We start from the raw sequence: 112,594 nt of genomic DNA on the forward strand, positions 1-112,594 counted from the left end.
ATGAGAAGGCAGAAATAAAGAAATAGAAGAAAGGGAAAGAAAGGGAGGGAGAGAAGAGGAGAGAGATGAAGAGCCCAAGACAGGTAACAGGAAGACAAGGGAAGAAAGCATTGACCCCTGGAAAAACCAATGTGTCCTAAATGGGACCTGATGGTGTGCCTAGGGGAAGGGGGAGGCACAGTGTCTATAAAGGGGGCAGATACGGAAAGCCAGGCCTCTGGCCCTAGTACAAACTACACAATCACTCGTCGACATGTGTTGAACAGAACCATAGCTCCTTGGGGGCTAGCAAGAATTAGAATTACAGCCAGCTACCCCCTGACGAAGCGTGATACATTCTAGTTTAGTTTAAATGAGGGCATTGGTTTCAGAGAGAAATGCAATCTCCACTGTGGCCCTCTTACAGGCCTCTTGGACCACTTTCCCAACTCTGACGCGCTTAACCCGCGAGGCTTGAGTCCTGCGCATGCGCCGAATGTTTGGGCCCGGGCAGCAAGAGCTGCTCCCCCTCCCCTCCCTGGAGACGCCCTGCTGGGGCGTCGCCCATTAAAGACGTCAGCGCTCCAGCCTGGACGCAGCACAGTGAGGGGCGTGGCCTGGAGGACGCGTTACCCTGGTGACCAACTTCTTTGCGGCCCAGACTTGATCAGGACCTAGAGCGGGAAAGATGTGCGTGAAAAGGAGAAACGAAGACGGTTTGCTGCCCCAGCCCCCGGCCCCCTGGGATGGGTGGCCATGGACCTGTACCTCAGCAACTGCCGTAAGGCGGCCGCCAGCAGCCTAACGGCCGACAGGGAGCAGTGCGACACCGTGAGTGGTGGCCAGTCCGTAGTCCTCCTCCTCCTCCTGGCTCCTGGGCGGGGTCTGGGGAAGACAGGCGGACAGAAGGGGCGGAGATGTCAGCAGAGCATGAGGGAAAGGGGCGGGACCTTGACGACTCAACTTCCGGCTCCCAGGCCCAGGGCAGCCAAGTGGCTAGAGCTGCCTCTGGCCAGGACTGGCCTTGGGCGGGGTCCAGAGGTAGGGCTGGTGACCCGGGAAGCTGGGAGGCCTTCCGGGTTGTCGGCAGGGGGCGGTTCTTTCAACCATGAATGTATGAGTCTTTGGTTCATTTGGAGGTATTAGCCCATTGAAGTGTGAGTAGATTGGTCTAAAAGTAAAAGAATGGTTCTAGAAAAAAAGACAAACTTTCTAATTGTATCTGACAGAGCTCGCAAAAAACACCCATTCCAGAGGTCGGAGCAGCTCATCTATTAGATCTTCCTCTTGGAGTCAAGCTGCCTGCTATCCCAGGAAGCAATAATGTATTCTATACTACAAATATAAGTGAAAAAGTAAGTTTTAATGTGCCTAAGTGATTTTCTTTACACTTTTCAGCTTGCTGTTAAACTTGAAACACTGCTGTGGTTTTGCTTTGAGTCAGCTTCACTTGCGCACACCAAGTTAAATGAGTTGAAGTGTTGAGTGTCTGAACCTCACTTTAATCATACAAGGCCCCATGATATACCTCAGCCCCCCAATGCAGCCTTATCTCCAACCCAGAGTCTCAGCTCCTAAAGGTTGGAGTCTTTTCTGTCTACCCACACATACCATGCTAATTCCTACTTCTGTGCCTTTGTCCATCTGACTCCTGAAACCTGGCATGCACTCTCCTTCTTGCCCTTCATTTTGAGCCATTTTTCAAGACCTTCTGTAGGAAGGCTTTCTCAAGTGTCACAACACCAAATTATCTCATCTTTCCTTAGAATTTACATTGCCTTTGGTCTGCACTGTCTCACTCAGCACTGAATCAGTACTGTTAGTGATTCACTGTGCTTCAGTCACATTGTTACTCATTTTAAGTCCTCTGCCTAACACCCCCCAATCTTGTCCTTAGCTTTAGGCCAAGCCTGAATGAGGTTCAGAACTTTCTGGGTGAGTGTGTGCTTTGATCACAATAGCAAAAGGTTCTACGGGAATAACTGTGACATCCTTACCCTTCCACTGTCTAGGGTGTCATCAAGGATGAGTAGGGGCTCCTTAGTATTTCTGATACTTGTCTAATATATATGATTTTTTAAAGTTTTATTGCTGGAAAACAATGAAATTTCTCTTTTGAAAACAAATATGTTCAGCTAAATATATGCCATCCTCACAAATTGACTGAGTCACACTCCCACAAATCAGCTTTCCTAAAACAAACTCAGAACCTATTTCACTGCTAGTAATAACACTCCTTTTTAGTTTGTAACTATAGCCCTACAGTTGGTTTCTTCCTCAAATATCTTCTGTTTGCCATATTTCTATTCTGTTCCTCTATTATTCACTTGTTAGCTACTTCTTCCAGATTTTTTCCTACACTTAATTATACTGATTCTCTCTATACTTTATTATATTTATTCCCCCTAAATATGTGCATTTAATGATGATCAGGCACTACATTCAACTCCTCTAAAGACTAACTTTGTGGGATCCTTCTTTGTCTTTTAGCAGGATCTCCTCAAGGAAGTAAGAGTTAATATTTACACCTTTAGTTTTTTTAAAGCTCATTTTACCCTCACGACCACCTTGTGAGGTGAAGCTATGATTTATCTAAGGTCACAGGTCGATAGTAGCAGAGTTCATACCAGAATCACTGTCTCTTGACTCTTAGGCCATACTCTTTCACCTGACCTTGCTGCTTCCAGAACTGTAGACCACTTTAGCAGAGCACTACAGAAACGTGGAATTTAAAGGTCTTTCAAATTGTTTTGAATGTAAATGGAAACGAAATTATAGTATTCTACTGCCTTGTTTTCCATAAGATTAAAATGTAACAGTGTAACCTACTGTCTTAGCTATGCATGAATCCAAACCTGACAACTGATCCTATACTTCAACATCTTGATGCTACACTTATTTTCAAGTCATTTATCTATAAATTAATTTGCTTGTTAGTATACTATACTTGGTATAGTATACTATACTTGTTCACAAACTCCTTAAATTGGTTTTATTGTAAAGTTAATAGTAAATACTTTGCCAATTAACTTATACATTTTGCTTTCAAAAAGAGATAACATGTTAAGTGAAAAGAACAATTTGCATACTTTTAAAAGTCTCCCCTATGATCTTCAAATGGCAGGTAGTGATGATATAATAGACTGGTCAGTCCAGGGAAACCAATTATTTTAATTGACAATAGAAAGCTTACCCTGGCCTTAACGAATGGATTTGTTCTTTCTTGATAGGTCAGTAGCCCAGGTTTGGTCAACACATACCTGTCACCAAAAGTCACCATCTAAAAGAAGCAGCAGCAACAGTCAATCCACTAATTGCAGCATTGTTTCAATTGCCATCACTGTTGATTGTTTCTCTTCCAGGAAAGATATGGGCTTCCTGTCTAGTCTCGCTGTAAATTACCTCATTGCCCAGAAAGATGTTCTTTGCCTTTTTAAGGAAACATTGATAGTCAGGAAATCCAGCTTCCTGATATAGGTCCCTTGGGAGAGACAAGAGGCTGGCATCAATCATGTCAGAAACTTTCAAAGGAAGCTTTTAAGTGGAAAAAGAAAGCTAGAACCCTATTGTGACCCTCTTGCCTGCCCCTCTGCCTATTTGTGAAGCATCCTACCTACCTTGAAGGAACTCTTAGGGCCACACCTCAGTCTTCAGGAATTGATCTGAGGTTGAGGCTATCACCTCCAGCCTAAAGACAGGTCTGGTAGAGAAGAAAGGCAGTTAGATTTACACAAATCAGTCCATTGTCTGTATTCCCTCACTTCAGATTCTGCTTGCATGTTTTATTTTCAATGAATAGCCTAATCATTTCAACAAATGAGGTTTAAATGTATGATTTCATTCATTTTACATATATAATACTTTTGAATCTGTGTGTTTGCAGCTTTATCAACCTTCTTATGATTTTAACCAGACTGATCCTTATTGTCGACTTTTGGAAACCAGCTATAAAAGTCTGCACGATCCACATTTAAAAGCATACTACAAGCGAAAAGATACCCTGAGGAGATTAAAGAAAGGCGGCTACATCACCAGCAATAATAAAGTGGGTTGAAGCCTACTTCATGTTAACCAACAAAAACCTAGGGATAGACAGTTGCTTCTGTACTTCACTAGGAGCCTGTATCAACTTTTAGTGGATCACTAAAGGATACCTAATAGAAAACTCAATGAATTACTCAGTAGTTGGGTAAAGAGAAGTCAGGCAGCTGTTGTTTCTAAATAAAACTACTTGTTCCCACTTGACCTTTTTTCTTTGATAACAGCAAAAGATAAGCACCAAATGATTTGAGTATGTGAAGATGTACACACGTTTATTTATTTATTTTCTCCCAGCTGTATTGTAGTGCCTTTCCTCTGGCTCTAAAAGTAATAATGGCACTGTACACCCATAAAGGAGTATTTCCTATACCCTCTGAGAAGACTAGAGACAAAATAAAAACCTAACAGAATACAGCTTGATAGAATACATTCTTTTGGGGGTTAAACATCATTATTATACTAGTGTTTTAGTAACAAATTCATTGGGAATAGTAACTTTCTGATTATGATGTGAACCATATTATTAAAATAATGTTATTTAGATAGAAATTTCCTGGTGATAACAGCAATTATAGAGATACTGCTTTCCAATTTGTTACCAACATGTACTATTATTACCCTTGATCCCAAAATTATTACTAAAATGAATGTTCTTATGACTCTTCTCTGGAAAAGTTTTATGATTGTTACAACTTTCTATTTATATGTTTGGTTTTTGGTTTTTGTTTTTATAGGTCGTATGTACCTTGAAGGAATTGAATAAATACAGGCAGTATCTGACCAGTTTAAAATTAGACTTTGAAAGAAACTATATAAAAGAACAAGTAAGTTAAATACTTAAATTTGCTTTATTTGGGGCCTATAAGAAAATTTTTATGTAGGGTTTGAAAGAAAGGTTTGGTCCTCTGCAGAATATTTTCTTATAATATTCTGACCTAGAGGTATTAAAAAATCAAATAAGATCTCTAGAGATCTATAAGAGATAAAAATGAGACCTTCACCTTTCATTTACAGAGAGAGAAATTTTCGCTTGTCTGGAATGGAGCCACACTAGACTTTAAAGCAGGTTAACAGAATTAACCATTTGTAAAGTACAGGAAGTTTACCAAGCCCTAAACATAAGAAGGCATATCAAAGGACAGGTTTATTTCTGGCCCATATAAAAACTTTAATTCTCTTTTTTTCTCTCAGACAATGATTAAAAAGCAAGTAAATAAATTGTATGAAACCAAGAGAGCCTATGACAATTATGAAAATGGACAGTTCCAAAAATGGCTGTTACAGGAAAGTACAAAAGTAACTCCAGACCAAGAGCTGTTAATAAAGAACAGGTACTACTGAAGTTAATGCATATTTCGTGGACATATTGTGGGCACCAGAAAGGTGTAAAAGTACTAGAGAGAACTGAAAGCAGGATGAAAAAAAGTATAAGACTCTATTTTACCCCCTATAGTCTTCAAAGTAGAGAGAAAGGAAAGGAGATTAAGAGGTAACAGGCATTGGGAATCTTGGTACAAGGCTAGGGAGGAGAGTTTCTACCTGAGAAATTGGAGTCACTAGGAGCTCAAGAGGTAAGGCAAACTGATATTTGAAGAAGAAATCCAAAGTATAGATCCTTGAGTTTGGGAAACCCAAGTCCATAGTAGCAGAGGGAAAGAAGGTGTCTTTAGCACGTTTCAAACTTAAGTTTAAGGAAATTACTGCAAGGTCAAAAAGAGAAACTTGCTAGAACTTTATCTGATGCTAATATAAATAGGTGTTGTTCACCAACCAACTGTGTATGTTCATTCAGCTATTACCCACACACATTCAATATTACCGTTGAGGCCAAGCTGATGCCCCAGAAGGCAAACGGATGAGTTATAGTGCTTTAGCTTTCTCCTTTATCAGGAGTGAGGGCCAGTTCTCTATCACCTGGCTCTTATATTCCATGAATTCATGTCACAATATGCCAGAATAAATACTGATCCACCAGAGTCTCAGACTTATGGTCTGAAGACCTGTCTATTACATGACAAGTCGTTCAAGGACTTGGGAATTACAGAGAGGCCGGTACTTAGATATTCTTAAAGGAAATTCCAATCTACTTGTTTTTTGAAGTCAAACCTTAGGTTGATTTCAGCTGTCTTTGGAAACTCATGTTCCCAAAACTCCTCATTTATGAATAATCTCTGTGTCAAATGCTTTTAATGACTCTGTTCCACATTTTGCCATTGTCCCAGCCACAATAACAGAGACTTGTATAACAGAGAGTCTGGTAAAATGATTAAAGCACGGTGAGTTGGTGGATCAAGCTAGCTTAAAGGTCCCTGAAAAACTCTACATTTCCTGTAGTTCGAGAAATAAAAAGCAACCCAGAAAGTGGTTTGAGAATATCAAAATAGATAATACCATCATAAGGGAAACACCCAATTTACCTTCACTTATATTTGCACTTTTACATAGATATTTACATATGATTAGTAGAGACTTAGACAAGGTTGAGCACACTGCAGACAAGCAGAGCTCACTCCAGATGAAGAAAGAAGACAGACAACATCGGGACCACATTAGAAGAAAACTTAATCTCCGTAGACAAATTGAGGAGGTGAGAAAAACCAAATTTTAAATACTGCTGGGGAAATTGTATATGGTTGTTTTATTTATACACATTTTTAGCAGTCCCACTATACTACTCGAAGTTATTTCAGTCTGAAAAACCTGCTATTAAAAATAATAATAATTTGGGCGAGCCTCGTGGCTTAGTGGGTAAGTGCACGGGCTCCGCTACTGGCGGCCCGGGTTGGGATCCCGGGCGCGCAGCAATGCACCGCTTCTCCAGCCATGCTGAGGCCGCATCCCACATACAGCAACTAGAAGGATGTGCAACTATGACACAACTATCTACTGGGGCTTTGGGGAAAAAAAGGAGGAGGATTGGCAATAGATGTTAGCTCAGAGCCGGTCTTCCTCAGCAAAAAGAGGAGGATTAGCATGGATGTTAGCTCAGGGCTGATCTTCCTCACAAAAATAATAATAATAATTTTAAAAAATAATAAACCACTATTAATCTTTTATCATTGTTATAATCGACAAGCTTTAGTGAGATTGATACCAGAAATTATATATCTATTACATTACAGTCACACCTCATCTGCTTGTAAAGTTTTAGAATTTAAGTTTAGTGAAAAATAATCATGCCTGCATTCTCATTCCTCAAAATTCAAGCAAGGCTGTTTACTTAGCTTCTCTGTCAATATACACTTAAGGGCAGCAGCTTACATATGCTATACTCCCCTGAGTCCAGCATCTTTCTAGAGACATGTTTGGAGCTAGGCTTATGCTTGAATTAAGTTTCCAATATCAAAATAATTTCCTTCCTTTTGCCATTCCATTGCATCCACCAACACATTCCCAATACAAAAAAGTAAGATAAGCCCATTCTAAAGCCAATGTAAGGGGGCCGGCCCCGTGGCTTGGTGGTTAAGTGAGCGCGCTCCACTGCTGGCGACCCGAGTTCGGATCCCGGGCTCCCACCGGCGCGCTGCTTCTCCGGCCATGCTGAGGCCGCGTCCCACATACAGCAACTAGAAGGATGTGCAGCTATGACACACAACTATCTACTGGGGCTTTGGGGGGAAAAAATAAATAAATAAAATCTTTAAAGCCAACGTAAGATTTTCATTATGATTGAGCAGGTTTCTGTAAGGCCCTTGATTTGATCTAAGTTGCTTATTGGCAAAATACAAAAAAAAAGATTATGAAAGAGAACCCCTGCTGACTACTGTAACATTGTGCTCCTTAGGAATGGAAGACAAAAGAAATGTTACTTCTGACAAAGATTGAAGAAGAAGTAAAAAGAGAAGCAAGAGTTGAGGAACAACGTCGAAAAACCAGAGAAGAAAGTTACCAGAAGGTAGAGTGAACATTTACCAATAACTTGGGCTATTTGAGAAAAAGCTTTTGCAAATTTTGATATTTTAAAGTTTGAATTGTCAGAAGTGGCCTAAACTCACCAGGATAACTATTGATTGAGAGACCCAGGCTGGTCTGCAAGGGGACCAGTCTCCAGAAAGTAGGCAATAAGTTAAACTAGATCTAGTTGTAAAAATATATTCTTCGTGCTAGACAACAAAAGGAAACTTACCCTAATACCTTCCTAGGTTTATCCTCATTGTGACTTTAGAAATCTCAAGACAGGAACAAGGGCTCCCTTCAAATATACCATCATATTTGAAATATCTGTTTTGCATTTTCCAGTGGCAAGTTGATATTAAATTTTTAAACATATTAAATATGCATTTTTTAATATTTTAGAAACGAGCACTTCTAGAGAAAAAAATCGCTTATCATTTACAAAAAATGCAAAAGAATGACCTTAAGAGAGAAAAACTGGAGGCAAGTACAATCGAAAACAAAGGACAAGATGAAACAGAAGGTGAGAGAGAGACAATAAAAGACAAAATAGTTAAGTAGAACATGCATATCTATATATTAAATATCAGTGGCTTTGTGAAACCCCTCTGTGCTTATACAGTGAGGTCACAAGGCCCTTGCAAAGGGAAATCCTAGAAGCTCACACTACCTTTGCCAGGCACTGTGCAAGGCACTTCCCAGTTACAGCTCAAGTTGTAAAGAATATACAGACACACACACAAGCACACACATATATATATACACAATATATTACATTACATACATTATAACAAATTAAACACTTCTATAAAGTGGCTCAGTAGACAAGACTCCTTACTGTAGATTTAAAAAGAAGCCAGCAATAGGAGACAGAGCAAAAAAAAGATAAGACAGAGAGAGCAAAAGAGACAGATATACACACACACACACACACACACACACATACACACACACACACACACACACACAGAGACAGAGAGAGAGAAAAGGAGCCAGTAAAAGAAAACATTACCAAAAAAAAAAAAAATAGACTGGAACAAACAGAGAGACAATGAAAGAAAAATATAGAAAAAATAGAAGAAAAATTTTAACTGAGGATCAGTAAGAAAAGATTATACAAAACAGAAAGAGAGCAAGCTAGTAAGAGACAGAAAAAACAGTTTTCTTAAAAAAGGAGATAAAAGAAGAGACATTTAAAATATACTAAGCAAGAAGTAGAAATAGAAAACAAATAAGAACAAAAAGGTTAAAAAGGAAGAGGCAGTAAGAAAAGATGGTACAAAAAGAAAGAATGAAATGGAGAGAGGGAGAGGAAGAGAATGAATGAATGAATAAGAGAGAAAAGGAAAGAAAATTGAACACACACATACACGGTGAGAGAGTGGGAGGACGACAAAGGGAATGAAACAAATAAGAGACAGAGACAAGGAGAAGGAGGAAGAAAGACAAACAGGCAAAGGAAAGATAGAGTGTGAAAGAAAGGCAGCAAGAAAAGAGAAAAAATACAGGAACAAAAAGAGGAGGGAGAGAGAGAGAGAGAAGTTTAAACAGGATAAGTCAGTAGGAAAAAGTAAAATAAAGAAAAAGAATGTGAGAGTGAGAGAGAAGAATTTGAAAAAGAGGAGCTAATAAGAAAATCAAATACAATTGGGAGGAGGGGTGACAGAGAGAGACTAAAAATAAGAAGTCAGTAAAATAAGACAAAGATAGATAGACAGATAGATAGATAGATAGATAGATAGACAGACTTTAAAAAGGAGAAGTCAATAAGAAAAAATAGTACAATGAAGATAGACTGAATGAAAGAAAAGGACACAATAGAGGGGAGAACAGGAAAGAAAGAAAATATTAAAAAGAAGGAGAAGGTAAGAAAAGGCAGTAAAAGGAAATATGGAAAGAAAAAGCAAAAAAGAAAGAAAAAGAGAAAAAGACAAGAGTGGAATGAAAAGGGGAGAAATAGAGACACAGAGCAAAGGGGAGAGAAAAAAAGAATAGTACAATCAGGAAAGGGAAAGATTTAAAAAGTAGCAAAAGACAGTAACTTTAAACAAGAGAGAGAGCGAGAAAGAGAAAGAAAATATGAACAGATTTTCAAAAGGAAGAGCTAGTAGCCAATAAGAAAGGCAGTATAGGAAAATATAGAAAGAAACCTTGGAAGAAAGAGGGAGAGAAGGGAAAGAGTAAAAAGAAATATAAAGAGAAAGCAAGTAAATAAGATGAATTAAAAAAGTGGTGTCAGTAAAAAAGGAGGACAAAAAAAGATAGAAGGAAAGAAGAGAGAGTGAGAAAGAGAGAGGGAGAAGGAAATAAAACAGTTTGAAAAGAGAAGCCTGTAAAAAGAGAATAAAATAGGAGGGAGAGGGAGGGAAGAAAGGGAGGAAAGAAGAAAGGGAGGAAGGCAGCCATGCAGGCAAGCAAAGAAAAGAGAAGGAGAGTGAAAGAAAAGAAGTGAGAAGGAGGTATTGGGAAAGGGAATAAAGGAGGAAAGGAAGGAAAGAAAAAGTTTAAACAAAAGATGAGTCAGTAGGAAAAAGTAAAATAAAAAAGAAGAGCGTATGGGATTGTGTGAGAGAGAGAAGCTTGAAAAGGAGACAATAAAAAACTGTAAAATAAGCAGATAGATGATAGATAGATAGAGCCAATTTTAAAAGGAATAAGCCAGGAATAAACAAGAATATAAAACAAGATAGTAGAAGAGAGTTAGAAAGAAAGAGAAGGAAAGAAAAAAGTTTAAGAATAGGAGCCCCTAAAAAGTGAGTAAAAAAAAAAAGGAAGTAGAGAGGGTTGGAGGAAGTGAGGAAGAAAAAGGAGAGAAGGGAATGAGGAAAGAAAGGAAGGAAGGAAGGCAAAGATCATGGGCAGACCCAGAATGAAAGGGGGCAAGTAAAAGACAAAGGGAATAAAACAAGAAATAAAAAAGGAAGGAAGGAAGGGAAGTTTTAAAAGGATAGGACAGTAGGAAAAAATAAAATAAAAAAGAAGAGAGAATGTGATTGTGTAAGAGAGAGGTTTGAAAAGGAGGAGCCAGTAAGAAATTCAAGTACAATTCAGGGATGGGGGCAGTTTACAAAGGAGGCTTGAGTAAAAAAAAAAAAAAAAAAAAAAAGACTGTAAAATAAACACTATAGGTAATAGGCAGATAGATAGATCTAACTTAAAAAAATAAATAAACCAGGAATAAAGGACAGTACAAAACAAGATAGCAGGAAAGAGAGTTAGAAAGAAAGAGAGAAGAAAAGAAAAAGTTGAAGAAGAGGAAACCACAAAAAGTGAGTAAAAATAAAAAAGGAAGGAGGGGAGGGAAACAGAGAGGAGGGAGAAGGGAGGTATAGAGGAAGTGAGGAGGAGAGGCTAGAGAGGAGGGAGGGAAGAAAGGGAAAGAGAAGAGAAACAGGGGGCAGCCTGGTGGCGTAGTGGTTCAGTTCAGTGCACTCACTTCGGTGGCCCAGGTTAGCAGGTTTGGATCCTGGGCGCAGACCTACACCACTCATCAAGGCATGCTGTGGCAGCGACCCACATACAAAATTGAGGAATACTGGCACAGATGTTAGCTCAGGGACAATCTTCCTCAAGCAAAAAGAGGAGGATTGGCAACACATATTAGCTCAGGGCCAATCTTCCTCACCAAAAAAAAAAAAAAGAAAGAAAGAAAACAGAAACAGAGAGAAAGTGAAAGAGAGCAAGTAAAAAACACAGACAAAAGCAATAAAAGAAGAAAAGGTGGGGAAGAAGAGAAAACGAAGAAAAGTTTAAAAGGGATGGGACATGGGGCCAGCCTGGTGGCATAGTGGTTGAATTCGCACACTCCGCTTCGGCGGTATGGGGTTCGCAGGTTCGGATCCTGGGCGAGGACTGACGCACCGCTTATCAAGCTATGCTGTGGTGGCATCCCATATAAAGTAGAGGAAGATGGGCACGTATGTTACCCCAGGGCCAATCTTCCTCAGCAAAAAAAGAGGAGGATTGGCAACGGATGTTAGCTCAGGGCTAATCTTCCTCTCACACACACACAAAACGGGTGGGACAGTATGAAAAGAATAAAATAAAGGAGAGAGAGAGAGAGGATTGAAAGGAAGGTGCAAGTAAGAAAATTAAGTACAATATGGGGGTGGGGAAGTTTTTAAAAGTCACTAAAAAAGAGAGTTAAATAGAGATAGAGATGATTGATACCTAGATAGATCGGCGTATAGACAAGACTCTAAACAGGAAAAGTCAGTTAAAAAACAGTCAAGATAAATAAAAGAAAGTTAGAAAGAAGAGATGGAGGATGTAAGAAAATCAAGTACAATCAGGGAGGGGGTAAAAAAATGTTAGTTTAAAAATACACGAAAATAAAGATAGATGATAGATAGATAATAGATAAACATGAACTTTAAAAAAAAGCCAGTAAAAATGACACTACAAAAAGAATAGAAAATTAGAAAAAAGAAAGAAAAAAGTTTAAAAAAATAGAGCCAGTAAGAAATTCAAATAAAATTTTGTGTTGTGTTGAGGTACAGTTAAAATGTAAAAGTCATTTTACAAAATTTGTCAAAAAATACAATAAAATGAAGATAGATGATTTGATGGCTAGATATGCAGACAGGTAGAGTTAGGACTGTAAAAAGAAGCCAGTAAAGGGGCCAGACTGGTGGCGTAGCTGTTAAGTTCCCACGCTCTGCTTCAGCGGCCCAGGGTTTGCACGTTTGGATCCCGGGCGCGGACGTGCGCACCGCTTATCACGCCATGCTGTGGCGGCATCAGATGGGAACGGATGTTACCCCAAGGCCAATCTTCCTCAGCAAAAAAGAGGAGGATTGGCAACCGATGTTAGCTCAGGGCTACTTCCTCAAAAAAAAAAAAAGCCAGTAAAAATGACAATACAAAAAAGGAAAGTTACAAAGAGAGATAGAAGGAAAGAAAGTTTAAAAACTGGAGTCAGTAAGATGACCGTAGAAGCAGGAAGGGAGAGGGAAGTGAAGGAGGGAGGATGGGAGGGAGGGGAGGAGGGCAGTTAGAGGGAGAAAGATAAGAAGGAAAAAAGCAATGAGGGACAAAGGAGAGGAGAGAGAGTGAGTGGAGGGAAGGTGGTATGAATGATGGGAATCAGGGAGCGGGAGGGACAGGAGGAGGGAAAGAGGGGGGAAAGGGGGGGTGGGAGGAAAAATGCATGCAGGCGAGCAGGCAAAGAAGACAGAAAAGCCAGAGAGAGAGAGAGGGTCCTCAAGAGGCATACAGAAAGGGAGGGAAGGAGAGAGAGGGAAGGAGAGGGATGGAGTGAAAGAAGGAAGGAAGGGAGGCAGGGAGGAAGGAATCAAAGAAGGAAGGAAGAAGGGAGAGGGCAAGAAAGAAAGGTAAAAAGGATAAAAGGGATGAATAACTAGGAAAAAGAAGAATAAAATAGAAAAGAAGAAAGAGACAATGTGAAAGTGAGAGACAGAAGGAAGTGTTTGAAAAGAAGGAGCCCATAACAAAATCAAGTAGAATTGTGAATATTTTGCAGGCATAGAGAGACATTTAAAAAGTGAAATTCAGTAAAATTAAGATGAGAGATGATTGCTAGCTAGCTAGATGATAGATGGATGCAGGTATGTAGAGATAGATAGATAGATAGATAGATAGATAGAATGGACTTTTAAAAGGAGTAGCCAGCAATAAAGACAGTACAAAATAGAGTTCAAAAGAAAGAAAGAAAGAATAAAAAGTTTAAGTAGAGGAGCCAGTAAAAATTGAGTAGAAGAAGAATGGAAGCCAGGCAGGCAGAAAGGAAGGAAGTAGGGAGGAGGAGGGAAGAAAAGGTTGAAGAGAGGATGGGTAAATGAGAGAGAAAAGAAGAATGGAAAGAAAGAAGAAAGGAAGGATGGAGAAGAGGAAGGATGGAAGATAGGTGGGCAAAGTAAAAAGACAGTGAAAGAAAGGGAGCAATAGACATATACAAAGAGAATGAAGGAAGGGAGGGAGGAAGAGAAGAAGGGAAATAGAAAGAAACTGTGAATGAGAAAAAAGAAGGAAAAAAGGACAAGACAATACAAAAAGTAAAATAAAGGAAAAGAGATTAAATGAGAATGAGAAAGGTGTTCGAAAAGGAGGAACCAGTAAGAAACTCAAGTACTGTTGTCTGTGGATGTCAAAGAGATTCAAAGATTAAAAGCAATCATTTTTTTAACAAACCCTAAAATATAGATAGAATGATAGATGATTTATAGTTAGGTAGATAAATTAGACAGACAGACAGATGGACGGAACAGACTATAAAAGGAAGTACCAATAAAAAGGTTAAAAAAATGTACAAGAAAATAGAGCAAAAAATTAAAAGCAGGAGCAAGAAACAAAAGAAATAAAAGAGGGGGGGAAGGGGCAGGGGGGGGGGAGGGAGGGATGGAAGGCAGGCAGGCAACTTTAAAAAGGATAAGTCAGTAGAAAAAAGTAAAAAAAAGGAGAAAGAATTTGAGAGTCAGAGAGGGAGTTTGAAAAGTTGGAGCCAGTAACAAACTCAACTACAATTGTGGGGGTGAGAGATTTAAAGAGTAGAAGTCATTGAAGAACACAGTAAAAGGTAGGTAGATAGATAGATAGATAGATAGATAGATATAGATAGATAGATAACAGATAGATAGACAATAGATAGATAATAGATCAGAATCTAAGAAGAAGCCAGTAAAAAAGACAATAGAAAAAGATAGGATTAAAAGAGAAAGAAGGAAACAAGTATAAAAATAGATGGTTGTAAAAATACAGTAAAATCAAGCAAAGAAGGAAGGACAAGGGCCCACCCTGGTGGTGTAGCAGTTAAGTTAATGTGCTCCACTTTGGTGGCCCAGGGTTTGCAGGTTCGGATCCTGGGTGCAGACTGACGCACTGCTTGTCAAGGCATGCTGTGGCAGCGTACCATATAAAGTGGAGGAAGATGGGCACGGATGTGAGCCCAGGGCCAATCTTCCTCAGCAAAAAAAGAGGAGGATTGTCAACAGATTTTAGCTCAGGGCTAATCTTCCTCACAAAAAAAAAAAAGAAGACAAGATGCATGCATACATGCAGGTGGAGAAAACAGAAATACAGAGTGTTAAAGAAAGGGAGTGAGAAAGAGACACGGGGAATAAAGAAGGAAGGGAGGGAAGAGACAAAACAAAATGAGTTTAAATGCTATGAGTAAGTAGAAAAAGGAGTAAAATAAAGGAGACAACGTGAATGAGAGTGATAGAAATAGGGAGAGGAGATTGAAAAGGAGGAGCCAGTAAGAAAATCAGGCCACTATGGGGGGGTGGGGCGGATTTAAAAAGAAGTCAGGGGGCTACACGGTGGCGTAGTGGTTAAATTTGCACACTCTGCTGCGGCAGCCCAGGGTTCGCAGGTTCGGATCCCAGGCACAGACTGACACGCCGCTCATCAAGCCATGCTGTGGCGGTGTCCCATATACAAAATAGAGGAGGCTGGGCATGGATGTTAGCTCAGGGCCAATCTTCCTCTCCAAAAATAAATAAATAAATAAAAAGAACATTAAATATAGATATATAGATGATTGATAGGTAGGTCTGTAGGTAGACAGACAGACTAGACAGACATTTAAAAAATTAAAAACAGAAGTCAGGAAAATAGACAGGAAAAGCAGAAGGAGGGAAAGAGGGAGAGAGGAATGAGAGAAAGGGGTGAGTGAAGAATGTAAGATTGGGGGGAGACAGGAGGGAAAGGAGGGGGCAGGCATGCAAGCAGGCAAAGAAAAGAGACAGTGAAAGAAAGGAGAGCTAAAGAGACATAGAAGAGAATAGAGGAAGCGAATTAGGAAGGAAGAGGTTTAAAAGTATAAGACTCATGTACAGTTGGGAAAGGAGAGGAGAAAGACAGATTTTTAAGTCAATAAAAATACAGAAAAATGAAGATAGATGATTGATAAGTACCTAGGAAGATAGGTAAGTAGATTGGTAGACATATAGGTAGATAGAACTTTAAAAGGACAATCCAGTAAAAAAGACAGTATGAGGGAGGGAGAGAGAGGGGGAGAAAAAGAGAGAGAGAAGTTTAGACAGGAAAAAAAGTTTTAAGAAGGAAAGAGGAAGGGAGGGAGGAAGGGAAAGAGGGTAGGAAGGAAGGGAAGCAAGAAGAGAGGAAGGAAAGGGAGAGGGAGGGAAAATTTGGGAAGGGAAAGGATGGAGGGAGAGGGGAGAGAATGGACAGGGATGAAGGAAGGAGATAAGGAAGTTGACAGTATACAGTCATGCATTGATTAACAGGGATACATTCCGAGAAATGGATCCTTAGGCGATTTAATCATTGTATGAACATCATAGAGTGTACTGAAGGAGAACAAAATTTACCACCCCAAAATGTGTCTCTTTAACATGAGATTATCTTAGGCTGATTGTTTTTAAGAAACAAAAGACTCAGAAAGTTTTTCTCCTTACCTCCCCCTTAACTGCCTAAAAGAATTCAGCAAAAAATCTGTTTCAGGAAGCCAGCTATCACCTTAGCATTACATGAACCAGGTGGTAGACAGGGAGGAACTTAGAAAAACCTGTTTGTTGGGCTCCCCTTTGTGTTCTTCTGTTTCTGTGTGGCCAAACACTTGTTTGCTCCTTTTCACCTACCTGTGAATTGCCTTCCTTCCCTTTGAAATCCCTGACTCTCCCCACCCCCAACATCTTCTTTTGTCTTTAGCTAAGGATGGCATTTAAGGCAGTGGCTTCAGCCATTTTGGTGAGTGACAGTTTTCCTGGGTTTCTCCTGTGTATACAGGTTATTAAACTTTGTTTTTCTCCTGTTAATCTGTCTCATGTCACTTTAATTCTTAGACCAGCCAGGAGAATCTAGGAGAGTAGAGGAAAATTTCTTCCTTCCCTACAGTACTGACACAAACCTAGATGATATAGCCTATCACACACCTAGGCTATATGGTACTAATCTTAGAGGACCACCATCACATATGCTGTCCGTCATTGATTGAAACGTCATTATGCAGTGCATGACTGTTAAGGCAGAAAGAGAATTAAAGAAAGACGTAGAGAAAAAAATGAAATAAATTGATCTTTAAAAGGATGAGTCAGTAAGTAAAAGAAGAAAATAAAAAGAGACGAATATGCGAGTGAGGGTGAGGGGGCGTTTGAAAAGAGTAGTCCACAAGAAAATCATACACTTTTGTGTGTGTGTGATATAAAAAGTAGATATCAGTTTAAAAATGCAGTAAAATAAAGCTAAATAATGATTGATAGCCAGATAGCTAGACAGCTGTGTTAGTGTGTTGGTAGATAATAGATAGATAGTTTTAAAAAGAGGAACAAGTAAAAAAATAGTATAAGAAAAAAGATAAAAGGAAAGAGAAAGGGAAGAAAGGAAGTCAGGAAGGCAGAGAAGGACAAAGGGGAAAAGAAAGGGATCAAGAAAGAGAGAAAGAGAATAAAAGAACAAAGGAACAAAGAATGAAAAAGATAGAAAGTAAAGTTTACAACAGACTAGTGGGTAGGAAACAGAAAAATCAAAAGAATGAGAGTGAGAATGGAGGAGTTTGAAAAGAAAAGCAGGTAAGAAGATCAAGTACAATTGTGGAGGGTGGGGGATAGTTGAAAAGTAAAATTAAGTTAAAAGTAAAGTAAAATGAAGGTGGATAGATAGGTAGAAAGAAAGAATGGACCTTAAGAGAAGAAGTCATTTAAAAGCAATACGAAAGAAGAAAGAGAGTTACAGAAGACAGAAGGAAAGAAAAAATTTAAAAAGAGAGGTCTGTCAAAAAAAGTCTAGGAAGAAGGGATGGTGAGAGGGAGGAAATGAGTTTATAAAGGATGAGTCGGGGACAAAAGAATTACATAAACAAGGAGAGAGAGTGAGAGAGAAATGAGTTTGGAAAGGAGGATGCAGTAAGGAAATTAAGTGTAATTGTGTGGGGCGGGGGAGAATTTTAAAAAGTAAAAGTCAGTACAAAAAGACAGCAAAATGAAGATAGAAAGAAAGATGATTGACAGCTGAATAGGTAGCTGGGTAAGCAGGAAGCTATGTGTGTAGCTATGTATGTAGGTATATAGATATAAAAACAGAGAGAGGGAGGGAGGGAGGAAGGAAGGACAGACTAAGTAGAAGCCAATAAAATAGGCAATACATCCAAGAAAGGGAGAGAGAGCTATAAAACAGAGAGTCGGAAAGAAAAAAGTTTCAAAATGAAGAGCCAGTAAAAGGAAAGAGAGAAGGAGGGTGGGAAGGAAGAAGGGAAAAGGCAGGGGAAGAGAAGTTTAAAAGGGATGAATGAGGCTAGAAAAAGTACTAAAATAACAAAGGAGAGACAATGTCAAAGAGAAGTTTGAAAAGGAGAAACTAGTAAGAAAATTAAGTACAGTGTGGAGGACACGGAGCAAAAGAGCAATCTAAAAAAGAAGTCAGTCTAAAAATACATTAAAGTTAGATAGATAGATCAATCCATCCATCCATCCATCCATCCATCCATACATACATACATACATTGATACACAGCTACATATAGAGCTGATTTATAAAAGGAGAAGCCAGTAGTAAAAACAGGACAAAAAATAAAGTGAGAAGAAGGGGGGAAAATTTTAATTAGCCAATATAATGAGAGTAAAAGAAAGCGAAGAAAGGGAAGGAAGGAAGGGGTAGATAAAGGGAAGGAAGGGGCACAAAAGAAAGAAGTTTATAAGGGAAGAGTCTCTGGGAAAAGGAGTAACAAAGAATGTGAACAGGAGAGACAGAGGATGCTGAAAAGGAGAAGCTAGTGAGAAGATTAAGTACAGTCATGGACAGGAGCGAGAGAGATCTAAAAAGAAGTAGTTAACAAATACAGTAAAATAAAGATAGATAGGAAGATTAGATAGATAGGAAGATTAGATAGATAGATAGATAGATAGGAAGATAGGAAGATTAGATAGATAGATAGATAGATAGATAGATAGATAGATAGATAGATAGGAAGATGGGAAGATTAGATAGATAGATAGGGAACAGATTTAAAAAACAGAAGCCACTAAAAATGGCAGTACAACAAAAAAGAGAACTGCAGGAGAGAGAGAGAAAAAAATATTAAGTGGAGCCATTTAACAAGTATAAGGGGAAAGAGGGGAGGGAGAGGAGAGATGAAAGAAAAAAAGTTTAGTTAGAGATGAGTCTGTGGGAAAAAGTTAATTAAGGAAGGAGAGAGTATGTGAGAGTGAGAGGGAGGAGCAGTAAGAATATCGGTACAATTGTGTGTGGTTGCGATTTAAAAAGTAGAAGTCAGTAAAAAGACAGTAAAATAAACATAGATACATGATTTATAGCTATATAGACAGCTAGGTATGTGGATATGTACAAAGCAACATAGATATATGATTGATAGAAAAGAAAGGAGATAGATAGATTCATACATGCATACATGCATGTAGACAGGACATTAACAGGCAGAAGCCAGTAAAAAAAGGGAGTTAGAAAGAGAAATGGAAGGAAAGAAAAAGGTTTAAAAAGAGGAGTCGCTAAAAAGAGCGTAAAAGAAGAATGGAAGAAAAAAGGGACAGAGGGATAAGGGAGAGACAGAGAAGGAGGGAGGGAGTGGAGGAGAAAGAGTGAGAAGGGAATAAGGAAGGTGGAGGGAAGAAGGGCATTGAAAGAGATAACGGAGAAAGAACATTAATAAAGAAGAAAGAACCAAGAGAAGGAAGGAAATATGAAGGGGGCAAAGAGAGGGAGGAAGGAAAGAAGAAACAAAGAAAGGAAATGGACAGACGAGAGGAAGAAAGGGGGCAGGAAAGAAAAAGAAACTTGTGAGATGAGTCCCTCGGAAATAGAGTAAAATAAAAAGAGAAAAAATGTGAGTGTGAGAGGATTTTGAAAAGTAGAAGCTAATGAAAAATTAAGTACAGTTGTGAAATGCAGGCTGCGAGAGAGAGATCTAAAAAGATGAAGTCAGTTAACAAATACAGTAAAATAGTTAGATCCAGAGATACACAGATTAAAAAAAGAATGGACTTTAAAAGTAGAGGCCAGTAAAAAAAAACAGAGTATAAGTAAACATAAATAGAAGGCATTACAGAACAGAGAAAGAAAGAAGAAAAGTTTAAAAGAGAAGCAGGTAAGAAAGAGTTTAAGAAGGGAGGAAAAGACAGAAGGAAGGGATGGAGGGAGGGAGGGAGAAAAAGAATTTTGAAAGGGATGAGACTAGGAAAATACATAAAATAAAAAATAACAGAGAATGTGAGAGAAAGAGACACAGAAAGGAGTTTAAAAGCAGGGGTTACTGTGAAAATTAAGTACAATTGAAGAAGGCAGAGAGAAAGAGAATGATCTAAAAGGAAGTCAGTTAAAAATAGAGTAAAATAAAGGTAGGAAAATTGATGACAGCTAGGCAGTAGGTAGGTGGACAGAAAGATAGATAGATAGATAGATAGATAGATAGATAGATAGATAGATAGATAGATAGATGGATGGATAGGATTTCAAATAGGAGAAGCCAGTAGTAGATAGGACAAAAAAATAACAGAAAATGAGAAAGAAGGAAAAAGTTTTTTAAAGGAGGCAGTAAAAGGCAAAAGGAAGAAAGGAAAGGAATAAGCAGAAGGAAGGAAGGAAGAAAAGTTTATACAGGATGAGTCAGTAGGGAAATGAGTTACATAAAGGAGAGGGAATGTGCGAGCGTGAGGGAGGACCAGTAAGAAAATCAAGTACCGTTGTGTGGTGTGCAAGAGATTTAAAAAGTAGAAGTCAGTAAAGAAAGACAGTACAAGACAGAAAGAAAGATGATTGTTGATAGCTGTATAGCTAGCCAGCCAGCTAGGCAGATAGAAAGGCAGAAAGAACTGATTTTAAATAGGAGAAGGCAGTAGTAAAAGCAGGACAAAGATGTATAAAGAAAGAGAGGAGAAGGAAAGAAAAAAGTTTAAAAAGAGGAGTAGTAAAAAGAGAGTAAAGAAGAATGACAGGAGAGAGGAAGGAAGGAAGGAAAGAAAGGGGAGGGAGGGAGGAAGAAAAGTGGGATGAAAGGAGGAAGAGGGGAGGAAGGAAGAGAGGGAGAAATGAATGAAGGAAGACAGAACCGAGAGAAGGTGGGGCAGATGGATGGACATAAGAAAGAAGGAGGCAGGAGAAAGGAAGAAAGAAATGAGGGAAGGAAGAAGCAAGAGGGAGGAAAGAGAGAAGAAGGAAGGAAGGCATGCATACAGGCAGGGAAAGAAAAGAGAACGAGAGACAATGAAAGAAATGGAGTGAGAAAAGATACAGGTCATGAGCAAGGAAGGGGGAGGGAGGAAAGGAAGGAAGGTAGAGTAGAGGGCAGAGAGATCTAAAGAGAAGTCAGTTAAAAATAAAGGTGGATGGGCCGGCCCATGGCTTAGCGGTTAAGTGCGCACGCTCCGCTGCTAGCAGCCCGGGTTCGGATCCCAGGCGTGCACTGACGCACCACTTCTCTGGCCATGCTGAGGCCGCGTCCCACATACAGCAACTAGAAGGATGTGCAGCTATGACACACAACTATCTACTGAGGCTTTGGGGGAAAAATAAATTAATTAAAAAAAAAATAAAGGTGGATGGATGTATGAAAACTAGGTAGGTAGGTAAACAAGATTTTATAAGGAGGGCCTGGTACAAAAGATAATATTAAAAGGTAACAAGAGAGGGGCTGGCCCGGTGGTGCAAGCAGTTAAGTGCGCGCGCTCCGCTGTGGCGGCCCCGGGTTCCCCGGTTTGGATCCTGGGCGTGCACTGAAGCAGCGCTTGTCAAGCCAAGCTGTGGCGGCATCTCATATAAAAAAGTAGAGGAAAATGGGCACGGATGTTAGCCCAGGGCCAGTCTTCCTCAGCAAAAAACAGGAGGATTGGCAGATGTTAGTTCAGGGCCAATCTTCCTCACACACACACACATAAAAAGATAACGAGAGAGAGTGAAGGGAAAAAGGTTTAAAAGTGGAACCAGTAAAGAAAGGAGTATAAGAAGAATAGAGAGAATGAGGGAGGAAAGGAGTAGGAAGAAAGAGAGGAACTGAGGAAGTAAAGAAGGCAAGAGGTAGGGGAGAGATAGGCAGGGAAGGAGGAAGGAAGGAAGGAAGGAGTGTAGGCTCACAAAGAGACAAATCCAGAGGGAGAGAATGAAATGAGTAAGAAGGAGACATAGAGACTGGTAATGAAGGCAGAAAGGTGGAAGGAAGTAAGGGAGGGAGGGAAAAAGGGAAAGAGAGAGGGAGGAAGAAGGGATGATGGAAAGAAAGTAGAAAATAAGGAAGAAAGAAAAGTAGTTTATAAATGATGAATCAGTAGGGAAAAGAGTTAAATAAAGGAGAATAAGAGAATGTGAGAGTAAGGGGCCCATAAGAAAATGACGTACAATTTTGTATGATGGGGAGAAGATTTAAAAAGTGGAAGTCAGTATTTTTAAAAAGACAGTAAGGGGGACCGGCCCCGTGCCATAGTGGTTAAGTGCACACTCTCTGCTGCTGGTGGCCCAGGTTCGGATCCCGGGCACGCACCGACACACCGCTTGTCAAGCCATGCTTTGGTGGCATCCCATATAAAGTGGAAGAATATGGGCACAGATCTTAGCCCAGGGCCAGTCTCCCTCAGCAAAAAGAGGAGGATTGGCATGGATGTTAGCTCAGGGCTGATCTTCCTCACAAAAAAAATATAAAAAAAGACAGTAAGATAAAGAAAGATAGCTGAGATGGGGGAGGAATGGACTTTAAAAGGCAGAAGCCAATATAAAAGACCATACAAAATATATACAAAGAGTTAGAACAAAAGAAATAGAGATGAAAAGAAAAATCTTTAAGAACAGGAGCCAGTAAAAAAAGAATGGAAGGTATGAAGGAGGGAAGGAAGAGAGGGAGGAAGGGAGGAATGCAGGAAAGCAAGAAAGAGGGAGAGATAAAGGGATGAAGGAGAGAAAAGGGGAGGGAAGGAAGAAAGGAAGGAGAGAGGGAAAGAAGGAAGGAAATAGAGAAAGAAAGACAAAGAGAGGACAGAGAATGAAATGGAGCTAGAAAAAGAGACAGAAAAAGGCTATTAAAGAAGGAAGAAAAGAAAGAAGGAAGGGGCAAGATAGAAAGGAGGAAGTTGGAAGGAAGAAAGAAGTTTAAATTGATGAGTCTGTAGGAAGGAGTAAGACACAAAAGAAAGGGAAGAGGATGTGAGAGTGAGAGACAGAGGGTTTGAAAAGGAGGAGCTAGTAAGAAATTTAAGCACAATTGTGGACAGTGGGGGAAATAAATCTAAAAAGTCAGTTAAAATATTACAGTGAAATAAGATAGATGGATGAATGACAGCTCATAGGAAGGCAGGTAGATAGGTAGGTGTATAAAATATAAATAGAACCATAGACAGGTGATAGATGATGTATGGGTGGGTGGATAGATAGATAGATAGATAGATAGAACTTATAAGGGGGAACCCAGCAAAAAAGTCAGTACATAAAAGATAGAAAAAGAGAAAGAGAAAGAAGAAATGAAAAACATTTTTCAAAGGGGCCAGTACATAGAGAGTAAAAGAGGGAAGATGATGGGTAGGGCAGGGTAGGGTAGGATAGGGTAGGACAGGACAGGACAGGGTAGAGTAAGATAGTATAGGATAGGACAGTAGGATAGGATAGGATAGGAAGAGAGGAAGGCAGGCAGGCATGCAGACAGGCACAGAGGAGAAATAGAAATACAGAAAGGGAACAACAAAAAGACATAGAGAAATGAAATAAGAGAAGGAAAGAATGAAGGAAGGAAGGAGGAAATATGAAAGAAATAAAGAGAAGATGTTTAAAATGGATTAATTTATAAGAAAATGTAAAATACAGAAAAATGAGAATGAGAGAGAGAAAAGAGAAGGAAAAAGGAGAGTCAGAGACCTAAAGAAAAGAAGAATGTTTCACAAGGAGGAAGGAGCCAGTAACAATGAAGTGTACAAAAAGATAAAAGAAAAATATAGAAAGGCATAGAAGGAGAGAAAAGAAAAAAGAAATAGAGAACAAAAAATGAGAAAAGTTTAAAAACAAGAAGCCTCTAAGAAGACTTTACACAATAGAGAGAGAAAGAGAAAAAGAAAAATTTAAAAGGGAAGAGCCAATAATAAATTTGACAGAGATGTAAAAAAAAAGAACGAATATGAAAAGACTGCAGGGGCCGGCCCTGTTGCATAGGGGTTAGGTGCACGCGCTCCACTTTGGCGGCCCGAGGGTTCGCAGGTTCGGATCCCGGCTGCGCACCAACGCGCCGCTTGTCAAGCCATGCTATGGCGGTGTGCCATGTAAAGTAGAGGAAGATGGGCACGGATGTCAGCCAAGGGCCAATCTTCCTCACAAAAAAAAAAGAAAGAAAAGAAAGACTGCAAAAATGATAGTGTTAGAGAGAGAGAAAAGGAAAGACAAGAAGAAAGATTTTTAACAAGGAAGAGTTAATAAGAAATGCCACTGCAAAAAATAATGAAAGCAAGAGAGAAACTGAATGAAATAAGTTCTAAAAAGGAGGAGCAGATAAGAAAACATAGTGCATAGTGCATAATAGAATAAAATAATGAAAGTGGAAGTGAAAGAGAGAGTAGGAAGGGAGGGAGGAGGAAGGAAGGGAGGGAGGAAGGAAGGAAGGAAGGTGGGAAGGAAGGATGATGGAATAGAAGTAGGAAATAAGGAAGAAAAAAAGAAATTTATAAATGAGGAGTGAGTAGGGAAAAGTATTAATAAAGGAGAGAAAGACAATGTGAGAGTGAGAGGGAGGAGCCATTAAGAAAATCAAGTACAATTGTGTACGATGGGGAGGAGTTTTAAAAAGTAGAAGTCAGGGCCGGCCCCGTGGCTTAGCGGTTAAGTGCGGGCGCTCTGCCACTGGCGGCCCAGGTTCGGATCCCGGGCGCGCACCAACGCACCGCTTCTCTGGCCATGCTGAGGCTGTGTCCGACATACAGCAACTAGAAGGATGTGCAACTATGACATACAACTATCTACTGGGGCTTTGGGGAAAAAAAAAAAAAGGAGGAGGGTTGGCAATAGATGTTAGCTCGGATCTGGTCTTCCTCACCAAAAAGAGGAGGATTAGCATGGATGTTTGCTCAGGGCTGATCTTCCCCACAAAAAATAAAATAAAAAGTAGAAGTCAATAAAAAAAAAAGACAATACAATAAAGATGGATAAATAGCTAGGTGGATGGATGGATGGATGGATAGGTAGGTAGAGAGAGAGAGAGAGAGATGCATGCATGCATAGACAGAACTGATTTGAAAAAGGAGAAACCAGTAAAAAGTGAGTACATAAAAGATAGAGAGTTAGAAAGGGAAAGAGAAGAAATGAAAAACTTTTTTAAAGTAGGCCAGTAAATAGAGAGTAAAACTAAGAGAGAAGAGGATAGGATGGGATGGAATGGGATGAGGTGGGGAGTAAAAAGGGAAGGGGGAGGGAAGGGAAGAGGAAGAGAGAGGGAGGGAAAAGGAATTGAAAGAGAAGTTTTAAAAGGAGAGCAGAAAAGACTTTTTTAAAAAAATTGAGAGAGAATGTGTGCAAGAGCAAGTTTTTAAAGGATGAGCTGGTAAGAATAGACAATAGGAGAGGGAAGAAGGAATGAAAAGTTTATGAAGGAGGAGTCAGTAAGAAAAGCTCATAATGCAGTTTAGTGAAACTATGAGGCTGTAACCTCTGCCTCTGGGATAATAAATCAATTTAGCAGCTATATTGCTCCCTCATCTTCAACTGTTAACTTCTACTGCCAATAGGAAGAAAGTTTCAGTTAGGCATCTTAAACAGCGGCCACTTCAAATGCTTTTTGAAAAAGAAAATATAAAAGAATTTATGTTCACAATATTACAGAAGTGACAGGAGAATGAAGATGTCTATTTCACATATGAAATTAACTTATACCACTATAAGGCGGCTGTCATCTTCCACCACATAGACACCAAGGGATGCACATCTTATAACTCTAATGAAAACCAAGTTAGCACACATACAGTTTTGAATCCTTCTGTCTATTAGAAACAGGAACTGTAGTCGCCTCTTTCGCAGATGAGGTATATGTATATGGTTGCCTCTGCCAAGCTCTGAGACCCAGCCAAGAATTGTCATGGCCACTGTGGCCTGCAGGATCTCCAGCACAGTCATTACACTGGTCTGCATCCCCACACAGAGAAAAAGCCATGTTCTCATTGGGCAGGATGGAAGGATGGAGTTTTTCCCTTTTCCCAGAAGATGACTCTGTTCCCCTAAGTATAGCTTTAACTAAACAAGATAATGTTATAAAAGTGATTGTTCTGCCTCCCCATCATATCTCTCCTAGGATTTCTCAATCCTGCCACTATTGACAATTTGGGCTGGATAATTCTTTATTGTGGGGACTGTCCTGTGCATTGGAGGATGTTGAGCAGCATCCCTGGCCTCTACCAGATGCCAGGAGCACCCCCCCACCCCCATTTGTAACAACCAAAACTATCTCCAGACATTTCCAAATGTCCCCTGAGGGACAAAATTGCCTCTCATTGCAAACCACAATCTATCCTCTCCAATTCCTCCCCAAAACACCATAAATAGATTAACATATGGCTCTCCTCCTATTGGGCATGAAAGGATAAATAGAATCTATCTTGGATAGCTTTGTCATCTATTTATTAAAAATAAACATCTTCTTGTGTTCCTTTAAGTTTATTCTCCTAGGATAAAGAAAATGAATGATGCTGCCAGTGACCAGAAATTTCACAACAGACAAAAACATAATTAAAATGTTATGATTAGAAATACTAAAATAGTCATTTGTGGAATTTGGGATTTGGTACTCACCTCTTCTGCTTATAATGCAGATAAATCCTCTATCCTCTGTTATAAATGACAGATTTTGAGTAATGCTTGCCAACAATGCTACAGCCTCTCTTGCCGTCCAGATTAGACTCCCTAATTCCTCAGTTCGTGTCACTGCCTCCACACACCTATGAGCAGGACAGCCCACATATGCAGCTAACTCTGCAAGCCCAGTTCAGAGCCCTGTCTTCTCCAGGGCCCCTGCTCCTGATCTCATTTCTGTGCTTTTCCATTCCCAAACAAGATCCTGAGGCATTTTTTTAGCCTGTGCCTCACTGGTGGCTGTGGCCACTGCTGCCACTCCTTGCTCAGCAGTTCTGCCTCCTAGGGAAGCTCTACCTGCATCTCATTTGTTTCACTTGGAGAATCATCTTTGCAGATTGCTGGTTGGAGGTGCTACTGATGTTTCTGAAGCCTGTGGCCTTAGGTACCTAGTGAGGACCAAGACCTTGACCAATGCTCTTTCTCCAAACCTCGCCCTTCCTTAGGCTTTGGACTTTCCAGGCCTGAAGTAATTTCTGTCACTTCACTGGCAGCAGAAATATTTTATTCTGCCATATATTTTTCTGCAGCAGTGGAGAGTGCTTTCACTGTTGCCCACTCTTGTTCTGCTGTTCCTTTTAGAGCAGCCCGACTGAGTAGTAGCTGTTGTCATTTGAACATTTCAGCCTACTTCTTGAGTAGGCTTCTTTAGCTGTAGGCCTAGCACTATTTGCTGGATCTAACTGTCTTCCTTCCTTTTGCTTTCTGGCTCAGTCATTATTTTTCTAGCATACTCCCCTAGATTCTGCCTTTGTGAGGCCCCCAAAATTGCTGAGACTTTCAGGGATCCTCCCCATCTTTGTGCTTCTTTCCTAAAATGGTGTCCAGATCTCTGGGGCAAGAGGTGTGGCTTATGTTCTTACTCTTCTAAGTGTCAGCAGTATAGGCATCACCTAGGAGCTTATTAGAAATGCAGATTCTCAGGCCCCACCCCAGACCTACTTAATCAAAGTCTGAGTTTTCACAAGATCCCCAATGCTTTATATGCACATTAAAGATTGGGAAACACTGGCTTCCATGACCTCATGGAGGCAAAATAAAGTCAGGGTACTTGGATGAAATGTCCTCTGGTCTCCAGAGAGACGCTCTTATCTCCACTGAGGTAGTGCTTGGCCTGTTGGCATTCACAGTTGAAGTCGGCTGTCGGTGCAGTAACTCATCATCTGGTCTCACTGGGCTTAGTAGGGTCCTCTGGCTTTCCCATTCCACCTCAATTCTGGCTGGCTGCTCCATAACACTCAGGGTGGAGCCCTCTCACCTCCACCACAGTGACTTCCCTTGGCAGGCTCCCCAGCTAGATTCTCAGCCCTTTCTGGGCCATGTGTACACCACATGGGAACCAGGAGTGGCTTAAGAAAGCAAAACCTCAAGGGGAAATAGGGAAAGGTCGGTAAAAGGGAACAAATTTTCAGCTATAAGGTGAATAAGGTCTGAGGGTCTAATGTAAAACTTGGTGACTATAGTTGATAACACTGTATTGTATAATTGAAATTTGCTAAGGAAATAGAACTTAAATGTTTTCAACAACAGTAACAAAAAAAGATAAATATGTGAGGTGATGGATGTGTTAATTAACTAAATGGGGGGAATCCTTTCACAGTGTGTGTATATATCAAATCATCACCATGTCCACTTTAACTATCTTACAATTTTATATGTCAGTTATACCTCAATAAAGCTGACATTTAAAACAGAAAAAGAAAAAGAAAGCAAAACCTCAGAGAGAGCCTTGCTCTACCTGACTACACTGTATTGCAAAGTTTCTGGGCCATGCTCCAGGGGAGTAGAGGAAGCAGAGGTGGGGAGGTAGCCTCAGAGATCTCTTTCTAGAGTCCTAAAGGAAGAGAAGAGCAATAGTTCTTCTTTTCTCTTCATGTTATCTGAAGCAACCAAGGCCCCAAATAAGGAAAATGTGAAGCCACATCTGATTTCTTTGCTCTCCAGCCTCTCCCATCACCTTTCCATTTTCCCACCATCTCTGAGCTGCTAAAGGAGTGGACTTTTTTCCCCAATTTTCCTTAAGTCATATCCTGCTTCTTCCTGAGCCCAGATAACTCTTATTTGTGGGCTAGGGTATCTCCAGTACACTAAGGGAGAATTTTCTGAGCTAAATATTCCAGGCTGTTGCTACATAAGAAGAAAGGTAAAATTTAGGGAAATTCTTGAGACAATTGCATGGCTTTCAAGGCATACTGTCTTGGCTGTGTCATCCTATTTTTGGATGACAGGTGCTGAATATTACCTGGGTGTTTATCGTGGCATTCCTCCTGTTAAAAATTCTAACCTCTCCTCCCCTAGCTCCACCCCCATGCAGGTGGATGCCTATGGAAGACTAGGGCAGAGATCTTGTACTTAGGGAGTCAAAAGTGAGAAAATAATATAAAATTTTGAAACAGTTGCTTTGTTACATAATGGCTGTTTCACATCTGTCAAGCCCCAAAAGTGAGCACAACAAAAGATGGGTCTCCAGACCTACATCTAGAAGGCATGGTCACTATAAAAAAAATGTAAAATATAGAAAAATATGTAATATATATAATGTGAAAACCTAATAAACATGGGCAAAGGGCATGAATAAACATTTTACTGAAGACATATAGATGGCAAATAAGCACATGAAAAGCTGTTTAACGTTATTAGTCATTAGGGAAATACAAATTAAACCACAATGAGATACCCCTACACACCCAGTAAAATGGGTAGAATTTAAATAACTGACCATACCAAGTATTTGCAAGGATGTGAAACAACTAGAACCATCTGACACTGCAGGTGGGAATGTAAAATGGTACAACCACTGTGGAAAACAGTTTGGCAACTTAAGTTAAACTTACATCTACCATATGATTCAGCCATTCCACTCCTAGGTATGTTCCCAAGAGAAATGAAAATATATGTCCACATAAAGACTTGTACATCAATGTTCATAGCAGCAGTATTCATAATAGCCAAAAAACTGGAAACAACCTAAATGCCCTTAAATGGGCAAATGGATAAACTATAGTACATCCATACTATGGAACACTACTCAGTAATAAAAAGGAATAAACTGTTAATAGAGGCAGCAATATTGATGAATCTCAAAATTAATTATGCTGAATGAAGGAAGCCAGACTCCCCCCCACCAAAAAAACGAGTACATCCTGTTTGATTCCATTTATAGCAAACTCTAGAAAATGCAAACTGATTTATAGTGACAGCAGATCAGTGGTTGCCTGGGGGACAAAGGTAGAGAGAGGGATGAACCATAAGGGAGCACAAGGAAACTTTTGGGGCTGATGGAAATGTTTATCTTGATTGTGGTGATGGTTTCGTGGGTTTATACATATGTCAAAACTGAACAAATGGTACGTTTTAAGTATGTGCAGTTTATCGTACTTCAATTATATTTCAATAAAGTTGTTTAAAAATTATAGGATTTCTGTTTCATTTACTTTTAGGATCATTTCACCAGTCTCACGGTTTTGTAAAGATTCTTGCCAAAAAATTACCAACTTCATTACCTCCTCAACATGACATACAGAGTAACACAAGAGAACAAAAGGTAGAAAGTTGTATGTCTCAGATGCTTTGTATTGATCATTAATTTATCTGGTTAACTTTTATTTCTATGGGATATCCCCTTCACTGGCATGGTACTGACTGGTCAGAGATAATGGGGTCCTACACAAGTCTGAACCCTCTCCCTGGCAGAGAACGTTCTAAGTCAGCTTCATGACGAAGATACCATGTGGTTTAGCAGAAACTAACTTAAGTATTTGATGATGAAGATGATGATAGCTAACATTTATTGAGACCTTACCGTGGGCCAGGTCCTGTGCTAAGCTAGAAGGAAAGGAAAAGGGGGAAAGTAGGTGACATAAGATACAAAGATGGAAAAGACATCATCACTGCTCTTGAGGACTCACCATCCAGGGATCAGACACACACAGTAAACAAAAGTCCTAACAGTAAAATGAGAGGAGAGTTTTGATCTGTACAAAATGCTGTGGGAGCACAGATTTAGAGACTAGCCCTGCCTAGAGAAGTCTAAAAATAAAAAGGCTTTATTAAAGGAAGGATTAATTGAATTAGGTCTTGAAATGTGAGTGGGAAGTCCAGATGAATAGATGTGAGGATATAGTGAGGCAGTATTGCAGGCAGACGTTAAAGTGTTAGGTGAAAGCATGGAAGTGTGAGCCAGCTAAGCCAGGGCAGTGCAGGAGAGGAGATGGAAAAGGTAGGTTGAAGCCAGAGCTTTGTATATCTTGCTGAAGTATGAATTTATCCTCTCCTTAGTAGGGAGCCATTGCAGATTTTTGAGTAGGGATATGAAATAAGAATGATTTGGGTTTTAAAAAGGTAATCTGGTTGTAGTGTGTGAGATAGACACGTAGAGAGAAGAGATTGGAAGCAAGATAGTCTTGAGCCTGCTGGGGTAGTCCAGATAAAAATAATAACGGCCCAAACTAAGGCAGTGGCAATGAGGGTGAACTAGAGGCCATAGATTTAAGATATTTCAGAGTCAGACTATGTCAGAATTTGGTGACTCAAAAGATGTGCGGATTCAGAGAGAGGGAGATGATGATGATGACAATGATTTAATTTTTGTGTATATGTTCTCTTGAAGTGGGATGCCTTTTCTCTGTGCTCCCATAGTGCTCAGGCTTACCTCTATCTCAGAATTCATTTTACTGTATCATATTTGTCTGTTCTACTGGATGATAAACTTTTTGAGGTCAGGAATTATATATCTTATTTCAATTCCAAGCAGTGTGCTCCATCAGCAATAGACTGGATCGGATTGGCCTTATCTGATATAAATGGAACAACATGAAGCTTTCTAGAATGGAGCACTGGATGCATTGTTATGCCTTTAACCAAAATACGGAAGACAGAGGAGGAGCAAGTTTGGAAAGATGGGTGTACATGAGTACATGATAAGTTTCATTTTGAACTAGTTAAGTTTAGGTACCTGTGAGTGATATCCAATCAGAGGTTGATAATATGTGTTAGCATTGAGACCAGAGCTTAAGAGAGAGGTAGGGGATGGGGAGAGAGGGGAGATACTGTATTAATTTGATTGCTCTAGAGTCAGCAAAAGTCTGTTTTAGAAGCTTAATTACCAATGAATGTCTTTTTTCTTGAATGTTAAACCATACAGAAAAATAAAGAAATGAGTAAAACATCACACCCTTTAAATGATGGAGGTAAGAAAAAGAACAATATTTATAATTGTTCTGTTATCTTTCGGTTAAATTAATTATAGTTTTGTCGTATAGTTTTCCAAGTTATACTTTTTTTGTGATTATAAAATGTGTGATTATTTTGATAAAGGAAGATATAAAAATTATTCATGATTGTAAATGTTAGTATCCCACATTTTTGAGTGATTGCTGAGTGAATAGGCCCTTTGGAATTTACAAAGCGTGAGGAAGTTAGAGTCCCTGCTGTGGCTGCCTATACTGATAGGCAGAGTAAGTTCCTGACATACTGCGATTTGGGAGTCCCAGTGCAGAGAATTCTCCCTAGGAAGGTCTCTATCCTCTATGCCATCCTTTCTCCCCAGACATAAAAATACATCCTGTTTCCCATCTCCCCAGGGCTGGACTAGAGGTTAGTTAAGTCTCTATTAGTCTCTGCAAAAGATTCCCATGCATATTGCACACACCACCAAGAGCATTAGCACATCTCCACCTGGGTAACCAAAAGCAGCTCATCCAATATGCACAAAAACAAATTCATCATCTTCTAGTCACCCCAAAACCTGTTCTCTGCTCCTCCTAATTTTATCTGGGCACAAAACCTGAGTCATCTTTGACTCTTTCTAATTGCTTACATTCTACATCCAAATGTTGCCACATTCTGTCCGATCTACCTCCTTAAATTCTTTCATAACCTTCCCTTCCTTTCCGTTCATGCCACTCCTGCCCTTAACTACTGCAATGATTTACCTTCAATGTCTTCTTCTCCTGTTAATCTAGCCTACATTTTGCTGTGAATGTGATCTTCCCCCAAAACAGCTTTGGGCATATAATTCCTCTACTCAAAAGTCCTTTGTGGTTCCCCCTTCCCTACTGACTAAAGTGCAAAACAGTTCATTCTGGGGCAGGGCGAGTGGTGGGAGATTAAGCTGGCAAAGTAACTTAGAGCCACAAGTTAGGGAGTTCAGGCTTGTGCCTGAGGGCAGTGGTGAGCCACTGGAAGTTTGTAGACAGGGGACTTCAAAAAAGGTATCTTATACTTGGAGACACTGCCTTAACTTGAATAAATAAATACATCCTTGACTATGGTAATTCTAGACATTATGGCAACCCAGCAGGGAGAACTATATCATCTTTTCATATTTAAAGGTACCTCTTCTTTCCCTAGGAATTAAAAGTACCTCACCTCCAGCTCCAGATGTCTCTGATAAAACGGCACACATCTCCAGACACACTCCACAGGATATTCTGCAACAAGGGGCAAGTAACGTTTCTTTTGTGCCAGATACAGATAGAACAGATGAAGTATGAAATTATGATCAAGATTGATATAACACAATTTCATTCATTAAATGACAATTCAGAACAGGCTTATTCCCTGAAATTAACCACCTATAGTAAGATTTTATAAAAACTGAAATGTGAACCCACAGTAATAATCCTGTGCTACTTGATACTTCCAGTGCTCATGGCTGTCAATTATGTTAGTGTTGCCATATTGTCATTGTAGGGAATAGCAGTAACAAGTTGTAAGCCAGCAGAAGAAAAGTGATGAGCTGGAGATTTTTAAGGTGCTAAACAGATCTAATATTTGATTGTTATATTTGCCTCAATTCTTAATAGAGATTTACCAGAAGCAACTTGAGTGTTCCCACTTAGACCTTAGGTTATAGGCTTCCTAAATGATGAGCTTCAAGAGTGTCAAGGTACATACCTGTGCCCTGGAGAGGAAGCAGCAAATTGGTCTTGGTGAATCATTTCTCTTCTGGTGTTGATGGGTTGTGCAGAGACAGCCATACTGCCTCGCCCTGTCCCCTTTGTGACCAGTGATCACTCATCTGATGGTGGAAAGTTGGCAGCAGACATTCAGGGTGCAGCCTCTGGTCACAACATAGATTCCTCTGTGGGTTGCTAACTATAAGAATCAAATCCACATCCTTGACTCCATTAGCACTGTATTAACTGGCTCAGCTGTTCTAAAAAGTTAACATGGTTTGAAAAACATGTCATCAGGCAGGGAATTCACTAAAGTCTTCCCAAATGAATTCTACGCAACTGAGGTAGAAAGTGGCATCATTTGCCATGTCCTGTGTTAAATGAATAGTAAGCACCAGACTCAATTATATGTAACTGCTCAAATGTAGCATGTTAGCCATAATATGCTTCTCTGTATAAGCAAATATTGATGAAACACCTGCTGTGTACGGGGCTCTGTGCTACTATGTCAACATCCTTAATCAGTATGCTTAGTATCTGAAAAAAGAAACGTCTTAACTACTTTGAGATAGTTTAGTAGTTACACATCAGGAATTAATTACTTTTTTCAACAGCCTCACTATAGAGCCAGAAAACAAGTATCCCCTGAGTGTAACATGGATGGAAAACAATACTAAATACTTTACCAAAAAAAAAGTCAATAAACAAATTTAGACCATCTGTTTTTAAAGGAGGCTTTAAAATATATTGGACAATATGAGTACATCAAATGGTCACAGATACCTAATTTATTTTGAGAAATAGCATGACCACTTTATTACAATAGAGTATGATACTATTTTGCAACTTATTTCACCCATCCCATCAGTGTCAGAAAATGTACTTCTGGTACCTTGTGTTCAGCAATCTGACCTGGAAAAAAAAAACAGTCTACTCTGTTGGATTTATCTTCATCTATAATTACCCAAGCAGGTAGAGCTGTTGGCCAAATCAAAGAGTCACATGCCATGTATGCAGAAATCCTGCTCTCTGCCTTCCAGCTCTCTAAAAACATTTCCCATATAGTTAACTTTGTTTAATAACCACATATTCTTTTTAGCTATTCAATTGATTACCTTCCATGCTGATCAGTGCATTCTTCAGTTAGTTAATTTTAGAATACCAGTGAATTCTACAAATCTTTGAATTCTCTAAATAATATATGTAATATAAACCAAATAAAACATGTATATTATAAATGGACTTTAAAAATCATTTTTCTTAAATTTCTGTATTTTAAATGTGAGAAATAGCTGATGTTCAAATTCTTTAAAACTCCTTTGAGATTTTTCTTTGTTTTTATTTTTCTTATAGCATATAAAGGTGACATATGCTGATTCAAATGGAAAAAAGGCCAGGAAATCAAATTTAAACTATGAGCCAGGTAAACATCAGCAACAGTTATTAAGTAAATCCTGCAATCTATTAATCCATTGATTCAACTAACATTTATTGAGCTTCTGCTACATGCCAGGCACTATGCTAATTATTGAACATAGAAAGTAGAAAAGCCATGGTCCCTACTCTGGATTTTATACTTTAGTGGGAACAGTTATGCCAATAATCATAACCCAATATGATAAGTGCAATAATGGAGGTACATATAAAGTCCAGCGAAAACACAGGAAAGCCAGGGAAGCTTTTACATAAGAGGCCACAACTGAACTGACACATGAAGGATGAGAAAGAATTTTCTCAGCAGGCGAATGGAAGGAGAACCTTCTAGGAAAAGGAAATACATTTACCAAGATATAGACACTGGAGTATAGTGTGTTTGTGGAAATACAATTTTTTTCAGAATTGCTTTAGCTAAAAGTTCAAGTTAGAGAACTGCAGAAGATCAACCTTGACTGGTAGATAAGGGTTGGACCATTAAGATTCTGGTAGGCCATGCCAAGAAATCTACCTTTATCCTGTTATGAAAGGGCAACTATTGAAGAACATGGGTAGGGGCACAATATGATCAGAATTTGCCTTTTCTAAAAAGGGAAAACAGAATTAGAGGTGAAGGCACTGGAGGCAATGAGACAATAAAAATAAGTTAGCATTTATTGAGCACTTACTAGGTACCAGTTACTATGCTAAACTCTTTATATTCTCTCATTTAACCCTCCCAACAATTTAATGAGGTTAGGTAAACTAAGTCTCAGAGTGGTAAATTATCTTGCCTAAGATTTCACATAGTATGTGGAAAAGCCAAGGTTTTAACCCAGGTTTGTCTTATTCAACCAATCCTAACCACAATACCATGCTGCCTCTTACTACAATTAAAGAGGCTCTTACAGGGCCGGCCCTGTGGCTTAGCGGTTAAATGCGCGCACTCCACTGCTGGCGGCCTGGGTTTGGATCCCGGGCGCTCACCAACGCACCGCTTCTCCGGCCATGCTGAGGCCGCGTCCCACGTACAGCAACTAGAAGGATGTGCAGCTATGACATACAACTATCTACTGGGGCTTTGGGGGAAAAAAAACAAACAACAACAAAAAAATTTAAAGAGGCTCTTACAATAGTCAAGGCTAGAAATGAGTCTTGAACAAAGTCAGTGACAGTGAGGACGAAGAGCTGGGCACAGATTTGACTCAAACTAAGGAGGTCGAATGGATGAGATTTGGTTACTGATTGAATGTGAGAGATGAAAGAGTTGAAGACAAGTCCCAGATTGCTAGAATGGACAACTAAATGGATAGTGAATAGTGGTCCTATTCAGTAGACAGGCAATACAGAAGGATGAACAAGTTTGGAAGAGAAAAAATTACCTTTGAATATATTGAGTTTGAGGTGCCTGCAGGCATCCGAGTGGCACATCTAAGGGGAACAGTCAAGCAGGCAGTTATAGACACTGGTCTGGGACTCATGAGAGAAGCAATGAAAAGAACACCTTATATCAAAACCTATGGGAAATAACAAAAGCTGTTTTCATAGGTTTTGATATAAAGTGTTTTTTTTCCTAGGTAGATTATACTTTCTTCTTTTAATTCCCTCTTTGATCTAAGAGTTATCCATAAATATGTTTCTTAATTATCAAGAAATTAACATTTTGGGTCACATTTTTTTTACTAGGTTCAGAGAATGTATCCTGTAAATTCTTAACACATTGAAGTCTTTGTGGCCAAATATGTGATTAATATTCGAAAGTGTTCCATGGACATACCAAAATATGGATATTCTCTATTTGAAGGATATAAGGCTCTAAATGAATATTAAATTATATTTATTGATTATATTATTCAATTATATGTCTTTACTGATTTTTTTCTCTGCTAGACTTTTTTCTTACTGTCTACTAGGTGTGTCCAGCCATCAAAGAGATGTATATAAGTTCTATATTACAATTGTATTTTTATCAAATTCCCATTGCATTCCTAATAGGTTTTACACAGTTAGTCTCTTTAGGGTATTTAATCCACCATATGGCAGGAATCATAGAAGAGTTCTTTATTTTTTCAACAGTTGCATTAGTTATCTATTGCAGAGTAAAAAATCACCCCCAAACTTGGCACCTTAAAAAAACAAACATTAGGGGGCCAGCCCAGTGGTGTAGTGGTTAAGTTTGGCACACTTTACTTTGGTGGCCTGGGTTCGCAGATTCGGATCCTGGGCACAAACCTACACCACTCATTAAGCCGTGCTGTGGCGGCGACCCACATACAAAATGGAGGAGGATTGGCACAGATGTTAGCTCAGGGCCAATCTTCCTGAAGCAAAAAGAGGAAGATTGGCAACAGATGTTAGCTCAGGGCCAATCTTCCTCACCAAACAAAAAAAAAACACCAAAAAACAAAAACAGACATTATTATCTCACAGTTTCTTTGGTTAGGAATACAGGAGCAACTTAGCTGGATGGTTCTGACTCAGGGTCTCTCATGAGATGACGGTCAAGATGTCATCCAGGGCTGCTGCAGTCATCTAAAGGCTTGACTGGGACTAGAGGATTCACTTCCAAGGTGGCTCACTCACATGGCTGTTGGAAGGAGGCCTCAGTTCCTCACCATGTGAGCCTCTCCATAGGGCTTCTTGAGTATCTTCGTGATATGGCATCTGACTTCCCCCAGAGTGAGTAATCCAAGAGAGAGGAGCTGAAGCCATAATATATTTTATAAGCTAGTCCTAGAAGTTATTCACCATCACTTCAACCATAACTATTCATTAGAAGCAAGTCACTAAGTCCAACCCACACTCAAGGGGAAGAGAGTTAACTTACTTCACCTCTTGGAGGGAGTATTATCAAAGAATTTGTAGACATATTTTAAAACTCCACAACAGTATTATCTTTACACTTAATTTTTCAGGTTTGTATACTGTTAATTCCAGCTTGTTCCTTTCAAAAACTGTACACATGCAAAAACATACTCATACACAAAGAAACTCAATAAGGTACATAGAATTTAAGTAAAACTTTTTAAGCAGATTGTTGGAATTTATTGGTTGCTCACGATATACTTTACATTTATTGGGAGAAAAATAAATAGCAATTCACCTTGACTTTGAACTGGCACTAATTGGTAATACTACTTTCTATTATTCAGAGCATTCTGTTTGTCTAAGACTGTTTAGTCATGTATGTGCATAATTGACATACACCATCCCAGTATTCCTATGGACATATTCCACATGAATACTTGCTTTAGTATAATTATCCAGAAATATTTACTGAAACCCACTTATGGAACTTTGCTAGTTGGCATACAAAGCATGTTAGACACTATTTGAGTGGGAAGAGATTAATGACAGGCAGACTAATGAGCCAACATGTGTTAAAGAGTTAATTCAACAAAAAATGTAATTGAGCACTTACTATGTGCCAGGCACTGTAAACTAGTAATCACAGTACAGCATAGTAAGTTCTATAATAGAAAAATGTAAAGGGTGCTTCAGGAGCATTGACAGAGGATGCCGTCTACCTAGGCAGATTTCAAGGAAGGCTCTCTGAATGTGTCCTAAAGGATGAGAAATTTAAAAGACAGACACTAGAGTTACAAAGGAAATAGTAAGGGCAGAGGCAAAGGGAATTGCATGTTGTTCAGTATCTTTGGAGCATAGAATATATGTAGAATGATGACCAGAGATGAGGCTGGTGATGTAGGCAACGGCCCCAGATCTTAAGGTATATTTTGTGCCTCTCTGGGAGGCCCTGGAAGGTTTAATCAGAGCAGTGACAGCAGGGAATGAAGACCTATTAAGATATGTTAATTAGCATTTTACAAGTAGCTTGTGAAGGATACCAACAAGTAGTAATTTTCTTTTTCTCTCTGCAAATCCACTTGCAGCTCACAGAATTGTCCCTTCTCATGATTCATCAATTAAGTAAGTATCTAAGAAAACTTAATAAATTAATATATTTTAAATTAACATTTTAATAATTACACACTAGTGCTGCTTGAGGGCAGATTTTCCCATGGAATCCTCCATTCTTGTAGTTCTACTTGAATGTAGTAAAACTCACATCTTTTGCAACGTCTTGGGACTAAGCTAAAATTGTAAAGTAGGCAAAGTTAGTCATTCATGCTCTTTAATCTCCTTGCCTCTTTATTCTCACTTTGGTTCTGTGTTCCCCTAATATACAGGGCCTTCACTCCCCTTTCAGATAGCACTACCTCTTCTCTCCAGGTAGCTTTCTGGGATCTGGATATAATTCTTTACCCCTCTCCCCATTCAAACATGCATTACTTGTGCCTTTTGAGGTTATTGGTTTCCTAGTGATGATAGTTTACTATATAGTATTAATGACTTATTCTGTTGCCCCATCCTAAGGATATTTGCACTGTAATCCAAAGTAATCAATCTCTAATGATGCAAAATAAAGGCCAGTAGAGAAGACATTTTTTTGGCCTGGGGGCCTTTCAGCCCTCAAACCTTGGTGGCCAACAATTCTGCTGATGTACTGTTCCCCTCAAACTTGGATAATATTTCATGCACATAAACTAACTCCCAGTGGAACACACAAACCCAACCCCATCATCTTTTAAATACTCAACAAGCCAAATGAGGTCCAGGATAGGTTTATAAATCCCAAACTCTGATGAAAATGGTTGGGTAAAGTGAAGTAGTGTGTGGTGGTAAATGGTATTGACATTCAGACCAAGCTTCCTAGAGAAGGATTTTGAGCTTAAGACTGATGGAAGTCAGTTTGTCTGACTTACTGAGTGCTCATGGGATACAAAGATGCTGAAGGAAAGAAACTGAGTATCCAGTGAAGGAAGTAAATTATATTAAAAATTTAAAAGTTACTACCTTAGAGACAGGCACCTCCACGCCCTAAGGATTCCTGGTATAGGAGGGAACGTTTATCAATCCTGACTGACTCTATTCATGAAAGACCCACCCTAAACTGTTCGGGGAAGAATTGAGAACAAGAGAGTGCTCCAGAGGGATAAGTTTGGGAGGGTCGGGGTGGAGGGGGTCCAGATGGGGACGCGTGTGTGTAACCTGATAATCGCTTCGCGCCATAGCAATTCGCGCCATAAAATGTAACTGTTTAAATGTTTTAAATTAGCCAATCATGTAAGACCGCGCCAACCTTTTCCCGCTTTATGCTTCCGAATCCTATAAAAGAGCTTGCCCTTTAAGGTTCGGGGTCGACTCCTCTGTCTCCTGCGAGAGATACGTGTCGACCCGGAGCTCCGCTTAATAAACCTCTTACCTCTTGCGTTTGCATCAAGCTCGGTCTTCTGTGTCTGTGGGTCCGCGCCTTCCCGAGGCTGGAGTTGGGGTTCCCTTTTTGGGATCCTACACCAGTATTAGGACAGTTTAAAGAAATAAAGGTGAGAGAATAATGATAATATGTAGTTTTATATAGTGTTAATTCCTACCTCCCTCTTCCTCCTACCCCCTCTGCCCCAGACTACAGAGCTACAGAATTACTTGAGTCTTTTCAACAGCAAATACTCTGGGTACCCTTTTGTTAAAAATCTTAGCTCAGCTAAGATGAACTCACACATGACCTGGAGCTTCTCCCCCATTCCTCTCAAATACCCAGGGTTAAAATACCTTTAGCTATACTTAGGACAATTCCAGGCCAGAGCACAACAAAACACAGCTAACACCACCATCTGGTCTGACTCTGCCCATTGCATGTCATATTCTCTAACCTTACAGAGAAGAACACAGGTTCAAGGCCTTTGACTTAGTCCTCTTGTTCTGATGCAGCTCCTTGCTTCCCAAGGCTAAACTGTGGAAGTTTCACATCTGTTCCACCATTTACCTCCTCTTTCTTTTCTCCCCTCAACTCCTTAGCTCTCTGTTTTTTCTAATGCTAACACAAAGGACACATGTAGTAAGCTAAATAAAATAGAATTAGAAACCAAAGAAATCAGGACAAGAAGAAGCAAATGTGATAAGATAGTGGTGGGGTAAACAGTTGTAATAATTAAGCTTTGCATTTAAATACTGAGTATGTTCTTATGATTGGGATGGAAGATGAGAGGAGAAACAGTAAAGAAGGCAGTGAGTCTCTTGCCCTGAAGACTGTGCTCAGAAGTTTGTATTTCATTCATTGGGTGACAGTCTAATGGTTTTGAGGAGGGATGTGGTATTATCAAATCAATAGCTCTGCTTGAGCGCCTCTGACAGCAGCAAGTAGGACAAATTGAAGACCGTTAAATAGGTGCCAGTTGCAGAAGCTCATTAATGATTTGTGGCCTGCACAATGGCCTTTATTTTGGAGTACAGAGAAGTATGCATAAATCTAAAACATGTTAAATGGGAATTTATTTACCAAACTTTCGTGAGAACCTACTACCTTCAAAGTAGAGTGCTGGGTATTAGAGGGATACCAAGATGAATAAAGCACTGCCCTTGACCTCAGCTGTGCTTCACAAAGCATCAGGAGAAAAGACAGGGAGACATGAGGAATGCCAGAGAGTGAATTGAAGGCAAGGCAGTGGATAAAATGTCAGGCAAAGGGAGGGCCACCCATGGAACTATCCAGTCTTTGGCTTTCAGATTGGAACACTGATGTTAGGATACAGAGGTACTGCATTTAAGTCCCATTCAGCCACTGGAATAAGTAAATGGATTTGGCAATAGAATGGACTACATGTGTGGATGATCAGGAGGTATCAGGCATCACCCCAAAGCTATGGGCCTGAGATACAAGTAGAAGACCACTAATTAGATTAAAAATTAGATATTCAGGTGCCAGCCCCAGTGGCCTAGTGGTTAAGTTTGGCATGCTCCGCTTCAGCGGCTCGGGTTCGGTTCCTGGGCACAGACATACACCACTTACCTGTCAGTGGCCATGTTGTGGTGGCAGCTCACATACAAAAAGAGGAAGATTGGCAACAGATGTTAGCTCAGGGCGACTATTCCTCAGCAAAAAAAAATTAGATATTCAGAAGGATTAGGCAGGCAGACTAAAATTTTGTCTTGTCACATTAATCTTCAAGGGGTAGTTGGCCAACCATATGAAGATATCTTTCAGGTATCTTCTAGATGAAAGTGAATTTGTATGGAGGAGAAAGTCAGGAGCAGAAAGGTATATTTATAGTTTTATGACATAGCAAATTAAACTGTGAAAAACTGTGCCTTCTCTTTGGGGCTTCTGAATTAATTGTCATTAATATCATTGCCCTCTTTATTTAAGAAATAGAGAGTTGGCAGTACAGACGACCTAAACATTAGACACTTTACTATCAGGGAAAACCACCTAAGACTAGGGAAAAGTGGATGGAATATCATGTCACTCATGGAATTGTGGTGGAACTTCCTGATATAACAGTGAGTTCATTTGCACATTTCTGCTAGATTGACTTCAACAAGAATCTGATAATTCATTGCAAATTGCAGATTGTATCCAAAGTTACAACTCGTTTCTAGTGGTCTTATATGAGGACTTTCTCATTTATTTGGTTAGTTTTGTTCTCAGGTCTTTGCTATTTCCTTTTATCTAAATGCATGCCTGTGAGGACAGGTAGCAACAAATACACAGGACTCACTGGGTTCCACTTGCTGCCTGTGGTATGATGTAGAGAGAGCAGAAAAAAGAATGTGGGTGCACTAGATTGCAGAGGATCTACAAAAAGGAAATTGTGCTGGAGTTGGCCTAAGAAACTGGATCTTAGAAAAATAAAGGAAGCCAAAGGATAGGAACTATGTCACTGCCATAAGCATTCATGTTCCAGGTTCCATATTACAAAAAGGTGCTAGTCTGAGGATGGGCTATTGCTACCTAACTCTAGCTGAGACCTATAGGTTTTCTTTTCCTACTAGAGGTTAAGTTGTAATTTCACACCCTGGCTGTATTTCTCACAACTGAACTGTAGGCCTTGGGGAAAAAAGTAAATTTGATAACATAAGGGCAGGCCAAGTACAAGTGAAGATAGAGTGCCATTTTTTCTTTAAGAAGATCAGGAAGAAGAGAGGCAAGGGATCCAGGTAGGCAGGAAAACATGAAAATAAATCAGAATTACAGTCTTAGGCCTTGATTTTTTTTAACTTTTTTATTATTCTATAATTTACATGATTGTGTTGTTCTTGCTACAATTTAGTAAAATATATTTTTGGTTCTGTGTAGTAGGTGATAATAAATAATTCTAATAGAACAGAATAGAATATTGTGATACCTAGAAAAGGGCTACATCTCATTTGATATTGCGTATGATCAAAAACCCATTATTTTAATCCATCATTATCAATAACCATCCATAGATCTTTTCCTACTATGGGATGAGGGGAGGAGACTAGGAGTTTTGAGGAGGTGGGTAGAAAGTGAATTATTAAAAAGCTCTGGTCAAGCAGAGCAAGCAGAAAGGACTAGCCCATCCCCTCTCTCTCCAACCCCATACTCTTCCCAACTCACTACAAAACAAACATGGCTAAGGTGGATCAAGAGTAGTAATATCAGATAGATGTTAGTTTATGCAGCAGCTAGTAGTCTACTGTTTATGCAGCAATTATTCTACTCTTCTGAGTAATAAAGCATGTCCTATACCCAGGGGCCAATATCTAAGTAGGAGGCTAAATATGGAGATTAGACAAAAAATAAAGCTTATTCTTCTTTGTGAATTTCTGGGGAGAAAAAAACTCCCAAGCAGAAAGGGGATAATCCGATTCAATGATTAGGAATTTGGTGAAAAGATACCTAAATTATTAACCATAAGTAATAAAATCAATCTCTCTTTTCAGACAACAAAACTACTATCAAGATCGCTCTCAAGAAAAAGTATGTAAGATGAAATTCACTGATAAAGCAACATATTAAGGATATTTTCTAATATGTTATTAGAGAAAAATCTGTGAATCAGACAACCAGAAAAATCATCTGTTGACATTAGTCAGTTGCTCTCTTTGCCTTTTTCTCTAACTTGACTTTCACTCTCAGTTAATCTTGAGTTTTGCAGAAGTCTAAAGTTATTGTTAAAAGAATTATTGTTAAAAAGGGTCCCAAATTACTGTTATTGGCCCTTTGGGCAGGGGGCTCAGGAAAGTAGATTGGGGGAGACTTAGGAGGTTTGATCATCATGGGAAAAGTATCAAATACCACAAACCCACTCCATAAGGGGAAGGCATTAAGGGAAATGCCTTTGCAGACCACTACAAATCTGGCTTAGGCCTAGCATCCTGCCCCTTGGGCAGGTCAGCCAGGATGCCTGGATCTGTCTCTTAATTTTCCCAGGAGTAAGAAGAATCTTAGGATGGCTACTCCATCTAAAGAAGGGATCTAGTCACCTGAGAGCTGCAGGTTGGACTAGGCAAAGATAAGAGGGTAAATTTGATGAGCCCCAACTCTGGGGCTAGACAGAGGAATCATGAACAAGAGAGGGGTTCAGGGGAGTAGCACATTCACACAGTCTTGCACACATACACCTGCTCAATTCATAGAACAAGCAACAAATACAAAGACCTAGACATACTGACACCAAAAGGATATTTCTCGGTTTAATAGTATAGTGAAAATGAACTGAAAAATCAGATTCCATTTATCACATTTCACTTCGTTAAAAACTTTAGGAATGGCCCTATTTTATATATCAAGATTGGAAATGCTTCTTCTCAGCTACTCTAAGAGCAATAATGTAGGTTGGCTGTACATTATCTCTGGTAATAAGAAAATAATATATATTAAAATTCTTAGTTCATATGTATTGGAACAGACTTAGACCAATTTAGACCAAAAAGGTGAGTAACTTACCTATTAATGTTTAGATGTTATTCTTAGAAGTGTTTGATTTAGGACATGTTTATATAAAACAAGTGTTTTTCAACCATATGCTGTCACTCAAAACTATGTTTTTCAAACTCAATAGCCATTTCCTGGTCTGGGCAGTAAGTGAAAAAAATGTATTAAGAGAACTAGATAGTGGTGATGTTTGCATGACATTGTGAATGTACTTAATGCTGCTGACCTGTACACTTTAAAATGGTAAAATGGTAAATTTTACATTATGTGTATTTTATCACAATAAAAAATGCATTAAGAGATTGGGAATTGGAGTGGAACAAAATGGCTTTTCCCTGAAGTGGCCCTCAAACCTTCTCTAATGGGTCAGAAGAGAGTATGTTATATGCAACAAGGTGTTAACTTTTCTTTGAATGTTGCCTAAACCTGAACAATCTGGAGCTAACTTTGGAGATAATTGGGAGGCAACAACCACACTGTAGAGAATCTGGTGCCCAAATGCCAAGATATCAAACAACGCATAGCTAGAATGCCAGGCATCCGGCTTTTGCTGCCACTGACTTGTATCTGCAGCCTTGAGAAGTAGAGTTCCTGTAAAAGGTACACACTCTTGGTCTGGCTGTCTTGAGGGTAACAACTTAAAAACAAATACTATTTTATTATAAGCAAGAGGATTTTTATGTTCCCAAAATGTACCTGCAATAAGTTAGAAGTACATAAACAGGTATAGAGTTTGGCAGGTGCAATTTGCATCTACCCCTGGTCCAATCTAAGCTGTGACAGTGAGCACAATTAACCACTGAGAAAATGGTCATTCAAGTCTGGTCCCTGGATTTCTACTTCAGCTCATACTGAAGGAGACCCAAACTTCTTTCTACTGCTCAGCCTTCTGGCTCCTTGAGTCCCAGTTCTAGCTCAACCTTTTTTTTCTACCTAAATTAATGTGTTTCTTTACTTCATGAGCTGTCCTTTGCCTCCCTATCCAAGACAGTTTGCACTGATAATCTTTTTTTGGACCCAAAGCCTATTAATTTCCCCTAAATCATCAGTGCTAATTGTTGCCTATCCATTAAACCTTAACAAGTAGCTGTAATCATTTGCATATATAAACACAGTCAGTTGACAGAGGAAGGCAGCAATAGGTGGGCCTCAGAGCCCACAGGCTGACCCCTCCACTGTGGCGCTTTATTTTTCACCCTCACCTCGTAGCTAAACAGATGCTTAAGTAAAAGGAGGCTATCTCCACCAAGGCACATAAACGTTTTGACTGCAAATCTGCGTCATGAAATAGTTTGTTAGAGGTAACCTGGTTTGTATTTTTAAGAAATATTCCTTGGATCATAAACACAGTCTTACTTCTTGCCAGAGCATTTGTCTTCTATGAGCCTAGACACCCACTTGGCTATTATTTTTAACCAGGAAGCCATTTATCCTCAGCAATAAATGCTGAAAATAAAAATTTCCAAGGGATTTTGAATCAAAAGGAATCTTATTCAAAGAATATCTCACAGCCATAAAGAATAAACTAACTTGAAAATAATCTGATGTTCTAAATAGATCCTTTCCTATGTTCTCTCTATACACCATGGCTGGATTCTAGCTATGCATTGTTGGATACAAGGAATTAAAAGTTAGTCCCTGTCCCTAAAATAGAATAAATTCATATGTGATTTCCCTTATATCCCTGCTCGCCTCCTTTCCAGGTAACTTCTGAAGAACTGAGCAGTATAATTCATAATATAATGACCTGGGTTGTGGCTGCAGTGACCAGTTTATTATACCCAGCCATCAGAAAATATGAAGGAAGGTTGCAAAATATTATATACCCAATGCCTGATGACTCCACCCTGTCTTCATATAGTGCTAGTTGCTGTAGCATGTGCAGTGAACCGTTTCTGTATAAAACAAGTAAGACGTTTCAGGCAAAGCCCTGTGCAAAGGCAGCTGACAGGGCAATAGAGCAACTGGCAGCACCTTTAAAACCATCTCCTGCCCATAAAGAAACAATAGTTGTGGGAAAAACATATCACAGGGAAGAACAACCTAAAACCTCTGAACCTAAATATAATGAGACCTTTGAATCCTCCAAGCTTAAAATCTGTAAATCCGATAGTCACCTTTCGCACCGATTAAAACAGACACAAAGAAATCTAAAGATGCTATCACTGAAACAGATGGCTTAAAACGCCCACTGTCTTCTGATGAAAAAGCAAAAGCCATAAATGAGATGCAGGAGTTAAAGAATGTTTTTGTTAACTGTAAAAATCACCTGAAAGAGGAAACTGAGTTGATTTTAGAAAACGTTTTTCATGAAATGGTGTCTGAATTTACCCAGACCGTCCCCATCCTTTCGTCTGTTACGGCCAAAGCCTTGGTTGGCCAAATTGACACTGACAAAGGAGTCATCTCCGATGTTGATATCTCCTCAGCAGCTGCTGAAATTATGGAAAATGTGCTTGAGAAGCTACAGGCTGAAGTTGAGACAAAATGTACTGAGGTATTTTCACAAGAAAAGTTGTCAGTTCACTTTAAATCGGACTTAACAGCTAGTGGAGAACATTTCATTTCTCCAAAAGAAAGAACTTCAAAAGCTTCACTGCCTTACACTTTGGAGAACATGAATGATATTGCGGAGGATATGGTTCATGTGATTTTAGAAAAGCTGGCGGCTCTTGCATCTTCTAAGCAAAATGAACTAGCTCATCTTGAAATCACAGCTGAACCTGCTTATCAGCAACACAGGAAAGATCCAACATATACATTCTTTCAAAGAGCCAGCAAAAGGAAATCCAGTGCTGAACCTGATGCAGCCCATTTGATTGGCGAAGAAGAAATACAAAATTTAGTATAAAATATTTTTTCGCAGTCCTCTCTGGTTGGTTATATAGAGGAAGCAATCAGCACCATACTAGGTTATATACAAACTGGACTTAATAATGAAAGGCTTATTGCAACTGAAGAAACGGTGATCATCCTTCAGCTACTTGATGATATCTTGGCTCAGCTACATCGGAAACCAAAGAAAACAAACGTCCTAAAGAGTAGACACCCCAGACTGAGCAGTCCTTCTGGCACTGAAGAAGAGAACATATTTGCCAGCCCTAGAGTAGCTAATGGTCCTCGATATGGATGCCTGTTTCCACCTATTAATGTTCCTGGCATGGTCCTTTATTCTGAAGATGAAAATGAAGAAATAGACAAAATTCTGGAAAATGTACTGAGTTCATCTATCAAAGATGAAAAAGCAAAATTGCAAGAACAAGTTCCTGATCACTGGTTAACAAGAGAAAATGCTGGTTTAAAGTACAAAAGATATATGAACTTACCTATGAAGCCTGCTTATCAAGGCAAAGTAGCGTTTCACGATTGGGGATTAAAGACTGACCTTCCAACTTTTAATAATAAGGACCATTTTAAGGACAAGCCATGTTTGAATAAAGACATTTTGCTTTTCAGCCAAGATGAAAAGCATCAAATAGAAAAAGCCTCAGAAAATATAATTACAAGTATTTTAGCACAGATGCTCAAAGACATATCTTCTGGGCCCTCTGGTCACTTAGATTATAAAAATGGTAAAGAAGCTTCACTTCTTACCTCAGGAAAAGCACAAGATCTGTCACATCAAGAATGGATGGACCAGATGTTCTCTGTGTCAGAAATCCATACAGTAGCTCAAGAAATTGTAGATGCTGTATTAAAAATACTTCACATAGCTTCTAGTCACATTATTGGATATTCATCAGTACATCAGACTTCTCTAGATGATGCTGATGTACCAAATAACGAGCCATTAGAAATATGGTTTGAAAGTAAAAGGGAGATGAAATTTTTATCTGGACTTGGCATAGACCCTACAAAACATCCCTGGTTAGAACCTAGAGAAAGTGAATCAACATCTGAACCTGTAGTTCTCATTAAAGATAAGATCATTTATACAATTTTTAAGAAGCTGGACTCAAAATTTGCCCAAAATTGCAAAACTGCCTCAAACCAGAAATCCATGCTGCCCATTTGAAGCCTGCACCTGACTGACAAGAAATCTTTGTTTCAATCTCACCTTAGTGCTTACACAACTAAAGTGGTAAAAATTGTTCTGGATACTATCCAGAAAGAACTGAGATATAAAAAGAAGAATCTAAATCTTAGGAAGAGTGACCTTCCCAAGAACTTTATTGAAACAGGATATTTTGCTGACACCGAAAAGGAATTAGATTCTGTTGTCACAAAGCTAAATAATGACATTTTGACAAGTCCATTAGCAACTTGTATTTGTGAAGTATTAAGTGGAAATACAGATGATAAAAACAGTGTTCTACTCTCTTCAGATAAGCTAAGGTCTAAAATCTCACATGGAACTGCTGACATTGATCAACAAAAACTTTTGTCTTCTCATTGTCCTCCCATGCAAGAGGAAGTTCACAAACGTACCAGATTGCAGGTGTTAGATAGAATTGGAGATATCTTATATGACATGTTATGCGAGCTCATAGGAGACCATCCAAATTCTCCCCTATCTGATGAGCAAAACAGAGAGTGAATCAATGAGAATTTGAGAACAACCACTGCATTGCAGTCTAATATTCAGCTCATTTCTCATACAATTCTAGAAGATATCATTACAAAATTATGTAGTGTTGAGATGGATCGTATTTTCACAAATCCAGAATTTAAAGCTATCTCAGAGTATATTGACACTGACAGCCCATCATTTGCTTTGCTTGTTGAGGAAATGAACAGATGCTCTGACATAATCTCCAGCATGGTGTCCAGTGTGATCCAGCCTGGTAGTCAAGAGGTGACTAACAACACAGGAAAAACTACTGCTCCCAAAATAGGGACCACAAAAGAAAAGCATCCAAATAAACTGAAAGTCAGGGCTTCAGATATCTTTGAAATGGTTTTTGCTAAATTAGAGGGGTTTGCCAATAGAAATTTAGCAACTCTGGGCACTCTAATGAATGGAAATAAAAAAAGCAACAAGACATACTGGGAAAGTGAAAGTACCAACATTTGTGCTAACACACATAAAAAACGATTGCAGTCTGCTTTATATGTGCATGCAAAGCAAGTATCAAGTACCATTTTGAAGGCTATTCAAACTGAATTAAATGTGAGCTTGCCAGATTTGGAAACATGTATAAGCAAGCCACCACGAGAGAAACAAATTCTTAAGAATCTAATCAATTTAATTTTAGATGCACTGCCTACAGATATGTTTAATGAAACTGAACCAGAAGAGAGAGGCATTGAACATTACCGATACAGGCCAATCTATGGAAATTTTCTTCCTGGAGGAGCTGACCCAGAGTCATATGGAGAAGATCCTGCAGATACAGAGAATGAAAGTGCTGGAGAGGAAAGACCACTAGAAGAAGAAACTAAATCAGATTCTTTTAAGCAACAGGAACTAGAAAGAACATTAAAAAAATTTGAAGAAGAACTCAAAGAGCCACAAAAGTCCCCAGTTGTGCCCATTATAAGAAATATTTTGAATGAAATTTTTCAGAATGATTTAGTTGATCAATTAAATGTGCTTCCTCTCCCCCAGTCCCATTTATATGACATTCCTCATGCTGGTAATGAGCCAGCTACTCAAACATCTGTTCAGTCCCTGGATAAAACAATGGATCCTTTAGTGTCTGAAGCAGATGTAACTGTTGTTGCAGATAATGTTGTTAGAACCATATTTCAAAAAGTTTATTCTGCTGTCATGACAGACAGAAATGCAAATGAAAATAGATATAAGACTATCACCTTTCCAGCAAATATCTCTTTTCCTGAACACGCCAGTGGAGGAAAGTCTTCTGTTTATTCTACCATACTGGACAGAAATCCATGTACATTTCAGTCCACATTCAGTATTAGTAAACTGACCAAAATAAATGTTGTTGAAGATATTGTACAGTCAGTATTAACAAGTTTAGAAACATTCGCTACTTCCAAAGTAAAAGCTCTCTTTTGTCCTCATATCAATTTCACAGTTCCAATGGCTTTACCTTTACAGCGGGATGAGACTGCTTTAAGCCAACCATGGTTATCTACCAAAGATTCATATTCTGATGATCAATTTTCCTGTTGCTCGGTAGATCATAATAAGTCAGGGAAGACCACCTCAATATGTCAAATGACTGCCTCTAAATTAAATATATATGCAACAGAAGTGGCTAGACAAATTTTACAAGGAATCAAACATAAGTTAGATAAAGAAATAAAAAGTCCATTCTTAACTCATAATGTGGTTTCTGAAAGTATTCCAAGTCATATTGTTAACACAGTGTTAGATATTGTGTCTACTAAAGGCAAATATGAAAAAAACATATTTGACAGAGAGATTGATGCAGGTTGGCCAGAAGATATTGTTGAAAAGCTGTTCAATAATAGTGATTATCGAAAAAAACTTCAATTTCAAATACTAGATACCACTGAGGGTATCTTAAGTGACATCTGTGAGAAAACACTAGATGAGAATAATCTCCCGCTTGTTGCGTCCACTCTTAAATGTAATGAAATTGGAAAACATTTAGAAGCAAACTCTGAAACGGACCCAGAGTGTGCAAATAAGGCTATTCCCATGCTTTTAGTTTCTAAATCATGCGTTGCTGTGATGTCCAATGATATGGTAAATATTGTTCTTCAAAGTCTCACTTATGCTGTCATGCTTGGCATAAATGCAAACGATTCTATTTCTCCAAGATGATCACCCCTGGCATTTTCTGATGAATTTCCCAAAGCAGAGCGTCAACAATCTCCTGTTAAGAACTCAGTGAATGAAAGGAAAAGGGCGAGATTTCTATTTGCAAGAAAAGGAAGAGATGTACAGCTGAAATCAGCTTATTCTGAGGATAATCAAATGACTGTATTTGAGAAACAAGACGCCAAGAAATCTGCTCCTGACCCATGTGAGGAAAATGCTCACTTCATTACTCAAACTATTTTGAATAGATTAAAATCTTTTGCCACAGAAAAGAATAGTTTTGCTACTTACTCTTGATACTCAGACTAGAGAAAAACCATATGTTGGCCCAGAATTTACAAATTGTAAACAAGATGATGGCATATTTCTTGAATCAAACCAAATGCCATCGCATATGAGTAGCCTGAAAATATCGACAGCTGAAACCATTCTCAGTCAAGAGGTCACAGATTACACATTAGCTAATCACAGGGAAAAACATAGACCTGCAATTCATATATCAGAAGCTAGCCTTAAGGAATATGCTGACATAATCGCCAGTACCATTTTGATGCTTATAAAAAATGACGTAGACCTCGAAATGCAAAAGATGTATTCATATCCAAACAATACTTCATCTCAAGAAAACATCGTTGCGAGTGAAACTGTCAACAACATCTTAAAGAGTTTACACGATAAAATATCTTTAAAGGCAAGTAGTTTTTACTCAAAGCAGAACTCTAGCCTTTTTATACAACCAGCTGTACAAAATGAAATATTGCTGGGTCAAAGAAAGATGGAAGACAACACTGAACTGTCTCTCTTTTCAAAATACCCAGATCAAAACCAAATTATATCAGAAGCAGAATACCTGAGAAGGGTTGTGGAAGAAATATTTAGAATTGGAGAACCTGAAAAGAAAAAAAACAACTGCTTTGTTAAGTGCAGTTAAGGAAATTTTAAAGAAGATGTATCAAAGGGTAATGGAAGACATAGACCGTTGGCCTCCATTTAATGAACTCCCCTACTTTACATCTGATTCTAAAATTAAAACAGCAGGAGCAGCACGAAAAAAAGGCTTGCAGTCACATATAAGCAGTGTTGCAAATGATATAGTTGAAAGTGTTTTCAGAAAAATGTTCTCAATAGTTATGACATCCTTATATGAAAACAGTGAGAACAGGGGAGAATCGGAAGCATCTGGCAGTGATGAATTACTGATGAATCCATCGTGCTTTAGGAGACTGAAACAAACAGAAAAAAGTATTCCCCCTGAACATGTGATACCTCAAGTTTATCCTTACACAGGCATTAGAAGTGTCACTTCATTGGAAAACATCCTATTGAAATTTTCTCCATTGCAAGTGGGCGAAGAATTGGTCCAAACAGTTCTCGAAAAGATCACAAATTTTGCTTTACTGAATCTAGAAGAGAGTTTGCCCCCTAAAGGTCAGTCTGATGAAATTCGATCTCTGAGTGCAAGTAGTTCTAAAGCTGGTCCCAAGGGCAGCCCTAAGGCAAGTTTTAGAACAAATTTTATAACAAAATCAAAAATTACCTCTTTGCCTAAATTTAAAACAAAACCACAGCTAGGACCTAGTGGTACTAAAGCCAAAAGCAAGATCGAGTTCGGTCCTGGAGAGAAGACTCTAAAAGGCAGCTGGTCCAAGACTGCCATTGGGCTGCCACACCTGCGATCAACAGGGGATGCCAAAAACTCCTTAGTGAGACTAAAACTCCCCACAGTAGAACAAAAAAATGTATGCCAAGGATATAGTAAGCAATATTCTGGAAACAAATGTGAATGAATTTCAAAAGGTGAGGCAAAATAAAGCAATGGTAAATGTAAATGCTTCACCTTCTGATCAAATTGTGACAGCAAGTGAAATAGTTAATGCAGTTTTGCAAGGATTATATGCTAAAAAGAACAACAATTTGGCTGACCCAATAAAAGGCTCATATTCAGATCTCAAACTTTCACAGAGGCATTTTAGTACAATCTCTCCTGCAAATCCAGAAGCCCATTTCTCTTTGGAGAATGTTTCTCCACAGCTAAAGAAAATCTCCCTAAAGAAGATATTTTTAAACAAATGTTTGATAAGTGGAAAACAGAATCAAGTGACATGGAAAATGAAAAATATAAGCTATTGATGATAGCTGAGACCGTCTTGAATGAAATTTCAATGAAAGCAAAAGAATTAGAACAATCTGTTTCATTTTTAAATTTCTTACCTCTAGAGGCTTGTGAAAGCGGGTACCATAATTTTAAAAGAGCTGCTTCTAGAGCTGAGTGTTCTCAAGTACAAATTAATATATTTGGCCAGGAAATTGTTGAAAAGCTATTTGAAAAATTAGAGTTGTGCTTCTTGACTCAGACGTTCGTAAGATAGTAAAGAAATGCTAGAAAGCAAGAAAGAAACTACTGCCAGAAGTAAATGTGGTTCCTTAAGAACAAACAACCTCAACAGTGTACAAACTTATAACACAAAATTGAAAGACCAAAAATTGGGGGGCACTAGCCACCAAATTGCTCAAGAAATCATGGAAGGGGTTCTGAACACCTTTGAGTCATTTGCAGACCTACAGTTTAAACATGTCTTTACATATTCTTTTTCTGAAATTGTGAAAATACCTATTGAAAACTTTTTTGGTGTCCAACAGTAATCATTAATGAAAACAATACTGCCCAAGTTACAACCTTTGAATAAGTTTCCTGACGAATCTACATCAAGTAGTATGATTTCCCAGGAAAATATTCAGAATACCCTTCGACAGCTTCACTCATTCCATTCAGAACTGCTTACATATACTGCTAGTACTGTCAATAACATGCTTGGTATAATTAAGAACAAGCTAGACAGAGAAAAATGCCAAGTGCAACCATCTTTGATTACAGTATTTGAAGAAAATGTTGTAGCAAGTTAGATCATCAGCACACTGATGGACCAGTGTACTCATTTCTACGAGTCAATGATCAAAAGCCATGCAAAGGAGAATCTGTTCCAAGGAACTGAAAATGCCTGTACTGTTAATCAGCCCGAATTTGCAACCGGGAGGGGAATGTCCACTTCAAAGTCAAAGGGAGTTAACTGCGAGGATGATCCTCCACAAATCCCTGGCTTGCTATTTTATTCAGAAGAACATATGAAAATAAAGGACAAGTCTTCCTCAAATCTACCTTCGTGTGTCAGATACTCTGCAGGAGATAGAACTAAAACCAGAGAGCCAATGGAAGGGCTCGAATCAAAACTTAAACCATCATATTCTAGAAGTGAAACTCAATGCCTCAGCCACTTGGATCAAGCTGTGAAAGGAAACAGCTCTACCCCAAAAAGCAGTGTCTTACAAAACTATCTCAGAAATCCAGTGACTCTGTGCAAGCAGCACTAGAGCACCCTATGTCCTTCAGACAAATGGAAGAAGGTGAAAATCAAGGAGTGCTTCACTATGAGCCCTCCAAACCCGTTGTTAAGCCAAACCAAATACAGACGACCGTTTCTCCACTCAAAATATGTTTAGCTGCAGAAAATATCGTCAATATCATGCTACTGAGTTATGGCCTTCCAAGTCAAACCCCACACACTGATGAAAGTATAGAAACAATGAGGCCATTTTTTGTATCAAAAGAAAGGCCTTCATCTATAATGTCTGAAGAACAAAAGGATAAGAAAAGCTTACTTAAAATATGGGAAAAAAGAATCAGCTATAAAACCAAAGAAAAAAAACAAAAACCTTGTAGCAAGTGGAGAAGATTTCACTTTAATGGAAAAGTGGAAAAATAAGTACCCAAAGTTAGAGAAAATAGCAACTCTTGAGGAGGCTGAAGTCATTGCTTTTGCACATCAGGAACTGGGACAACATGAAATCTCTCTTAGTAGCAAGATACGTTACTATATCTGTGGTCACACATTTCAAGAACTTCGAAACCAGAGGTGAGTAAGGGATGACTTACAAAGAGTTGGCATCATTTTAGGGGAAAAAAAGCCAATGATAATTTTAAGAATTTTGTTTTTAACCCTCACATCCAAGAAGCTGCATTCACTGCTTCTCTGAAAATAGCCTTGGATTTGGGGTGGCTGTTTATCTACTTGTGTGTTTTTCAACTGGTCAATGTGCTAAAAGAAAAAAATGTTATGCATTTACATAATTTTTATTTGGAGGAGTGTTGTTCAGTTTTCTCTATGTACAGATGAGATTAAATGGGCATAATTTAAAGTGGGGTATTTTGGTTGGGCATGAGATATGACTATGAAACAATGAGACTGGTTGTCTGGCTTGGGACGCACAACTGCTCTAAAGGCAATTCCCAAACAGAAGTTCCCAGAGGGTTTATTTTATGTTCTTTAAAAAAGACTTCTGGGCCGGCCCGGTGGCGCAAGCGGTTAAGCGAGCGCGCTCCGCTGTGGCGGCCCGGGGTTCACCAGTTCGGATCCCGGGCGCGCACTGACACACTGCTTGGCAAGCCGTGCTGTGGCGGTGTCCCATATAATGTGGAGGAAGATGGGCATGGATGTTAGCCCAGGACCAGTCTTCCTCAGCAAAAAACGAGGATTGGCAGATGTTAGCACGGGGCTGATCTCCTTAAAAAAGACTTCTTACATTATAGTCAGACCTCATGCATAGTTAACTGACAGTAAAGTAATGACCCAACTTCTTTTTGAGGTATCCAGTTAAAGTCTTTGTGAATATTGATGATAGCGTTTATAAGAAGGGTGGTGTTAAACTTCATATTCTGTTGTTCGCGTTCCAGTATTCTGACTTAAATTCTTTTTAGGAATAATACTCTAAATCTATGCTTACAAATACAATATCTGCACTCCCTTTCTATGAATGCTTACATGCATATATTGGCGTGAACCATATGAAATAGCCATTTTTGTATGTCAAATCTGTCAAACATCAGCAGTTTCATTTGGTTCAATTTACTATATACTATATAGTCCCAAACTGGATAATTAGCTGAACAGCCAAAAATGTTTTCAAGAATTACATGAGGCCTCTAGATATCACTGGAATCACTCTAGGGCATTGCAACACTAAAGCTGGAAATCGTTTCTCTGCCCCAGGATTTCCAGCTTCTTAAAGCAACATAGCTATCCAAGGAAGAAACCAGAACTTAGAGATTTGAATTCTGCTGGGCTATTTTCTTAACTTCTGAGCTGAAATAAGATTCCCCAGGAAATAGAGAGTTGAAGAAAACCCAGTTCCTTTCTTGACTAGGTCTTTCTATTTCTTGAGTGAGGTACACCCAAGGAGAAATTCGTATATAAAATATTGTCAGTATTTTGAATGGTCAACATTTTTCCTTAATGCATGTTAAAAATAACAATGTTTTCTGTTTTAAGGTCCTCTTGATGAAAAAGTATCTATTGTTTCCACACTGTTAAAGAACAAATATGAATCAAAACAGCCTCTAAGAAGCATAAAGGGTGATTCTTCGCTTAAAAAGTTTTGTGAGCATCTCACTGAACTGGTTATTTTCTATATAATTTCAAGCATTTCCGATTTCACCAAAGATGGTGGAAAAAAACAGAAATCACTGGAAAACCAAGATACAACTTTTAGCAAGGTTATTTTAGTTTATTCCCAAGTGTTTGAGAGTCGGTCAATTTCTATCAGAGGACTTGCTTTAAGCATTTCTGAAATCATTATTCGAATCCTTTGTAATAGTGACATTTTAAAGGCAGACATTACGCAACAAACGGTTTCTGTGATAAAATATATTTACTGCCCAAGAATAGCTGTGGCTGACTTTGACGATCTCTTTCAAGATCTATTAATAAGAGTGATCCATGTTCTGTCCAAAGAAATAGGAACAAATCATCATCCTGACAGCAAAGGAAGAAACAAATCACTTTCCATGCTTAAAAGCCATAGTTGGCCCATTGGCAACAAAACCGAAACAATGAAAAGACAGACAGGCCCTAGAGGTTGGAAATCAGCTCCTATTCACCGAATTAATCAACTAGTACAGAAAAATAAACTAAATTCTCTGGCATGTAAGTTACATACTCTGGTTGGTAGCCTAAAAACTCATGAATCCAAAGAAGTAGTCAATAAAATTTTCAATATTGTTTTTGATTTGTTTTTGCCAGATGAATGCCAAAATTGGGATATGGATTCTGATAAAAGAGAAAGAAAAATGTTCCTATCTTCAAATATCCAGCAAAGTCATAGAATACCTAGAAATAACCTAGGGCTCTCCCCAAAATCAGTTTTTCCTTTCAATGTTGTGTGTGAGAAACTTAGAATACTTTTGGAAGAATGCACAACCAACAAACTCCTTACAAATGGTACTCTTTCTGATGAAATATCAGCAGAACATCAACTGTTCAACATACTTCAAAATGTAGAGGATTATTGCAGGGGAATAATGGACAATGGCTCACCATTTGAAGGGTATGACATGTCAGACCTTTTTGAAAATCTGGCAGAAATAAATCAAGAATCTATGCTTAGTATTATTTCCCATAGCTTGGTAAAATCCTTAATGGAAAAACTGTCACATGGTATGCAGCGACCTCCCAGAAGTACACCTTTTACAAACAAGCATTTAATGTACAGGACAAGAGAGAGAATTCCTAGTTTCCCAAAAGTGAAAAGGCCAGAATTAAAAGAATCAAGACAGGGTAAAGTCTCTGTAAGATTCATGAATTATGACAGCAAGCCTTTGACAGGGCCATTGAATAATCTTAGGGTGGTTCATTCCCAAAGGCAAGCCCCATTTGGTAAGCGATTTTCAGGAAAAGTTACCTCTCTACCTCCTCTTCGAAGAGCGAGTGAAAAGGAACTGAATGCAACAACCATTCTTAACATGCAACATCCAGGAGGCATGAGCACAGGAGTTTACTCTGCTACGTTTCTGGAGGAAATAATTGCATACATTTTTCTCAATCTCTCTACCTCATTGCAGGGCAAAAATGTAAACATCACTGAAGCCCAGCTCAATGAAATAAATATATTAGATGTCAACTCTGTGGTAAATGAGTTTAATAATGCTCGAGTCACTGTTTTACGGGATGTTGAAGAAAGGATATGTTTTCCACCAAACTGTAAAGAAACTGTTAGTAAGATCGTTGACTCCGTTTATAATGATGTTTCATGGGAATATACATTAAGAGTCACCTGTGGCAATCACCTGGCACAGGCTACCACCTCAATAGCAGAACAGATAACTAATGGCATACTGAAAGAGAGTTTAGAATTCCAACTCCCATTGTGCTTTGTAGGAAAGCTCATGCCTAATTCATATTACCCTCTCAAAGCTGAAAATATACTACAGAAACTTCAAAACAACCTGAGAGAACTTAATTACCAAGGTCAACATTCAGCAAGCTATACTACCGTGTTATCACACTCATTTTTAGAAGATGTCATCAGAAGGCTATTATCTCAGCTCAGTCCTCCACCTAGCAGGGCTTCATGCTTGGGAAAGCAATGTTTCATGACTTCAGATTTTAATGAGATATCCACCTGTATAATAGATAAGATTTTGTTAGCCATTTCAAAGCATAAGATTTGGCTCACTGAATATGATTGCCAACATCTATATACAGAAAAAAACCTTCAAAATATGGTGGAGTCTGTTTATAATATTTTGCAGATGTCTGACTCTCTTGTGTCAATACAGAAAAGTATAGTAAGCCAAAGCCCGATTATGGTTGATCGAATGGCCGGTCTCATTATTTAAGAGATTATTGAAAATCATCTTCAGCACTTTTTGTGTGCAGAGGGCTTACCTCATTCAATGACTCCATTGGATAAAAATATGAAATATGGTTAAAGAGGTTCTCAGTGACGTCACAGAGTCACACATACCCCAGGAGCCACCATCATTAGGTATGGACTTGTATCCTAATGCATTTGTAGAAGAAATTGTTGTCAGACTATTATCAAAGATCTTCAACCCAAGATATAACACTGAGTGTGAACTGGATAAAATTACCCCCAAAATAATAAACTCAATAAATAACCATTTTAACAAAGCTAAAACCTGCATTCTTCGTGATGACCAAGAGCAGTCTTTCCCCACTGTAGATACAGACACTGTGGATGAACTCGTCAATTCAGTTTATGAGAATGTTCTGAAACAACATGGACTGGACCCTGAGGTTGATAGTAAAGAACTCAAAGACAGTGATATTTTTGCAGAAAATATTACCAATTTAATTGTAGCAGCTATTTCTGATTATCTTTTTCATCCACTATTTTCTGGGGATTTGTCGGCTTCTTCCTATGCTACTTTAACAGCAGAGAACATTATTCAGAACATCTTTAGTGGCATCAATGAATCTACCAAGCCAAGCCAGCATTTATCTCCGTATAACACCTTGCTGCCATACACATTTTTAGAAGACATAATCAAAGTACTCTTATCTAGAATCTTTCCTTCTGCATCTAACATGGCTCCATACAGCAAAACTCCAAAAGATAGATCAGGAATTAATTGCAGTGAAATCTCTTCAAAGCTAATCAGTGACATTAGGATGAAAGTTTCCCAACATGAAATTCGATTTTCAAAAGATGAAGAAGAAACCAAATCTATTTATTCAGAGGATGACACTCAGCATCTCGTTGATTCTGTATTCAGAAGCATCTTGCCAAACTCTGGGTCTCAAGAAGCAGTTGAGCACGATATCATAAGCAGTAACAATGTTCTTATTGATAGAATAGCAGGTTTTATCATTAAAAGTATCTGTCAACAACATCTCCATCCATTTGTGTGTGGAAACTCATTACTTCCTCCATCATGTCCATACTTTGAGGATGCGAGAAGGCAACATTTTTTTGCCAGTGTTTACTCCTCAGCATTTTTGAAAGATGTGATCTCTGGGGTTTTAAGCAAAATATTCCACAGGGTGTTCGGTATTGTGCAAACAAAATCAATAAGAGATTTGGAAAAAGAACTGCTGGAAACAGCCGAAAAACTCGTATATTTGATAACAGAAGAATTCTCAAAAGCTCAGGTTAGCATCCTAGAAAATACCATGGAACAACTGTGTTTGCCACCAGTAGATAGAGACATAGTGATCAAAATTATTGGCACGGCATATAGCAAAGTTTTACAAGAATATGAATTGGAATCTGATAAGGACTTTCTTAGTGACACAAAGACATTGGCACAGAGGGTAACTAAAATTATCCTGGCTGAAGTTTTTGATTTCCAAATTCATCCAGATTTCATAGCAAAGCTGCCTTTTAAATCATATTCAAAACTCAATACTGATGTTTTGATAAAGCGAGTTCATTATGCTATTAGTAAATCAAGACTCCGAAGACAGACTTGTACAAGATATACCACCGTATTATCACACACATTTGGAAAAAATTGTCACTCAGGTTTTATCTCAGATAAGTCCATTGAACTGCAGTGCAGAAGATCCAGACCTTTTGCAATCAGACTTCAGCAACACAGTTGTGAGACTGATCGATGAAATCATGTCAATAATTTCTAAACATGCAATATGCATTATTAAACATGGAAATGCAAAACAAAATGTGATTTCAGGAAAAGGCAGCCAGGCTATGCTTGATGCCATTTATACTGATATTTCTCATTCAAATCTATACCAGTCTCTTACAAAAGGTAAAAAAGGCATAAGTAATATACCTGTTACAAAAATAGTGAGTTATATAATAAAAGAAATATTTAACCATCATCTTGAGTTATTTTTATCTGGAGTTAACACTCTTCCTTCAGGTACAGTGGATCAAACTTAACAGAGAGCAATAGAGCCTAAACAAAGAGAATTATCTTTCATTGTGAACTCGGCTGTCTTTTTGGAGGAAGTAATTTCTGAGCTTTTATGCAAAATCCTTTATGTATTCTCACATAATGTCTTGGCTGCCGAAAACCCAGGTAAAGCAAAAGCCAACATTACTGACGTTGTTACATTAGTAAAATCAATTGTGCTGGAGTTCACCACATCACAGATTTTAGTTTCAGATCACTTGGATGGAAATCTGTATTTTTCAGAGGGATATAAAGAAATGGTTAAAAAAACTGTCAACCTAATTTATGAAAAAATATTAGATGACTATAAATCTCTGATTCATATTTATAGATCTATACAAAGTGATGCTGTCAGCTTTGGAAAAATAATATATTATTTGCTGTTAGGAGAAATTTTTTTTTTTCTTGTGAGGAAGATCAGCCCTGAGCTAACATCCATGCTAATCCTCCTCTTTTTGCTGAGGAAGACCAGCTCTGAGCTAACATCTATTGCCAATCTTCCTCCTTTTTTTTCCCCAAAGCCCCAGTAGATAGTTGTATGTCATAGTTGCGCATCCTTCTAGTTGCTGTATGTGGGACGCAGCCTCAGCATGGCCGGAGAGGCGGTGTGTCAGTGCGCGCTCGGGATCCGAACCCGGGCTGCCAGTAGCGGAGCGCACGCACTTAACCGCTAAGCCATGGGGCTGGCCCTGTTAGGAGAAATTTATGATTATCAGGTGGAGTCATTAGTTTTGGGATAATTAGCAACGTCTTCCTATTCTTCCCTCCAGGATGAGAAGATCATCAGAAATGTGCTCGACACCATCAATGATGGTAGCCATGTCTTGCCATCATGCATCACTGTATTGTCTCGTTCCCTTTTAGAAGATATGATTTACAAGCTTCTTGCATATATATTCCCTTCCTCTGAGACTGAAACGGAACTAAATGAGGAAGAGGTGCCACCAGATTACGAGTTTGTAAATGCAGCTTCAAAACTGACTGAGGAAATTATAACAGAAGTTTCTGAACATGAGATTAGACTTGCCACAGCAGAAGAACATGTGGAAAATATGCAATTAGGAGCAATTGAGAACTTCACTGATTCCATATGTAATAATATTATTAAAAAGTTTAAATTCAAAGATGAAGCACAGAAAGATACATGCAAAAACGGAGGCTCGTTCCTCAGGAGAATAGCTGGTTTCATTATAAAGGAAATTTTGGACCACTGTCTGCAGCCATTTTTACATGATGAAGAATCATCTCCCAGTGACTTACCCGAAAATGCCCATGTCATTGAACTCTTGAATCCTGGTAAAGAAAAAACACAGTCCTTCCCACAGTCTTCTGTGTATTCTGCTACATTTTTGGAAGATGTCATAATTGACCTTGTTCACAAATTTTATACACTCCCAAGTATTGCTTAAAATCCTAAGGACAAAGAGATATCAGAAAGAGACCTCATGGGTACAGCTATAAAATTTGCCAATGCCCTGATAGGGGAATTTTGAAAAGTGAAATTAAAGTTCTAGCAAATGCTGAAGAAATGTTTTCATTTCCACCAATAGATAAAGAGACAGTCAATAAAGTATCTGATTCTGTGTATGATAAGGTCATAGAAATATATGGACCTAACAATGTTCAGAAAGATGATAGAAGTAGCATTGTTATAGAGATGATTGCTGCTTTAGCCAAGAAGGCAGTCTCTGCTTTCAAGATTCAACCACTTTTTTCGGGAGACTGGTCTTCCACCTTCTCATTTCTAGCTGTGGATAACATCATCCAAAGAGTTCAACACCAACCATATAAAACCTTTACAAAGATAAACAGAAGCTTGAAGGGGAACCCTGTTTCTCCACCAGAACAATTATCTACACTTACTCCTCTTACCTCAGGCCTGAAAGACAAAATGGACACTTTGGAAATAGGTAGAGGAGCACTTAATGGAAAAGAGAATTTCAAAAAGGAGGAGACTATGTTAAATAGGAGTGGTGACAGTGGGCATCCTTGTCTGGTTCCTGTTCTTAGAGGGATAGCAGAGGGAGGTCAAATACCGTATGATTTCCCTCATTAAGTAGTAGATAACAACAACAACAAACAAACACATAGAGACAGAGATTGGATTGGTGGTTACCAGAGGGGAAGGGGGGAGGGAGGAGGGTGAAAGGGATAATTCGTCACAAGTGTGTGGTGATGGGTTGTAATTAGTATTTGGGTGGTGAACACGATGTAATCTATGCAGAAATAGAAGTAGAATAATGTACACTTGAAATTTATACAATGTTATAAACCAATGTTACTGCAATAAATAAAAAATTAAAAAAAAACAAAAAGGAGGAGACATCAATGAAAACAGGCAGCATCCATGAGCCAATCTGTGCCACTATAACTGGCATTACAAAGAGCAAAGTAACTACCCTAGCATCAGGGTTAGCTGAAGGTATGGCAAATAAAAAGAAAGGGGATGAAAAGAAAAAGGAAAGTCTAATTGGAAAAGGTAATGAGAAGGTATCAAAAGTTACGAGTGCAAAAAGTAAAAATACTCAGGGGCCAGATGTGCGTACAGGACTTACAAAGAATGAAATCAAGAAAAAAGATAGCTTGGCTAGAAAAGATGAGAAAGGGCAAGGTGGTGTGGTATAGCAATGTCTCTCACCAGTTACCAATGATACAAAAAAGAAGAAGGTTGTCCTGGAACGAGATTTAAAAGTAGATTATAAAAAGAAGAGTGACAAGAAAAGAGAAAATTCATTAGAAAAAGAGGATAGATCTTTTGAATCACCACCTCTGAAATCCAAGGTGAGAAGTAGAGAGATCCAAGAGAAGAGAGATTCGCCAGCTTACAGAGTTACAGATGACAAACAGATCTTGCATCCTAAACATGTCCAAAATGTCACTGAAAGCATTTATAGAAATAGAAATTTATAGAATTTAAAGAAATATCTTCTATCCAAGGACCGGTTGATGATTCAAAACCCCCAAATCCTCTAGGTGATAAAGCAGCATCTGTAACTCAAGCAGATGGCAAGGGTTTTGCACAGCCTGCTTCAATGAATTCAGCTAAACAAAATCCTCCTGCAAAAGAGGAAGAGAATGAGAAAAGTAAAGATAAAGAGAATACAAGTCAACCTAGTAAATCAGACAGTCCTCAGAACCTATCAGACAATAACCCCAGGATTTTCCCTGCTAACTTTTTAGAAGATGTTATCTCTGAAATAGTTAACAAATTGATTTTTTATTCCTCACCAGGTATAGATGACACATGTCAAAATGTAATCAATAATGGAAATCAATCTGAGCTCTATGACACAGCTATGAAACTGATTGACTCCCTGTTAAAGGAGTTTTCAGATGCTCAAATTAAAGTATTAAACCCAGATCAAGTAAGGCAGCTCCTCCTATCTGCAGATACAGTTTTATCAGTTCATAAAGTACCTCTCAGGCAAAAAGAACCATCTGTGGATCAAGAAGCTCATGAGAAAAAAATAATTATGGATAAAATACCACCCATACATAAAATGGCACCTGCAACTAAAACACCTTCTTTAGATGAGGCACCTTTTACGGATAAAATACCATCAGTCGATAAAACGTCAGTCAATAAGATTGTTCACTCTTCTATATGCAATATTTTGAAGGATTATAGATCTCAATACTCCATTTGTAAGGACATAAATAGCAATGGTGAAAATTTAGCAAGAAGGCTAGCTAATGCAGTAATAGATGAAATTTTTCAGCATCAGCTAAACTTGCTACTTTATGATGAGGTTCCAGCTTCAGTAAGTTTGCCTCTAGAATCTAAAGAGATTATGAAAAAGGTCCATAAGGTGGCCCAAACAGCCTGCAAAGAATGTCAAACATCATCGCCATATACCATAATGCAGCCTTATGAATTTTTAGAAAGTATAATTTCTTCTCTTCTATCAAAAATTTTGTCAACAGTGGCTAACGCCAAAACAGAAATTTCTGAGGATAATTTGTACCCAGAACTGGATTTTCTTCAAATCAAGTTAGTAAGTACAATTATGACAGAGATCTCCAACGATGAAGATATGATTATACAGTATGTAGAATCCTTACATCCTAATGATTATGAAATTATTCAATTAGTAGTTCAGACTATTTATAATAATCTCTTGCCACAATTTGGATCTCAAGAGAGCATACAAAATTGTGTCAACAGTGGTTGCAAAATCCTTTCAGAAACCATAGTTAATTAGTTGTACAGGAAGTAGCTGGCAATCAGTTGCAGAACTATTTTTCTGGAGAGCTAACGCCACATCAACGTACAGAAATTGACAATGTTGTTGAAAATATCCGTAAAGATGTTATCCAAACACTGGAGTTCCGCAGCCTCAACCATCATGGGCTTACAAACTGCCTTTTAACATAATAGAAGAAATTGCTGTAAATTTTTTGTCAAAGCTTTTATCTATGTTTCCAAAAGCAGATAAGGAACCAAACAATTCTCTAAGTGCTGAAATGCAAAAAATAATCTCAAAAATCTTAAGTTCATTCCAAGAATATATCTTTAAAAGTCAGATTATAGTAGTACCACAGGCCAAAGAATCACCCACTATATCTTTAGCAGACAGTGCAACTATTGAAAAAGTAGTTACTTCTGTTTACAACAGTGTTTTAAAGTGCTCTGGCTGCCATAGTTCAGTGTATAAAGATTTAATGGGTAAGAGCAATGTCCTCTCTGATATAATAGGATTTTTAATGGTGAAGGAAATTTCCAATTCACAATTTCATCCTCAAGTAGAGGAAGAAGCATCAAGTTCAGAGTTAGTTCTGGAAGCTGTCAAAATTATGGAAAAAGTGGTTAAGATTATTGATGACCTTAAGTCGAAGAAAAAGCCTTCATCCGAAAAAGAGGCTATGTTAGACGCCAGGTTTTTAGAAGAAACACTGGCCTTATTCTTGGCTAAACTAGTAAAGTTGCCAAGTGCCTCAAGCAAAGATGCTAAAAACTTATCAAAGCCTGAGTTAAATAAAATTGCATCTCAATTGACGAAATCTGTGACAGCTGAAATTTCCAGAAACAATATTAGTGTTGTAGCTGCTAATCCTGACAAAAACTTTTTAAGTCCAGAAAGCATAGAAATTATTTCTCAGGTGGTTGATTCAGTTTATAATCATGTACTACAACAATCTGGAACACACGAAGAACTTTATCATGACATGAAAGGTACAAACAACGTCTTTCCTAAAGAGGTGGCTTCTTTAATTATCAGTAAAGTTTCAAATTATCCTTTAGAAACAATTAGCCCAAAAGATTCACGTGCTGATCTCTTTGGCCATCTGGACACTGGTCGAATTGTTGAAAAGGCACATGTGCATGCTGTTAAAATGGAACCTGAGCTAGAGCAAAAAGAGTTAGATCAAGATTTAAGTGAAGAGGAACTTCCAATTAAAATAATTCCTCACCGTAGGAAACGACCAATCAATATCGATCCAGACATTGTTGCAGAACACTTAGGAGTTATTTCTATAAAAACCCAACCTCTTGAGAAACTGCAGATGGAGTGTTAAGCTAGAACTGGACATAGCATTGAAGCACTGAGAAGGATGTCAATAAGTGGAAACAGTTACCCCACAGATGCATCTGATGCAGGAAAGAGAAAGAGAGAAAAACGCAGCTCATTGGATAAGGCTGGATGACTGAATGTAAAGCCCTTCGAGGTAAATGCAAAAGGCAATGGTGAAAAGAAATGAATAGTGAGTGAGACCTGGTTGTCCTTCTGTGATTTCCCTCGTCCGGTAGGTCTATGGGAATGCAATTGTAACCTGAAATTTTTACAATGTTATAAACCAATGTTACTGCAATAAACAAAAAATTAAAAATAAAATAAAATAAAAAAAATATGGTCAGTTTTCTCTTGCCCAGCCCAGTAGAATTGGACACTCTGATTCATCCAGTACAATTCTCTACTTTCCTGGGACTTATCCCATCAGCAGTGTGGCTCAGTGTAAAGGTGGCAAGCTAGTTTCCATTAGCCAGTCAGACTGAACTGCCATTTCTTGAAGAACGGGAAGATAAGGAACTACCCTTAACAGAAAAATGGACGGATAGGAATTGTAGTCCTCATTTGGAAAATCAGAAGAAATGCAATTTTTACAATCCTCACAGTTCATTTTTATCTATATACATTATCATAGTATAATATGGGTCCAAAAGGGCCAGTTAGAATATCAGTTAAACCAGCCTCTATTAGAGACTGAAATCCTCAAACTTAAGGCTCCATAGTAGTATTGTTTTTACTTCAACAATACTACTTAGTGTTTGTTATTCATCAACAAACATTAGATTGCAAGCTCTTTAGAGTTCATTCATTTCTTATTTCACTTTCGTTACATAACACATTCCTAGTTCCCCATACTCTTACATTCTCAGGATGTCCCAGTTTCTCTCCTATTCTACCCTTGTACTAGACCCAGTTGTCTTCATGCTGCTATTTTTATGAACTAGTTTCTCTGCATCCCATATTTGGGCTCCAAATATACTTAAATAATCGGGACTTGAAATGCCAAAACATTGTCCTTGGTACAGGTCAATTATTGAAAAAGTAGGTAATTGTGTTTACTGATCTTAGGGCACAAGGGCATAGGGATTGTCTTGCCAGGAGATGGAGTTCCACTGATCCAGCCCCACGTTCTCATTTAATACCAAAGCCCCTCGGTATAAATGAGCCTCTTGCACTGATGGTGTGCACTCACACTAGGGATGTAGCCTGTGGCTTACAAACTGAGCAAAGTTCTATAGACCCAACCTGCCTGGAGCATAAGCCTAGGAGCATGTTTTCCTTAGCATTATTTTCCAACACATTGAATTAAGTCTCAGAGCTGGTGAATACACTCATGGGTATTTCTTTTTTAGTCTCAAATACTGGGATTGTAATAGACACTGATGGAATCTCCTTGGCCTTTAGTTTTTTGGACCAGGTGAAGGTCCTTTCCAGCTCTAAAATGTCCTTTTCCCTTTGGATTCTCACAATTACATTCACATTTACTTAGTAGTCTTCATTTGTATATAAGTAATTCCTTGGGCACAAGATCTGTGTGTCTAAACTGTAGAACGGTACCCGCAAGTCATTACTTCTTAATCATCTGCAGAAATATCTATTAGTTCTTATTCTTGGTTAACCTGCTGTCTTCTCTTACATCCTTTATCAGTACTTGACCTCTTTGTAGCCCAGAGGAAGTTGGAAGAGAATAGCTAATCCAAAACAACTACCTCTGCTACTCTTAAGGGGAGCAAAAGCTGTCTTAAGGAAAGGAAACAGACACAGATAGCTCACCTAAGACAGATGCTTTGCGGGTATCTGGATAGCAGTGCCATCGATCCCCAACAGGGGGATGGGTTTGCAGAAAGAACAGTAGATCAGTTTAGGGAACCCAGACAACTCCCGGGCTACCTCAGTGAGGAATCCACAAGCAGGACTTCATTTGCTATTCTGAGGTACCCAAACTTCCCAACACACGAGACACATGCCTATTAAAGGCTCATACGGTGACACATTCCAAAGCCATATAGAATGACTTTTGATTTTTTGAACCACTCTTTCCTTCCACCAGCACACATAATCAAAATTGATTGTTTTCCATTTATTACAGAAGTTATTCTTTCATTTTGTTTTGCACAAAAGATCTTACTTTAAGGCAGCATTTATCTGAAAATCTGATTTGCAGTGTTACAAAAAGATCTAAGATTGATAACTCAATTTAAAGGTTCTGTGGTGTCATTAAAGGCTACAGAAATGGGAAAAATCATTTATTTAATTATAACTCTCTTTTCCTTGATCTGCCTTTAACATTGCAAAATGGAAAGTGACATTTGACTAAGGAAGGTGCAGAGAAATGAAGATTTACTCTTTGAAATGCCCTTCATAAAATATGTTCAAAAGATTAGGGTGTGGAGGGGTGAAGAATGAACATTCAAAGTCCTTCACAATTTTGGCTATTATTCATAATTTTTAAAAATCCAGGTCAGCCAATACCTTGTCTTTTCTCCTAAAAATATCTGTATTTAGATTACTCTATGATTATTTCCCTACTAAGAAGTTTAGAAAAACATGTTATCACATCTAAATCTGTTACAAAACTTTCAAAGTAAATGATGAAAAGAGAATATAATTAAGATATTTGTGTATTTTGCATTTCTTGGCAAGTAAAAAGTAAAATTTGAAGCAAAAGAAAGAACCTCAGGGGCCAGCCCGGTGGCACAAGCGGTTGAGTGCGCGCGCTCCGCTGCGGCGGCCCAGGGTTCGCCGGTTTGGATCCTGAGCGCGCACCGACGCACCGCTTGTCAAGCCATGCTGTGGCGGCATCCCGTATAAAGTGGAGGAAGATGGGCATGGATGTTAGCCCCGGGCCAGTCTTCCTTAGCAAAAAGAGGAGGATTGGCATCGGATGTTAGCTCAGGGCCAATCTTCCTCACACACACACAAAAAAAGAACCTCAGTTGGGTTCTCTTCTTTGCACCAGAGTGATATTATTCTTGAGTGCAAAAAAAAGTATAGAAATGAGCAAATATTGCTTGTGATTTTTATTTATTTCTTCTTTTAAATATAGCATTAATAATAAGTTAATGGCATTTGAAGATAAATAATTTTACTAAACTGAAACTAGAAACCATATGAAAATTGCCTTATTACAATAGAACCACAGGAAAAATGACTGAGGCAATTGTTTTTAATATCCATTGTGTCTTCAATTCCAGATTGCTAGTAGGAATTCATTTCAGAATTTAATAAAGCCCGACATCACCAAAGTGGAGCTTTTAAAAGATGTCCAAAGCACAAAAGATCTTATCATTCGTTTGGTAGCTCATAATATTGATCGAGAAAATTCAAAAAATAAAGTAGAAGAGACTTTAACTTCTGATGAAGATGAAGTTGTTTTACAAGAGGTTGTAAATGAAAAATTTCCAGAAGGCCCATTTGAAGATCAAGTGAAAGAAGACGTGAAGCCCATTGCAAGCACAGTGGCTTTTCCCAAGCCACTGATGAGCCAGAGCAATCTGAAAAAATTTTTGTTACTAGTAAAATGTTGTCATCCCAAATCCAGTCTAACTACAACAAATGTTGAAGCATCACCAGCTCAACGGACAGAATCTGAGGAGACACAAAAAAGAAGAATTGTTTCTAAGGTTGATGTGACTACCTCAAAACCCTCGACTGACACAGACTCTTGCTTTTGGGAGAAAAAGACACCACTAAGTGTAAGTGAGAAATGTGACTATCAGTGACTGGGTTTCTGTAGAAAGGGTAAAGAGTTTCACAAACTTAGTTCAAGTAATGTACGTTAGATAGGAAGAAAAGGGCATAAACTGTATCTAGGCAGTCTCTCCCAACTTTGATGATGTAAAAACAAAAGGGAAATGATTAACAGGCGAAGCCAGGAGCTTCAATTGAAGAAAAACAGATCATGGAAAGAGTCCTAGGTTAGTTAGAAGGACAAGAAAAACAGAAAATGGAAACCAGTTAGGAGAAATGCAAGCTAATTATTTAAAATAATAGATTTCATCCTTTTTTGTACTCTGACCTATAAATACTCATTGGAAGTTTCATGCACAGAAACTTCATGCCAGTTGGCAGGACCAGAAGATGGGCTGGAGGGGAATAAAAAGATTCATGCAAATTCAGCCTATCTGGATTTGAATTCTGGCTTTGCCATTTAGTGGCTATGTGAGCTTTGGGCAAGTTACTTAACCAACTTTTTTTCTTAGAAAGTACTTAGCCACCTTGTAGATACACGGCAAATTTCTAAAAATATGTTGAATATTTCTCCTACAGTCAGCCCATAAACTCCACTATCACTTTGAAACACAGCTCCTGTCCCTGGGTCTGTATGCTTCTTAGTGATGGTCTGGGCTTTACTGACTTCTTGGGTTGGCTCTAACCAAAAAATGGTACCATACCATGGGTTGGGAGAATACATATGATTTAGGATTTCCCAGTGAGACAATTCCCTGGATTATCCATTTGCAATGATGTCAAGTTAACCCAGAAACTGCAGTGAACCAGAGAAGACAAAACACAGAGATACAACTCTGGCCAGTTCAGGAGTTCACCAGGTCAATAGCCTTCACACAAACTCTGATCTATTTATTGGGAAGCCATGTGAGATTTCATGACCAAACACAGTGTGCCTGGTCAGCAATGCTGGCCACATGGATAACTAAGGAAATCTTATATTTTATTTGATTTATTGCAAACTCTGTTTTGTGTAATATCTGACTTATCCTTTTCCAGATGGAAGAAATGAAATCTAGTACCGAACCGATAGATTTCTTCGCATTTAGAAATCTGAGTTCATGCTCATATGATGAAGAGGATCTGCCGTCATTTTCTAGGTATAGTCAGTTAAAGCAATACGAGTTGGCTAAGAAAATAGAAGTCTGGAATAAAAAGTATGTTGATGGCAAGAATGGGCCCCTCAGATAAACCTGTGAGGAAGCCCCTCAACCTCCCCTCACTCCTTCCCCTAGCTCCCCACTGTGATTACTTCCTGGGCCTCCCCTTCCCATTCTCTCTCTCATTCCTGTTTATCTGATCTCTACTTTCTTCTTCTGAGACCTGCTTTCTAGTATAGTGATCTAGTTAGTATAGTTAGATTAAGTCTTTAACTAATGTGTTAGGTTCTTGAACCTGGGAGACAGGTCCTGGGTCAACAATAGTCCCTGCACTAATGGCCCCCCTAAAGGGATTCCTACTTAGTTCCCTTATGTACCTAAATGCTCAACAGTGTGGCACTACTTGTCAGAGGAATCTCAAGAATGGAGGGGGTGATGTAAATTGGAGCACTCAGGGAAGAATTCTCAAAAGCAGTGGAGTTTGAGCTAGGCTTTAAAGGATGGATAAGATTTAGATAAGACCATCCAAGTTGGGGAAGACTGTAAGAGAAAGGCTGGACTATGCAGTATTTATAGGGGACAGGGAGGAACAAAGTACATTGTAGACTTGAAGTCTGATTAACACTTTTTCTAGAATAGTCAAAACGTGTCTAAAATTGTTCTTATGTTTTTAAGAATATTCACCAACTGGGAAGGGTAGCAATTTGCATCATGAGAGAAATAGGATATAAGGAGAAAAATCTACCTGGCTGTAACTATATTTTTTTCCACCTGGCACTATGAAATTAAAGTTTCTTTTTGACCCGATGCCATTTTAGGACATCTACTCCTGGCCCACCATTGACCTCATCTCCCCTCATGATTGTTTTAAACATACATAATTAGGAATGCAGGCAACTCTCAATTATGTGTAGCATTGTAGAAGAGAAGGGAGCTCATATAAAACCAAATAAAAGTCAATGTAGTAATCATTTTCATTTGATTTGAGAACTCAGAGACATACCATTCCAGGTTTGCTTCTGTATGAATAATGACTTTGACAGATTGTTCTTTTACTTACCCAGTATTCCTTCATATACTAAATACATAGAAAATGAAATGTCTTTCATCTTTTTTCAGTGATGATGATGATTGTCGCCAAGACCCAAGTGCCAAAATAACAGAAGGTTTGATTTTTTTCTTAATTTAAATTAGATAGTGTTTAAAAGGAGACTTTGTTCATTGCATTGATTAATTTTCTTACGTCAAACATGAAGTTAATACTGAGTTTTCCAGTAGGTTGATCTGCTCTGGGGGAGTACTGGGTTAGTTAACTAGTTAACATGAGCCAACTAGTTTGCTTTTTCTCAATCATTAATAAGATGTCATTAATAATTTTGATGTAAAGTATGTAGTATGATACTATGAGTTTATAATTACCATGCTCCTATGGGAAATATTCAGAAAATAAGAGTTTATCACATCTATATGTGGACTAGAGCCCATGCTACTAGGATTTAATCATCTCTTTAAGAGTATATGCCTGCTTTGTATAACTAGCTTAGCCCTAGTAAAATATATAAAAAAGCTTTTAAAGCTAAAAATTAAACCTAAATTTGTTTACATTAAAATATGGCTAGGGTGGACCCCACTTTATTTTTTTGTCTCTATTAGAACTGACTCATTAAAATATTTATGAGTTGATTTTTGGTCCTCTATTCTTTTAAAAGGATTAATATGGTTCTAACAATAACAGCACTGGCCTAGAGGTAGGAGTGTCTTGTTTACTATAAAGGTGGCCTTGAAACTCAAAGGAATTGACCTTGATTATTTCAAGCCTGCAACCCACTGAAGAAGTTACTCAAGAAAGCTATCCTCTCCACTTGGGAGTGGAAATAACATTCATTAAAAGATAAACCATAGGCTGGCCCCGTGGCTTAGCGGTTAAGTGCACACGCTCCGCTACTGGCGGCCCAGGTTCAGATCCTGGGCGCGCACCAACACACCGCTTCTCCGGCCATGCTGAGGCCGCGTCCCACATACAGCAACTAGAAGGATGTGCAACTATGACATACAACTATCTTCTGGGGCTTTGGGGGGGAAAAAAAAGGAGGAGGATTGGCAATAGATGTTAGCTCAGAGCTGGTCTTCCTCAGCAAAAAAAAAAAAAAAAAAAAAGATAAACCATAGAATAGTGGTAAGTTTGCCAGAATTCCATGAACAAGTCATAGTCAGAAGATGATATATCACTGATGTGTTTCCTGCAGTATGGAATCATAGGCTGGTAGAGCCAGAAAGAAGCCATCTAGTATAACCTCCTCATTTTGGAGATGAAGAGACTGAGGTTCAGGGTGGGGAAGTGACTTGTCCAAGGTTATACAGTGAGTCAGAGTATAGATCCCAAGTCTCCTACACATGAATCCACTGTTATTGTTTTCTTCAACTTCATTGCGCTGAGTTATGCTTAGTTCCTATATCCTTCGGTAATATTGCACCTGTCCGGTTCATTCATTCATTCACATTCAACAAAGATTCACTGAGCACTTTCTTTATGCTGGACACTGTTCTAAGTTCTGGAGATAGAGCTGTGACTAAGAGAGACAAAGTCCTCACCCTCATTCTAACTTGGGAGTGGAAGCGGGGGGCATAAACACAATAACTCTAGATGGGAATAAGTACTTCCCATCTCACTTAGGGCAAAAGCCACAGTCCTTACAATGTCTTACAAGGCCCTAGATGGCGTGGACACCACTCCCCCTCCCCATGACCTCTCTGACCACCTCTCCTTATTAAGGTCCATCTTAATCACTCCACTGCAGCCACACTGACCCTCAAACATGCCAGGCATTCTCCTTTCTCAGGGCCTTTGCACTTGCTGAGGTGCCTGAAACATTCTTCTCCCAGATATCTACACAGCTCACTCTTCACCTTCTTCAGATCTTTGCTCAACTATCATCTTCTAAGTAAAGCCTTCCCTGAGCACCCTCATTAAAATTGCAACTTCACAGCCACCCCAGCACTCCCTATCCTCCTTCCCTGCTTTCATTTGCTCCCTAGCACTTATACCATCTGATAGATTATATATTTTTATTTGTTTATTGGCTATCTCCCTCCCCTAGAATGTTAGCTCCAAGAGGGCAGGGATTTTTATCTGTTCACTATATCCCCACATGCCTAGAAAAGAGGCACATACATACTCAGTAAATATTTATGGAATTCACAAATGAATATAAAGAAAAGAAAGAAGAGCCAATGTGATAGAGAGTGGCTGGCTAGATTACTTTGGCCCAGGAAGTCCAGAAACATCAGACCTTAATGACAAAAACGAAGCAGCCACAGGAAGATCTGGAAGAAGAGGGTCCCAGGCACAGGGTACAAGAAGTGCAAAGACCCTGGGATGGGATGAGCTTGGCATGTTAGAGGAAAAGAAAAAAGGCCAGTGCCTGGAGCCCAGTGAGAAGGAAAGTGGCTTGAGATGGGGTTACAGAGAGAGCTAGGGGCCAGATCATGTTAGGGCCTGTTGTAGGCCATGGAAAGGAGAGCGGCTTACTTTTCTGGTTACAGTAGGAAACCTGTGGAGGATTTTAAGTAGAGAAGTGACAATCTGATTTATGACTTTTAAAAAAATCCCTCTGGCTATTTTTTGGAGAATGAGCTGAGTAGGGATAGGGTTAAAACTGGGAGACCAGTTAGTAGCCTTTCACAATAATCCAGCCAAGAAATGATGGTGGCTTGGACTAGGGAAGTAGCAGTGGAGGTAATAAGTGAACAGATTCAGAATATAATTTGAAGGTAGAGTCAGCAGGACCCGCTAATGGACTGAATGTTGGGAGTAAGGAAAATAGAAAAATCAAGGATAATTCCTACAATTTTGGCTTGAGCAACCAAGTGGCTCATGGTGCCATTTGGTGAGACAGAGAGAGGAACAAAGGTAGGGAGGAGAGTAGGGACAAGAATTCTGTTTGGGCTGTATGAGATTGAGAAGCCGTTGGACATTCAAGTGGAAAGATCACATAAGCAGTTGCATAGTTAAGTCTAGAATTCAGTGGGGAGGTCAGGGCTGGCAATATAAATTCTTAGTTTCACAGAATAGACAATAAAATCTCAACTTGATTCTGATTATCTGGAACTCTCAAATACCTAGAATTTTTCTGTGCCCTCTTCATCAAAACAACTTCCTAGATATATCCAGAAGGGTTGCTATGCATTTAACCTAGACACTTAAAAACTGATACTTGGAATGATGGCCCTGATAAACCCAAATGGGCCCAATCATCAAAAAAATAAGTTCACATATGTGCAGTATACAAGACTTCCTAAGGTAGGAAAGTACATTCAGACACTTTAGAATAACCAGAATGGATAATAAAATTTAGGGGATATTCTGGTTAACCAATTCCATCAGATAATTCAACTAATGGGATCTCCCTCGTATTCAAGGTAACTGAGGTTTTACTAAATTTTTTTCTAGAACGCTTAGCCCAAGGGTAGTCCAGAAAGAGTTCCCTCCTCTTGGTCCTTTCTGATTACACAGGTATAAAACACATATCAAACACACACATTATTTCATTTGGTCCTCTTGTGAGAAAGTAGTCTCATCCCCATTGTACATACATATGAGGATACAGAGTCAGAGAAGTTAGAAGTAACTTGCCAGTGTTCACTGAGCTCTAAGTAGCAAAGCTAAGACTCAAACGCAGTTTTTATGACTCCAAACGAGTCCAGTGCTCTTTTTTACTACTTGCTGCCTCCCTAGCTGTGGGTCTTTTAAAAACTTCTTTTTCGGTATCATTTCTACATCCTTAGGCCAAATTTCAGTCACTGATGTCTCCTGGAACTCAGGGAAGTGCCTCAGCGCTCTCCTGATTTTCACAGGAAGTAACTAATTCCTAAGACCAGCGCCTTCCTTTCTAGCATTCCTTTAGCTGGCGGCCTCATTCAATTTTTTCGTAACATCTACAACCAGAGAGTTGTAGGGGTCCTTAGAACTCACCCACAGCCTAATTCTCATTTTACAGATGCGCAGAGAGGCCCACAGATTTTGAGTGGTTGTGCAAAGATGCACAGCTAGTTGCTGAGCCTGCCTCTCCTGATGTTCTGGCTGGCACTCCTTCCCCCAGTCACACTCCATCTTTCCCAGTTTCTGAGTACATAGCCAAGACCTGTGCCCAGCATTCTAGGGATCTCACTTCTTTCAGCTTTTTGTTTGATTCTTTGATGATTCTTTGATGAAATTATTGAGATTATTTCTCTGCCAAAATTTGTACATGTCTCAGAAATAACTGTTTTCCAATATTGTGTTTTGATCACAGAAAGTCTTGAACATCCAGATCTGGAGACTGCAAGCAGTATTAAGGTAAATATTTTTCACTGGCCCCTCATTGTGAGCCAGTGGAGCCTTAATAGAAATAAGGCACTGCCTTCGTGGTGTGCTTTGAGGGGCATCAGAAAGCACTCCCTTCGTATACCTTCCCACACCCAAATCTCTCCCAGCTGGGGCCAACCACTGGTGCCTGGAAATCTTGTCATCAAAATCCTCTCCTTTTTTTTTAAGCATTCTTTTTTTAATTGAGGTCATATTGGCTTATAACATTGTGTCCATTTCAGGTGTACATCACTATATTTGTTTCCGTATAGACTGTATCGTGTTCACCACTAACAGTCCAGTTTTTATCTGTCAACATACATATGTGCCCCTTTACCCCTTTCACCCTCCCCCTATCCCCTTCCCTTCTGGCAACCACTAATCTGTTCTCCTTACCCATGTGTGTGTTTATCTCCGACATATGAGTGAAATCATACTGTATTTGTCTTTCTCTGTCTGACTTATTTCACTTAACATAATACCCTCAAGGTCCATCCATGTTGTCACAAATAGAACGATTTTGTCTTTTTTATGGCTGAGTAATATTCCATTGTATATATATACCACATCTTCTTTATCCAGTCATCAGCTGATGGGCACTTGGGTTGCTTCCACGTCTTGGCTATTGTGAATAACGCTGCAATCAACATAGGGGTGCATAAATATTTTTGAATTGTTGATTTCATGTTCTTTGGATGAATACTCAGTAGTGGGATAGCTAAATCATATGGTATTCTATTTTTACTTTTTTGAGGAATCGCCATACTGTTTTCCATAGTGGCTGCATCAGTTTGCATTCCCACCAGCAGTGTATGAGGGTTCCCTTTTCTCCACATCCTCTCCAACATTTGTTGTTTCTTGTCTTGTCTTGTTTATTAGAAAAAAAAAATCCTCACCTTTGGGTTAAGTCATTGTCCTTGTGTAAATGCACAGAGTAAGCCACAGTGCCCCTTAGCACCTTAGGACAATTCCATTCATTAGCTCAGTTCCTGTAGCCTCTGGAGAAAAGCTAAACAGGAGTGAGTCACAGTGCACTCCCAGGTAGACCCAGACAAGGGACCTGGTGGGGGCAGAGAGAGATGCTTTGAAGAGGCAGGGGAACTGCTTGAGGGAAGTGAGTGCTGATTCCCACTACTTCCCAATGTCCCTGAGGACTGACCCTTTATAGCCAGCTTTCCAAAAATCTGGTCCAATCCTCAGTGTGATCCCAGAAATTCCCCTCCCCAACCCTCTTAGGAGGTTTTCAATGAGGGCTGAAGCTACAGATCCTCCTCTCTGTTTTGTATCACCTTTGCTTTCCTCGTAGTTCACTTTAACCCCCCTCCCAGCATGTGTACACACACACAAACACACACACACACACACACACACACACGGCCCATCAATTTCCCAGGTACTTCTCATTTAGCAATACTAACATCTATTTGACAATCTCAAGCTTCAAAGTAAAATATTAAGAGGAGAGATAGACTCTCCAGTCTGGAGGCCTATTGACAGGCTTTTCCTTTTACCAAGCTGATTCCCTCGCTCATCTGTACTCTTTTTGCTGACTGTCTTTCTTCTCACTTGCTGGGGTTTTTTCCATTGTAAAACTATAAAGGTATGATCCATTAAGTTACTCAGCATCCTTTATTGAATAGCACAGAAATTTCTGCTCACGTTTAGCTCTAGGAAAACATTAGTCTTCGTGTATATGACTACAAGTGCTCTCCAGTGTCAGACACAGAAAAAGAAACCATCATATTTCCCTAAATGCCAAAGTCCTTACCATAGTCTACAGGACCCTACATGAGCTGCCCATCCTCTCTCCCCTTGTCCCCTGTTACCCCTCTGTCACTCTGTTATCCCTCTGTCCACTCACTCTGTCACTCACTCCAGCCACACTGGCCTCCTTACTTCTCCTCTAACATGCCAAGCACACTCCCACCTTAGGACCTTTGCACTTGCTCTTCCTCTGCCAGGAACACTCTATCCCCCGATAGCTGTGTATCTTGCTCCCCCATCTCCTTCCGGTCATTGCTCAAAAGTCACCTTCTCAGTGAGGCTTTCCCTGACCACCCCATGTAAAATAGAAGTGCGCGCACATGCACACACGCACGCACGCACACACACACACACACACAATCCCCCTTATCCTACTTTATTTTTCTTCATAGCACTTAAGTCACCATTCAATCATTCATTTATTTGGGAATTATTTATCAAGTGCCTACTATGTGCCAGGCACTGGAGATTCAGCAGTAAACAAAGCAGACGAATGTTCCTGCCCTCATCCTCTGGGAGACTATATATTCACTTGAATATAAGCGTCATGACGGCAAGAGCTTTGTCTGTTTTCTTCATGACTGTATGCCCAGCACCTAACACAGGACTGAAATATAGTAGATGTCCAACAAACATTTGTTGAAACTACAGCCTTAGCTGTCAAAGCCAAATTTAGTCTCTGTGTCAGGATTTCTCCAGCTCTACTTCCTGTAAATCTGATGTACAGCCATATTTGGGAACTCCTACACAGAGCAGAGGTTCTCAACCCTGGCTACATTAGAATCATCTGGCAAACTCTAAAGACAACTGATGCCCGGGTCCCACCCCCAGAGATTCTGATTCAGTTGGTCTGGGTTGCTGCCTGGGTATTGGGAGTTCTAAAAGCTGCCCGGGTGATTTGACTATACAGCCAACGTTGAGAACCACTGACTTAACCTCCTCGTGTCAGGACATTTGGTAGCGTCTGCCCTCCTGCTTCCTTCAGATCAGGCATTCTCAACCTGGCTGCACATCAGAGTCACCTGGGCAACTTAGAAAACAGCCCAGCACTTGCCCCACCCTCAGGGATTCCTGTTCACTTGGGGTGGGGCCCAAGCATGCCTATTATTACAATTTCTCCAGATGCTTCTATTGTGTAGCCAGGGTTGAGAACCAGTGCTTTATATTGACCCTGTCCCAGTTTATCCCTTTAGGTATCCTATTTTGCAATGTCTTAATTCATAAGCTGCCTCAAATTCTCCTAGAAGAATTAGAGTTAAACTTTTACGATAATACTCTGCCCCCCCACACACACCATCAATACAAAACACACTTCTCTCATCTCACATGCATTTAGGCCTTACTTCATTGATTTGCCACTTCCTTTTTACCTGCCACCACCATGGAGTGGCTACCCTGCAACCCAGCCACCTCCCCCAGCCTACTTTCTGCCCTTCTAGGATCATGCTGCTTCTGCATTCCAGGAGGTAAGAAAGGTCCACAGAGCAAAGCGAGCATCGGAGCCACTATCCCTGCCCTACCACCTCCACGCTCCTGCAACCCCACACCACCACTGACTTGCTCCAGACCTCACAATTGTTAGGAATTCTTTAAAAGGAGATAGGGGTAGTAAAATGGACACCCCTTTTCCCCTTTCTCCTCTTAAGACCTCCCCTATCATTATCTTCTCTCAGAGAAAGGTTTAAAACGTTTTATTTATTCCAAGCTCCAGGAGCAAGAGAACAGGCATGGCTCACGCTTTTTGCGAACTGGGACACCTCACCCCTTGAAATTCTCCTACAGGGGCAGCCCACGGCCAAGTCTAGGGCCAATCCTGGGTGTCATAATTGGCAAGAATTATGAGAAGTCATGCCTAGGAACAACCAAAGTCCCAGAGAATAATTGTTTGAGACTGCAGGGCACTGAGATTATTGTGTACAATGCCACAATGGTTGTGCTCTGTCCCTTGAGGGTTTCTAGGTATTTCTAGGCTTCACTGTGTAACAAAGGCCAGAAGCTTAAACTAGTATTTCACCTTTGTATTGGCAGTTTACCACCCTCTATCGACGCAAAAGTGCTCTGGGAAGCCTGTGTTCTTCAGATGATGGCATTTCAGGTACAACATATTTATCATTTTATAATAAAGCTCTCAATTATGTCATTTTGAATATAGCTGTTTTGAAATAATATTACTTACTATATATATAAGATTGCAGTTTGTAGGTTATTCTGCATTTCTCTGACTTGAACCTCACAGCAAAGGGGTGACAGTACTGGAAATAACATTTATTGGGTACCAGCTATGTACCAGGCATTCTGCTACGTGCTTTTCTCACCTGTGAAGCATCATCTCCTTTGTACTGACGAGGAAACAGAGTCAGTGAAACGAAATAGCTTACCATGCCATGCTCCCTCTGAAAGCCTTAAAACCTATTTTACCGAAGAGAAAATGGAGGCAAATGACCTGTCTGAGGTTGCACAGCCAGCAAGTGGCAGAGCCAGGGTTCAAACCCCACAAGTCTTGTGGCTTTCATCCCACATTCTTTCCTTCTGCCAGACAGGGGCTATATCTAGTGGCCACTGCATCTCAGAATTGGGCAGCAACCAAGGACAGCCAGCAGAGTTCAGCGGCAAGTAGAAAAGATCCCATCTAGGTTTCCGACTGCATGTCCAATCAAATAGTAAAGTCACGTTCTTCTGTACTTTTAGTTTGACAGGGACACCTCCTCCCAACCCCTGCATTCTGCACATTACAGCAACTCACTGGGCAGCAGTTACAAATTTAAATAACATATTTTTGCTCTGATAAGGGCTTTTGGAGGAAGAGATGCATAAATGGCCAACCTTATGCTAAGATGCTCAAAATAGTAAAAAGGCCCACAGAGGAGAATTTATTAGACACTACATTGATGCCTGTTTATGAAAACCCACAAAAAAAAGAGGACTTCTGGACCAACACATGCACATTACAGCTTTTGGTGTATTTTTTTACAAATATGGTTTTATTAGGAATCTAAATCAGTTCACAGTGTGAAGCGTCGTTCTGCAGCACTTGGCGTGCATCATGGCCCACTCACTTTGGCCATAAACACCCCAGGCACACCTTTCTCTTCAGTGAGAGACCAGGTGCCGACCAGGTGAACCCCACCACATTGCCCACAAGCTGATCAAAGGAGCATCAGGGTATCTTGAGAGTTGGTCTCACCAAGCTTTGGTCGTAATATTTAACTCTCCTACTTCCAGTACACTGTGAATGCCACACCTACAGCTTGATTTCTCTTGTCAGCAGTTTTGCTTTGAAAGGAGTACGAATTGTTAGCCAAAGGGTTCACTGTGCCCCTAGGGATGAGCTCCCTGCATGTGCTGTTCTTCTAGCCAGTGCCAATCTTGAACGATATGCAGAATCTACTAGTGACTGCAAGTTGGGGGCAGTGTCTCAAAGTGCTATTCAGGCACTGCTTGCAGCAGGATCCCCCAGCTTGCTTATCAACAATGCAGAATCCTGGCCCCTCCCCAGACCTGCCCAGTCAGTATCTCTGGGAAATGGTGTCCAGGCATCTGCATTTTTCACAAGATCTTCAAATTGCAAAAACAAAGCTTCATTTTTTCCCCTCCAGTGAGATTTTCAGAATATGGCCTTGCAGCCCATGCCTCAATCCTGTAACTAAAGTCTTTGTCTTGCTTTTTGAGACTGTAGACTCTCCATTCAAGTGTCTTTGCCTCTGCAGATTTTGGCCTTTTCCTTATTAATTTCTAGGTTATTCTTATTTTTTTTTTAAACTACCAGCACATTCCAGTACTGCAATATCAATTTGAAGAGCTAAACTATTTTTCCTTTATTTGGGGGTAAATTTGCTCTCTGCTACCATAGTTTTAATCACAGACTCTTGAGGTCCCAAGGTTATATTGCTGGAGAAGGTAAAAACTAGGTAACTGTAAGAGGTACAGGAGAACTTTGGCTTTTACTGGAAATAAGAAAATACGTGCTTGATTGCCCGGTGTCTTTTCACGACATCCTGTCATGATGACTCAACAGCATAGATAAATGCTCATTTCTGTCCTTACAGATACAGTAATCATTGTGTTAACATAAACTCTGATATGCTTTAAGAGCCCTTTGCACAAGACAAGTGGTGCAGAAAAAAGGGTCCCCATGGAGACTCTTATTGGCCACACAAGTTCTTTATAGCTCACACAACAGATCACTTGGCATCAGTCAACTGAAAATTTACCCAAGTGAGTGAGAAATGATAGCCTTGTTAATGCCCTGCTGCTTTTGCCTGGACATTCTAAAGTGGACATCTGTACCGTTGAGAGTTGCAAGTTACCTTTTCATGTGGAATTAGCTCGTCAGGCTTTTTTGGATAGTCATCTACTAGCATGAGGGAGGCAGCCGCTGCTGAGCTGGCTCAAGAAGCATCAGGGTGCAGGGAGTGCAGAGCTGGCCTGCACGTCAGAAAGCCTGGGCCCTAGTGCCAGCTTGGCCACTTTCTACCCACGTGACCTTAGACGAAGCGTCTGACCTCACCGAATTTCTCCCTCTTCCTTCCCAGGGGCATCTGAAGGAGCAAATAAAGACTCTTTGTGAAAGCACTTTAAAAACCAGAAGTTATTATATAAATGCTTCTTTCTGAATCCTAAATTATCAATCCCCAAGCCTGAAAGCCTCAACTGGAAAGCCCAATAAATGACCATATTTCTCTTTTGGTTCATTCACAGACGCTGATAAGCCCAGTACTTCCAAACAGGGGTCTGAAAGGATGAGGAGGGTATCATCAGCTGTATCCAAAGTGTTTTTAAGATCGAATGCCAGTGCTCCCAAAACTTCCTCACCCTCACCCCCTCACCAGGACAAAAGCTGAGGCTACTATACCTGGCATCAAGAAGCGTGCTGATCTTCCTCAAAAAATAAATGGTTTTTGAAGCATGACATTTTGTCCTACATGCTGATTCTTATAAATAACTGAAAATAAGAGCAAAGAAAGTACAAAAAGGCAGTTGGGGAAAGGAGGGTTTGATAAATGCTTTTGAGAGGCATTGTGGCATGAGAAGAGGGGCTGTGCCTCACGTACAGATGCATCTAGCAGGTAGTGTGGGATTTAAGCTCTGCTCTTGAGGGCCCCGCAGCCTTGCTGGGAAGATAAGACTAACTTGGAAGCAAAAGTGTGACACCGATAAGACAGTGTGTTATACCTATTTCAGGTGCTCTAGGGGTTCAAAGAAGGGCGTCATCGCTGAGCTGGAGTAGTCAGAATGAGTTTCCTGGAGGAACTCGAACTGCGACAGTCCTCAAAGGACAGGCAGGATTAGGCAGGCATGTTCAGCGCCAGGCAGGCTTTCACCTCGGATCACACAGCTGCATACAATGCTGCCATGCCGGAACGGTCTAGTTCAGCACTGTCCGATAGAATGTTCTACGAGGATGGAAATGGTCTGTCTATGCTCAGTCCATGACAGTAGCCACTAGCCCCACATGACTCTTGAGTCACTCGTGTGACTGACTGAGGAACTGAATTTTTCATTTTATTTCAATTTAAACAGCCACGTGTGGCTAGTGGCTCCCTTATTGGACGGTGCAAGTCTAGTTAGTACATGGCCTCAGGGACACTAGTCAATTCAGATTAGGTTGAGGGGTTCCCTGAAAGTTCATTCCAAAGTCTATCCTCAAACACCTAGGGCAGTGCAGAGATCTGACTCCTCAGAGGGGCTTTGAAGCCTCCAGGCATTCAAGACACATAAACCACCAATGTGGCCAGCAGGTAGCTCATGCTTTCCAGTCATACCTGTGCCCCTGCACTTGCCAAAACGCAATTGCTGGAGAAAGGACAGGCCCCATCTAGAACACCAAAGTCAAGGAATCACAAAGAGAAAATCAGAACCTGCACCTGCCAGCTGGCCTCAGACAGTACTTGGCTAGAAACTGCTTCCATGGGACAGTAACACCACTCTGGCCTCCCTCTACCCACTCAGTAAACAGGAAGATGATCAACCAGTCATTCTCATACCTCAGCTTTATCCAAGAATTTAGGTCAGAGGAAGGTCCCAGCCTTATCTAAAACTCCTCGGGGAAATATTTCTAGGCAAGTAAATTTCCTTTATGCTGCACCTATAGTCCATAAATGTTATGTTTACTGAACTTTAACAAATGGAATGGCAGGCAGTTCTGCCCAAGTATCACATGTACCTAAATTTGGCTGCCTTCATCTACTGTCTCATTCTTGCCCTTACATACTGAAGTTCATCATATGCAGCAGCATAAGTTTTAAAGTTAGTTTTTAAAGGTCCACAGTAATGACAAACACTGATCTTACATATGGCTTTGTTTTATTAATAAGCAATACAAATCCAGTTCAGAATTCAAAAGTTACAAAAGGTACAGTGAAAAGTAAGCCTCTTCCCCTCTCCTCTCCCAGCCGCCACCTGGTTCTCCCCTCCAGAAGCAATCTATTACCAATGGGTTGAGCATCCTTCCTGAGAGAGTCTATAGATAACAAGTTTAACGTATGACTTGAGAAAGAAGTCTAATTGAATGTTCCCCCTCAAAAAGGCAGAAAACAGAGAGAGAGGAAAAGAAGGAGGGAGGTGAGAATGGAAGGAGAGAAATCGCGAGCGTGCTATTTGACAGCTACTATTTCCTGGTGTCACTGCTTTGGTCTGTTTCTATGGTTGCATTTGTAGCTTCAAATAAAGTCAGTCCCCATTTTTAAATTTTTTAAAATGTTTAAAAAATATTTTGTTTAAAAAAAAAATTTAAAATGTTTTTTGTCTAATGAGCTAAATGTCAAAAGGTACCAGAATGGGAGTAAAGGTGCCTACCATAGCTGTTCAAAGCCTGCTGGCCAAAATACATTAAGAATGTATAAGCTAGTACCTACAGTCCTTGGAAATGGAGCCATTTAAATATAATAGATGAAAGCACCTAAAGTAACAATGCACGGCCTCAATTGCAATGAAAGAAAAATGCAAATTAGAATAACCTGAAGGTATGACAATATACCTTTCAGAGAAGAAAAGGAATAACATGATAAAATCTAGTGTTGTCCAGAATGTAGGGAAAGAATTACACTTGAACTCTATAGTGCTGATGGTTCCACAAACTTGATCTTTCTGAAAAGCCATCTAACAAGTAAGACAAGGTATGGTTCTGTCTGTACATTTGGACCTGATAACTCCACTTTGGGGAATGCGGTCCAAGGGAATAATACAAAAGGAAAAATTTTTAATACTCTGTATAAAAATGTTCATAGTAGTACTATTAATTAGGATGAAAATTAAAACAATCCAAGTGAGGGACTGGTGTGGTGTATTATCAGGAAAGAATGCTATACAGTCACTGAAAATGACAAGGAGAGTGACAATATAAACACAGAATATGAGATAAGTAAAATCAGCACACAAAATAAGATGTGTGTTACAGACAGCATACTTTATGATTTAGCAATCATATGGTATACTAATAAAAATCCAAAGAACTTAGAGATTTAAATTAATAATCATGAAGGTTTTTTGCTGCTTGGTAATAAATGCCTTTCTCTTGAAGAAACATCATAGTCATCACCAACATCACTTCTTAAGCCAATTCTAACCCTAACCTAAGGTGAATGGAAGGATATCAAATGCCTCAGCTTCTTATGAGGCATGAGAAAAAAGAGAGCATTTCTTTTCAATGACCTCTTTAAAAGAGGCTAGGTCATATTCAATCGTCCTCAAAGTACTCCTCTAAATTCTAAGCTGGCAAACAGTAACCAAATTTTTGACTGATATGCATTATAGAGAGTATATTGGCCTTTGATTAAATGTACAATAGCTATATATTTGTGTGACAAGCATACACTTTAGAGTAACTTAATTAACATGTGTCATATGGTTTTGTCCCTTTATAGGACCTGGCACATAATTTCAGTATTTTTAATGATTCATCTAGGGACCAACATATCTTTGATGACATACTAGTGGTCATACTTAATTTATAGAATACCAAATGCTTATAATGAATGTAATTGTTGATTATTTCCTACTGAAAAATATGACCTGCTCTTATCATCTGTTTTATGACATGGTTTCCAGTAACAATTGCAGAAATCAGGGACCACTTATTTAGTAAAGGAAGAACACTAGGTTAAAATCCTTCTAGTGCAAATAATCACACCCAAAATTATGTCGTCTAAGTTTACATTTTTAGATAAAATAAAAGACACCAGGAAACACTTGACCTTATTTTTTGGTCCTAACAGCACAGTACAGAACACTTTACACTTCACTGGAATACCATTTAGACAATGATGAGGCTATTCCTTTCAAAGAGCTTCAAAACCTGTTTACAGAAGGGACATCCTGTACCAGACAAGGATTATTTCCAATTTAAGATTCAATGAGTCCATAAACTGCTAAGACAGATCCTTAGTAGGTATATGCCCTAATAGGTTAGAGGAAGCAAAAATAGAGCCAGACAGAAAGCCTAGGGTATTAATTAGGCCATATGAAAGAAATATTGAGACACCAACAACTAAAAAGCATTCTTAATGAGTACTTCATTCAACGTGGCTGTTTAGCTTTGAGGTCACTGGGAATTTGTCCAACGAATTCCAACAACCGTCTTCTGTGAAGTGAACCCATGAAAGGAACAAGTATACATTCACTGTTCCCAAAGACTAACTAAAACCAATGACTAGCTGGTTGTTTCAGGCTGGACCTAGTGCAGGGTGTACACGCGCCTCTCAGGTCTCTGAGTGCAGGAAGCATAAGTGACCTACGGCCACAGCTGCTGAGCTCTGAAATCCAACAGTGCTGCAGCTGAAATCCATCATCACTGCATTATCACCAAGGCCCAACTTCCCACAGGCTGTTCTCAGCCAACGACAGAGTGTGGCAGAGATACGAAGACAGGCCATTCCTGCGAGACACAGGACTCCCCTAACACGTGACTTTGGGTCAGGAATGCATTCAGGGAAGAACCCCCCTCACAAAGGATAGCAAGAAGTAGACGTGACTACTTCACAGGTGCAGAAAGTAGACAGTGACTTAATGGGTTAGAACAAGACAGTTGACTACAACACAGCAAACAGCATGAGTATCAGCATAGTTTTGCCAGTTCCCCTGCCCCCAAGTGCCACAGGGCAATGCAATGGGCTCAGATGAATGCCACCCATACAGTGGGATGAATTACAGCTGAGGAACATGGGGTCAAGGACCTGGGACTTTTGAGCAATGAAGAAACCAGTGCCCCTCCCCTGGGAAGCAAGAAGTTAAATGGTAGTCATACTGCGCTCACCTTGCCCTACAGAAATGGCTCAATATCAGGAGGCAGATAAGCCTTGCTTAATGACCCTCACCAAGAACGTGCAGGGATGCTCAGGGCCCCTGGTGGACCACGTCTCCCAACAGACACAGTTGCTTTGCCAAAATGTTCTTAGAACTGCACCACATAGCCTGACTTTTCCTACCCACCCTTTCTTCCTTCCCTCTCTCCTGCACAGGGGTTAGACCTGCATTTAGTCCAACAGCTCTCCCTGACTACTCTGGATCTCTCCCCATTTTCTCCACAGGCATTTTCCCTAATAAATCTCTTATACATCTAATCCTCTTATTTTTTTTCTGTGAGGAAGATCAGCCCTGAGCTAACATCCATGCTAATCCTCCTCTTTTTGCTGAGGAAGACCGGCTCTGAGCTAACATCTATTGCCAATCCTCCTCCTTTTTTTCCCCAAAGACCCAGGAGATAGTTGTATATCATAGTTGCACATCCTTCTAGTTGCTGTATGTGGGACGCGGCCTCAGCATGGCCGGAGAAGCGGTGCGTCGGTGCACGCCCGGGATCCGAACCCGGGCCGCCAGTAGCGGAGTGCGCACACTTAACTGCTAAGCCACGGGGCCGGCCCACGTCTAATCCCATGTTGACACCTGCTTCTCAGAGAACCCAAACTAGAACAAATGGTGCCAGTGCTGGTCCAAGAAAACAGGCTGTGATAAGATGGAGTTCTGGGACTGCTTTAGTCATTGCCTATGAGCAAAACAGACACTGTCCTGACGGGAGTGTGGGGCATGGGTAGTCCTAGGCACGGGGTGGCAGTCCAACTGCTAAAGATTTCTCTGGAGATGACCTGGGAGAATGGCCTTGCAGATGTGGTGATTCAGACTTTTGAAAGATATGGGAGGAATAAGGCCTACAGAGACAGCAGAGATGGCTGGACACTATTCAATTGTACTTATGCTCTGCAGCAGAATAATGAGAAACATGAGTTAATAAGTACCTAAAGACTAAGTGTGACAGCCAGAGGGCTTCCGTGGAGCTTACAAAGAGGCCCTTACTTCCTACAGTGGAGAAGCAAATAGAGCTGAGCAACAGAGAGGACATACTCGAGTTGCAGAACTCCAGGGAGATTAAATACTCAATATTTAACACGTAGTAGGTCTGCTTTGCTGAAGCGAGGGCCACGTGATTTCATGTGGTTGAAAAATTCTGGGACCCTGAAATATGGGATGGGAACATCTGGCCAGACACCCATGAGGGTGTTGGTTCTGCAGAAATCCCCGCCCAGCCCTCAGAGTGCAGAGGGGACCAGCATACCCTAGGAAGAGCTAGCACCTCCCCTGTGCTGGAAGATGCTGCAGAGGCTGCTTCCCCCACAAGGCAACTGGTGCCTCTTTCTGAGGAGCTGAGTCCAGCCCCTCTCCTGGAGACTAAGCTGAAAACTAGGCTTAGATCCCAGCATAACCTGGCCGGGGCAGTGCTGGGCCTAACACAGGAGAGAACACACCAAAGAGCTGCAAGAATTAGCTGGCTGGTACTGACAGGAGCCAAGGAAGCACTGGGTTTGGATTTCAAGGGTGCTCTATCAAGAGGGCCAGAAAAGCAAGAATTGAGACTTGGGAGCACTTTCTCAGGATACAGGATTTAACGCCCTGGCAAGGACCACAGGGGGTGAGAAATCTCCACTAAGGTGGCACTTAGTGGCCCATAGAAAGTGATGGCCACCAGAGAAAAGTAGAAAGGCCTGAGCTGCCATGACAAATGGCAGAGGAAGGAATGAAAAGGCAGGGGGAAGTGGGCATGCTGGAGTGGATAAATTACATGAGGTCAAAACCCCCAACAGAGGGTAGTGTTCCACAGGGGAGCCCAGAGGACACCCCACTCACCGAGGCCATAAGGAAGGCACTGTGAAAGGGGCACTAGCATCACTAAGTGCAGAGGCTCTGCAGGCCAGAGATGGCAGTAAGAAACCACCAGAGAGCTGCGGCCCCAGAGTAATAGATACCAGGTAGATGTGCTTACCCATCAGAAGCCAGAAGGCCACAAATACCAAAACAAACCACAAGGTCTGAAGGGCAGCCAAGGAGGCTTTACCCACAGGGAGTTGTGGAGATGGCGAATGGACCACAGTGTCCCTAGGAGCAGTACAGATGGCCAGCCAACAAGGGTATTGCTCAAGATCTAAAAACTGAAAAAGACAAGAGTGGCGGAGCAGAGGATCGAGGGAGGTTCCCCCAATAAAAAGTCCTAATTCCTTGCTCAGTTCCAGACTTCAGACCATTTTCAGATCTGGCAGAGGTAGCTGGGTCCCTAGGAGGAAGGACAATGGCGAGTATGCGATGATTCCCCCCGTACTTCCCTAAAGGGACCTATAGCCACCTACATGGGGGTCTGTACACTGGGGAAAGAACAGCTAGACGTTTGAGGAATACTGGACTCAAGATCAAAGTTGACATCGATACCTAGAGACCTGAAGCATCATCATGGCTTCTGTTAGACTGGGGGCTTCGAGGGCCAAGTAATAACTGAAGTCCTGGCTAAAACAGGACTCAGAGTGGGCCTGCAGACCTACCCAGTGGGCATTTTCCAGTCCTCAACTGTGTAACTGGAACCGGGTTGGTAGCTGGAAATAACCCCACATGGGTCCTTGGCCTGCAGGGTAAGAACTGTCACAGTGAGGAAAGCCAAGTGGAAACCTCTGAAACTGCCCCCCCGACCACCATGGACAAGAGAGTCAACTGTGACACTTTTCTGTGTCAACTTGGCTTAAGCTATAGTACCCAGTTAGTCAATCAACTAATCTAGATGTTGCTGTGAAGGTATTCTGTAGATGTGGTTAACATCTATAATCAGTTGATTTTAAGTAAAGGAGATTATCCTAGATAATCTGGGTGGGCCTCATCCAATCAGCTGAAGGCCTTAAAAGCAAAATTGAGATTTCCCTGAAGAAGAAATTTTGCCTGTGGATTGCAATATCAGCTCCTGCTCAAGAGTTTCCAGCCTGCCAGCCTGCCAGCCTGCCCTATAAATTTCAGGCTTGCCTAACCAGCCCCCACAACTGCATAAGCCAATTTCTTGCCATATATATGTATGTGTATATATATGTATACACATACTCATATACATGCAAACACACACACATACATGCTTTATCACAAGGAACTGGCTTACAGTAGGATATGTATACCCTGCTGCTTATTTCTTTGGTAAATCCCTGATTGATATATAAATCAAAAACAATATTACATCCCAGGGAAGATGGAGTAATCAGTGCCAATATTAAAAACCTAAAAGACGTAGAGAGTGGTAGCCCCTATCATATATTTGCACCTATGGCCATATGCAGGTTCCTGTATGACCAGCTGAAGGAGGAAACAGCTAGAGCTTGGTTTACAGATGGGTCAGCTCAGTACGTGGGTGCAAAATGAGGATGGATGGTATCCGCTTTTACAGCCACGTTCAGGGGTGGAGAAGGAAAATTTTTCCAAAGGACGGAACTGCAAGCAGTGCACTTGACTTGCTGTGGAAGAAGTGGCCTGAAGTGAGACTATTTATTGAACATATACAGACTCCTGGGCAGTGTCCAATGGCCTGACCATCTAAATGGGAGCCTGGAAAGAAAAGGGCTGGAAGATCAGAGACAACGAGGTCTGGAGCAAAGGCTGTGGATTGACATGTGAGAGCAGGCCAAGTCTGAAAAATTCCTGCATCACATGTTAACACCCACCAGAGAGCGTCCACCATGGAAGAAGCACTAACCCACCAAGCAGACAAAATGACTCAGGTGCTCGGGCTTTCTCAATGGCTACCACACAACTGGCACGATGGACACATAAGCAGAGTGGCCACAATGGCTGATGGAGGCCCAACAGCAAGGACTCCTGCTTACCAAGGCTGATCTAGCAGACTCTGACAGGCAACTTTGGCTCAAGGACTCACCATGGGTCTTGCTGAAACGTCCTTACAACTCCACAGCAGTCTAAGACTTTTCCGACCCAATCTCGCTTCTTTCCTTCTCTCTCTTCTCCAGAGGTTAGACCTACATCATAGTCTGACAGCTTTCCCAGACTGCTCCAGCTCCCTCCTCACTTTCCTTCATGGGCATTTTCCCCCCAAAATCTCTTGCACGTCGAATCTAGGACTCAAACTAACACACCAGGTAATCTAACTTAGTGTGCTCACTCTTAAAGCTCTAGTCCTCTGTTTTGCAGGGTCAGAAATTCAATTTTAAAAATTCAGCAAGGGTATTAAGGTCCTGTGTAGTAATTCCTACCAAACTCATAAAGGAAGGACTGATAAAGTAGAATGACAAGACTCTCAAAATGAGAAAGAATTGCCAAGCAGACCAGACAGATATGCAATGGAGCTGAAAAAGTGTTCCCTTCTTAGCAAGAACAGCTACTTGAAAAGCAGACTAAGCCCCGAAGTAGCCTGGTATGTCTGGAACATGGAAAGGGAGCTGGCTAGGCAAAAGGTGGAAACAACCCAAGCATTCATCCACTGATGAAGGGATAAACGGAACGTGTTATATCCCTCCAATGGAATATTATTCAGCCATAAATAGGAATGAAGTACTGATGCATGCTACACCATGGATGACGTTTGAAAACATTATGCTAAGTGAAAGAAGCCAGACACAAGAGGCCACATATTGTATTTCACTTATACGAAATGTCCAGAATAAGTAAATCCATAGAAATGGGAAGCAGATTGGTGGTTGCCAGGGAAAAGAGGAGGAGGGAATGGGGAGTAACTGCTAAATGGGTACAGGGTTTCACTTTGGGGTGATGAAAACATTTTGGAAGTAGACAGCAATGATGGTTTTAATGGTGGTTTACACTGTGAATGTACCAAATGTCACCGAATTGTTCCCTTTAAAATGGTTAATGTTATGTGAATTTCATCTCAATAAAAATAAATTGCAAGAAAACACGTGGAGACATATTAACCAAAAAACAAAAAGCAAAAAAAAAAAAAAAAAAGACGTTTAAAATTTCAAAAGAAAGGGGGGGAGCAGGCTGATGTTAAGAATCGTTATCACATTTGCATCAAGCTGTCTGAACCTAGGTAACCCAGGCTTCTCCACTCCATGGCTCTATCTGCCAACTGGAAAGGTCACTGCAACGGTTCTAACCATCTAGCACACAGATTAAAAGCCTAGAATTGCCTGGTATTTCCCCTTTCTTGGACATTTCATCATACAGTGGGGTCATAACTTCAAAGGCCATATTCATGAACCCCAATTTAGGATACATACTCTGATAAGTACCAAGTGTATTCCCAGGAACAATGGATCTTGCTCCAGGACATTCGGCTGTTGAAACTATAGCTCTCTCAATCACTCCAATACGCAAGGGATGACAAGAATTCAGCTCAGAGATTCTACATAGAGAAATAGTAAAAGCATAACTGAATTTGATTGCATTTTAGAAACGTAGTTAATTTCCAATTCTACCGAGGAGCTGAGCAGGCTGCAGCGTCAGTGATGCCTGCGGTCACTGGGATTAGAGGACTCCTGGTCCCAGGAGTGCCGGGCCCTTTTATGCCTATGAGATTTATCCTGGCTCCTACTTCTACTTTTGTGACTACGCCCCTCAGAACGCTCACTGTGCCGGCTAGAATGCGTGTCTGAGTTTCGACCTCTGTCTCTGTCCCTGTTCTTGTCTTCTCTTTCTTCCCTCCTGCTTGAGGACTTGTGTTCGTGCGTGGGCTTCTCCTTCTTGGGCTCCCTCTCTCGGTCCTCTGCTCCACTGCGACAGGTCATCGTGGCCTCAGGGGAGCTGGGGTGCTGCTTCTGCTCCTCCCTGGACTCTGACTTCTGACCCCTCTCTGAGTTCTTGCTGCTGGACTTTTTAGAGCCAGGGTCATCCTTTTCCTTTATCGCCTTGCTTCTGGGTGATGATGAGGAGGCTGGCTGCTCTGCCTGTACCTCCCGGTCAGTCTTCTCTTTGTCTTTCTTTCTTTTCTTTTTTTCCTTTTTGTCTAGAGGGACAAAGGGGTTCAATCAATAAGAAAAGGAAGATGGAGGAGATGGAGTATATGTAAAAGGAAAGCATCCCTGGCAGCAGCATGAAGCAGTCATAGTCTATACTTCCAGAAAAGTATAGAAGCCAAATTGGATGTCCGTCACCCTCGATATGTCAAGTCGGTGTAGAAGGCAATTCCCACCTTTATTTACCTCTTTAATGACACTACCTCTAAATAGAGTCACATTCTGAGGTACCGGAACTTCAACATACAAATTTGGGGGGACGGAAGTCAGACGATAATATTAGACTTCCACTGATACATCTCCTTTCCCAATTAAAGTAAGGTTCTCCACACCTTCCCCGTTCACACTTAAGCACTGATTATCAACTCTCGTTGAATCCTAGGAAAAGTAAACACTAAGACTACCCAGAATCTTCTCTTGGGTCTTAACGCTTTTACCTTTTTTGTGTTTTTTTGTGGGTCTGTCATCTTCAGAGCCCTCAGATGAACTCGGTGAAGGGGTGTGAGCCCCACAGCCCTTCTCCTGGAGCCCTTTGGTCACATCATCCATTTCTTCTGAGTCCTTAGGAGCCCGATAGTTAGACACATGATCCACTCGGATAGTTCTTCCTTTGATCTAACACAGACAGGCAATGCTTCAGCAAAGACAGCCCTCCTAACAAACTATTTGAACTCAGCTACAGAAAGCCAGGGTTTGAACCACACCCATTACCTTTCTGCTAATTCTATTTCTGAGGAAATCTCTAAAGCAGACGTGCCCAACTGGTGTGTCACAGCACATATACCTAAATATTAATTCGCTCAGCCCTCGGGGCAGCCAGGTGGGGCCTGGGGCTGCTGGCGCCCTCGGGGCAGTTGTACCAGCAGCAGCATCAGTTTACCCCAGTGTACCATACAAATATTTTCATGTTCTGTGTGTGCCAAGAAGTGAAAAAAGGCTGGGAAGTACCACCCCAAAGCACAAGCAGCAGGGAAAACTGCGAGAATTTAGATGCACAAACAATGAATTACCCTCAATCTGTAACATTAATTTACAGTGAAACATACCAAGAAAAAGCCTGGCAGCTGGAAGGAATTCCTGAAATCAGGCTCAATGCTACAGCTGCTTTCTCCATACAGTGATTAGGATGAGGCCAAGGCACACCGATAGTTGGGAGGGGGGAAGGAATCTAGAAAAGACCACTTTTTTTCTTTAGCCTTCACACTTGTCCTACCCCCACCATACTGGAACAACTGACTCACACTGATACTTACACTGTGATTCACAACTCTCCAGGTGGTCAACAAAAAATTAACCCCTCACTTAAAAAGATTCAGGCAAATACAGACTTATTCTATAGGCAAAGCCATTGAAAATTTAAAAAGTCTGGCTTTTATCGTTCCAATACAACAGCAGATTTTTATGCTTACCTTTAAGCCTGAGTGGCTTCTGTCCTCTATCCTATTCCCCATTTCAAAACACTTTGAAAACCTTCCTTTTATGGTGACTCCCTTTGACTGCTGGCTCTCTTAAACATCAAGCCTAGAAGCTTGTTCCACCCCGTCCAATAGTCTCCAGCTGTTCCATACTGGTGCAATCAGTGACAAACTCTCCAAGTCAAGCGTCACCCCCCAACCGGTGACAATGCTCATTTAACTGCAGTGCTTTTCCTAAATGAGTGCAGGGACCACGTGGAGCACAGATAAGCCTCCCTTGCCTCATCTCCTTCTCGCAGCCCAACGTCTCACAAGGGCGGGAGTAAGAGGGCACAGAGCAAAGAAAACTTCAGAATGAGTTACTTATGTAGAATTTGTCATCAGATTGTAACTAGAGAATTTCCAGGGCCCAGTATTGCTAAGTCTGTGGAGACATATGACAGACATACACAGCTATGTCCTAGGTCATGAAGCCATGACGGAGCCCAAATCCCCTGACACAGGACAGCATGGAAGAGATGAGAGCGGAGTATGAGGAGTGAAAGGGGAGCAACAGATGCCTGCTTGGGGAGGAGGGGCATAATACCTATGCTCCTGGGGAGCCCCTGGTTTGCTAACAGATGAGGAAAAGCAACAAGTGCTCTCAGGGTCATGAGCCAATACAACTATTTCCGAGGATCATTTCCTGGTCAGTATGTCCCCACACTGCTGCAACCCTCACAACACACCCAGCTGACCAGTAATGTCCTTAAGACTGTGGCGACCAGGTGGGAAATGAAACCAAACCCCTGCACACAGGAGAAGTCAGGCCAAATCCTGCTTAGTAAGCACACTCACCTTGATCCCATTAAAATTGTCAACGGCCAGAATTGTGCTCCTCTGGTCCTCATAGCAGAGGAAACAGAATCCTTTGGATTTCCCAGTCTTCTTGTCCCGCACCAGATTAATGTTAACAATTTCTCCATATCTATTTATTTTATAGAAGAGTAAGACACTATTGATTTAAAATGCAAAAACTTTCAGGTTGGATGACAAAACAAAATTCAAATAATATAGTCTGTACAGGAGATACATCTAGAACAAGATAACATATAAAGATTAAAAATAAAAAGTTAGACAGGGATATAGCAGGAATACCCAATTAAAAAATGGGTGGTAATATTAAGATCATAGATGAATTCAAGGCCAAAAAAACATTAAATGGGACTAAGAGGGCTCTTTTACAATGCAAAATATCCTAATGCATAACAAAGATATAAATCAGGAAACTATACACAAATTAACAGATCAAAAATTTAATTAAAAATGATTAGAAATACAGAGAAACTAATAGTTAAAGCTATGAAAGATTTTAACACACCACTTTAAGTTCATAACACATAAAGTTGACAAAAATAAGGTCAGAGGAATTAATTAATATAATATATAATTATGTAATATAAATACAAATAAACATATAATTAATAACATAACAATTATACTGTTAATAAATACTAATGTCAGACTAGTAGATAGACAGATAAATTTGAATCTTACAAAAAGATGACAATTTCTTCTCAAGAATTCATGAAACACATATTAAAACTGACTACAGAATAGGTCCCAAAGTAAACCTCAATATCATCCCAAAATAGAACAGAGCATGTTCTCCAATCACAATGTTATAAAGCTGGAAATAATTTTTTAAACAAAAAACATGCTACAAACTAGAACTTGAAACCTACTCTCCTAGCTAACAACCGGATGAAGGAGAAAGTGAAACAAAATAAAGAAAAATAATTGATGGCAGACTATTTAGAAAATAACAAAAATGAGAAGAATATATATCAAAACTTAATGGGTATGGCTAAAACCATATTCTGGAAAATCTGTAACCTTAAAGAATTTTACTGTTAAAAAAGAAAGAATGAATATAAAAGAAAGCAAATCTAAGGAAAGCAGAGGGGAATTAATAAAGATACAAGTAGAAATTAATTAAATAGGAAATAGAAAAAATTCCACCTTACTCCTTATACAAAATAAATGCCAGGTAAGTTAAAGCTTCATAAATTAAAAATAAAGTCATAAAAATAAAATAGGAATTGATAGATATGTTATAACATGATCACATACATACACCTCAGCCCGAAATCTAGGCATCTTACTTAACAGAAAATACTAGAGATGATTCGACTAAGGTCAGGAACTATTTAACACTGTTTAATATTGCAGGTATTGACCAATGCAATTAGGAGAAAACAGATATAAGAAATGAAACAAGAAGAAGTAAAACTACCTGTTTGAAGATTATACATGATAGTATATATAGAAAACCCAAGAGAATCAACAATAAACAGTGATAAAAACAAACAACATAACAATTCAGTAAGGTAACAGGATATACAGTTGACAAAAACAAATCACCTTCTTACAAACAATAACCAGTTAGAAGGTATAATGAAAGAGAAACTCCATTTATAACAGTAATGAAAAAGATAAAATACTTAGAAATAAACTTAACAACAAGCAATGTACAAAGCCTATATAAAGAAAACTTCTTAAAACTCCTGAAAGACACAAACATCGACTTGAACAAACATAAAGACATCCCTTGTTCTTGAATAGGATGACTCAACATCATCAAGATAGCAAAATCTTCCCCCAAGTTAATACTTAAATATAATGTAATCCCAATTAAAAATACAAGTTGTGTTTTTTCTTCCTGGAGCTGGATAAGTTGATTCTAAAGTTCTTATGGAAAAGTGAACATGTAAGGATAACTGGGAAAACTTTAAAAAAGAACAATGAGGGGGAATAACTCTCCCAGATACTAAACACACTAAAAAGCTTCTATGATTAGTTAGTGTGGTACTGGCACATGAAGAGACAGACAGACCAACAGAACTGAATGAAGCCAAGAAAGAGACCCAAGTATATATCGAAAAATTAGTATATGATAAGGGTGGGATTCCAATTTGCTGGGAAAAATATGGACTTTTTTAATAAATGTTGTTGGAACAACTGGACAGCCATTTGAAAAAACATGAAATTGGATTCGTATCTCACACTACAGATCAGAATAACTCTAAATGGATCAGAGATTTCAACGTATAAAATTGAAATCATTTAAGTACTAGAAGAGAACACAGGTGGGTGGGTGGAGAGAAATACTTTCTAATTATGACTCAAAACGCAGAAGCAATAAAAGACTGATAAATTTGACCACATAAAACACTAGAGGAGTAGACTATAAAGGGACAGCACGAGGGATTTTTTGGGGTGATGGAACTGTTCTTCATCTTAACTGTGGGGTGATTACATAAATATATAGATATATTAAAACTCATAGGACTGCACACGTCCTAAAAAAGTCAATTTTACCATAATTTAAACATATGAATGAAAGAATGAAAAAATAAAAAAATAGTTCTGCATAGCAAAAAAAAAAAATCACAATAAGCAAAGTCAAAAGACAATTGACAAACTAGGAGAAAATATTTGCAATTTATATCACAGGTTAAGGACCAGAAAGCAATTTTTTTTTCCTTTTGCTATAAAGGACATTATCAGGAAAACTGGTGAAGTTGAATAAAGTCTACAGGTTAGATAATACTAGTGTATCAGTGTTGATTTCCTGAATTTGGTCACTACACTGAGGTTATAGTGTCCTTGTTTTTTGGAAAATACATGTTGAAGAATTTAGGGATGCATGGGCATCATGTCTGCAACTGACTCTCAAATGGTTCTGAAAAAAAAAGTTTAAGTGGAGAAAAATAATAACAAAGCAAATGTGGTAAAATGCTAACATCTGGGGACTGTGACTGAAGGGGATACAGTTATTCTTTATACTATTTTATAACTTTCCTGTTTTAAGCCTGAAATTATTTCAAACTAAAAAGTAATGGGCTGGCCCTTTGGCTTAGCGGTTAAGTGAGTGCGCTCCGCTACCGGCAGCCCGGGTTTGGATCCCGGGTGTGCACCGACACACCGCTTGTTCGGCCATGCTGAGGCAGCGTCCCACATACAGCAACTAGAAGGATGTGCTGCTATGACATACAACTATCTACTGTGGCTTTGGGGAAAAAAGGAGGAGGATTGGCAATAGAATTTAGCTCAGAGCCAGCCTTCCTCAGCAAAAAGAGGAGTATTGGCACGGATGTTAGCTCAGAGCTGATCTTCCTCACACACACAAAAAAAAAAAGTAAAAGAAAAAAAGAATATAGGAGCTGGCTTGAAGGGACTCCTACAGACCAGACTGGGACAGATTGAGCATCAAGAAATAATGATGTCAATGTAGTATAACCCATCAAATTGAAAAAAAATAAGTCAGTAATACAATACGTGACAAAGTGTTATAACAAAGAGTTAATATCCTTAATACATGAAGGGCTCTTATAAAATCAATAAGAAAATGAGGAACACACCAACAGAAAAAAATAGGCAAAGGATATGAATAAGCAATTTATAAAGAAAAAAATAACAATGGCCTGTAAATCTATGAAAAGATGTTCAACCTCACCGATGATGAAATAAAGGCAAAGTAAAGTAATAGAGAAGGAATATGGCAAATATTCTTTTAAATAACCACTGCTCTTAGGATTCAGAAAAATGGGCATTCTAGTGAGAGTAGAAATTGATATAACCTTTTCAGAGGACAATTTGGCATGTTTATAAAACATCTTAAAAATGCTAACATACTGATCCAGTAATTTCACTAAGGAAACCATCAGGGATGCATACAAAGATGTAGATACTATGATATACATTGCAATATAATTTATAACAGCAAAATATTGGAAATAATGCCCAACACTTAAAAAAGACAATAAAGAAATACACCAAAATGTTAACAGTTTTTCCTTAAAGTACATTCTATTTCCTTCATTATACTTTTTCCTCTTGCCAAATGTTCTATAATGACTATACATTAATAATCAGAAAACAAAATATTTTTGAAAGCCACTGTTATCAGTGGCAAAGGCAATCTTCATGGAGAGCAATGTGTGTAACCAGAATAGAGAATTAGAATAAATACACTAGCTGATCACCACTCATTGCAAATAAGACAAAAACAGCTCCTAGATGGAAGGCTGGACCAAGCAGAGGTACCACAAAGGGGTGGAAATTATAGGCTGCACCTGCTGTGAACTTCCCGATGGCCTGAAGTTGAGGAAGCAGCCTCAGTCCCTGCAGGGTGCTCTGCCTGCGTCGGCCGCCCAAGCCCTCTACCATGGGCTTCTTCTCACGTGTACTGTCCAGTTTCTTTCCCACGGCCTTCCGTCCTACATGCTGCCCAACTACTCAGCCAGAACCTGCTACCCGCTAAGTTGCCCAACCACTCAGCAAGGGCCCTCTGCTTATGGGATGGTCCTGCCATGGGAATGCCACTGCCAGGGTGTACTGGCTGTGTCTGCTTGCTGAACCCCTTCCACCACGGTCCTCTGCCTGTACATGCTGTCCAACTTCTCTGCAACAGTCCTCTGCCCCTGAGAGCTACACAACCCAGGGGCCACAGCCCTCTGGTCCTATGGACTGTCTAGCCACTCTATGTAGCTCTGGGGTTGTGCCCAGCCCCTCTCCTACAAGCTGCCCTACCAGTGTGAGTTGCTAAGGCTCTCTCCTGCCCAGTGCTGCCACTATCATCTCATAGCAGAGTGAAGAATATGAAGTTCTCCCATTCATTCTTGTTCCTTATCAGCCTGTGATTCTTAACCTCTGGGTAAAGAGATTGGCTCTGCTCACTAACCTTACACTCATCTAGAAACAAAGAAACCAAACTACTGCCTAAACCTTTTGCTTTTTTCCCCTCTGTGATTTGCCCTAATGCTACAATGCCACACAGGTGTGGGCCCAGAAGGGCCCTGTGATCATATCACGGGTTACCGCTAGTTTGTAGGAGCACAAGGAGATGGACCAACATAGTACCTTCCTGGGAGTTCCAGTCAGTTCCAGTGTAGGCCCAGGCTGAACAAGCCTCAGTAAAAAAGCAATGAAAATAGATCAGAATCCCCAAGACAGCCTCCTAAATCATCCAACTTCTTGGATTTTCCACATCGGGAGAGTTTTAGAACCATGTCCTGGGACTGATCTAGACTAGAGCAGAAGCTACAGCCCTCCCCATGCAAGGAGGCCGGTAAGCCTAGAATGAAATGGCTTTTGTGATGCCACAAAATGCATCATGGAAGCAAACTACTCTGATGACCCAGAATGCAGGAAATGAAAGGGGACTTACTGTGAGAACACACAGATGATGTCCCCTTCAGTCAGTTCATAAGGAAGCCCTCCTAGAAGAGAAAACCACATCTCAGCTCAAGAAACATTTACCAAGTGTCCACTACATACGATGCACTAGGCCAGGCACTGGGGGTGCAAAGAAGAGTAAGCCAGAGGGCCTGCCCTCAAAGAACTCAGTCTGATGCAATGACAGAAGCACATGTAAGGTGCAGCAAGAAGTGTACAGAAAAAGGAGTGGTTAACTTTAAGTGGAAAGGTCAGGGTCACCACTAACCAAACTAATCCTCCTCACACCCAAAATCTTATGGACAAAGAAGATAGTTTCCAGCACAAAACTCTGCTTCCAAAAACATATCTTGAACTCATCTGCCCTTTACCCACAAATTCATAGCCAAGATCCAAATTCAGCTTAAATAGGCAAATATTAATCCCACCTCACATAGACTAAGGATTAGAAAGACAACTGTAAAGCATTTCATAGAAAATAAATTTCCCTGCAAATGTTTCCCTCCTCATCTGTAAAACGGGGATATTGGTACTTACTTCACAGAATTGTTATAAGAATTAAATAAAACAATAAATTTAAAAGAATTTTTAAAAACAATATGGGGGGAGGGTGAAAGGGGTAAAGGGGCACATATCTATGGTGACGGATGGAAACTAGATTATTGGTGGTGAACACAATGCAGTCTATACAGAAACTGAAATATGATAATGTACACCTGAAATTTACACAATGTTATAAGCCAATACGACCTCAATAAAATAATTAAAAAGTTACATCTCAGCAACAATAACAAAAAAAAGCATGGAAAATTTTAGAGAAAATAAACAAGGAGAGAAGATTAGATACAAAAAGAAAACAATATAAAGTGCTTAGTACAATGTCTGGTGCAATAACCTTTTGAACTGTCAAATTATTGGATATGACACAAAGTAAATACAGAGATGGTAACATGGCCATGGACAGAGGGCAGGAGCTAATTAGATGAGGAAAATGAATTCTGAGGGAAGGGAAGTGAAGGGGCGGGCAGTTAGCAGTAATATGCGATAGAGGCTAAGACCATGAGTTCTAGAATCTCATAGTTCTGGCTGTTCTACTTACTAGCTATGTGACCTTAAGGAAGTCCATTAACTTCTCTGCACCTTAGTTTGTCATAATGGTCTCTGAGAAACCAAGTGGCAAGACTCTTAGCACAGTGAATGGCAGACAGTAACTACCGTGAGCACTGATTTGGCAGGGAGAGCAAACTAGAAACGGGGAAGAAAAGAGATATGGAAAACCAATTTACGGGCAGACAGCAGAAGAAAAAAAAAGTAGGTGATGAGTGTCAGGACGAACGAAGGGCGGGGATGCTGAAATGTTAGGAAGCAGGCCAAGAGAGAACGAGGAGCTCTGCGGAAGAAAGATGTGGGCCTCACCCAGGAAGATCCAGGCGCTGTCCTTGTACTCGGAGTGCCAGGACACCTTATCTGCCACCCCAAGCTGGACCTCACGCTCATTCAGCTCGTTGATCAGCTTCACTTTAGTTAAAGGGCTGCAGAGGGGGCAGACAAGCGGACAAGTAAGCGCGGCCTGGCCTGAGATAAGGGAGAGCAAACCTACGGGACTAGTTTTCTAGTCTCCGCGCCTCTCCCGCCCCTCAGCCCTGCAGACGCTCTGCCACCCCACCCGCGGTGGGCTCTCCTGGCGGTCCGCCCCCCTCCCTCCGAGGAAAGCTGAGGCCTTACTTCATCTCCGCGGGTTCGCGCTCAGCACAGAGGCACCGACTTCCAGGCGAGGCTGCAGGACGCACGCGCGGCCCTGGCGCCGCGCCCCCATTGGACTAGGTGGAGCTCGCGCCGCGCCGGAAGAGCTCGGCGGCGCCGGGGCCTGGCGCCTGCGCACGAGTGCAGGAAGCGGCTATCCTCGCTCAGAGGGGCTCGCTCCTGCGGAGAATTTTTTCCTATTCCCTGTTTTCTTCCGTCTGTGAAATGAGGCATGAGAGCGAGCCTGGTCTGTTGCAGGATCCCCAGTTCCTGGACGACGCCTGGCATTGATTGGGTTAGCTATAAATGTTTACTGAATGAAGACTGAAAAAGGTGCCTGATAACAGCGACATTAGTCCTAGCCTTGGCTCCCAGTGCAAATCCCCACGCGGGCCTTCGTTCCCAGCCAGTCGCTCATACACCGACACACACACCCATCAAAGCATCGCTGTTGACGAGTTACGGCAGAAAAGTGAAGAATATATGTGAGAGGGTATCTTTTTTTGTCCCTCAAATCCCAATGCACAGGCAACTAACCAGTGTGCCTCTGTAGGCTAAATTGAATACTCGATTTGTGTGAGAGCTGCTACCCTCACCCTTTTCCATAGTCTCTCTCTTACTTAAGCAGGAGACAGAAATTAATATTGTTAAATTAATAGCTAACAATTGAGCAGATAATGCTAGATTATGTGCTAAGCTATTTACATGTATTGGCCCTCCATCCTCACAAGAACCCCATGAAGTCTCTAGATACAATTACCATCCCCATTTGATAGAGGAAGAAACTGAGGTTCAAAGGATTTAATTAGCTTGAAAGGTACTCTGCCTCTACCCATCAGGTCTGGTTGATTTAATTAGTCCTTACTGAGCATCTATATTTGTCCTGTACAGCAGGTCTGTAGACAGGAGTGTAAGGTTGAGTTCTTTGCCCTCAAGGAGCTAATAATATCATTGAGAAGACAAGACATATTTGCTTGATAGATTTTTCTCCAGAAATAACCAGGATCCTGTAGAATAGATGGTGGCATATAATGTGTGATTTAAGCCTACTGAAGATTTGAATCCATTGCGCACATGTCCACATCAATATCTGGTCTCAGATCATGCACAGTCTAAAAGTGAAGGTCCAGAGCTGTGTAGTTCTCTGTGCAGCTCAGAACCCCAGAAATTAGGCACTTCATAAAAGCACTTTGATGATGATGGTGATGATGACAACTGTACCATCAATGGCTCACCATGTACCCAATGTCCTGCTAAGAAGCAGAGCAGAGACTGCCCACCAATGACAGTTTCTCTTCATTCATTCTGTCTGTGTCCCTCCCCCACCCCAACCCAGCTATTCATTAACTTTGTAGAATTATCTTAGCAATAAAAACTAAACAGTGACAGATTGCATACGGCTTTTATCTGCTCCTAGGAATCTTAGGTTGCTTAGTTGTAGGGTTGAAGTAGCCACTGCAAAGTGGTAAACTAGCATGCAGCATTATTTGGCTGGATTCTTCAGGCGACTGTGAAATGAGAGCGTTGGGGCTACACCTGGGACTTGGTCATCAGCATTCAAAAGAAAACTGAAGCAAAAGAGGAGAGTAAGACCAACCAAAGGGAAGGACAGTTTAGGGTGAGGAGAACATGAGAAGACTGCTACCATCCAGCTGGTGGGTTCAGCAGAGATATTCTGAAGCTGGGAGAGCTGAAAACCGTCCCAGTTTGCTGGGACATCTCCCTGGATGTGCTTGCAATTGGTAGGAATTGGTAGGTAAGATGATGCCTAGAGATTTTTATGAATCTGTGTGGAAAGGGGATGGGGATCCAGAGGACCCTCTGAACTTAATGTCCGAGAGGAGGACCAGGGTTTGCCATCCAAGGTGGCTATTAGTGATCTCCACCAATAGCATTCGTTTAGCACCCATTTTATGCAGAGCTCAGTTCTAGGTTCTGTGGGCAATGCTAAGGAAGTCAAAGGCAGTCACCACATTCAAGGAAAGGCTGAACAATCTGCCTAGCCAAATTGATCCCTCCGCTTCCCACCACCACACCACATCCCAAAACAGCTTTCCCTCCTGACTTCCCTATTTCAGGCAATGTTATCACCATTTTCCTGGTTGCCCAGGTTAAAAAACAGGGGTGTCATATTTCAGTCTTCCCTATTCCTCACCCAAAGATATCTATCCAATCACCAAGTCCTAATAATTGTGCTACTGCAGTGTCTATAAAATGCATCTCATCCAGTCATAGTTCTATCCTGAGTCATCATCACATGTGTCCTAGCTCTTTCAGGACTCTTATGAACTGCCCCAGCCCCTATTCTCCAGTCTTTTCTCCCACTGCTCCCCAACATGAAACCTCAACTTCAGCCAGGCTCCATTTCCATCCATTCCCTTGAGGGACCCTTTCATTATCCAGCCTAGACACCACTGCTGAGAGCCCCACACCCCTGGGCCAGTCTCCTGTCTCTGTCTGAAACCTGCCCAAGCTCCCAACTCCCATCAAGGTATCTCTCGTGCAGGAAACCTTTCCTGACCTCGCCAGCCCACAGTGAGGGCTCCCACTTCTGAACTCTGCAGCACATCGCCACTCTTGTATGTTCTCCTCCAGAAAGACTGTAAGATCCTGGAAGGTAAGGGCTCTGCATTTTTAAGCCCTCAGCAACTCAAATCTCACTTTCTTGCACCCATAGCAAACAACCAATACACTTATTGGTTAACTAAATTGAAAACACACACAACTATGGTTACCTTTAGGGAAACAGATGAGGATAGGGGAAAGAGGCTTTTATTTTGCCTTTGTTCCTTTCCATACTGTTAGAATTTTCTTGCCTTTATTCACATATCACTTACATTTTTTATTGCCATGTTATCTTGGCAGAGAGATCATGACCTTTATTTTCTTGCTTTAGTCTTTTATTCATTCATTCAACAAATATTTATTGAGCAACTATTATATACTAGACACTATTCTGCGTGCTGGGGTTATAACAGTAAACAAGCCAAGCAGAGTTCCTGTCCTCATGGAGTTTACATTTTTGTTGAGGAGGAAGGAAAATAAACATATATATACAATGTTGATAAGTGCTACAAAGGAAAAATAAAGCTGAGTAAGGGGACAAAGAGTGATGGAGTGTTGCTATTTTATAAAGGGTGATTGGTCAAAGAAGGCCTCCCTGATAAAGTGACATGGAGGCAGAGACCTGCAAGAAGATGGGGAGCAAGCCATGTGGGTATCTGGGAGAAGAGTCTTCCAGGCAGAGGGAACAGTAAGTGCAAACGTCCTAAGACAGGAGTGTGTTTGAGAAACAACAAGGAGGCCAGAGTGGCTAGAGAGAAGCAGGCAAGGGGGAGAATGGCAGTATATTTTTGTTTATTTAACAAAATCTGATTTAGTACCCACCATGTACCAGACACTGTTCTAGGTACTTTACACACATTAACTCATTTACTTCTCACAACAACCCTGAGGTAGATATTATTATCCCCATTTTGCAGGTGAGGAAACTGAGGCACAGAGAGGTTAAGTCTCTTGCCCTAGGTCACACAGCTGGTAAATGGTAGAGCCAGGATTTGGATCCAGGTAGTGTGGCTCCGAAGTCTGCACCCTTAGCCACTATGCACAGGATAAGTGGGAGCAAATCAGGCAAGGCCATGTTGGGTAGCAACTTTGGATTTTACTCAATGTGAGGTGAGAAGCCACCAAAGGATTTTAATCTGATTTACATTTTAGCAGGATCACCTTGGCTACAGACTGGGTGGGGTGGGGAGCGGGAGGGAGTGTGTAGGGTAGAAGCAGGAAGACTAGTTAGGAAGATCTGCAGTAATTCAGGCAAGAGACAATGGTGGTTTGCCTCAGGATGATAGCAAAGGAGGTGGTGTTCCATGCCGGTATTTTTTTTAAGCTAAAAATATATTTAAAAAAATATAAGAACACACATGACGCCAACATAAACGCATATCCTGTGTTTGTGAGTGTTCAGGCACTGGGCTAGATGCTTGAGATACTATAGTGAACAAGACCACAGGACCTAGTCCCTGTTCTTGAGCACCTCACAATGTTGCCAGGCAGTTACATGTATGAATATAATACAAAGGGATGAGTGTCGTAAGGAAGGTATGAGTGAAATGCTATGGGAACCAGGAGAGGAATCGATTAATTCTGACTACTGGGGATCAGAAGGGGGGTGGTGGTGGAAAGCTGATTGTCAGAGAAAGCTACAGAAATGGAGGTGACAGTTGAGCTGGGTCTTGACAGCAGTCACCATGTAGATGGAAGACAGGATGGGTGTTGTGCAGAAAGAGCATTTCGAGCAGAAGAACCAGCAGAACCACCAAAGGTAAAGGAATCAAAGCATCAAAAGTATATGTTGTGACCAGGGGATGGGTTGGGGCAGGGCATCCCATGAAGATGGAAGAGGCCATTTTGTGAAGGGCCTTGTAGGTGAAGCCAAGAAGTTCAGATTTCAGCCTGTTGGCAATGAGAAATGATCATACGGCTCAATCATTCAGTCATTCAGCCAACCAACAAGGCAGCCACTTTTGTTGAAGACCTGCTATATGCAGACACTGCATTCAGTGCTGACAGTACAAAGGTGAACATGCTCAGTCTGGAGGGAAAACACGGATGTGAAAAAACAGACGATCTGAGTATGCTCCCTTAACCCTGGGAATGAAATGGTCAATTTTATTTTGGAACAAGTATGGAGGATGGATTGAAGGCATGCAAGCCTTAATGTCGGGAGACCAGTTGGCTGTGATGGGCAGGACCAAAGCCAACAGATTTCAGTGGCACAACATGTTGACTAAAATAGATGTGGTTAGTGAGGAAACATCTGAGGATGACGCTTATGTTTCTGGTTTGAGAGACTACCTGGGTAGTGACACTCTGCCAAAGTAAGAAAGGCAAGGAAGAAGACTGGTTTGGGAGGAAACTGATGAATTCAGTTGGCAAACTGTTGAGTCAAAAGTGCCTGAGGAACCAACAAAGGAGACCGAAGAGGAGGATGACAGATGAAGATGAAGCAGCAGGAAAAAGTAGGATTCAAGAAGAGAGCAAAAGGTGGTCAACATTGTCAAACACTGCAGAAAAGTTCTTTTGGAAGAAGCACCTTTAATTTTCCAGTGTTTTCACCCACTTATTTCTCCTGATCCAAAACAATGTCACCGTCAGGAAAGTTGACTTGAGAGGACCTATAAATCTAACCAGCATGCCATCCTGTACTTACCTGCTCCCCCACTGGAAACTTAGGGATAATGCTGTCTGATGGAAGCAAAACAGAAGCCTAAAAGGGTGGATGTGGGCCACATTTTCCTTGAGTTGAAGATTAAATTTATTTAATTAAATGTATTTGTTTAAAAGATCTGTCCCTTAATTGTAGGTTACTTGGAGAAATAAAGGGAATAAGAAATGATGCACTGTGTTAACAGAGGCTCTTATCATCTCTTCCAGAGATATTAACCCGAATCCATGCATGGGCTTCAGGGAGCCTATGAAGACCCTGAATTTGTACGATGTGTATGTACATGAACATGAACATGTGCGTTTTTTAGGAGAAGGTTCCATAGCTTCCGTCAGATTCTAAAAAGTGTTCATGGTTCAAAAACAACAGGTAAGAACCACTGCCTTAGACCATCTAAGGATTATCTGTGACTACTGTCATCCATAGCTAATTGAGAGCAGTTTGCAAAGCTTAGCGAGAAGCTGTTGCAGGAGAACTGGCATGAGTCATGTAAGTCAGATATTGATGAATTGGAAGCACAAGTGAACCCCCACTGGCTCCCCACAAGCTTGGCACAGCTTGCTCATAGCAATCTGACATTTAGGTAGAATCTTGAGGAGCTGGACAGAGAATTCCAAACTCTTGAGAAGGAGGAGTCCAAGTTGCTTTCAGGGGTGAGGATGCTTTCTAGAAAACACACAACAGATGTCCTTTTACCACCTGGCTGTCATTGTTCACCCTTCCTCCACTGCCCAGGCCAAAGCACCAGCATTCCATACCTCAAGCCGCACAAACTTTGGAAGCTGCCTAAGTTTTTGATGAGCTGACTTAAAAAGCAGAATCCAGTTCCAGGGAAGAAAGGGAGAGAGTAGAGAAGAAATTGCTGAGGAAGTAGATGGCTCTGGTCCAAGTGGAGCCCACCTATCATCGCAAATCACATTTACTCTGAATTCATAATGTGAAATCCCCATTGGCGTGCTAAGGAGCACGCATGCTGAACTGAACTGAACGGGACAATGAGACCACATGTGATGAGGCGTAGAACTGGACCAATCTAACTGGAGATGAATGGAAAAGCATTTTTGAAGGATGACAGGAGCCTGCCTAGAGCAGGAGTTCCAAAATGGTCATCACAATTTACTAAGCAGGTAAATACAGAGTAGGCACTTGATAAACCACTGACTACTGCCCCACCTCCTATCCTCCAAAAGACTCCTTGCATGGTTGGCTTTTACCCTCCTCTCAGTCATTTTCACTGTTCTGAGTCAGACTTTTTCTGGGGTGTTCTGTTGCTGAGCCAGATCATAGAATGGCATATTGACATCAAGGTGAAGAAGCCAGTTAGCAGGAGTGCCAGGTGAAACACTGATCCAGGGAATAGAAGACAGTCTGCAGATTAGGGAAAGGACTGGGTGGGCCATGGGGCAGAGAAGCCGGATAACCGAGACACATCACTGAAAAGACTAGAGCAGATGGGTGATCAGAGAGAGAAGCTGAAAGGCAAGCAAAGCCCTCAGAGATGAAGCACAAGGCGGGCCTGTCTTGGCTCAAGTCACAGTGACGTTGCATGTAGCTGGCAGCATTCTTCTTTTGCATGGCGAGGGCTGGCATCTCTCATGATGTTGGGCACAGGTTTTCAAAGCCATAGGATGATGCCACATAGCTTTCACTCTATCGCTGGTCAGCAACTTACCTTCTGGAGAGACCAGGTGGCATAGTTAGAAGAATATAGACTCTGAGGCTTGGCAGACCTAAGCTCAAATCCCAGTTCCACCGTTTGCTAGCTGTAAAACCCTGGGCAATTTAATTGGCTTCAATTAACTTCTTTGTGCATTGGTGATAATATCACCTCAGAGGGATGTTGTGAGGGTTAAATGAGATCATGCATGTAAAGTGTGTGTGATAAGAAGTAGGTATTACTAATATTAACAATAATCTTCTTCTCAGGTTCCAAATACCCACAGCCATTGTTACAACCACTTTACCCCTTCTGCAACCTCCACATCTTACCCCTAGCTCTTCCTCAGGAAAAAGGTGGAAATGGCTGTCTGAGAGTTGGAGGGCTGCAATATAAAATTCAGGCTAGAATGGCCCCTTGAGTGCAGTCTTTCTTGAAGGGTATTCTTCAAGAGAGACTTTCAATGAAAAAAGCAAGAAGTATTAATTGAATATATATTTTCTCCCCTTGCCCCACGCCATTCCACAAACCACGGGAATTAACCAAAAATGTGTGTGCCTCATTACCCAACTCCTATTCTGCAGGGGAGGAAAGGATTTCAATGTACCAGTCCCAACAATATAAATAAATAAAAGGAGCAAGTAGGTTCTGAGCCCTGAGTGGCAAATGAAAAGGTCTTCATACTCAATGTGCTCCACTGGCCTGCATGAAGGGACAGCTAAGATGCAACACAATCACAGCAACCCATAAGTGCCTAGAAGGATCTTTCCTTTTAGAGACCCTTCCTATTTAGATAGGTAGACAGAAGCAAAGCCTTTCCAAGGATTGCTGTCTCCCCACAGAGTGCCTGCCCTCTGCAGGGCTTCCCGGTCATTGGCATTTTGGCATCTCAGGCCAGCAAGCTGCTTTTTCCTGGCTAAGTAGGAACGCTTGCAGTAATGCAACCAAATGTTTCTTGGGCAGTAGGCACTGCCAACCAGCAATATAACCAGGACCTAGTTTTTGAACCATCTCCTCATGTTAACCCTTTAGCTCAGTGTATTAGTTTCCTATCGCTGCTGTAACAAATTACCACAAACTTAGTGCTTAAAACCTAGATTTATTATCTTACAGTTCTCGAGGTCAGAAGTCCAAAGTCAGTTCCACTGGGCTAACATCAAAGTCTCAGCAAGCCTGGTTCCTTCTGTAGGATCTAGGGAAGAATTCATTTCCTTGCCTTTTCCAGCTTCTAGAGGCCACCTGCATTCCTTGGCTTGTGACCCCTTTCTTGCATCACTCCCACTTCTTGCTTCTGTCATCACATCCCCTAATACTGCTCGCTCTGATCTCCCACCTTCCTCTTACAAGGACCTTTGTGATTACAGCATTGGGCCCACCCAGAAAATCCAGGATAATCTCCCCATCTCAAGAGCCTTAACTTAATCACATCTGCAAAGTTCCTTTTGCATATAAGATAATATATTCACAGGTTCCAGGGATTAGGACATGGACATCTTTGGGATCAATTTTCAGCCTACCACACCCAGGCTTCTGCAACACGGAGTAGCAAAAAGACCATTGGACCAGGAGTGAGGAGAACTGAATTCCAATCCCAGCTCTGCCACCCCTTCCTAGTTGGGTAACCTTGGGCAGGTCCCTTCACCTCTCCAAGCCTCAGCTTCTTCACTTGTAAACTGAAGATAATAACACCTAGCTCACAAGGTGTTTCTTGAACGTATGAAAAGCTCTTTCTGAGCATAGTAACCAGCACAGAATAAGGTGCTCAATAAACATGCTGGAAGGGGGATGTTAGCATGGGGAGAGAGGATAAGCAGCTAGAAGGCCCCAACAATCATGCAGATGAAAGATAATAAAGTGCTAAAAGAGATAGGCAATAGCAGGAGTGGAAAACAGGAGTGGGAAGATAACTGAGAAGGTACACGCGAGTCCAGGTTTATAGATTTCCTTGGGCTCAGGGTAAAAATGATCCTCATTTTCCACAATCGCTGGGCTTTAGTGACAAAAAAAAAAGGTTTCCACTTAATCTCAGATCGAGCACCTTTGAAAACACCCAAAGCATAAAAGTGTCAGCTTGAAGGTAGGAGGTAATAGGATGTGCAAAGGCAGAGAGGCACAAACTGGCAAGAAAGGGGGACAACATGTAGTCTCTATGGTTGATAAGACACAGGACAAACTCTTCTGGCTGTCCCACACAAGCTGCTGGCCTGTCTGCCAATTTCCAACACCTACTGCTTACAAGCTGTGCAGTCTTGGGGAAACAAGTCACCCTCTCTGTGTGCCTTGGTTTCCTCATCTGTAAAATTGAGGTATTAATAGTACCTACCTTATAGAATTGTGAGGATTAAATGAGAATGTATGTTGTATATTTACACAGTACTCAGCACTTGAAGGCCCCATAAATGTTAGCTGGTATCATCATTGCTACAAGAAGGCTCAGATGCCCCAGAAGTCCAGGGCTGTTTCCTCAAAGTGCCTCCCACTCCAAGAAGAGACTAAAGCCTCAAATACTGATCCTCTCAATCCACACACACACCTTTCTACAACTGCAGCACAGGC

The 112,594-nt window shown here is 40.3% G+C and overlaps 2 protein-coding genes and 1 long non-coding RNA gene across 3 annotated transcripts; 2 read left to right on the forward strand and 1 right to left on the reverse strand.

The window, feature by feature from the left end:
- The first annotated feature begins 597 nt into the window (after positions 1-597).
- Positions 598-83,459, forward strand: LOC101404123 (fibrous sheath-interacting protein 2-like). The gene is given in 38 exon segments (XM_087427594.1): positions 598-810; positions 1,209-1,334; positions 3,863-4,024; positions 4,755-4,844; positions 5,212-5,351; positions 6,466-6,607; positions 7,805-7,915; positions 8,317-8,437; positions 30,090-30,193; positions 31,793-31,838; positions 33,001-33,096; positions 46,381-46,815; positions 46,818-48,659; positions 48,662-48,729; positions 48,731-51,667; positions 51,669-52,286; positions 52,288-53,127; positions 53,129-53,435; positions 53,438-53,762; positions 53,764-54,725; positions 54,728-55,095; positions 55,097-55,246; positions 55,248-55,308; positions 56,722-59,138; positions 59,140-60,683; positions 60,685-61,489; positions 61,799-62,597; positions 62,600-63,079; positions 63,448-64,007; positions 64,010-65,306; positions 65,309-65,425; positions 65,428-66,776; positions 69,814-70,314; positions 71,348-71,448; positions 72,568-72,614; positions 76,740-76,783; positions 80,585-80,651; positions 83,255-83,459. Coding segments are annotated over 38 exon segments (20,397 nt in total). The 5' UTR covers positions 598-735; the 3' UTR covers positions 83,398-83,459.
- LOC147911776 (uncharacterized) lies at positions 34,907-43,769 on the forward strand. The gene is made up of 3 exons (XR_015550664.1): positions 34,907-34,971; positions 38,855-38,891; positions 43,710-43,769. It is a non-coding gene; the product is annotated as an uncharacterized LOC147911776 (long non-coding RNA).
- Positions 83,460-84,842: 1,383 nt separating the features above from the next.
- Positions 84,843-103,240, reverse strand: RBMX2 (RNA binding motif protein X-linked 2). The gene is made up of 6 exons (XM_004437287.3): positions 103,137-103,240; positions 102,828-102,943; positions 101,404-101,455; positions 96,030-96,159; positions 94,215-94,392; positions 84,843-93,767 (listed from the first exon to the last, which is right to left on the reverse strand). Exons 1-6 carry the CDS (start codon positions 103,139-103,141, stop codon positions 93,265-93,267), a joined length of 984 nt encoding a protein of 327 aa, XP_004437344.3. The 5' UTR covers positions 103,142-103,240; the 3' UTR covers positions 84,843-93,264.
- Positions 103,241-112,594: the final 9,354 nt, after the last annotated feature.

Source organism: Ceratotherium simum, chromosome X (assembly GCF_057802395.1).
Source record: "Ceratotherium simum simum isolate JZ-2026a chromosome X, ASM5780239v1, whole genome shotgun sequence".
In the NCBI taxonomy this organism is placed as follows: domain Eukaryota; kingdom Metazoa; phylum Chordata; class Mammalia; order Perissodactyla; family Rhinocerotidae; genus Ceratotherium; species Ceratotherium simum.

Bases quoted from the DNA above. Each gene is read 5' to 3' on its own strand.
- RBMX2 (XM_004437287.3), bottom strand. The intron at 101,456-102,827 runs GTGAGGCCCACA...TTTCTCTTCTAG, and splicing joins CAGCGCCTGGATCTTCCTGG to GAGGGCTTCCTTATGAACTG. The intron at 94,393-96,029 runs GTGAGTGTGCTT...TGTCTGTGTTAG, and splicing joins ACAATTTTAATGGGATCAAG to ATCAAAGGAAGAACTATCCG.